We start from the raw sequence: 144,179 nt of genomic DNA, 5'->3' as shown, positions 1-144,179 counted from the left end.
TGATTCAGCGTAACATCTTAAAGTTTCTGGCATTGGTCCTCAACCCCACATCCAAAACACCTTGGATTTTGTTGAGAAGGTGATTATGGAGGCAGATGACACAATGGTCTCATATGATGTTACGTCACTTCACTCTTGTTCCAGTCACTGAATCAGTGAAGGTAGTTCGTAAGAGACTTAGCAACAGGACCACTGTCAGCACCGACCAAGTGCGTTTGCTCTTGGAACCGTGAGGATATGAGAAGAGGCAGGTTAGCCTTCTTAAACTGTAAGATTTCCATCAGCAATGGAGGACATTTAACTGTTGATGTGTATCCTGAATATATGCATACAGGTCATAATTTAAGGTTTGACTCTCATCGTCCACCGGAGTACAAACTGGATGTCATCAGGATGCTACAACACAGAGCGAACATTATCCCCAAAGACACAGCACCCAGGGAAGCAGACGAACATCACTTTGGCTGGCCTCTGTCAGTGCACCCCAGGGTGGCTGTGGCTACAATGTAACTTGCCATCATCAGTGTGTGTATGTGTGCGTGAATGGGTGGATGACTGGATATGTAAAGCGCTTTGGGGTCCTTAGGGACTAGTAAAGCGCTATATAAATACAGGCCATTTAAATGTGGTTGTCTGAACTGGAAATACCCAAGCAATCATGAGAGAAGGACAACTGCTGCCTATGTGTCAGGGGAATTGGAACAGTTGAGCAGATTTTTTTCTAAACGCCACGTCTCTGTGGCTTTTAAACACCAAAACTCGCTGTGCCAAAAATTCGTCTACCCCAAGGATCTGGTTACCCGACACAAACAGAGTAATATAGTAAATGCTGTTAAGTGCCAGTAGGGTTGTCATGATTTATACATTGGGGAAACCAAACAACCTTTGGCTAAGCAGATGGCACAACACAGAAGAGCTAACTGCTAAGAGCTAACGACTCTGGAGTCTATTTACACCTGCAGGCCAGTGGCCACTCTTTCAATGATGAGGATGTATACATCCTGGACAGGGAGGAATGCTGGTTTGATCAGAGAGTCAAGGAGGGCATTTACGTGAAAAGGGAAAGACCATCTCTGAACCGAGGAGGGGGCCTAAGGGTACATCTTTCACCATGTTACAATGCTATGATTGCAGCAATTCCCCAACTCTCTATGAATGGTACTCATTTGTCATTTGGTACTCAATTGTCATGACCACTGATCATTGATAATTTGCATATCAATGACCTAGGAAGTGACCTCACAGTCCATTGTTCATTCAGTGGGCTAGTTTCAGTCATTATTATTGTTTAGAGAGAAGAGGTTAAAGATATTTAACCAGCTTAAAATACTACAGGCAGATGTTGATTTGTGTTACGTGCGTATGTTGGTGGGTTATTTATTTCTTAATGTGTGTATGCAAATTCACCTGTTCAGGAGCTCGGCTGTGATTGGTGGACCTAAGGAATGGCCTGATGTAACTGGTTCCTGCTGTGGACGTGAACTATAAAAGGGCGACTGAAGAGCTGTGGTGCGGGGGTGTGTGGCAGACTTCCCGTGCACTTGCCTCAGGTCCAGACGGAGCAGCCGTAGCCATAGCTACTTGGTTACAAGGTTGGGCATGTGTATGAAGTGCGGAGCAAGTAGGGGGTGAGCTGCCTTCTTTTCTCCTGTGTTTTTAGACCAGGAGGGTCAGACTGTGTTATTTCTTTGTTTTCTTTTCCTTGAACAGGTCAGAGGGGAACCGAAGCCTAGGTTGAGTTTTGTTTGTTGTGTTGGCCTTAGCTCACCCCGAAATTATACATTCACACTACCGTGAGTGCCATTGTTGTGAATAAACTTTTGTTAAAAGTCAGATGCTGTGGCTGTGTCTGTTTGAGCGTGGGAAGTCACGGGACACCCCGCTCTTGTTACGGTCATTTTGAGCCGGGTCGTAACAATTTGTTACAGGAGGCTCATAGGCCTGTCACAGCTACAGATTAATTTAAAACACCTGAGTTTCCAAATGCGTTGTCAGCCTGCTATAACTCTAGGCAAAGGGGAGTAGCAATTTTAATACACATAAAGTCCACAAATATAGTTGAACAGTATGTCAGCGATTTCGGACTTTGCGACACATGGCATTCATCTCAACCATAAGAAATATACTTTATAGTAGTCAGCAGCTCACTGTTGAGTGACATTGAGTGACAGCTGTCAGCGATCATGCTCCTGCATCTCTAACACGAATACATAAGAAGAACATTCCGCCAAGTAAAAACTGCAGATTTAATACATCACTGCTCAAAGATATAGAATTTACTAAATATTTTAAAAAAGAATAGACTTCAGGCAATAATGACACTCCTGGGACATCAGCATCTCTTCTCTGGGAAGCAGGGAAAGCTGTGATGAAAAGTAAAATAATTTCTTTTTCATCACATAAAAAGTGCCACATGGAGCAAAACTGTTAGCCTTTGTTTGCTCTAATTTGTTATCAACTGCCTGAAAGTTCATCTCATTCTGCTTCCATAATTAAGGTAACACTTAAAGTACAACTTATGTTGATTTTTATTCACGTTGAGACGTCATGTCACTGTCATTAAAGACTAAAATAAACATGCCCTGTTATGTTGTTTAGACCCCTGCATGTTCCGACCGGGAGACACCATATCATTGTCTTTGGCCATGATACACTGAGATCGGTGAGCACATATTGTATGTCTCAGTTAGTTTTAATCTGTTTTGACCTTTATAGTTGAATAACTGAATTCATCTGAATTGTTTGATTAATAATTGTTGCATATCCAATAAATTTAAAACTTACCAATCGAACTAAGTAATATTTTCATATTGTATTTGGAAAAGTACTTATTTTGCAATTTACAAAAAAGTGTTCTGACAATACATTGCAGTAGCACATAGTTTGTATAAGAGAGATGTTTTATTGTTTTTGCAAATTTGAGTATTTTAGTTACAAATTGATGCCAAATGTGATGTCAACAAAAGCCTAAGTTGTGGATTATAGCTAGAACAGCATAATTAATTGAATTACTCTTCTGACCCTGCCTGTTGACTATGGAACGCCAGGACTGCCATAATGAATTAATTAAATACACCATTAAATAACACCGGTGGTGTCTAACGCGGAGCTCAATCGTGGATAAGGGAAACCGAAGGCAGGAGCGTGAGGTGGTGGCTGACGCGGAGCTATAACAGAGGGCAGCTAGCCACCGGTGTATGTCTCTTTCCCCTCGTATGTGGGGAAAGAAACATGCGAGGCGGTGAGGCGGCCGCCGATCGACCGGTGGTGGCTTACGCGGAGCTCAATCGTGGATAAGGGAAACCGAAGGCAGGAGAAGCAGGCGGCTGCCGGTCGGAGCATGAGGTGAACTGAATTTCAGGTAAGAAGTTATGAACTGCACTCTATTTGGGTCAGATATAAACCGAGTTTAGGTGTAGTTTATTTTCGTTGTGCTGACGGTTACAATAACTCGTACTGCGTGCTAGCTAGCACGACGGAGTTTCTATACAGCTGTGTGCGCTAAGTTACTGATGTTGAACTTTGACAGCCTCCCCTGTCATTCTCTCGCCTGTTGAAACTTCAGTCATGAAACTGGTCAATGATCGGCTTTTCTCTCGTTTGTTTATTGCGCTAAACAACAGCAGCAGTTTAAGCTTGATCAGCTGTTGTTAGAATTCATTTGATTTTAATTTCTAGTATCAGCTGATGTTTGCTGGAGCCACAGCTGTAAAAAAGGGCTGGTCGAAACCAGGAGATGTCCTTACTGAATCATCAGAGCTGAACTGGTGATGGAAAAACAGGTTTACCTTTTAGGTGACATGAATGAGTTGAAGGGAAGTTATGAACTGTTTCTGAGAGACAACTAACACCAAGCTCCTTTTTTTGTGTAGCTGACAGCTGGTAACTGTGCAGGGGCGGATCTAGCACAGCTTTTGCCAGGGGGCCAGGTAGGGCATTAACAGGGAGAGGGGGACACAAATATGTACTTTTCTTTCTTACTCTCATATAAAATATTTAGCTTTTATTAAATAGTTATCTGAATCTTACAACCAAAGTTTGTATAATAATACACAAGATTGGCTGTAGACCATTGTTAATCATTCAGAACACTGTGTAAAAATAACAAAAAACAAAAAGTGAGTGCAAAAGTGCATAAATATTTATTTTACGTGTTTGATGTGTGTGGCAGGGCGTGGTCTGCAGTGCCGCTGCAGGGGAGGTGGACCCACCTCAGCGGCATCTGCAATCACGCCTCTCAGGCATAAAGTCTGTGCTCTCTCGGCTGTTTTTTTTTTTTTTTTTGTATGTGTCGGGCTGTGAGATGAAAAGCTACAGCCGGCTGTGTGGGTACAGCAACTATGTGTGAAAAGTGGTCCATAACGTAATGCTTCAAAGCGTGTTCATGCAAACATTGTCAGGTCTGCTTATGAACCTCTGTGCACAGCGTCTGCAAATCGGGGCTGTACGAAGTCACCTCATCTTTACACAAAACTGTAAGCTGTCATCTGTGAGGCGCGAGCGGTGTTTGGTTTTACCATAGTTCATGGTGGAGAATGGCTGCTCTGCTGAGTTTTGCTCTCTGTAGCCGTTTGAATGGCAAACTACACTGATTGGCGGCGGCATAGGCACACTTAAAATTTCTTCTGAAATTTTCGCTTTCTAGTTTATGTTTGATGTGTGTTTATTCCTCCCTAAATATTGTCGGTGAAGTTTGCCATGCACGTCAGATTTTCCTGCGCATTTTTATACCTCTGCCAACAGAGAGAGAAAAAAATTCACATTCTAACAGACAGCTGGTGCTTAGAATACAGTTGAATAACTATTAAATAACAGATGATATAATATTTCTGTCCAGGTTGCACACTTCATGATGAACATGAAACCCTGCTCCTCTCGGTGGAAATGCGCCTTCTCTTTCCTCTTTGTATAAAAACATTTTAAAAGTCAGTTTAATCTCAAAATTCACTGTTAAATCCAAAACACACCAGATAAAGAAAAGCGAATAGTTCAGTCTAACACATGTGCCAGTGAACCATTAAACGTCTGTGAAACTATGCAGTTATGAAACGTAACTTTAACCTCAGCCAAACCGATTTGCTCAGTTGTAAATAAAACAGCGAAGTAAACGTGACCCGACAGACAGAACCTGAGTGAATGAAGTCCAGCGTTTAACCACTGAGAGCTAAAACTAAGGTGAGGTTTCAAAGCTGTGTGCCGGTGATTGGACATCAGCCGCTGATGAAGCTGGTTCGCCTATAAAGTGCTCTGTAAGGAAACAAGCTCCAGCAGCTCTGCGCTTGGGGAAAACACTATATTTCCTTATCTTGTGCAGAAAAATGCGCTGACATTGCTTTATATCGAGCACCGGCTGCCCAGTTAAACTGTGACTATCACCAGGTAACGTAGGCGTGTTTCTTGAATTAGCAGCAGGTGTTAAACAGCTAACAGATGAGGAGGACGATGCATGCAGGTAAACTGAGGGTCTGTTGAGCTGATCGCTGGTTTCGTGAGAAAAATGTCAGCTCGTTCTTTATGTTAGAGAAGCACAGAGACACAAGACCAGGCGGAAAGAGACGATCGTTCGGTGAAAATGAGAATCTGCGAATGCAACATGTGGAACACGGAGAGTGGAATATGTAAACAAACCGGTTAACGTAACCCCCTGGGTGCACTCTGCATGCTAATTGTTAGCAGAGCTAGTGAAATCTCTGAAAACATCTGAGCACTTTTGCAAACATGTTCTATGTTGACAACCTGACCAGACATACGGCGCGACATTCGCGGCTAAAACACTGTTAAAAGTGTAGTTGGTGACAGAAAAACGGGGTATTTTAAAACTACACCACCACCATAGCTGCCTGTGATTTGATCTGCATTCTGGGATACCTGGCTGCCCCAAGTCTACACAAGCAATCGATTATATAGGATCGACCTGTTTTGACTTACTTTGCACAGCAACCAGTCAAATGTTAGAGAAGCTGCATGGGCAGCGTTAACCCCGCCCCCTGAGTTTGATGGGTGAGGCTGACAGATAAAATTATTTCAAGATGAGAGCCAGACGCCAGGACTGCCAAAATGAAATAAATAAATATATCATTAAATAATTAATTAAATGTGTCAATAATTAATTAAATGTGTCAATAATTAATTAATTAATTAATTAATTAAATGTGTCAATAATTAATTAAAATGTGAAGTACATAAATAATTAATTAAATGTGTCAATAATTAATTAATTACATGTGTCATAACTATTTATTTAATTAATTAATTCCAATTTTAATTAATTATTGACACATTTAATTAATTATTTAATCAATCAATCAATCTTTATTTATAAAGCACTTTTCATACAAAAAAAATGTAGCACAAAGTGCTTTACATAGTTAAAAGCAGCCCACCCCACCCTCCAACTCACTCCCCACACTCTCATTAACATAAATGATGTGAATACAAACATATCCCCCCCTTCCACACACACACACACACACACACACATACACACACGCGCACACTTAAAGAGTAAAAATTGGGCTGGGCTCGCATGAGCCAAGTGAGGAAACACTATAACAGGGAACCGTCTGCACCGGGAGCCGGTCACAGACCGCAGCCTCCTGGCTGGGCACACAGCAGGAGGGAGGCCAGCCAGGCTGAGAGGACCCCCAGAAACCCAGCAGCCACAGTCGATCACAGCCCCGGTGCAGAGAGCGCCCTCTGAGGAAACACTGGAGATATGACACAATAGGATATATACAGGGTAAAATGATAAAATAAATAAGAACAGGATACAATATAAATATAAATATAAATATAAATAGAGTAAGAAGATTAAAAAATGAATAAGAATAAAATCAATAAATATTAGGTAAAGTCTAAATTAATAATAGAATAACAGGATAGAATAAATAAGCATAAAATAAATAAACGTTCAGTAAAAGCTAAATTAAAAAGGTGGGTCTTGAGCCTGTTCTTAAAAACATGTACGTTCTCTGCGGCCCTGAGCTCCTCCGGCAGGCTGTTCCACAGACGAGGACCATACCACTGAAAAGCTGCCTCTCCGTGAGTATGTGTCCTGACTTTAGGGACAATTAAAAGGCCAGTACCAGAGGACCTCAGGGTCCGCGAGGGTTCGTATGGTAAAAGCAGATCTGAGAGATAAGAAGGCCCAAGACCATTAAGACATTTAAAAAACAATAAAAGAACTTTAAAATCGATCCTGAAACACACGGGGAGCCAATGCAGCGATTCTAAAACCGGTGTAATGTGGGCCCGCCCTCTGGTCTTCGTCAGCACACGAGCTGCCGAGTTTTGCAAAAGTTGTAAAGTTGAAATATTCTTCTTAGGAAGACCAGAGAGCAGGGCATTACAGTAATCAATGCGACTGGTAATAAAAGCATGCATCAGCATCTCCGTGTTGGCCCGAGAGAGAATAGGGCGAACTCTGGCTATATTTTTTAGATGATAAAATCCAATTTTGGTTACATGTTTAACATGTGGGATAAAACCAAGCTCAGAGTCAAAAATAACACCCAGGTTTTTCACTTGTAGCGAAGGACATAGTGAAAATGCCTCTAATTTAGACAAGAGTTTCTCTCTCTGAGCCTCAGGACCGACGATTAAAACTTCAGTCTTGTCCTGGTTAAGCTGTAAAAAGTTTTCTGCCATCCAAGATCGTATATCTAAGATACAGTTAAGAAGGGCATCCATTGGTCTGGTGTCATCAGGAGACACGGAGATGTACAGCTGCGTGTCATCAGCGTAACTGTGGAAGTTCACTCCATGCCTCCCGATGACACTGCCGAGAGGGAGCATATACAAATTAAAAAGTACAGGGCCTAGAACCGACCCTTGAGGCACACCACATGTCATTCTATGGATCTTAGAGGAGCATGTATCCATACTCACCATAAAAGTTCTGTCAGAGAGATAGGAAGTGAACCAGTTATGTACAGCACCAGAGAGGCCCACCATGTGTTGGTGTATTTAATTAATTCATTATGGCAGTCCTGGCGCTCCATAGACAGGTCAGGTGTTTTTTAGTATACTGGATTGCTCCTCAGGTGGATTCCTCCAGTGAATTACATGGCAAGCCTTCCCACCTGGACTTAAAGAGACCGAGAATCCCTTCTTTTCCACTTGATGATCTGCTGCACCTTGCGGTGTGGTTGGACTGTATCACTCACACGGTTGGTTATGAAAAAGACCACTGACTGACATTTTCCCATCCCTATTTTCTTTCACACCCTGGGAATTTTTGGACTGTACCCCTTGGACGTGTTTTATTTGGGACTGTGCATAATAAGCGGCTGTGTAGAACATTCTCCACATGTGAAAGGTGTGTGAGATTTTCTTATGAATGGACACTGAATTTGAGTCATCGGTTTTCCATAACAGTTAAGGAGTCAGGGTACCAGGGTGCACCCAGCATTAAGGATTAACACTTTTCCAAGTCACTGTTTTAGTAGTTTATGTGTTTTACTTTTCTTTCATTTTTTGTCATTTTCTTTTCCACAATTGTAAAGTGCCTTAAACCTGTGGTTGTCAACCATATGGTTTATAGACCCATTAATACAATCGTTTCAGCAATTCCCCTAACTGTGTTACACTAAGATGAATGATGGCTAGAGTTATTTATTCAACAGAGGCTAACATTGCTAGGATTATGCACTTGAATTGAGAGGAGAAAGAAACTAGAATTTAGTAAATTGCAGATTACATCTGCAATTTAGTCAGGGATAATTTGTGACACAAGCATAGCAGCAAGAGTGAAAGGTAAAGATTACAAGATGATAGTGAGACCTGCTATGATGTATGGTTTGGAGATGATGGTAGTGACAAAAGGGCCCACCAATCACATATGATTGTGTTACTGGTGCCAGACCTAGAGCAAATCTAGACCTGTATCAATAGAAAGAACACTGCAGTTAGCATCTTTCTAATAGCACATGCTTGGTGTCTATTTCGGTATACCAGGTTGTATTTTTCCCTACCAGCTGTTGATCAACTGCTATCTATTCTACCACCAATCAACACAATGTATCAAACCCCTAAAGTTCCTACTGGTGGTAGCCGACCCACAGGAGATTGGACACATGTGGCTCTTTCAGGCTAGGCCCAACCAGCCACGAGACATTCCCCTCAAGCCTAATGGTAAATGGCCTGTATTTATATAGCGCTTTACTAGTCCCTAAGGACCCCAAAGCGCTTTACATATCCAGTCATCCACCCATTCACACACACATTCGCACACTGGTGATGGCAAGCTACATTGTAACCACAGCCACCCTGGGGTGCACTGACAGAGGCGAGGCTGCCGGACACTGGCGCCACCGGGCCCTCTGACCACCACCAGTAGGCAACAGGTGAAGTGTCTTGCCCAAGGACACAACGACCGAGACTGTCCGAGCCGGGGCTCGAACCGGCAACCTTCCGATTACAAGGCGAACTCCTAACTCTTGAGCCACGATCGCCCTGTACACCAAAGTTCCAGTAACCTTGTTGTGGAAAAGGTAACTGTGCCTCTTGATAATTATTTCCACCCTTCCCACAAAATCCACCACCATCTGTTTTCCTGCATTTCTCTCCTTATAATCTTACCTGTCCAACACCTCTTCAGCTTCTCCATTATTTTGATCTACACGTCCATCAATATCTGCTCCTTGACAAGTCTCTCCCCTATGGGGACACTCTCTATCACTACATTCAACTCATTACACGATTCTTCTTTGTCTTCATCGTGATATTGCCCTAATTTGTTTTTGCCTGAAATTTGATGAATTTTTACAGAAGTGACATAAATACACAAAAAATAAAGATTTTTTAAATTTCATACTGCTATGAAAGTGCTTTAATTTTTTGTGTATTTAGGATGTTTTGGGTCAATGGATAATTAGTAAACTATTTATTTATGTGAGACAAGCTATTTATAAATTCTAGATATATCTGTTGTTTAAAGTTAATCAAACTTATTATGAAAGGATTTTTGGCCTGGGTAACCCAAAGACACCAAACCATACTGGGAAGGCGTAGACTATCATTAATATCTGAGGGTTTTGAAAACACTACTTGGTAAGGGGATGTACTTGTGAAGATGAAAAGAAGAAAAAAAATTCTCAGAAGACTTATATAAACCAAGGAAAACAAACGTACGCCCATATACACAAGCTGGATGTCAGACAGAGATGGAAAGATCAGCTGTTTTAATTGGTCTGGTATTGGCTGCTTATCTGACTCAAACAACCATGTCTACAGGGGCTTGGGCTGGTACGGTAGTATCATCTGTGAAATGCAAGCTTCAAGGAAGCACTCGTTTGCCTGCATTCTCAATGGACGGGGACTTTGTTATTGGTGGTGTTTTCTCTCTTCATACCTACGCACACACAGTTTACAATGACTACACCATCATACCCGAGCCTGTGAAATGCAAAGGAAGGTCAGTATTGGAAAGAAGAGAGTGATCAAAACATATTGCACTATGTAAGAATGAAAATGTTTTCACGTTTTATTTTCTGTGGTATTACATTGCTTCTGTATGGTTCTGAAAAAAATCACCAAGAAAAATATTCCAATAGTCAGTCATTTATATTTGTGGAAGTAATATTTGTGTTTTTGAAAACAGAAATCATATTTTTAAACAACAATCTTACAAAAATCAAACAGGAAATGACAAGCCTTTACATATTTATTTATACATTTTTGTGATTTATCATGATAATCATTTCTGCTGAATTTAACTGATGAAGCAATGTGTTGAAGTGCCCGTAAAAATTTAAGTCATTATTTGGCCATGGTCAAAACCCACAACTCCTACAATGTTTTCTTGTGACATTTAACCTAAGTCTGTAGTTTAATTTCTAAAAGTGAGTTAACTTTCTGCAGGATTAATGATCTGCAATCATTACGTGCAATGATCTTTGCCATAGAAGAGATTAACAACAGCACAGAGCTGCTGCCCGGAATTAGGCTCGGGTATCAGATCTATGACTCATGTGCATCAGTGGCTGTGGCAGTGCATGTGGCATTTCAGTTTCTAAATAGCTTCGACCCTGTGTTTTTCATTGGTAACAATTGCTCACAATCTGGTATGGTGATGGCCGTTGTTGGGGACTCTGGGTCTATGACATCCATCAGTTTGTCACAAGTCATCAGTTCTTTTAACATTCCCCAGGTAAATGCCAATTTCCAATTTCTGTCCATTTTTGTATTTAAAATATGCCATGTGATATTTGTGTTTGCAGTATTTTCTGAGCTACACTGTTTTATTTCTTTTGGTTTAGGTGAGCCACTTTGCCACATGTGCATGCTTGTCTGACAAGCAGCAGTACCCAAGTTTTTTCAGAACAGTCCCCAGTGACCAGATTCAAGCTGAAGCACTAGCCAAGCTAGTGAAACACTTTGGCTGGACTTGGATAGGTGCTGTTCGGTCAGATTCGGATTATGGAAATAAGGGCATGGCTTCTTTTCTCCAAGCAGCACAGAAAGAGGGGATCTGTGTGGAATACTCTGTGTCTTTCTATCGGACAGACCCACAGAGCAGAATTCAGAGAGTGGCAGATGTTATCCGCAGGTTTCTTCATCAGAGATAATTATTGTGCATTGACTTGTTTAATTATCTTTAAAATAAACATTTGATGATGTAAAAAGACACAAAAACATTTTTCAAATGCACTATGTCGTCTCAGCAGGTCTACAGCTACAGTTGTGGTGGCATTTGCAGCTTTAGGAGACATGAAGATATTGTTGGAGGAGCTTTCACGTGAGCCTTCCCCACTACGCCAATGGATAGGCAGTGAGTCATGGATAACATACTCAGAATTAAAGAGATTCCATTTATGTGCTGGGGCCATTGGATTTGCGATTCCGAAGTCAGTAATTCCAGGTCTAAGAGACTTCTTGTTGAATCTGTCTCCCTCTGAAGTGGCTGCTTCTCAAGTACTTACTGAGTTTTGGGAAGATTCATTCAACTGCACACTTAAAAACAGTAAGGAATGTTTCTAGGTTTAAATGATCCTGTCAAACTTCTGGTGTTACAAGGTGCACTGTTGATCCATAAGCTTAGCAGTTTTCAATTAAATATTATACACACACGCACACATACACACACACACACACACACACACACACACACACACACACACACACACGTATGGTTTTCAGAATATTGGTCACAGTGGAAAGTACATAAAAGAGATCTGAGACTAGTTTGAATTTCAGAGTTTAAAATGTCAGTTCTGTCTTTGTTTATTTTTAGATACTGTTGCAGACAAGAAGGTATGTGATGGAAAAGAAGACATAAACAGTCTCCATAATCAGTACACTGACACATCTCAGCTCAGAATTACTAACATGGTGTACAAAGCTGTGTATGCAATAGCACATGCCATTCATAATGCAATGTGTCGAGGAGCAAATGTCACAGCTCAGTGTGACACATTAACCAAGTTGCAGGCCAAACAGGTCAGAAGAAATAAATATCTTAATGGCAGTTTCCCTCATCACCTGCTTGAATTCAATTTTGTATTAATATTGATTATTGCACTATTTTATCTATTTCCTTTCTCTCCCACCCTCTCTCTTTATTCATGTTTACAGATTTTAATTGAACTGAAAAAGGTAAATTTTTCCCAAAATGGATATGATGTGTCATTTAATGCTAATGGTGATCCTGTGGCTATTTATGAGCTCGTTAACTGGCAGAAAAGTGAAAGTGGCATCATTGATATTATAACTGTAGGGCTTTATGATGCATCACTACCAGTGGGCCACGAACTTTGGATTAACAGAAATATAACCTGGATGGAGGATAGCAGAAAAGTAATGACTCAAAGGATGAGAATCTAACTCTACTGAACAAGATAATTTATATTTATTATGCCACCTTTGTGTGTTGACAGGTGCCAGTGTCAGTGTGCACTGACAGTTGTTCTCCAGGAACTCGTAAAGTACTGCAGAAAGGAAAACCCATCTGCTGCTATGACTGTATAGCGTGTCCTGAGGGAGAGATCAGTAATACAACAGGTAAAATGAAAAAAATTCTATGCATGTAAAATGTTTTTATTGTGAACATATGAAAATTACAGAAATTACAAGGAGCCTATATTTTTTTTTTTCTCTCTTATTCAGATTCAGCTGACTGTTTACCCTGCCACAAAGAATTCTGGCCTAATGCAAAGAGAGACACTTGTATCCCTAAACCTATAGAGTTTCTTTCCTTTCAAGACATCTTAGGAATCACCTTGGCTACATTCTCAGTCATTGGTGCCTGTCTGGCCATTATCACTGGAGTTGTATTCCTTTATCACAGGACATCTCCAATTGTCCGAGCCAACAATTCTGAGCTGAGCTTCCTGCTGCTCATCTCACTGACTCTGTGTTTCTTATGTTCATTAACTTTCATTGGAGCGCCATCTGAGTGGTCCTGCATGCTGCGTCACACTGCATTTGGTATCAACTTTGTTCTCTGTATTTCCTGTGTACTTGGGAAAACTATAGTGGTTTTAATGGCCTTTAAAGCTACAATTCCAGGTAGTAATGTGATGAAATGGTTTGGTCCTCCACAGCAGAGAATGACTGTTATGTCTTTCACATTTATTCAAGTTTTAATATGTTCTTTTTGGTTAGTATTCAGTCCCCCTTTTCCAATAAAAAATCTAACCACATACAAGGAGAAAATCATATTGGAATGTGCATTAGGCTCTCCTGTTGGCTTCTGGGCTGTTCTCGGGTACATAGGGCTACTTGCTTTGTTTTGCTTTGTTTTAGCCGCCTTAGCCCGCAAATTACCTGATAATTTCAATGAAGCCAAGTTTATCACCTTCAGCATGTTGATATTCTGTGCAGTGTGGATCACCTTTATCCCAGCATATGTTAGTTCACCTGGGAAATTTGCTGTAGTTGTAGAAATCTTTGCCATTCTGTCCTCCAGCTTTGGACTAATAATGTGTATATTTGTTCCAAAATGTTTTATCATATTGTTTAAGCCTGAGAAAAACACCAAGAAATGTTTAATGAACAAAAATTAATCAGAGTATATTGGACTTTTCACAACAAGCTAGTATTCCATTTTTAAGCTGAAATTCTACATATTCAATATGCATAGGAAAGTTTTGGTTACTTTGTCAAATTAAGATTATTTCTGTTGTGATTAATAGCAAACACAGAAATGTATTTACAAATTAAGGGAGTGATTTGAAAAGATGGATGGGATACTTTTTAAGGTCTTTTTTTTTCTGGAAAACCTGATTAATTTGCACAATAACTTTTATGCAATAAATTGGACAATATTGCCAGATGTAGCAAAAGATGATACAAATTAAATTTCATTTATGACTGATAATTAATTTATTTTATTTAAACGGTTCAGAAGTTTCAACATTTCCTCCAGTTAGGGTTAGGGTAATTGATTTACTGACCATCATCCAATTATTTAGGGAAAAACAGCTATCCAAAGTTTCCTGGCCCTGGAAAAGTAATCGCCCTCCCCTTAGTGAGAGCCATTATCCACAAATGGATGAACCTTAAAACCAATTACCTACCGAATTTGTCTCAGTTAGGGTGAATGTTTGTGATTCAAAAACAAGAAAGAAACTGGACAAAAATGGTATTCATGGGGGAGCCGCAAGGCAAAAACAACAACAAAAAACTGCTGACCAAAGTCCAAAGAATACCAAACTGGATATCCTGAAGGCAAATGCTCATGCTCTATAATTTAAGTACAGTCAGATTATGTAGCAGGACAATTATCAGAAACACACTAACAAATCTATTTTATGCTCAAAAAAAGGAAAATGATGATTTTGAAGTCAAATTCTGGACTTAATCAGATCGAGATAATTTGGCATGGCCTTATAAATGTCATTTAGGGGTGGCTGTAGCTCAGGTGGCAGAGCAGGTCAGCCACTAATCAGAAGGTGGGCGGTTCGATCCCTGGCTGCATGCCAAATATCCTTGGGCAAGATACTAACCCCGTGTTTGCCTACTGGTGGTGGTCAGAGGGCCCGGTGGCGCCTGTGTCCGGCAGCCTTTCCTCTGTCAGTGCGCCCCAGGGCAGCTGTGGCTACGATGTAGCTTGCTATCGCCAGTGTGTGAATGGGTGAATGACTGAATGTAGTGTGAAGCGCTTTGGGGTCCTATGGACTAGAAAAGCGCTATACAAATGCAGGCCATTTACCATTTATTTGTAAAATCTCTAATGTGATGAGTCAGTGAAGCTCACTTCTGTCTAATGACAGCAATACTGAGGTGTGTTGTACTCAGAGACTTTGCAAATAAACTCTAATAGAATAGGAGAATGGTATCAAAGTGTTTATCATGGCATCTAATAAGAGAACTCTAATATTTGATTCTTTCAAAGTCATTATACAAATGATAAACTTTCAATTTGGCCAACAATCTCAACTGGAAATAAAAATAATATATACTTTTTTTTTTTTTTTTTTTACCACAGAACTAATCTATTTGTCAAAGTTGGCACTAATAGTTGTTTCCTAATTTATGCACCCATCTGCTACCAGAAGAAGCATTGTTGGTGAGAAATGCTATCAATCTGTTAACCCTTTAAGACCTACCATAGAACCAAGTCTGCCAGAGTTATCTTTATATTTTTACATGCTGTAGTGCCATTTTTGGGAGCATTCCAAGTTGCTATACATCAGTATAACCATTATAACCCAAATTTTAATAATATTTCTGCATTAAGTCTATAATAACTACACAAATTGCAACAAAGTGCAATTTACAAAAAAATAGAAAATCGTTTTTGTTTTTTGTTTTTTTTACATATATTTCTAGTTAGAGAAATTTAAGAGGTTTGTCCCTCAAAACTGTAAATACAAAAAAGTTGCACAAAATAGTTTCTTTCAACAGGAAATTTATTTTGAGTGTCTTCATAGTTTTATTTTTGAGATACACCAATTTTTATATACTGTTGGAAAAAAAATATTACAATGCAAATTTGCAAAAAAACCAGCATGTGCATCAAAATAAACTATTTCCAGCAGTGTAACATGACTTTTAAAAACACCAGTACAGGCTTATAAGGCCCCAAAGGTAAAAATCTACATTTTGTGCGAATAATCAGAATCAGAATCAGAATCAGAATACTTTATTGATCCCTGGGGGAAATTATTTTTTGTTACAGTGCTCCATTTTAAACCAACATTAAGACAAGACAGACAATACGCTAACTAAGAATAGTACAATATATACATATATATACATACATACATACATACATAAGTCACTTATAAATAAATATTTGGAAAAGAAACATGTGTAGTTGTAGCAGCAAACAGTGTGTTAAGTGGATGCGTTGTACAGGGAGATGGCCACAGGCAGGAATGATTTCCTGTGTCGTTCAGTGACATCACTTCCAGTTTTGGCCAGGTAATGGTGGACACGCGATAGTTCACGCTGACGTCTATTCCTTTTTTTTTTTTTCCTGTTCTTTCTCTCTTTTTCTTCTCTGATGGGAACACACACTGGTCATTTTACTATTTGAATAAATGTTCCCCGACTGACAGCTGCCTGTCTAACTTACTTAGCACAATTAAACTGAATCTTTGCCAACCAAAACCTCTCAGCCCATGACAGCTGGGATATGAGCAAGGGTTTCAGAAAATGAATGGATGTTGTGTGATTTGGACTGGAAAGAAAGAGCATCCAAAGAAAACCTGTGAGTACCTTCATAAGCCAAAAGTTCATGTGCATGTCTTGTGTTTAGGCAGTGAGGTAAAAAATGGTAGCTGCTGTTGATTATAAATGTAGTATTACTCAAAATTATAATCAAGGAAGTCTGGGAAATGTTAAAAAACTATAAATGCACCCCAGCAGCTACTGGATTCTAGAGGCTCCAATTCCTTGTTAGCTATTGGCTGTTATTTATACTGTCAACAATAAAAGCTGTTGTTACACGCGGGTCACTAAACACTTGCACAAAGTCTAACTCCTTGGGATTGCTATATGATGAATATTGATTTAAAAAAAAGAAATAAACATGTTTCAGTTTACTGGGGTATTTAGCATGACTGATCTGCTGCAGTCCTGTTCCTATTTGATGAGACAAACCCTCACAAACGGATCCCCCTCATGCAGCTCAACCCTTCCAATCTCTCCCATATGGGACAGATTGAGTTGTGACCACAGCTCCTCACTCCCATCCTGAGTAAAGCCCGCACAAATCAGTCTCCTTTCACACTTTCCTGAGGCCACACAGAAAGTAGAGTACTCAGGTCGGATGTAAATCCCCTTTAGGTCGGGGGTCAAGTGTTTTCATCATGTGTGCAGCTATTATTTTACGCGTCATTATCAGCTGTGCAATACCGTTACTTAGGCAGGAAACGGGCGTAGATGCTAGCGAGGAAGTAAAGAGACGCGGGTGGATGGCTTGTTGCCCTGCAGCTGTGATTTGAGTCTCCCCCCCCCCCAGGACCTCACACAAGCCAATTCACATCCATCCACCAAGTCCTCACCATTTCAGAATGTGAAGGAAGCAGCTGCGTTTCATCCTCCCAACCACCGTTGGCAAGCTGTAGTGACCATCAATGGGCCCAAAGCGCAACTTCCTTGTCTTCTGACCACAGCTGCTCAGATTTTTGATAAGCTTAGAAGTTTGAAGGCTGTTTATTAGATCCCAGACTTCGCTTCCCACCAAAATCAACCCATTCTTATATATCCTACAAGAAGAGCCAAAATACATTAGCATCGTTGTAATCCAATCCAAGTGTTGCATGTTAGTGCTGATAGAAAGCAGTGAAGTAGGGACTCCATCAGTTTCTAAAAGGTTTCTCTTGTTTAGATTTATTAGCCGACACTCAAGTATTACCCGGGTTTGGGAATAAATTTATTATGAAGTAAAGGCTCACACTTTTCCATTAGACTGGCTACTGCTCCGCCACACACATCATAGATGTCCCTGCCCAACATCAATAAGTTGTGCTGTTAACAGATGAAGCCGTGATTATCTCTACATAATGTAAATGTTGTCTTCCCTCCCTGTGCATTAACCCGTTTGAGGCAACAAGAAATATTTTCTCTGTTGCATAGCAGCAAATGACTGCTAACTTGGCAAAGTGCTCAGATGTCTGGCCCCGGGAACAAAATTTATAGCCTGCATAATATTTAAAAAAACGCACACATACAATTACGAAGCAAGATGATTATATTATAGTCTGTCTTTTACTCTTTGCAGTAATGGAGTGTTATCATTTACGGCAAAAGCAAGTTTTAACAAAGGTCAGTCAGTGAATTAAACATCTAAGGTCTCACATTTCTTTATTTGTATCTGTTTCTACCCATTAATAGTCAAATCTAATGTCTTGATATCAGTATATTAACTTTATAAACAGGACAACTGGATTGACCTGATGTCCTATAAGCTGTTTTGTGTTTCTCGAGGTCATCCATCAAACATAATTTACAATAGCAGTTTCTAGGAGCAGTTAATAGTGCTGAACCAAACGGCAACCTCAAGGGTTTGAAAATGAAGCCAACAGTCTCTCCAGTGGTCAGTCCAAACAGGCAAATGTTCAACCCTACAGCATTAAAAATGATGTTTACAACACAGCACATGGATAGTTTTCACCTTCTAACAACTGTATGGCTATAACCATCCAATTACAGAACCGTAGCCTCACTTTTGTAATTACAGTGACCAAACTAACCTTCTACATGTTTTGTTGATATCATCTGGAGATTTTGAACATACATGGCTGGATTTGACACATATGTTTGTGCTTCTAGTGAGTGAAATTCTAGCAGTTTACTAGTCGGCTACAATACACCTTTTCATCTAAGTATGGTGACTTCTGGCTCCAGAAATAGAAAAAGTGCAAGAAACATGAGGATTGAAAAACAGTGGGTGAAAGAAACTTGTAAGTTTAAGGGTGTTTACTTAAAACAACATAATAGTTTAGTCTAATCTACATATGCTACCTTTTATACATATGGCAATCTATTCTGGTATATCTGTTCTGAAATGTTTGTAGTCAGCCTGGTGCCAGAATAAGACTTAGTTGGTGTAGCACACTTATTGTGTGAAGTGTATGTCAACATACTTGAAGTCCTATTTCAGGAAGCCGGTTTAGAAAACTCAGAGTGAAAAACGATACTCAGGGTTGAGTAACCCCGAACTGTCCAACTCGGAATATTCGGTTTCAGAAAGGCTGATAACAATTAGTTCAGTCAACGCGGAGTTGCTTTAACCCCAAGTTAAGCACGCGCACGAGGATACATAAAGCCCTGATTAGTGGAGCACAGATTAAGCGAGTCACCATGGAGACGGAGGGAAAGAAGGCGCGGTCAATGTATTTTACAGCGCTTGAGGCCGAAATTCTGATGGCAGCATATGCCGATAACATGCAAATTGCGCGGGAAAAAAAAGAAAGGGAGCATGCATGGCAAAACAAAGCCGACAGAGTCAATGCGTGAGTGTTAATTTAAACATTGATCTAGGGATTTCCACCCATTTAACACGTTATTGTCATGGTCTTGCGGCCATGACTGAGTGACTTTGTGTTTGTGTCCCTTATTGTTATATTGTTATTATTCTCTTTATTATTCATGGGCTGTTTTGGGATGGTTTGTGTTTTGGGATTTTAGATACTGGGTTCTGGGTTTGTGCTCCCTCTGTTGGTCCCTGGTGTTAGTGTTCCCCTGTCTCGTCAGGTTAATCAGGTCCAGCTGTTTCCCCCACCTGTGTGTGATTTCCCAGTGTCTCTTTGTGTACTTATAGTGTGTGATTTCCTCTGCTCCTCGTCGCGTCGTCTGTGTTCATACCCGGTGAATCCCCTGCGTGCTCTCCCTGCTGTTCTCCCTTCATGTTCAGGTTTGCCACTCCCTTTGTGTAGTTTCTCCCAGTTTAGTTCGTCCTTAGTTCTGTTTTGCCATCTCCACTTTATGTTCAGTATTGTCAATAAATCACCTTCACATCTGAGTAAGTGCTGCATCTGAGTCCTCCTTTCCACTCTTCACACGGCCGCTGCCCCGGACCGTGACAGTACGACGCGACCACAACATGGACCCAGCAGCGCTTAACCCGTCCAAGGAGCTACGGGAGAATCTAATCGATGCCACACAGGAGCTTATTGACCTGTGGCTGGAAAACCCGGGCGGGGAGTCCCAGCGCGCTATAGAAAGGCGGCTACAGCGTCTGGTGACCGGTCTCCCATGGCTTCTAGGCTCGCTATGTCCGTGGGAGCGGGAGTTTCTCCTTTTGGACCTCGGACTACACCCCCCGTCTGCATTCACTTTCGAGCAGCCCGATGCGGTGAGTCAGCGGGATGCATTGCTTTCCCCAGTTTCCGGGACTTTGTTTTCTGGGGCTATTCAGAGCGGGATGGGAGACTGTATGGATCGCTTACCTACCTTCGTGGTAACGGATCCTTCCCAAGTGGGCGTGTACAAACCCGCTGCAAAACTGACAGACTGTGTCTCTGCCGCTCCTTCTGAGCCAGGACTTTATTGCCATTCTCCGGCTCAGTTCTGTGTCCAGCCACAAGCTTCCCAGTCTGTAGCTCAACCATTAGCCTCCCTTAAGCCACAATTTTCACACTGTTTTTCCACCGCTGTTTCTGAGCAGGGAGACAAACTGTTTCACTACGGATCTGTTCCTCAAAAGCTGGCTACATTAGAGACTATTGCTCACTCCGGGGCTTCCCCAGAGGCTGGGTTTCTGCCCTCAGCTTACTCTGGACCCCTGGAGGCCAAGATGCCAGCTGTGAACTGCACCGGGCTGTCACTGCCTGAGCAGGGTCAGTGCTCGGCGCAGCTGCAGCCCTCTGTATGTGTGCCAGAGGCCCACGTGCCTACTGGTTTTGTTTCGTGTGTGCCAGAGGCCCACGTGCCTACTGGTTTTGTTTCGTGTGTGCCAGAGGCCCACGTGCCTACTGGTTTTGTTTCATGCGTGCCAGAGGCCCACGTGCCTTCTGGTTTTTTTTTCATGCGTGCCGGAGGCCCGCGTGCCTCCTAGTTTTGTTTCATATGTGCCAGAGGCCCACGTGCCTACTGGTTTTGTTTCATGTGGTGCCGGAGGCCCACGTGCCTACTGGTTTTGTTTCATATGTGCCAGAGGCCCACGTGCCTACTGGTTTTGTTTCATGTGTGCCGGGGGCCCCGGTGCCCACTGGTTCTGCGGCTGTTTTCGCTGGGGGGCCCGAGGAGCCCGTCCAGCCTCCTGTTTCGCCTGCTGGGGGGCCCGAGGAGCCCGTCCAGCCTCCTGTTTCGCTAGCTGGGGGGCCCGAGGAGCCCGTCCGGCCTCATGCCACACCGGCTGCCACGTCGGCTGGGGGGCCCGAGGAGCCCGTCCGGCCTCCTGTGGCTGCTTCTCCACCTGTGGCTGCAGCGCCGCCTCCTGCAGTATCATCACCTGCAGCGCTACCACCTGCTACTGCCACGCCTCAGCCTGAAGCTTCAGCCTCGCCTGGTTCTGGTCCAGCTTCATCCTCACCTGGCCCAGCTTCAGCTTCAGCTTCAGCCTCGTCTGGTCCAGCTTCATCCTCACCTGGCCCAGCTTCAGCTTCAGCGTCAGCTTCGCCTGGCCCGGCTTCAGCTACAGCTTCTTCATTGCCTGGTCCGGCTTCATCCTCGCCTGGCCCGGTTTCATCCACGCCTGGTCCGGCTTCATCCTTGGCTTCATCCTCGCCTGATTCTGGTCCAGCTTCATCCTCACCTGGCCCAGCTTCAGCTACAGCGTCAGCTTCACCTGGCCCAGCTTCAGCTACAGCGTCAGCTTCGCCTAGCCCAGCTTCAGCTACAGCTTCGTCCTCGCCCGGCCCGGCTTCAGCTACAGCTTCTTCATCGCCTGGCCCGGTTTCATCCACGCCTGGCCCGGTTTCATCCACGCCTGGCCCGGTTTCATCTCCAGCTTCATCCACGCCTGGTCCGGCTTCGGCTTCTGCTTCAGCATCGCCTGGTCCAGCCTTCGTGTCTGCATCCTCGTCTGGTCCAGCCTTCGTGTCTGCATCATCGTCTGGTCCAGCCTTCGTGTCTGCATCATCGTCTCCGCCTGCTGCGGTCCCGGCTTCCGTGCCCTCAGCCTCGCCTGGCCCAGCCTCGTTTGGGTCTGGAGCTAAACGGCCGTTTTCTGGACCGCTGGCCGGGCTACTGGCCGGGCGCCGTTGCCTGACTGGCCGCCGTTGCCTTCCGCACGGCTGGCCCCCGGACCGCCATTGCCTGAGCGGCCGCCGTTGCCTTCCGCACGGCCGGCCCCCGGACCCTCTTCGCCTGAGTGGCCACCGTTGCCTTCCGCATGGCCGGCCTCCTGAACCTTTTGTGCGCCTCCACGGCCTTCTTCGTGGCCGGCCTCCTGAACTGTCCCATCCTGGCCTCCTGTGTTATCGGGCCCCTGGCCGGCCACCTGAACTGTGTTTTGGACTCTGCTCCCCTGTGAGTTTTTTTTTTTTTTTTTGTGAACGTTTGTTTGGGACTCTGGGGCCTCCGTTTTGGTCGTGGCCCGGTCCCTCCGTCCTGGGCCCCCTGCCGCCCACCCGGGTCTGGTGGTGTGTTTTTTGTGGCTGTCTGGGGCCAGCCCTTGAGGGGGGGGGGGGTACTGTCATGGTCTTGCGGCCATGACTGAGTGACTTTGTGTTTGTGTCCCTTATTGTTATTATTCTCTTTATTATTCATGGGCTGTTTTGGGATGGTTTGTGTTTTGGGATTTTAGATACTGGGTTCTGGGTTTGTGCTCCCTCTGTTGGTCCCTGGTGTTAGTGTTCCCCTGTCTCGTCAGGTTAATCAGGTCCAGCTGTTTCCCCCACCTGTGTGTGATTTCCCAGTGTCTCTTTGTGTACTTATAGTGTGTGATTTCCTCTGCTCCTCGTCGCGTCGTCTGTGTTCATACCCGGTGAATCCCCTGCGTGCTCTCCCTGCTGTTCTCCCTTCATGTTCAGGTTTGCCACTCCCTTTGTGTAGTTTCTCCCAGTTTAGTTCGTCCTTAGTTCTGTTTTGCCATCTCCACTTTATGTTCAGTATTGTCAATAAATCACCTTCACATCTGAGTAAGTGCTGCATCTGAGTCCTCCTTTCCACTCTTCACACGGCCGCTGCCCCGGACCGTGACAGTTATTTTATTATATTATATTTTATTTTTTATTTCATACATTTTATTTTGTGATGTGATGTGAGCGCAGGTGCAACCCAACAGGCCCCAAACGTTCCTGGCAGCAAGTAAAAATGAAATATAAAAATATAGTCCAAACAGGTAAGGTGTAATTGTATTATGAGCCATAGTGCTTGGTCTGTTTGTCCTATGTAAATCAATTGCAGTTAGAGGCTACATTAATTTCCCCTCTGTAAGCACTTATTGAAATTATCTGAGCACATTACAAGTACATATTTGCTTACTCTGTATGCTCATATGCGACCCGTTATAGCCAACAGAACAAAAGCGGAGGCCCGAAAAACAGGTGGGGGTCCTCCACCACCACCACTCACAGAGGCTGAGCAGTTGGCTTCCACATTTGTGATAATGTTGGCAGCATCACATATGATCTTCACAGTGCAGAGAACACAAATTAGCATCCATTACTATAATGAAATAATCTGTTAGTTTGAAATGCTACAGGGAACTATGTACCTGTACATTAATGCTGTGGAAAGACTTCCTGTTCACATACTCTCCTTCATTTACTGAAGGAGCAATGATTGGAATGTGAGTGCCATCTATACAGCCAATCACGCCTGGGAACCGTGAAAATAAATGTAAAATTTAAGTAGTAGTTCAAGTATCACCACATCATGGATTAAGTTTTGTTCATCCTGATACCTGCAATTTTGTGGCATCCCTCTTTGATAAATCTTGTGGGTCTATGACCGGGGAACACCACAAACGAGTACAGGAGACGTTTCAGTGCAACTGTAACATTCCTGACTGCCCGAGAGACGGTAGCCTTGGAAACGTGCTCAGCGTCACCAATATTATACAGAAAGCTCCCGTTTGCAAAAAACCGAAGTGCAATACAAATAATATGTACAGAACTGAGAGAATGTCCGCGATGTGTCACATGAGCAATATTAGGCCTGAGGATGTTATTCAAATAAATTATAGGTTGTGCTGAAAAACGGTAACGTTCACACAGGAAATCATCAGGAAATGATAAAACGCGCTCTAATCACTCTCTCCTGGCGGAGAGCTCTGCGGAGAATTTGGGCTTCAACATCTACTGGCTCTTCAAGGAAGGAGCACGCAGTGTCTGACACTTCCTACAGTCAGGTTTCCGACAAAGAGGCGGAGAAGGTCAGGGTTAGTTGAAGTAAACCTGCTAGGGGGCAGGTTAGCTTCACGGAGTGTGTCGTCATAGTAACTCACTCAGAATTAATCTAAACTCGCTTTGTGAAACCGAAAGCCCAGAGTTTTCGTTAACTCAGCGTATACTTACTCAGAGTTTGCACTAAACCGGCTTCCTGAAATAGGGCCCTGGAAAGGAAATTTTAGGGTGCCACCAAAAACTTTCTGGCAGTGCATCTGTTCTAGCAAAGTAATGCAATTATCCTTAAATTGCTACATCTAGCAATTAAGCACCTTAACTGTGAAAATGATGGTAAATAACACTTTAATAACTGTTACCATAAAATAAACGCGCTTGCAAGAGAATTTTGTTTACCACTGCTCTACTAGTGCTTTTTATGCTGTTTTTGCAAGGCCATTTGTGGAAGGAAACTGTGACTTAAGACAAGCTGATGGTATAAGATGTAAGTACAACTCCTCTGGTTTCATGTGCAAAAAACAATTATTGTGCTAGCTTACGTGGTTCCAGTTCTACAGGGATTTAAAAATAGTTACTCAAAACGGAGCATTCCCGCTCCGACTGGTTTTAAAGGGTTAACCTCGGCCTGATTTTTTTTTTAACACTGTTTTGCTAGTTCTTTTAAAGGGAGAAAAATGAGATTGGTGATACACACGGCAGGACGGCAGGAATTGCGAGAGATTGTATGTATCGCCTGCCCTGGGAAAGCCTCATTGTTTTATGTTTGTGGAGGTGACTGGTGAGATGGAGGTATATAAAATACGTAGATCAACAAAAGGCTTGTTTGAACAGAAAAGTTTTTAACTGCTTTTTAAAAGAATCCACAGAGCAACTAAGGTGTGTTGCTTATGAAATCCATGAAGTGCGGCTGTCCAATTGGCCTCCCTGCTGCTGCGGAGCCTTGGACGGTCTGCTTGCCTCCACCCCGGGGGGAAGGGTAACATCTCTTGGGTCTGGGTGCCGTTTCCCCCTCTGGGGGCGAGGGTACCTGGACCCGGGGTATAGAGTATGTTTGGGGAGTGTGATTGTGTGTACATGTCCATTTATGTCAATCCTTACGTTGGGTGAGTGCTGAGTGTTTGTATATGTGTGCATGAGGGTGGGAATGCATGTTTGTGTCTTTACGTGCCTGTTTGTCTGTGTCTATGTCAGGTCGGGTCTTAGACTCCACCTCTTTGGGAACTCCCAGGCCCTCCAAGGCCTATCTCCCCTCACCAAACTCCCTGCCGGTGACTGATGCCCTCAGGGGTCGGTGCATTGGTGGTTCTTGGTGTCCGGGGCTGGGCACTCAGGTATGTACCGGCTCACTCCCGGTGGCTACTTGGGGGGGGCTGGCGCCTGTTGCTCGGTCAGGCTTCCTCCGGGGTGCGGGGGGCCCTCGGGCCTCCGGCCTCTGGGCCTGCGGCTCAGTTCACTCTGGCACAGCTGGCTGCCGGCAGAGCCGGCGGGCACGCGGGTGCAGCCCCCTCTAGCTTCTGCTCGGTGGCTACTGGGTGACGCCTCGTCTGGGGATCCTCAGCCCTTCCCATGAGGGTGGCATGGATGCCCCTCCGGTGGTCCTCCTTGGGCTCTCGCACTCTGGGGCCTCTGGATGTCTGGGGCCTGGATCTCCTCCATGCCTGCTTCATGCCCTGGGGGACAGGGCTATGGCTCTCTACATCCTCTTGCAGACCATTACATGTGGAAACCATTTGAATACAAGCGCACTGATCCACACAGGTATGCACACGGGTGTTCACTGTTCGTAGACTTAAATTACACCTTTCTTGGCTGCTACTTCAAAGCACATTGTGCGCTGTCTGTCCTGCGTGCTGCACAACAACATTGAATATTTAGTATTTACTCCTGTTTACACTTAGCTAGATTAATGCGATGGTGTTGTGTTTAGTATGTTGCTTTGGGTTTTTTTGCTTGTTTTCTCTTCTTTCTCTCTCAATAGGTGATCCAGGAGATTTTTTTTTTTTTCCCCCTTTCTCACTGTCCCTCTCCCCTTCTGTTTTTCTTTTCCTTCCTCTTTCTTTCTCCCTTTCCTATTCCTCACTCATGTCTGTCCCGTCTGTAACAACTGAAAATAAAATTAAATAAATAATAAAAACAAAGGTCGATCAAATGGACCAATACGGCAATGCCATGATGATCCATTTGGCAAAATAAATCCATTGGGTATCCTTGTTGGTCTTCAGACAACAATTCTGACGGCTAAAGAACCAAAGGGGACAAGCAAAAAAAAAGAAAAAAAAGAAGAAGAAATCCATGAAGTGCTACAGAGAAATTTACATTTTATTTATGTAATTAACAGATTTTGAACTCTTAAAGAAATATAACAAAAGGAAAGACACCCAGCTGAACTAAAAGGATCCATGTAGCAAACAAAACTGTTGTGAGCCGCCACCCTCATATCGCCTTTGAACTTTTGGAGTCTTGACCTGACTTTTAAAAGTAATTGGGAAAAAAAGCACTATGCTGCGAAAAAAAAGTAGATATTTGCAAAATTCTGCCTAAATATGTATTTTATCTGGTTAATGTGTGTGGCGGGGCGTGGTCTGCAGTGAATCAGTCAATGTTTATTCAGCAGTCAAGGACATCAATATTTGCATAGTATTTTTACTGACATGTAGTGCACATATGTTTTGGGCAAAAACATTTTTGAATATTAAACTACAAACATTTGTAACAAACAATTGACAAATTAGCCAATGGCAATGTAAAACTTTATGTGCCAATCAAAAAAAGAAGATAATCTTCTCACAAACTGGTGTTTGATTTTGAAACAGGAAAAAAGTGGGGAAACAAATGAAAAGACTATCATTTGAATAAAACCTGAAAGCAAGTAAATACTTTCTATGCTGCCTTATGGTAAACTTTGGTAATATTGATAAAGAACAACACTGGCTGATGATGAAATACAGTCAGCTGGCATGGTGACACTGCCAGTATTAACCTGCAGGGCTGGACTGGGACAGAAAATCGGGCACCAGGTATTAAAGCCATAAAGACTTTGAATGAAAACAAATGCTGTTGTGACAGTGATGTACACAGTCTTGTTGGTATATGTATGATTTCTATACATTTTACGTCAGATAAAAACTTTGGTTGTAAGATTTAGATAATTATTTAATAAAAGTGAGATATTTTAAATGAGAATAAGAAAGAAAAGTATTTCTTTGTGCCCACCTCTCCCTGTTAATGCCCTACCTGGCCCCCTGGCAAAACTTTACTAGACCCGCCCCTGCACAGTTACCAGCTGTCAGCTACATAAAAAAGGATCCTGGTGTTATTTGTCTCTCAGAAACAGTTCATAACTTCCCTTCAACTCATTCATGTCACCTAAAAGGTAAACCCGTTTCTCCATCACAGTACCAGTTATTGTAACTGACAGTAAAAAGTCAGCACAACGAAAATAAACTACACCTAAACTTGGTTTATATCTGACCCAGATAGACTGCAGGTCATAACTTCTTACCTGAAGTTCAGTTCACCTGACATTCGGACTGGTGGCCGCCTCGGGGCTCTCCTCCTGCCTCCCCTTCCCTCATCCACCTGGCCTCTGTGGAAGCTCCGCCATAACCACCTAAAAACAACTGAGTTATTTTTACACATCGACCTGCATCTGGCCAAACCACCACCTCTCATTGTTCATGCCATTACAAAAAAAAATAAAAAATAAGTCACCGGGCATATGCCCGGTATGCCCGATGGCCAGTCCAGCTATGTTAACCTGCAACCAAATCTGCAGCTCCATACAGCATTGTTACGACTTAGATTATATATTATAACTCATAACTCTTGTGTTAGCTGCCCTCAGTAGCATACTGTCTGATATACAGTGGGGCAAAAAAGTATTTAGTCAGCCACCGATTGTGCAAGTTCCCCCACCTAAAATGATGACAGAGGTCAGTAATTTGCACCAGAGGTACACTTCAACTGTGAGAGACAGAATGTGAAAAAAAAATCCATGAATCCACATGGTAGGATTTGTAAAGAATTTATTCGTAAATCAGGGTGGAAAATAAGTATTTGGTCAATAACAAAAATACAACTCAATACTTTGTAACATAACCTTTGTTGGCAATAACAGAGGTCAAACGTTTACTATAGGTCTTTACCAGGTTTGCACACACACAGTAGCTGGTATTTTGGCCCATTCCTCCCTGCAGATCTTCTCGAGAGCAGTGATGTTTTGGGGCTGTCGCCGAGCAACACGGACTTTCAACTCCCGCCACAGATTTTCTATGGGGTTGAGGTCTGGAGACTGGCTAGGCCACTCCAGGACTTTCAAATGCTTCTTACGGAGCCACTCCTTTGTTGCCCGGGCGGTGTGTTTTGGATCATTGTCATGTTGGAAGACCCAGCCTCGTTTCATCTTCAAAGTTCCCACTGATGGAAGGAGGTTTTGGCTCAAAATCTCACGATACATGGCCCCATTCATTCTGTCCTTAACACGGATCAGTCGTCCTGTCCCCTTGGCAGAAAAACAGCCCCATAGCATGATGTTTCCACCCCCATGCTTCACAGTAGGTATGGTGTTCTTGGGATGCAACTCAGTATTCTTCTTCCTCCAAACACGACGAGTTGAGTTTATACCAAAAAGTTCTACTTTGGTTTCATCTGACCACATGACATTCTCCCAATCCTCTGCTGTATCATCCATGTGCTCTCTGGCAAACTTCAGACGGGCCTGGACATGCACTGGCTTCAGCAGCGGAACACGTCTGGCACTGCGGGATTTGATTCCCTGCCGTTGTAGTGTGTTACTGATGGTGACCTTTGTTACTTTGGTCCCAGCTCTCTGCAGGTCATTCACCAGGTCCCCCCGTGTGGTTCTGGGATCTTTGCTCACCATTCTCATGATCATTTTGACCCCACGGGATCAGATCTTGCGTGGAGCGCCAGATCGAGGGAGATTATCAGTGGTCTTGTATGTCTTCTATTTTCTGATGATTGCTCCCACAGTTGATTTTTTCACACCAAGCTGCTTGCCTATTGTAGATTCACTCTTCCCAGTCTGGTGCAGGTCTACAATACTTTTCCTGGTGTCCTTCGAAAGCTCTTTGGTCTTGGCCATGGCGGAGTTTGGAGTCTGAATTAGAATACCAAGGAAAAAATAACACTTAAAGAATTATTGCAGCCGTGGAATACAATGGGGCAAAAAAGTATTTAGTCAGCCACCGATTGTGCAAGTTCCCCCACTTAAAATGATGACAGAGGTCAGTAATTTGCACCAGAGGTACACTTCAACTGTGAGAGACAGAATGTGAAAAAAAAAATCCATGAATTCACATGGTAGGATTTGTAAAGAATTTATTCGTAAATTAGGGTGGAAAATAAGTATTTGGTCACCTCAAACAAGGAAAATCTCTGGCTCTCACAGACCTGTAACGTCTTCTGTAAGAAGCTTTTCTGTCCCCCACTCGTTACCTGTATGAATGGCACCTGTTTGAACTCATCATCTGTATAAAAGACACCTGTCCACAGCCTCAAACAGTCAGACTCCAAACTCCGCCATGGCCAAGACCAAAGAGCTTTCGAAGGACACCAGGAAAAGTATTGTAGACCTGCACCAGACTGGGAAGAGTGAATCTACAATAGGCAAGCAGCTTGGTGTGAAAAAATCAACTGTGGGAGCAATCATCAGAAAATAGAAGACATACAAGACCACTGATAATCTCCCTCGATCTGGCGCTCCACGCAAGATCTGATCCCGTGGGGTCAAAATGATCATGAGAATGGTGAGCAAAGATCCCAGAACCACACGGGGGGACCTGGTGAATGACCTGCAGAGAGCTGGGACCAAAGTAACAAAGGTCACCATCAGTAACACACTACAACGGCAGGGAATCAAATCCCGCAGTGCCAGACGTGTTCCGCTGCTGAAGCCAGTGCATGTCCAGGCCCGTCTGAAGTTTGCCAGAGAGCACATGGATGATACAGCAGAGGATTGGGAGAATGTCATGTGGTCAGATGAAACCAAAGTAGAACTTTTTGGTATAAACTCAACTCGTCGTGTTTGGAGGAAGAAGAATACTGAGTTGCATCCCAAGAACACCATACCTACTGTGAAGCATGGGGGTGGAAACATCATGCTATGGGGCTGTTTTTCTGCCAAGGGGACAGGACGACTGATCCGTGTTAAGGACAGAATGAATGGGGCCATGTATCGTGAGATTTTGAGCCAAAACCTCCTTCCATCAGTGGGAACTTTGAAGATGAAACGAGGCTGGGTCTTCCAACATGACAATGATCCAAAACACACCGCCCGGGCAACAAAGGAGTGGCTCCGTAAGAAGCATTTGAAAGTCCTGGAGTGGCCTAGCCAGTCTCCAGACCTCAACCCCATAGAAAATCTGTGGCGGGAGTTGAAAGTCCGTGTTGCTCGGCGACAGCCCCAAAACATCACTGCTCTCGAGAAGATCTGCAGGGAGGAATGGGCCAAAATACCAGCTACTGTGTGTGTGCAAACCTGGTAAAGACCTATAGTAAACGTTTGACCTCTGTTATTGCCAACAAAGGTTATGTTACAAAGTATTGAGTTGTATTTTTGTTATTGACCAAATACTTATTTTCCACCCTGATTTAAGAATAAATTCTTTACAAATCCTACCATGTGGATTCATGGATTTTTTTTTCACATTCTGTCTCTCACAGTTGAAGTGTACCTCTGGTGCAAATTACTGACCTCTGTCATCATTTTAGGTGGGGGAACTTGCACAATCGGTGGCTGACTAAATACTTTTTTGCCCCACTGTATATCAGACAGTATGCTACTGAGGGCAGCTAACACAAGAGTTATGAGTTATAATATATAATCTAAGTCGTAACAATGCTGTATGGAGCTGCAGATTTGGTTGCAGGTTAACATAGCTGGACTGGCCATCGGGCATACCGGGCATATGCCCGGTGACTTATTTTTTATTTTTTTTTGTAATGGCATGAACAATGAGAGGTGGTGGTTTGGCCAGATGCAGGTCGATGTGTAAAAATAACTCAGTTGTTTTTAGGTGGTTATGGCGGAGCTTCCACAGAGGCCAGGTGGATGAGGGAAGGGGAGGCAGGAGGAGAGCCCCGAGGCGGCCACCAGTCCGAATGTCAGGTGAACTGAACTTCAGGTAAGAAGTTATGACCTGCAGTCTATCTGGGTCAGATATAAACCAAGTTTAGGTGTAGTTTATTTTCGTTGTGCTGACTTTTTACTGTCAGTTACAATAACTGGTACTGTGATGGAGAAACGGGTTTACCTTTTAGGTGACATGAATGAGTTGAAGGGAAGTTATGAACTGTTTCTGAGAGACAAATAACACCAGGATCCTTTTTTATGTAGCTGACAGCTGGTAACTGTGCAGGGGCGGGTCTAGTAAAGTTTTGCCAGGGGGCCAGGTAGGGCATTAACAGGGAGAGGTGGGCACAAAGAAATACTTTTCTTTCTTATTCTCATTTAAAATATCTCACTTTTATTAAATAATTATCTAAATCTTACAACCAAAGTTTTTATCTGACGTAAAATGTATAGAAATCATACATATACCAACAAGACTGTGTACATCACTGTCACAACAGCATTTGTTTTCATTCAAAGTCTTTATGGCTTTAATACCTGGTGGGCCGGTCTCTAGTCAAAATGCCCGATTTTCTGTCCCAGTCCAGCCCTGCAGGTTAATACTGGCAGTGTCACCATGCCAGCTGACTGTATTTCATCATCAGCCAGTGTTGTTCTTTATCAATATTACCAAAGTTTACCATAAGGCAGCATAGAAAGTATTTACTTGCTTTCAGGTTTTATTCAAATGATAGTCTTTTCATTTGTTTCCCCACTTTTTTCCTGTTTCAAAATCAAACACCAGTTTGTGAGAAGATTATCTTCTTTTTTTGATTGGCACATAAAGTTTTACATTGCCATTGGCTAATTTGTCAATTGTTTGTTACAAATGTTTGTAGTTTAATATTCAAAAATGTTTTTGCCCAAAACATATGTGCACTACATGTCAGTAAAAATACTATGCAAATATTGATGTCCTTGACTGCTGAATAAACATTGACTGATTGTATCTCTTGTACTTTATCAACGCAGTATCTAAAAACTTTGCACCGTAGTGGTTAAAATCTCATTCTAATAAGAGTTAAAAGTGCATTCGGTTATTAGGTTTATAGGGTTACTGAATTATGGTTAACGGTTGGTAGAATTTTTTTAAACATTATCTGCCAATTACATCTGCCACCCTTCTCTAAATCTGTGCCCCTACCTGGCCTCCCCAACAAAAATTTTCTAGACACGCCACTGGGGCTGTAGCTCTCAAGGACTAGAGTGGAGACCCCTGTCCTACTCTTTCGGGATGGTACATCAATACCTGCCATTGCCAGAAGGGTTGTTGCGTCTCCCAAGACAGTCTAAAGAACAGGAGATTCCAGGACACAGACAGTTACTCTAAGAGAGCTGGACAGGGCCATAGAAGGTCTTTAACCCATCATCAAGATCGTTATCTGTTCCTGTGTGCTATAAGAAACGGGATGAGCATAGGCAGCAGCCTACAAAATTACCTCACAGACCACCACTATGAATGTTTCTGACCAAATAATCAAAAGCAGACTTCGTGACAGTGGCCTAAGGGTCTGATATAATCTACTGGGCCCAGTGCTCATAGCTCAGCATCAAGGGGACCCACTTGGTTTTTGCCATAAAATACTAGAATTGGCAGGTCTACCACTAGCGCCCTGTGCATTTCATACGTGTACTCTGGCAGGTTCACCCGGAGTACATGTAATAAATGTGAAAAGGTCTGGAGAAACTGTGGAGAATGTTGTATGACTGTGAAATTGCTCACCATGACTGGTTTGGTGATGGGTCAATGATAATCTGGGAAGACATATTATAATTTTACACTTTACTTTATGCACACCAAAAAATATCATTTTTCTTCAGGCTAAGACAGTAAACATGAATTTAATTAAACTGATTACAGTAAAGTCTAGTCTTAAGTCACGAAAAAACATGCCTTGAAATCACATCCCTGGATGGCCTAAAATTGGCAATCTTTAAATATAATTTAGAAAAAAACAAAACAGTGTTAATTTTTTGGGCTATTTATACTATTCATACTATGACCGAATTTACTCAGTTCACATTAAAATTATATTTGCACTTGGTGGCTTGGTGACTGATACAAATTCAAATGCTAAAAGAAATCAAAATGTTACAAGAAATTGTATCAGACCATTGAGAAATAACTCAGAACAACACACTGTTTCAATGTGACTTTACATTTATTCACACAATTAACTTTCAATTATATATGTTCATACACTAAATAAATAAATGCAGAAAAAATTATGGCATATGAATATGAACTTATTTAAGAAAAAAGTAGTAAATATTTCATTTAACTACAGAATGAAGAACGATTGGAAAATTAACATTTTGAGATTATTAATATATTATGACTGATTTTTGTTCATTAAATATTTCTTAGTGTTCTTTGCAGGCTTAAACAATATGATAAAACACTTTGGAGCAAATATAAATATTATTAGCCCAAAGCTGGAGGCCAGAATGGCAAAAATCTCCACAACCACTGTAAATTTCCCAGGAGAGCTGACATATGCTGGGATAAAGGTGATCCACACTGCACAGAATATCAGCATGCTGAAAGTGATAAGCTTGGCTTCATTGAAATTATCAGGTAATTTGCGAGCTAAGACAGCTAAAATGAAGCAAAAGGAAGCAAGCAGACCTATGTAACCGAGCACAGCCCAGAAGCCAACAGCAGAGCCTAATGCACATTCCAGGATGATTTTCTCCTTGTATGTGGTGAGATTTTTAATTGGGAATGGAGGGCTCACTACCAACCATACAGTACATATTAAAACTTGAATAAAGGTGAAAGACACAACAGTCATTCTTTGCTGTGGAGGACCAAACCATTTCATGACATTGCTACCTGGAAGTGTCGCTTTAAAAGCCATTAAAACCACTATAGTTTTCCCAAGTACACAGGAGATACAGAGTACAAAGGTTATGCCAAACGCAGTGTGACGCAGCATGCAGGACCACTCTGATGGTGCTCCAATGAAAGTTAATGAACATAAGAAACACAGAGTCAGTGAGATGAGCAGCAGAAAGCTCAGCTCAGAATTGTTGGCTCGGACAATTGGAGTTTTCCTGTGATAAAAGAATACAGCCCCAATTATGATGGCCAGACAAGCACCAAGAACTGAAAATGTAGCCAGGATGATCCCTAGGATGTCTTGAAATGAAAGAAACTCTACAGGCTTAGGGATACAGGTGTCTCTCTTTGCATTAGGCCAGAACTCTTTGTGGCAGGGTAAACAGTCAGCTGAATCTGAATAAGAGAGAAAAAAACCCCAATAAGTGTCAAGTAACAGCTGTGTGCAGGCAGGAAAAGGACCCAAAGTGCAGACTCCTCGACAGGCAAAAGTATACTTCAAAACTCAGCTTTATTGCTGGATGGCAAAACGTAACAAAACCCGAAAATACAAAATAAACTTTCACAGGCATGCATAAAGACAGAACACACAGCATAAATGGGGGTAGATCACAACACAGACATAGAGAAACACAGGGCTTAAATACAGAGGGGGAGCAATCAGGGAATGGGTAACAGTAGGGAAACACAGCTGGGGCAAATCAGGCCTAACGAGACAAGGGGACGCAAAACCAGATACATTAACATCAGACATGGACCTTCAAAATAAAACAGGAAACATAACACAGACTGAACTAAAGACACAGACTCACATGCAGGCACTGCAACAGAGGGAACAAAGACATGGGACCAGGGCAGACAGACACTGACTGGACACAGGATATAGCAACTAAGGATTACACAGAGACATAAACCATAAGACATAACTCTAACGAAGAAACCAAAGAATAGAAATGATAAATGATATATAAACTCAAAACCCTGGGTCAACGACCCAGGCATCCTAACAATAAGAGGCTACTAGGAATTAAATCATTGTAAATTGTATTTTTTCCAGTATAAAATGATTTTAAATGCATGGAGAAACATTTGATTTTACCTGTTATATTACTGATCTCTCCCTCAGGACATGCTATACAGTCATAGCAGCAGAGAGGTTTTCCTTTTTGCAGCATTTTACGAGTTCCTGGAGGACAACTGTTAGTACAGACTGACACTGGCACCTGTCAAGACAAGGTAGCATAACAGATATAAATATTACAGATATAAAGTAGCAGCAACTTGTTCACCAGAGTTTAATAAGTCAGATTCTCATCATTACTTTTCTGCTATCCTCCATCCAGGTTATGTTTCTGTTAATCTTAAACTCGTGGCCCACTCGTAGTGAGGCATCATACAGCCCTACAGTTACTATCTCAATGATGCCACTCCCACTTTTCTGCCAGTTAACCAAGTCATAAATAGCCACAGGATCCCCATTAGCATTAAATGACACATCATATCCATTTTGGGAAAAATTTACTTTCTTCAGCTCAGTTAAAACCTGTAAAGACAGTAAGAGAGAGAAAGAAGAACATGGGACATTGCAATAATACACATTGATAGTTCTTTTTATCTAAGTTATATTAGGAGTTATGAAAGACATTGGCATTAACATGTTCAGTTCTGCTTACCCGATTGGACTGTAACTTGATTAGTTTGTCACATTTTGCTATGGCATTTGTTTTTTGACACACTGCATTATGGATGGCATGTGCTATTGCATACACAGCCTTATACACCATGTTAGCAATTCTGAGCTGAGATGTGTCAGTGTACTCGCTTTGGAGATTCTGTATGTCTTCATTTCCATCACACATTTTCTTCTCTATGGCAGGAGCTATAATTACAAAAACACAGATAATAGTGTTTTCGAGCCTGTAAGTAAAACTAGATTACAGGCCTGTTACATAGATATTAGAAAATTATTTTAGTAGAATGACTTACATTTGTAAATGGATAAAATTATATTGATATACAAGAAAAATTAAACTAAACCACTGGAACTTGACCTGAAAAGTCATTATATCAAGGGAGAATATATGCAGACATATGCCTGCGTTCACTTCATATTTGACCATTACCATTAGTGGAAAAAACATGAGCAGCAGTAGCTGTTGTAACACTACAATTTTGGGAAAATGATTTAAAAGCAAATGAAACTGTTACTTTTTTTCAGACTGCAGTTGAATGCATCCTCCCAGAACTCAGTAAACACTGGCGAGGCAGACACTTGAGTGGGAGACAGATTTAACAGGAAGTCTCTGAGACCTGGGATTGCAGACTTCGGAATACCAAATCCAATGGCCCCAGCACAGAAACTGTACTGTGTTAATTCTGTGCTTGTTACCCATGATTCACTGCCTATCCACTGGCGAGGTGGGGAAGGGTCACGTGATAGCTCCTCCAACAGGATCTTCATGTCTCCAAAAGATGCAAATGCCACAACAACTACAGCTGTAGACCTGGAGAGACAATGTAGTGCATTAGGAAAATGTTTTTTAAATGTCTTCACATGATCAAACATTTATTTTAAAGGTAATTACACAAGTCAATGCACAATAATTATCTTTGATAAAGAAACCTGCGGATAACATCTGCTACTCTCTGAAATCTGCTCTGTGGGTTTGTCCGATAGAAAGATACAGAGTACTCCACACAGATCCCCTCTTTCTGTGCTGCTTGGAGAAAAGAAGCCATGCCATTATTGCCATAATCTGAATCTGACCGGACAGCACCTATCCAAGTCCAGCCAAAGTGTTTCACCAGTTTGGCTAGTGCTTCAGCTTGAAACTGGTCACTGGGAATTGTTCTGAAAAAACTTGGGTACTGCTGCTTGTCAGATAAGCATGCACATGTGGCAAAGTGGCTCACCTAAATCACAAAAAATAAAATAGAATAACTCTGAAACAGCTGCACAAACGCGAACAGTCAACAAATACGTTTTCTAGAAAGGCAAAATATTTACCTGAGCAATGTTAAAAGCACTAACAAGTTGTGACATGGTAATAGATGGCGTAGACCCAGAGTCACCAACAACAGCCATCACCACACCAGACTGAGAGCAGTTTTTACCAGTGTTAAACTGAGCCTCCAATCTATTTAAAAACTGAAATGCCACATGCACTGCCACAGGTACTGATGCACATGAATCATAGATCCGATAACCAAGCTCAATTCCAGGCAGCAGGTCTGTGCTGTTGTTAATCTCTTCTATGGCAAAGACCATCGAACTTGTGGATTGCAGCTCAACAGTGTCAATGCTGTAAACAATCATGTCATTTTAAAATTTTGACTGTCAATTCAGGTAAAGATATTATACGTGATAAATTCAGCTCAGCGGCAATAATGTTGCAAACAGCTAGTTTAGGTACATCAAATCACTGCCTGACCAGAAATCAATATAAAATTATAGATAACAATTTACTGTTAAATATTTATAATATAAGTAAAAAATCAGTTCTGAAAACACAAAAACACTATTTTAAAAATCTAAATGACTTACTATTGTTAGAAGAATTATATTATAAATACTTATATACCATGAATCATCATACATGTGAAAAAATTTTTAATTTTACATAGTCCAACGTGTTTGTAGCACCCTCTTCTTCCACTTACTAACCTTCCTTTGCATTTCACAGGTGCAGGCATGTTGGTATACTTATTATAAGCTGTTTGCGTGTAAGAGTGAAGGGAGAAAGTGCCGCCAATAATGAAGTCCCCATCCTTTGAGAATGCAGGTGGACGTGTGCTACCCTGCAGCTTGCAATTCACAGATGATTCCACAGTACCAACCTTGGCGCCTGTAAGCATAGCCCTTTGACTCAGATCATCTAGGCACACAGCCAAGGCTGTGTTCAGGTGAAACAAACACACAGCCAATACCAGACAAATTATAAGATCATCCATCCCGCATTGATGTCAGTTGTGTGTATACGGGTGGAAATGCTTTTTTACTGGATTATATAGCTCTTCAGACAAGATTTTTTTTAATGATCACTAGGACATCCCCTTTCTTGGTCATCTTTGAGTAAGTCTTTGTTTTGTATGAAATGTGTGCATAGCCTTACTATTACTATTGTTTTAATCTATCTGTTCTCCTCTTATAAACTACTTCAGGAAGCACTGTGCACTATTCAATAGTGATGTAATAATGTGGACATACAGAGGTAATACACATTGTACCATTAATTACACACCAAGGTATTACTCAAATGACTTGTTATGAACACTTTTTTGTTTGTTTTTGCTTTTAAGATAAGTAATATTAAATTGAAATTTATATGATTTGTATTTATATAAAAAATGATACATTATACAATCAATCATATCCCTCAAGATATTCGGCAGGCAGGCTCTGTGGAGGTTTTTAAAACTAAGTTGAAGACACATTTGTTCACCTTATCCTATATGTCTTAATTCTATGGCTTTTAGTTTTTAAATTTTTATTGTTTTTAACTTGTATTGTGTCTCTTACCTGTATTGCTATGTATTGCTTTTATTTTATTTATCCCTTTAGTTGTACAGCAATTTGAAAGCGCTTTATAGATAAAGTTATTATTATTGTTATTATTATTATTATTTATGCAATTACGTAAAAACTAGATACCTCTGAGGTGAAAATGACTTTCCCTTGGAGTTAACAGCAGGTGGAGCAGTCAGATCACAGAAGTGAAGTCATCTTCCACAAATGACACACACTCCAAGATTGGATACCAAGACATGTTGAATACCAGAGCAGCTGACCTGAGACAGAAGATTATGGCTAAGCTGGAAACCTGGCCCCTCTTTGGCCAGTTACTAAGACTATATGAAGTACCTTCTGAAAGTCTGCTAAGCTTGACCCTACTATTACCCAGCTGATACATAAGGAGATAGCCACAACTGATCATATGCTTAGTGAATATCTCACATAGCAGAAAGTTCTAGAAATACCATAGGCTGAGAGAGGAGCTAGAGAAGATGTGGAAGGAGAATGCAATGGTGGTCTCTGTGGTAATCAAAGCATTTCACCAGTGACCTCCCAAATTGGGGCAGTGGCTCCGGCAGGTTTCAGAAATGAAATCTGAGATGTCTGTCTAGAAGAATGCAGTCCTAAGAACAACAGAGATTCTTCACAGGATCATCAGTCTCCCAAGACTCTGGTAGAGGACCCAAGCTTGAGGGATAAAGACTACCTGCATGCAGGACTAGTGGAGAACTTTAACCTGTTGAAACGTGAAATTCTGTGCAGTATTTGGACTCAAATGTTTCATGATATAATGTCTTATACATGATATTTGGACACTATTATATTGTTATAATGCTTTTTTTTTTTAACCTGAAAACAGTTGTGGTAGTTTCAGAGTATTAACTATAAATCAGACATGCAAAATGCATTTCTGATTTTTCTACTTTTGTTAATAATATATCTATAGTAATCCATAGAAAATCATGTCTGTATTTTCTAATGCCTGTGTTTTAATCTTGAATCCAGCATTGTTGTCATTTTATATTAAACCACTAGGACCTAAATAATTAATAAGTTGCTATACAAATTAAATGCTAATCTAACTCATCAAGTCATAGTTTTCAAACAATTTATTGATAAGCAAAAATAAGATGTTGTGTCTTCAAAAACCTGCTCTGATTGCATAATAAGAGGTATGAAGGGAAACAAAAACAAACCAATTACTGTTCTTTAGCACCTTCCCTACATGGCAGCACTCTTTACTTATCTTATATCAATGGAAAAAAAAAACCCTCTAAAAAATAATTTAAGTCAGCATTAACAATAATGTTCAGCTTTCTGAACCTGAGTTGAGAAATACTCAACGGATACATTTAGGCTTACCTCAATGCACAGGATCTACAGTCTGTCTCCTGTAGAGAGGTTGGATTCTGTTCCAGTGAAAGGAACTGGGCAGGGGTGGCATATTTGCATGCTCCTGTTTCGGTGCCTGTACATTACGTTTTTCCCTGGTTCTGACTGTTGTTTGCCCTTTTGTGCTTAACAGCAGTTCAGAATACTAGGCCTTTTGGGAGTCCCAGGGTCTGGGAAGGTGCCCTTACCAGGGCATCAATTGTGCTTTTAGGGGACTAAAATGCTTACATGAGCAATGGCAGTGTGATCTGGAAAGGTGTGACTGGGAGGAGTAGATCCTTACCTTACTGAGTGGTGTTTTGTTATTGGATATCTGTGCTAACCATAGTCTGCCCATAACAAACACCATGTTTAAGCTTGAGTGTCCACAGGTGCACTTGTAAACAGAACACTACAGTTTGATGATTGATGATCATTTTTGTAATGATATCATCAGCTCTGTGGCCAGATGTCTTGGACATTCAGATGAGAAAAGGAGTAGCACTGTCAACTGATCAAGACTTGATTGTGAGTTAGATCAAGTAGCAGGGCTGGTAGGGGTGGCCAGGTAAAGTGTTTCTCTTCTTTACCTGTTTGGCTGGCATTTTTCTGGACATATTTACTGTCAGCTGTTAGCATCAGCTGTTAGCATCAGCTGTTAACATCCGCTGTTAGCCGCTGGGCTGCTTTCGGACAGACGGCTTTCAGACATTATACCATCATGACTGTTAAGGTCCTGTTCTTCCGGGCTCTTCTCGCTGGGTTTGTTCTGCAGTCCTTACATACAAGGCCTGTCTCCTCCACTCTAACGGTGTGTTCACACCGAACGCGATGGACGCGAACAAAACGCCCCAAACGCCCCTAATTTGACACGTGCACATTCGCGTCTCAACGCGTGTCCAAGAAAAATCCATCGCCGCGTGAACCGGAAATGTGGGAGGAATGTGGGAGGAAGTTGTGCCAGACCGGTATCTTTGCAAGATGGCAGCTGTCGAGCTAGCGCTTGAAGAGAGAGTCTCCCTTCTCTATTTACTGTGGAGAGCAGAGCAGCGGCGTAAAAGACGTCCTCGCCGTACCTGGGTCCATCAGGTCCTCCAGAGGCGTGAGCAGTTTGGTGAGTTTCACCATTTGCTCCAGGAGCTGCGCCTGGATGACGGCCGATTCCAGCGCTATCACCGTCGGCCAGTTTGAGGACCTGCTTTCCCTCGTCGGTCCCAGCATCGCCCGCCTAGACACCAATTACAGGCGCTCAATCCCACCTGCAGAGCGCCTGTCCGTCTGCCTGAGGTTAGTAAAAGTGTTTAATACGGTAGTGTGGTGGACCACTAGAGGGCTCCACTCACACCCAGTGTATAGGAAGTGTGTTCCTGTGTTTTGTGGCGCGATATGCGCAGTTGATGTTGGAGACGAATAAAGAAGGAGTGAGAACTGAGAGCTGTGTCGTTGATGCTTACCTCCACAGTAGTCCTTTATTGATACCTGTGCTAATATGCTAAACCATCCATTTATACACTGCTAACATGGATGTGCTATGCTAACAGTGAATGCTGTCGGTGTTTACTGATAGCAAACTGTGGTACAGAGACGACTGTTTATAATATTTCTAGTGATACTCAGAAGCTCTCATCAAGTCCCGATTTAATTCGATTTATGCTGTTATCAGTGTTTGCGATGATAGCATGGCTGTGGTGTCCTATCAATGTATGCGCTCGGTGTTTGCTGATATCAAACTGTAGCATTAGGACCACTGAGTTAACCTTTGTAGTGATACTCACTCCTTTTTATTTAGACCTGGTTTGATTCAGGGATAGTTGAATATTTGTATATAATCCCTGCAGCTGTCAGACTCTATAGCAGGGGTCACCAGCCTTTCTTAAAACAGAGTTAGATAAAACTGTGAACAGTTTGGTTCATCTTTAGTTACATGGTTCTATCTTGATAAGCTATGTCTTATCACAGATTAATTTTTCAAAAATATTAATGATTTAAGCAAGGAAAGGGCTACATGTCAACATACAACTCTTTATTTCTATTAATGTCTTACTTCATTCCTACCTGATTGACATGTTTAGGAATTGTGAGTGATTGGCTCACTGTAGTTGTAAAAGTTGCTACCAATCAAATTATGATATGTTAAAGTTAAAACAAAACACAACTGTTTTAGACATTACCTAATATACATTTTGTAATTATCCTTATAATTACAAAATGTTTTATGTAAGATTTAAGTTTTGTGATTTAAATCTGACATCACAAAAGTATTTTGGAATTTGAATAATGTATTTTGTAACTGCAGTACACATAATACTGATTTTGAACAATTTTGTCCAGGTTCCTTGTCACCGGGGACTCCTTCACGACCAAGCATTCAGTTACAGAGTCGGTGTGTCCACGGTGAGCCAGATCACCCCCCAGGCAGCGACGGCCATCTGGGACTGTCTAGTGGACAACTTCATGGCTGCGCCTTCACCTGGAGACTGGCAGTCCATCACAGAGGGATTCCAGGAACGCTGGAACTTTCCTCTGTGCTGTGCAGCTCTGGATGGGAAGCACGTCCAGACAAAGGCACCCCATATATCATATAGGAGACACACACATTGATATACACTAAATATTTATTTCATTTCTTTTTTGTGGTGCCCAAATTTATGCACCTGCTTGATTTTGTTTAAACAATTATTGCACACTTTCTGTAAATCCAGTAAACTTCTTTTCACTTCTCAAATATCACTGTGTGTGTCTCCTGTATGATATTTAACTGACATTTTTTATTGTAACAACCAAGGATTTATACAGGAAAATAATGTCTATTAACAAGGTTGCCCAAACTTTTGCATCCCACTGTATTAGTATATTTTGTCATTAGTATAATATGAAATAAATTCTACATGTGTCAAGTCGTGTGCCAACATTTGCTGTGTAGTAGAACTGAGACATTAGTCATTATAAAAATTTATTTGAAATAATATTAAAATTCTCAAACAGAAAAACATTAAACATAAATATATAAAATATAAGAATTTACAGAGAGACAGGAATAAAAAGGACCAGCTGCTCTCCAGAGCAGGAACAAGGCTGAGGAGGAAATGCTCCATTGGAGACTGGTGTGGCCTCTTCAGGGACACCAGGATGGCCAGCTCCACTGCCGATGGACCGTCCTGGGACCCGTCCCTCATCTGCCTCGGAGCCGTCCTCCCCTGTGGGCCTGTAAAACAGCACAAAACACAAAGAAATGAGAAGACTGCTACTAGATTTTAATTTCAACATTGAAAAAACAAAGCAAAACCAAAAACAGGATATAACCAGATTGGTTGTAGATATTTAGTAAAGGTGATCACAAGGCAATCCCACCGACTAAAAAGGTATCAGTGCTTGCTGTACATATCTGTGGGTGCAGCAGCAGGAGCTCAGGGACTGGGGAGGCTCTGCTGCAGAATCAGTTGGTTCTATCAATACAGTATTAAATGTTAACAGGTTGAATATAATAATCATAGAGTAGACAGTGGTCCCTCATTTATTGCAGCAGGGGTTCTCAGAATAACTAGCCCCTGGTCACGCACTTTATACACTGTTTTCCCCACACACATGAACATTGGTCACAGTTTTCACAATTGATTCTCAAAGTGCAAACCTTTGTAGATTGCAAAACGTAAAAGTATTATTATGCCGCGGTTTGTCTTCATCTGCCCGCCACTTTCGTGCGCCTTTTTCCCTCGCGGTGCAGGTGTCTATTTCTGAATGAGGGTCATAGTTATGGGTGTTTTTGTGCTGTTTTTTCTATTGAACGTAATGGTTATCAAAACCAAACGTGATAAATTTGGCAAGCGCAGGAGACACGGCACGGAGCAGATTTGTCAATCAGGCTGCAGAATGCAATGCTGTACTGTGCAATAAAAAATCAGCGAAAAAGCAAAGCAGTGACGGATGAACAGTGGGACCACTGTGTGCTGTTTATTAATAAACAATAAAATATATTCCTAAATGACAACATGCATAAAAGCAGAACGGTATTTGTACGTCAGTGGGAAAATAGCAGTGGCTTGCTAGCTTTTGTGCGGCTTCCCCGGGTCAGTAAAAACTTTCAAAAGAAAGAAATTACAAGAGAGAACTTACCAGGTTGCCCGATCTCTTCACATATCTTCCTCCAAGCTCGGTCCTTTTTATTCCTGTCTCGGTACAGAAAGCAGCTGGTGTCGTACAGCTCCGAGTTGTTTGCTACCGCATTGATTAGCCTTCCCTCCATTGAAGTATGAAGGGATTTGGCTGGATCTGCCCCTTTGACCTAGGTCACAGCCACGTCACCAGGCTCCTGATTGGTTGTCGCGGCGCGATTTGACGCTGGAGTTCAGCTTTTTCCAACTCGAGCGGTAGACGCGAAACGCGCATATGCACAAAATGCAACACAAAAACTCCCACATGTGGTTTTATTCGCGAGTCAAACGCGCCAGACGCGCTACACTGACACGCGTTTCACGCGTTTTGGCGTTTTCGCGACGCAAATCTGCTTCCGAATTTTCGCGGGACCCGCAATCGCGTGTCATCGCGCCTTTCCATTGACTTTACATGTAAACCTGACGCTCTATTCGCGTCCATCGCGTTCGGTGTGAACACACCATAAGATACACTGCATCATTGTATCTCATTTACGCTTCCAGCACCTCTTGACCTTTCACCAGCTTTACTGCCCCACACAGACATTGTCTGGCACCCTCGTTGAAAGTATGTCCACTGCGGATCCATGCAGAACTACAAGATCGACAGCAGGAACCCGATACATCCCTGTGGTCATCTCAGCGCTGCTCTGCTAGGAAGCCTCGTGGATGGACTGCTAACCGTAGTGTGCTTGCTAGCCTTGCCAGGTCGACTTACAATGCTAGCAGCGACTATCCTGTCTCTGTTTGACTGCTCAATGTCCGATCGCTTTCCAGCAAGGGGCCACTTGTCTATGATCTTCTTAATAATCAGACACTTATGTTATGTTACTGTTTGGTTAATTTTATGTTTTAAATGTTAGTAAAATGCGCCACCCAGTGGCCGCTTTAAGTCGATATTTTATGACAGTAGAAGAAGAGTTAGAGAGGAAGTTGATGTTTTCTTGCTATGCTGTTTCAAGATGGCCGCTCCACCTCTTTTGGGTGTTTGTTAACGCATTGTCTGTAAGTATTTAATGGTAAAAAGCAATGAGACACTCCAAGTGTTGTCTTTATGTTTGACAGATGACAGTTAGCACATTTTCAATACGCTATTCATATGTAAATGAGATCGCCGGTTCATATGCTAATTTACGGTGCTAATCGTCATGCTAGCTTCTCAATCGCATTGTTAGGTCATTGGTTTAAGGCACATATTGTTGTTAACAGTAGAGATAAGTAATGTACATTTCCATACATATGCTTTATTGTTGCAGTTTCACAAAATGAAAGAACCAGTAAACTTCATAAGATCTCATCTACTGTCTGGAGTTCCTGGGTTCATGTTTAGCTGTTTGGATAGCTAGTCAGACTTCTAGCAAGGCCAATTACAGCGAAAAGACAGCACCACGGCAAGCAGCAAAGCTACAGAAGCCACTGCGTGGAGCTACGACAATCCTATTAAGCCAAGTAAAGTACATATGGACGCAATCAAAATACAAGAAATCTAAAATGTCTGAAAATAAATTTTTCAAAAGCGAGACAGGGTCAGTCCGTTCCCACAAACCACCATCAAAGGCAGGCTCGTCAGCTAGCATTGAACTGCACAGAGCAAAAGCAAAGGCTGAAGCTGCTCAAGCAAGAGCCTCATATGCAAAGAGAGAAATAGAAATTAAAGTTGAGCAAGCACGTTTACAATCTACTCTCGATGCACTGAGAGCAGAACAAGAGAAGGAAGCTGCCATAGCAGAAGCTAATTATTTAGAAGCTGGTCTACTTGAATTAGGCTTCAAAACACGCAGTGTAGCTTATGGCCCATCCCTAGCTGAGATCCAAGAACACACTGCAGAGTATGTTTTGGAACAAACAGCTATCAGTGCAGCCGAATCAACAGCCCCAGTAAAAACTAAATACAAAGACCCTGCACCTGCCTTTCAAGAAATTGCTGTAAAAGGAGGAAACAAAACAAACTGTGCTGCTTCTCATAATGAACTGTACAAGCCCCTATCCACCAGCTACAAAGACTTTACCCCTCTTGTTCAGACACCATATAAATCCAATTGTGCTCACCGTGACCATGCCCCGAGCCAACCGACTTTGCCAAATATCTAGTTCCTGGGTTCATGTTTAAGATAAGATAAGATAAGATAAGATAACCTTTATTAGTCCCACACGTGGGAAATTTGTTTTGTCACAGCAGGAAGTGGACAGTGCAAAAGTTATGAGGCAAAAATTAGAATACAATAAGAATAAATACAGTACACAACTGTACAGAATAGAATAAAATAAAATACTATATACAGTAGAATAAAATAAAATAAATATACAATAAGATAAAAATAGAATACAAATACAAATACTATATACAACTGAGTAAAAATACAACGATGACAGAAAGGATTATTGCACTTAGTATTATTGCATATGTATGGATGTGTGTGCTTGATCAGTTAAAGTCTTTATTATGGAGTCTGACAGCAGTAGGGAGGAAAGACCTGCGAAATCTCTCTGACCCACACCGTGGGTGCCGCAGTCTCCCACTGAAGGAGCTGCTCAGTGCTGTCACAGTCTGCTGCATGGGGTGGGAGATGTTGTCCAACAGGGATGACAGCTTAGCCGCCGTTCTCCTGTCACTCACCACCTCCACTGGGTCCAGAGGGCATCCTAGAACAGAGCTGGCCCTTCGGATCACCCTGTTCAGTCTCTTCCTGTCCCCAGCAGAGATGCTGCCGCCCCAGCAGACCACACCATAAAAGATAGCAGAAGCCACAACAGAGTCATAGAAGGTCTTCAGGAGTGGGCCCTCCACTCCAAACGACCTGAGTCTCCGCAGCAGGTACAGCCTGCTCTGCCCTTTCCTGTAGAGGGCGTCTGAGTTATGAGTCCAGTCCAGTCTATTGTTCAGATGAACACCAAGGTACCTGTAGCTGTCCACAGCCTCAATGTCCATACCTTGGATGTTCAGTGGTTGCAGTGGAGAATGCTTGTGCCTGCGGAAGTCTACCACCAGTTCCTTGGTTTTACCGGCGTTGATCTGGAGGTAGTTCAGCTGGCACCAGTCCACAAAGTCTTGGGTCAGACCTCTGTACTCCTTGTCGTCCCCATCAGTGATGAGGCCGACTATTGCAGAGTCATCAGAGAACTTCTGCAGGAAGCACTGGGTGGAATTGTGGGAGAAGTCTGCAGTGTAGATGGTGAAGAGGAACGGAGCCAGAACCGTTCCCCACAGGGAACGGAGCTGTTTGGACAGCTAGTCACACTTCTAGCGAGGCCAATTACAACTTGACTTTCTAACAGAGACTTGGCAGTGTCCAAATGATTTCGCCAAACTCAATATCACCACTCTGCCTGGATTTGTTTACACCTGCCAACCCCGTGTGTCTGGATGTGGGTCTGGACACACGGATGAGGTATAAGGTATCTTGTCTTTCTGCTCCTGCCTATTCCTCTATTCAATCCATTATCAAACAAATTAATGGCCCAATTCCCACACTTTTAGTTGCTATTTACCATCTATCATAAACCCAACTTTGACTTTTTAACATACTTTTCTGACTATCTTTCTGAAATTCTACTCATATCTCCAAATAAATATACTACTGCTGGGAGATTTTGATATTGACATGGACAGCACATCAAATTCATCCACAAGAGATTTTATATCCTGTCTGAACAATTTCGACTTACACCAATATATGGCTATTTGCACACACTCCAAATGACATATTTTGGATCTTCTCTGCTGCACTGGTGTCATCCTGAAGAACTGTGCTGTATTGGACATGCATTTTTCAGATCATAAATTAGTTTTATTCAGTGTTAGTCTCCTACTGTACAAAAAAAAATAAAACCACCATAACGGTGGTTTACGGACACTGTCACCTCCTATATCCACTTCTGTGAGGACAGCATTGTGCCATCACGCACCAGGGTGAGTTATAACAATGACAAACCCTGGTTTTCTCCTAAACTCAAAAAGCTGTGGCTGGAAAAGAGAAAGGCGTTCAGAAGCGGAGACAGGGACTGCTACAGAGAGGCCAAGTACAGGTTCACTAAAGAAGTGGACATTGCTAAACACCAGCACTCTGAGAAGATGCAGCAGCAGATCTCAGTGAATGACTTGGCCTCTGTGTGGAAAGGTTTTAGGAATATCACCAACTACAAGCCTAAAACCCCCCACTCCACTGATGACTTGCTCTTGGCCAACACCCTCAACGACTTTTACTGCCGTTTTGACGAGCCATCAGGCAGCCTTCACACCTGCAACGGCCCCAACAATAGAGACACTTTGGACACTCATTCCCCCACCTCTACCCCCTCCATAGAGCCATCACCACCTTCAAACACTTCACCTACAACACCCCCCTCCTCACCCCACACAAAAGAGGATTTCACACCACCTCCTCCCACCACAACTCTTCATATTCATGAAGAAGGTGTGAGGAAGCAGTTTAAGAGTCTGAATGCTCAAAAAGCTCCCGGCCCAGACGGTGTGTCTCCTGCCACCCTCAGACACTGTGCAAACGAGCTGGCCCCAGTGTTTTCTGGCATTTTCAACTCCTCACTGCAGGCATGTCATGTGCCTGCCTGCTTCAAGTCCTCTACTATAATCCCTGTCCCCAAGAAACCTAGGATCACTGGACTAAATGACTACAGACCCGTGGCTCTGACATCTGTGGTCATGAAGTCTTTTGAGCGCCTGGTTCTCTCCTATCTCAAGACCCTCATGGCCCCCCTCCTGGACCCCCTGCAGTTTGCATACAGAGCCAACAGGTCTGTAGATGACGCCATCAACATGGCCCTACACTTCATCCTGCAGCATCTGGACTCCCCAGGAACCTACGCCAGGATCCTGTTTGTGGACTTCAGCTCTGCCTTCAATACCATCCTTCCAGACCATCTCCAAGGCAAGCTTTCCCAGATGAATGTGCCTGATCCCATCTGCCGGTGGATCACTGACTTCCTGACGGACAGGAAACAGCATGTGAAGCTGGGAAAGAATGTCTCGGACTCCCGGACCATCAGCACCGGCTCGCCTCAGGGCTGTGTTCTTTCTCCCCTGCTCTTCTCCCTGTATACCAACTGCTGCACCTCCACCCACCAGTCTGTCAAGTTAATCAAGTTTGCAGATGACACCACCGTTATTGGACTCATCTCGGACGGGGATGAGTCTGCCTACAGGAGGGAGGTTGAACGTCTGGTGTCCTGGTGCAGCCACAACAACCTGGTGCTGAATGCCCAGAAGACAGTGGAGATTATTGTGGACTTCAGGAAGCACACAGCTCCACTCCCCCCCATCATCCTGACTGACACCCCCATCACCTCTGTGGACTCATTCCGCTTCCTGGGTACCACCATCACCCAGGACCTGAAGTGGGAGCCCACCATCACCTCCGTCATTAAGAAAGCCCAGCAGAGGATGTACTTCCTGAGGCAGCTGAAGAAATTCAACCTGCCAACACGGACGATGATGCAATTCTACACTGCAATCATCGAGTCCATCCTCACCTCCTCCATCACCGTGTGGTACGCTGGAGCCACTATCAGGGACAAACAGAGACTGCAGCGTGTTTTGCGCTCTGCTGAGAAGGTGATTGGCTGCAGACTTCCATCTCTGCAGGACCTGTACACCTCCAGGACAATGGGGCGTGCAGCTCGGATCACAGCTGACCCTTCTCACCCTGGACACAGTCTGTTTGACCTGCTCCCCACAGGCAGGAGGCTCCGGTCCATTCGCACCAGAACCTCTCGCCATAAGAACAGTTTCTTCCCCTCTGCTGTTGAACACATGAACAATAACCGTATGACTGTTCCCACCACTAACACATGACCCTACGCTGTGTTCACTGCATCATTCCATGTTTGGCACTGATCACCACCTGCACTCATGTATATATCATGTATATATCTATCTACTTAGCATTTTTAATTCTTATTCTCATTTTTATTTTCATGTCTATTTAAGCTTAATTTATAACAGTATGTTTGCACTGAAGCACCGCAGCAATTTCCTAATGTTGTAAACCCGCTCAACATTTGGCAATAAAACCCTTTCTGATTCTGATTCTGATAAAACCAGCGAAAAAAAAACCCTAAACTTCCAAGCAAGCACCGAGTGCGCAACGACGTAATGGGAAATTCACAGAGAAACTCGTGGATTCTTCAACTGACCGCGGCACACCTGCACCAGGGTAAACCTCTGCCTACCGCTGTACTGCTTTACAGGCGAAAATAGAGCAACAGGACCGCTGAGTCTTTGACTTTATTTATTTTCTGCTGTGTTTTACTTGCATCTATTTGAAAGAGTGAGTGTAAACACAAAAAATATTTTATTTTATGTGCTGGAATGTGCAGAAAATAGGTTTAAATGTTAAACTAATTTATTCAAGTCAGAGAATGTTGCATATAATTAAATTTTTGCTTGATGCATAAAGTTAAAAGATTAAAACTGATAAAACAAGTTAAAAAAAAGAGAATTTTCCATTTGATTACATTTTGTATAATGGATTATGTAGAAAAAGTAGAATTGGGCTGAAAGATCTATCGCTTTATCACCTCTTCAGGTTGTAAATCGTGTTTTTAAAAAGTAACTAAGTAACTAAGTAATTAATTACTTTTGAAAATAAGTAATCAGTAAAGTAACGGGATTACTTTTTTGGGGAAGTAATCAGTAATTAGTTACTGATTACTTTTTTCAAGTAACTTGACCAACACTGCATACAATACACAAACATCACATTGGGGAGACAGGTCAGGCTAGGTAGCGAGGAAAAAAACATCGAAATGTGTAACACAAAAGGATAATACAGGAATGCACAGGTATCAACACACCATAACACAATAAACACAGACAAGCAACATGGGAAAGTGTTCCAGTGTGTACATCTGATCTGGGACCGCTGCAATCTTTGACTGCGCCTCCAGTTGACCCGATGTCCACATCAGAGGGGAGGTAAGCGTTGGAGGTGGCGTTGGATCCGGGGAGGAGGGTGATGCGTCAGTGAGTGCTTATCAGTATCAGTATATGTATGTGTGTGCGTGTCCATAGTTCAGCTGAGATAGTGCCCTTCGCCCTGCCAGGCTAAGTAAACAGTCTTCCAGCCAACCCAGGTGGCCTTGCATGGAATGGGAAGGAACAGACTCAACACAGTCGTTATCAGGGAGTTTTTGTTCGGCCTTAGCCTTGAGCCCACAGCTGGCGCCGAAGGGGTAGCCGGATTATGATGGTAATTTTTCTTTTGCAACAACTCATGAGAATTTCAAAGCTGTTCTTTAACACTCTGACACTGGTCTCTCAATCTCCCGTTGGAGAACCACGAGCTTCCCCATGATGGTATCAAACTTGCGTTCCGTGGTGTTGTCATTCTTTTGCTCAGAGAGCCAATTCTGAGAGCTCACGACTGCATAACCTCGCTCCCCCAAATTTGTCTGATCTTCTCCATACATACTCACCCCCTTGTACACTGCAGTCTTCTTCAGCTTCCCTTTTGTCTGTTCCACCTGCTCTCCTGACTACTCAGAGCCTTTAGTTGTTCTGGCCCGAGACTTTGGAATGCACTTCCATCAGGTTTCCGGACTACAAACGCTCTCTCCACTCTTAAATCATGTCTTAAAACTCATCTATTTAAAAACTGAATACCCTACATCATGATTCCATCTTAGTCGATTTTTTACCGTGTTTACTTTTATACTTGCTTTTATACTTTCATACTTGTTTTTTTTATTTTTCATTTACCTTGTGTTTTTATTGTACTAATTAACCCTTTAAGACCTACCATAGAACCAAGTCCGCCAGAGCTTATATTATATTTTTACATGGTGTGGTGCCATTTTTGGGAGCATTTCAAGTTGCTATACATCAATACAACAATTATAGCCCAGATTTTAATAATATATATTCATTAAGTGCAGAGTAATTACATAAATTGCAAAAAAGTGCAATAAATTACAAAAAAATTGAAAATCGTTTTTGCTTTTTTAACATATATTTCTAGTTAGAGAAATTTAAGAGGCTTATCCCTCAAAACTGTAAATAAAAAAAAAGTTGCACAAAATAGTTTCCTACCACAGGAAATTTATTTTGAGTGTCTTCATAGTTTTATTTTTGAAATACACCAATTTTTATATACTGCAGGAAAAACGAAAATAAATATTATACTGCAAATTTGCAAAAAAGCAGCATATGCATCAAAATAAACTATTTACAGCAATGCAATATGAGTCCTAAGCATCCCAGAAAAGACACAGAAAGTCATAAAGTCAAAGATAACTTTTAAAAACACCAGTTTAGGCCCTCAGGCCCTGATGGTAAAAAAGAACTACATTTCCGCGAAAATGACATCACTTCCGGTTTCGGGCAGGTAATGGCGGACATGCAAAAGTTCGCGCTGACGTCTGTTCCAACGTAGGAAGTGTTATGAACAGCTGATTGGATCGGCAAGGCGTGTTTCTGGAATATCATGTTTTTGTTCCTGCAAGCGCTTTTTATGCAGTTTTTGCAAAGCTATATGTGGAAGGAAACTGTGACCTAGGACAAGCTGATGGCATAAGATGTAAGTACAACTCCTCCGGTTTCATATGCAAAAATAATTATTGCGCTAGCTTACGTGGTTGCAGAGCTACCGGGATTTAAAAATAGTTATGCAAAACAGAGCGTGCCTGCTCCGACCGGCTCTAAAGGGTTAAGGGGACCTTGAGGGTCTTTAAAGGCGCCAATAAATAAATAAATGTATTACCACCATTACCATCATTTATTTATGTGCTTAAATCACAATAAAACATTCACATATTAAAGAGTTACACATATGAATAATAAATAATTTAACTATTGGCATGTAAGTACAAAAAGCACAATTTCAGTTCACAATTGCAATATTAAGAATTTTTTAATTATTAATATACTATGACTGATTTTTGCTCATTAAATATTTTTTCGTGTTCTTCTCAGGTTTAAACAATATGATAAAACACTTTGGGGCAAATATACACAGCATTAGTCCAAAGCTGGAGGCCAGAATGGCAAATATTTCCACAACCACTGTAAATTTTCCAGGAGAGCTGACATATGCTGGGATAAAGGTGATCCACACTGCACAAAATATCAGCATGCTGAAGGTGATAAGCTTGGCTTCATTGAAATTATCAGGTAATTTGCGAGCTAAAACAGCTAAAACAAAGCAAAAGGCAGCAAGTATGCCTATATAACCGAGCACAACCCAGAAGCCAATAGCAGAGCCTAATGCACATTCCAGGATGATTTTCTCCTTGTATGTGGTTAGATTTTTTATTGCAAAGGGAGGGCTCACTACCAACCAAATAGTACATATTAAAATCTGAATAAAGGTGAAACACATAACAGTCATTCTTTGTTGTGGAGGACCAAACCATTTTATCACATTACTACCTGGAAGTGTCGCTTTAAAAGCCATTAAAACCACTATAGTTTTCCCAAGTACACAGGAGATACAGAGCACAAAGGTGATCCCAAATGCAGTGTGGCGCAGCATGCAGGACCACTCAGATGGTGCTCCAATGAAAGTTAATGAACATAAAAAACACAGAGTGAGAGAGATGAGCAGCAGGAAGCTCAGCTCAGAGTTGTTGGCTCGGACAATTGGAGATGTCCTGTGATAAAAGAATACACCTGCGGTGATAATGGCCAGTAAGGCACCCAGAACTGAGAATGTGGCCAGGATGATTCCAAGGATGTCTTGAAATGAAAGAAACTCTATGGGTTTAGGGATACAGGTGTCTCTCTTTGAGTTAGGCCAGAACTCTTTGTGGCAGGGTAAACAGTCAGCTGAATCTAAATCAAAGAAATACATTTTTTTAAAAAAGAAAAAGAGAGATTCTTTTTTTATTTTATTCAATTTTACAGATATTGATAATAATCATCATTCAGTTTTACCTGTAATATTATTAATCTCTCCCTCAGGACACAGTATACAATCATAGCAGCAGATGGGTTTTCCTTTCTGCAGTACTTTACGAGTTCCTGGAGGACAACTGTCAGTGCACACTGACACTGGCACCTGTCAAAGACATAAAGGAAGTGTAATAGATGTAAATATTTTCTGCACAGCTATAAGGATTTCATACTCATTGAATTTAATTATATAGATTCTTGACTCATTACTTTTGTGCTATCTTCCATCCAGTTTATGTTTCTGTTAATTCTAAACTCCTTGCCCACTGGTAGTGACGCATCATACAGTCCTACAGTTACTATCTCAGTGTTGCCACTCTCGTGGTTTTGCCAGTTTACCAGCTCATAGATAGCCACAGGATCCCCATTAGCATTAAAAGACACATCATAACCATTTTGGGAAAAATTTACTTTCTTCAGTTCAGTTAAAACCTGAAAGGATGAGTTAAGACAGAAAGAAAAGAAATAAAAAAAGTTTGATATTTTAAAAATTAATAGTAATATTACACGTCATCCATGTGAGATCAGAAATAATAAAAGACAATGACATTAACATATACGTTTAATCTTACCTGTTTGGGCTCTAAGTTGGTTAGTTTGTCACACTGAGTTGTGACATTTTTTCCATGACACACTGCATTATGAATGGCATGTGCTATTGCATACACAGCCTTGTACACCATGTTAGTAATTCTGAGCTGAGACGTGTCAGTGTATTGGCTTTGTAGATTCTGTATGTCTTCATTTCCATCACAAACTTTCTCGTCTACAGTAGCAGCACCTACAGAAAAATGAACAAACATAAACATATCTTTTCACCACTGAACTTTGATCTAGATTTCATACTTTTTATTTTGATAAATCTTACAAATTAGATGTTTTTCTGTAAGCAAGAAAACTTTCTTACTTTTTTTCAGTCTACAGTTGAATGCATCCTCCCAAAACTCAGTGAGCACTGACGAAGCAGCCACTTCAGAGAAAGAGAGATTCAGCAGGAATTCTCTGAGACCTGGGATTGCAGACTTCGGAATACCAAATCCAATGGCCCCAGCACAGAAACTGAACCTCGTTAATTCTGTGTTGGTTACCCATGATTCACTGCCTATCCACTGGCGATTTGGGAAAGGCTCACGTGAAAGCTCCTCCAACAGGATCTTCATGTCTCCAAAAGATGCAAATGCCACAACAACTAAAGCTTTAGACCTTGAGATACAACATAAAGCATTAAAAACATTTTTTGACTGTCTCATGATATGACATGAAATATTACTTAAAAAAGGAACCTAATTTCAACACATACAATAATCCACATGTTATATCTGTGATATAGAAACCTGCGGATAACATCTGCTACTTTCTGAATTCTGCTCTGTGGGTCTGTCCGATAGAAAGATACAGAGTATTCCACACAGATCCCCTCTTTCTGTGCTGCTTGGAGAAAAGAAGCCATGCCATTATTTCCATAATCCGAATCTGACCGAACAGCACCTATCCAAGTCCAGCCAAAGTGTTTTACCAGCTTGGCTAGTGATTCAGCTTGAAACTGGTCACTGGGAATTGTTCTGAAGAAATTTGGGTACTGCTGCTTGTCAGACAAGCAAGCACATGTGGCAAAGTGGCTAACCTAAAACAAAACAAAAAAACAGTGCTACTCATTAAATAACTGTGCATTCAAATTTTATGGAGATGTAAATTTTGTGCCAAAATTAAAAAAAATACATACTTGAGGAATGTTAAAGGGACTTATGAGACGTGAAATGCTGATGGATGGTGTAGACCCAGAGTCCCCGACAACAGCCATCACCATACCAGACTGAGAACAATTGTTACCAGTGGAAAACACAGGGTCGAAGCTATTTAGAAACTGAAATGCCACATGCACTGCAACAGGCACTAATGCACATGAATCATAGATCTGGTATCCAAGCTTGATTCCAGGTAGCAGGTCTGTGTTGTTATTAATCTCTTCTATGGCAAAGATCATTGCACGTGAGAAGTGCAGCCCACGGGTGTCAATGCTGTAGACAGTCAAGCAAGTGTTAGAATTAAGGCTACAAGGCTACATATGAAGGACATTTTGGAGGATTGAACCACTGTCAGATAACTACTGGAATTTATCTTTTGTTTTCTGGGTTGACACTTATGAAACTGTTGCTTAACACACTTTAATTTATGAAGCTTTTAAAACTGGAATAAAACTTAAAATTAAATGAAAAATTGCAAATTATCCAGCATTATTGCTTTACATTTGTTTTTGGTGCGACACAGAGATAATTCAGCACCTTTAAACACAATACATGTCAACTTTAATCCCCCATTATACAATCCAATATGTTGTTATCACACATATCTCACTGTTACTGACCTCCCTTTGCATTTCACAGGCTTTGGTATGCTAGAGTAGTTGTTATAAAATGTATCCATGTAGGCATGAAGGGAGAACGATCCCCCAATAATAAAATCTCCATCCATTGAGAATGCTGGCAGACGAGTGCTACCCTGGAGCTTACAGTTCACAGATGAAACCAGTGTACCAGCATGAGCTGCTGTAAACCTATTCCTATAATTCAGACAATCTAGGCACACAGCCAACACAATAACTGAGTTCAGCTGAAAAAAATACACTGCTAATATCAGACCAATTGTAAGACCCGCTGTCTCCATCCCTGCCTGATGTCAGTGGTTTGTATATGAGTGTAAGAGAGTTTTACTGGTTTATATAGGTATTTTGACAAAGGCTGTTTTTTTTTCTTTTTTGTTTTCTTCAAGAGGGCGTGCCCCTATCCAGTGGTGGTTGATCAAGTCTTGAGTGTAACCTCTACAGTGTTTCCATGTCTGTGTTCTCTTCTTGTAAAATATTTTCAGCTGGACTTTATATTACAAATTAGAACTAACATTATAATAGTGGGGTATTAATTTTTAAGTAGGGAGAAAATAATAAAAAATTACAATTTATTTCTATGAAATTATCAAGATGTTACTGAACAGGAAGCGGAGTATCAACTATGGATTTTTAAATTTAAAGAAACTGAAATTTAATTAGTGAAATAATAAATAGTGATCATGAATGGCAAGTAAAATAACAATGTCTATGAGGCAAAAATTTTATATTTTATATATTATAGTTATATAGTATTTTTATTTGAGTAATTTTAGTAACAATATGATAATCTATATGCTATAATGTGATAACGTAGCCTTTGGAAGATTTTTTTCAAATTAGTGACAGTAATCTAGAAGTAACCTCATTTTATTACTGGAGTTTGTATCACAACAATAGGGAGTAAATGCTACCCAAACAGTGCAGGAGCCTCCTTACATCCCAGACTCTGTATTGCATTGTGTTGGACTGGGGTCCATTGTGTATGGATGTGACTTCTACTTGTCCCCTACTTTGTGCTGTGGTTGTGTTGTTCTGAATTGAATCATGTAGCGCATGATCAAGCTGATTATTTTGAGGTGTGAATGGCTTGCCTAAAACAAACTGTGTGAGACTGGCTAGCTGGCAAATGATGTTATTATTATTATTATTATTATTATTATTAAGAAGAAGAAGAAACAGAATAACCAAAGCAATAATTGTACTAGAATTGTTGCTTTCCAACAATCCCACCAATGATAAAGCTTGTTACCAAATTTCGTAGTTCATGTGTAATCACATTTGTTATTACATGTTTGATAATAAGAATCGGGAGTATTAAATGGAAAATTGCCTGTTTCAGTTTTCCATGTTAATAACCTAATAAACCAAACTTAATTCAATTCAATTTTATTCATATAGCACCAGCAGTTACCTTAAGGCACTTTATATAGTAAGGTAAAGACAATAAAAAAAGAAAACCTCAACAATAAAATAACACCCTATGAGCAAGCAATTTAAAAGAGCAGGGAGTGAAAACTCCTTTTTACTAGAAAGAAAACTGACAGAGCTATGTTCAGGGAGGGGAAAACATCTGTGATGGGAGGAAGGCAGGACAAAAAACAAACTGTCAGCCAGGGACCAATACTAAGTAATGATTAAATGCAATGTGTAAGTACATAGTAAATGAAAAAGTAATTAATGAAGAGACACTTTGGTGTTGGTGGGCCTACAGAAGATCAGGTCATGCCGTTTCTTTGGGCTGTGCCCCGCCAGAAACATCTCAGTGAATTGGCACCTTATTGTGGTGGACTGGTTTATAGTTTCCAGTGATCCCAATGGCTATGTTGTCAGGGAGCTTTATCTCCCCCCGGTAGGGTCTTCTAAGGCAAATTGGTCAGAGGTGAGAGGAAGCAGTTCAGTTGCACAGTGTTACTGGACCCTTACCCTGGAGCCACGGCTGTGGAGGGAGTTCAAGAGAGAAAATCTGTTTGCTGTACATAATTATAAACCTGTGAGATTGTTAAAAAAAAATATTTTTCTCTAATTCTTAAAATTCTATTTGCAAAATAATTCATACTTTTTTTTTTCAAGAAAACGTTAAAAGATTATTTGTTTCAACAGAACTTTTGGTATTTGTCAGCCTGGATACAGAGCTTACCATTAGAGAAGTCAGAAAGAAACTCTGAATGAGAGCCAGGTGGGTGATAGATATGTCATACTCAGTATTAGTTCATTTAGACTTTTTTTTCCTCCAGGTCTGAGACACTGAGCAAGCAGTCTCCAGCCCATTCAATTCATTTCAATTCAATTCAGTTCAGTTCAGTTCAGTTCAGTTCAGTTCAGTTCAATTCATTACATTACATTACATTTTTTACCAGTTGCTTCAAGGCACTTTATATTGTAAGGTAAAGACCCTACAATAATACAAAAAACCCCTGAAAAGACCCAAACAAGCAGATGACCCCCTCTCTAAGCAAGCACACTCTGGCAACAGTGTGAAGGAGAGGCTCCTTTTTAACAGGAAGAAACCTCCAGCAGAACCAGTCTCTGGGGGTGGGTGTGTGTGTGTGTGTGTGTGTGGGGGGGGGGGCAATATGTGAAAGAGAGCTAGAGATTAATAACAAGTAACGATTCAGCGCAAAGTAGTGTATAAACATACAGCGAGTAAAAAATGTGAAGGAAAAAGAAACATTCCGTGAAACATGGGAAGGCTCAAGCAGCCGAGACCTATTGCAGTTTAACTAAGGGAGGATTTGGGGTCACCTGATCCAGTTCTAACTATATGCTTTATCAAAAAGTAAAGTTTTAAGCCTAATCTTGAAAATAGTCTAGGTGTATTGAACCACAAGCAAGCAGTAGGGATGAGTATCGTTTAGGTTTTATCCAATACTAGAGATGGCACGATACCACTTTTTTATGTCCGATACCGATACCGATATCATAAATTTGGATATCTGCCGATACCGATATGAATCCGATATAGTGTTTTTTAATCAACAAAACTGTTTTTTAAATATCTTGCTGCATTTTGTATAAGTTCATACTCAAGTTTAAAACAACAACTACACTAAAGCTATTCTGTTATACCTGTATGCAAAAAAAAATGTCATAGTTCAGCAATACTGATCAATCTAATAAACTTAAACCTACACCATCCTCCCTATTCTGGTATTTTAAAGAGTACTTAGCATAAATATTAAGCAACCTAACTAATAGGGTTCCAACTCCCAGCAACAACAAAAATAAATAAATAAAAAATAGGGAACCACCCCTCACGCTCCACCTCATGATGCTTAATTGACGTAATCAACCTTAATTTGATGCAGTGTGAAAAAAAATGCACAGAAATCAATTATTTTTCAAGAAATATTAAATAGATTCAACATCTTTCTTCAACAAAATTGCAGACTGCACAGATGGTACCTTCCCAAAGGAAAAAGTACTATAGCTTACTAGGGTATATATATTAGACTTAATAGTCACTATATACAGTAATGGACTTCTATTCATTTTGCATCAAATTAAAACTTTGGGTGTCAGATAATTATTTATTAAAAGCTAGACATTTTAAATGAGAATAAGAAAGAAAAGTATGTCTTTGTGCCCCCTTTTCCCTGTTAATGCCCTATCGGCCCCCCTGGCTAAACTTTGCTATATCCGCCCCTGCACAGTTACCAGCGTCAGCTACGTAGAAAAAGATCCTCGAGTAGAAAGTAATATTAAATACATTCTAACAACAGCTGATCAAGCTTAAACGTGCTGCTCTATCACGTGATGCATACTGCTCCGACGTGCTAACATTCTGAGGTGAGTTACGGCGTGTTGCAAGTTTTGTGAGGTGCTTTCGTGATATTTAATGGATCGGATTACATTTTTTATTTTTCTCCGATATCCGATCCAGTAATTTAGGTCAGTATCAGACCGATACCGATACGTAATATTGGATCGGTCCATCTCTATCCAATACTAGTGCCAAACCGGTACTTTTGAAACGGTGCCAGTGCTCAAACGGTGCTAGAACTGGTGCTTAAAGAATGGAGAACACAAACGTTGTCCAAAAACCTCTTATGTTTTTATTTTTAGCAGTCTTTTGTTTTATGGTTACTCCACCGTTGAAAATGGATGGAGATCTTTGTCTATAAATTTTGTCGCTGCCCTATGAATTTCGTCCACTTTTTCTTTGGTAATTTTAGCCTTTTTGGCCAGGGTTAAAGGAGTATCTGCCATCAAACAAGAAGACAGCCGCATGTAACTATGACTGTGTTTGCTAGTTCACCTTACATGCATTAATTTAATAACGTGGTTAGCCTACTCAACGTAAATTACACACAGACAACATTAAGCTACTCGCCGAGAGAAGAACGGCTGCTGCTCCCTAATCAGTAAAGTAACGGGATTACGTTTTTGGGGAAGTAATCAGTAATTAGTAACTGATTCAAGATGGCAAAGCGATTTCGGATCTCAGCGTTATATCGGTTGCGGAAATCGCAATCCTTGAGCTTGGCAACATCGAAAGGGCGTACGAGGCAAGCATCTTGTCTTGTTCGTTTGAGCCGCAACTGGAGCTTTGCCATAACAAGATAGTGGTCAGACCCAACATCCGCGCCGCGTCGAGTGACTACGTCAGCAGTAGCTGACCTCCATCGCCTCGATATGCAAATGTAGTTGATCTCATTTGCTGTTAGACCACCAGGGCTTTTCCACGTCTTCTTGTGAATTTGCTTATGACGAAAGTATGAGTTCCCGACGCAGAGATTGTTTGCCGCACAGAAACTAGTCAATCGCAGGCCATTGTCATTTGTATTCGCGGCCGATCCATGCGGGCCAATCATCTGCTCAAAGCCATTTCGATCAGGTCCAATCTCTGCGTTGAAGTCGCACATGAGTATGACGATGTCATGCCGGTGCACCTCGTCCAGAACCATTTGAAGCTCGTCGTAGAAGGCGTCCTTGTCCATGTCATCGGCGTCCTCGGTCGGAGCACAAACTTCAGTCACAGTGGTTTTCTCATGGGTGGAGATAAATCTTGCCACGATCAGTTGTTCAGAGACTGGTCGCCAACTGACCAGTGCGGCTGCCACTCGTTCGCCCATTTCCAGTCCATCTTACCTCGCTCAGGCCCAAGATGTCCAACATGTATCGCTCAAACTCGCGCAGCACTTGTGCTAACCGTCCACTCTGGACTAAAGTTCTGACGTTCCAAGTCATCAGACGGCGCTCTTCACCGCTAACATCTCGTATTCGATATTTCTCTCTTGTCGTTTCCGTAGCGGTAAAAGTTTTTATGGGGTCGAGTTGCTAGCCCAACGCCCAACCCTCCTCCTTTCTCATCCGGGCTTGGGACCGGCCATGGTGGAATTCAGGAAAGAAAAAAAAAAGCACCGAAATAAAGCACCGAAATGTGCGTTGCTTTTTGGTCTGGTTACTACCGTTTATGTCAGATATCGGTACCCATCCCTAGCCAGCAGTCAAATTGCACTTTTGGGATGATATGGTACTATGAGGCATAGTTTTTCAACATAACTCTGGGACAGGATGTTTCTGATTTTAGAGATATTGTGGAGCAGGGAAATTATTTTACTGCTATTGTTAAATAATCATCATCATTACCATTGCATTAATAATATAATCTGCAGCATTGATATTGTATTCAGAGGTTTAAACAGTGTGTGTCTTTTAGAAAGACTAAGTTGCAGCCTGACAGGAAGTTGCAGAGAGTTTGCAGAAGTGAAAGCAGAGTCTAAGTTATTCTGAGCAGGTTAGACGAGGCTATTTGAATTACTAGGTTATTCAAATTGTCTGTTATACTTTTATATTCTTTTACTAAGCTCTTAGTAGAGGTTCTTGATTAAAACATTTATTCAACATAGTACATATAGTTTCAGTTAGGTTATTACACATAAGGATGAGCCTCTGGTCTGGTAAAAGGTCAGAAGTGCAACGGGTGAGATGAGAGGGCATGTAAGGTCAACACATACACACACACACACACACACATTAGTAGACTCATTTATAGGTGAGAGGTTGGTCATGTTTGTCTCTGGAAAGAGGAACAGCGTCTGGTAGGATGTGGGGCTCGTGTTCCAGACGAGACGAAGACAACGTTCTTTTAAACTGTGTTAAAAGTCATTGTGGTTTTGATTTGACGTGTGTATATATTCTGTCTGTGACGTATGAAGGGGCGTCGTTAATTCAAACCCTGATGCTATAAAAATCTGTGTATGCTTTGATTAAGTCGAAGATTAATTCCTGTCTGCATACAGAGTGGTCTTCCCACGCCTGTATTCATTAAAATCAATTGTTTGACCAAGATATTCTGGACCATGGTTGTTTGTACTCTCCTTCCTCAATATTATGTGAACCTTAACAATATTATGCCAATGTAAGAAATGCACTCCTGCATATTTGTTTAAGATGCACTTTGAAGGACATATTTTAGCTCGTAGCCACCTTGCTATCAGCATGGCCTCTTCACCTGTCCCTCCTGCACTTTCCTGCTCATTGTGTCAGATGTTTAGTTACTCCTCAGCCTCTAGCAATTATGTTGCTTGGAATAAATGTAACCTATTTTTAACTCTGGAGGCCATGATCAATGAATTGGAGACTCGGCTTCACACCCTTGAAAACCACATAGCTAGCCAGTCCCCTGTAGCAGACTATCCCAAGCAGCCAGGGAAACAGGCTGGCTGGGTGACGGTAAAGAGGAAGCATAGTCTTAAACAGGTCAAAAGCAACTCGAGGAACTCCAGGAAGTATCTGGTTAAACACCATGTTCCAGAAATGTTAAGGCCAAGTACAAAAACCTCAGTTTTATCTGAATTTAGAAAAAGGAACTTAGAATTTTGGTCATCCAAGTCTTTATGTCTTTAAGACATTCTTGCAGTTTAACTAACTGATACATGTCATCTGGCTTCATGGCTTTAAGATTAAAGCATTAACTAATGGTAAAACATCTTTGAGAAGTCCTTTAGAAATGGGGTGTAGCAGACAAGTTGATGATTTGTAGGAAGTGATTACGAAAGTTAACTGTTGCAACTAAGAACCAAATGTCTCATAACAATGGGCCAGACACCATATAATCCAGAAGCACAACCCAAAATACACTCCATGTGATGCGATTAGTGCATTTTCCAAGTCCACAAAACACATGTAGAATGGTGGGGCAAACTCGCACAAACCCTCAAATATCCTTGAAAGCATAAAGAGCTCATCCAGCAACTAGAACAAAAACTGTATTGTTCCTCCTGCATCCGAGGTTTGACTAATGAACGCTAATGAATGCAAATTATTAGACATGTTTAAATAAAATACCAGATATATTATTGATAGATGCTGAAAAAGCTTTCGACTCTGTGAGATGGGAGTTTTTATTGCAAGCAATGCTTAGATTTGGGTTTAATGGGTCCATCATTACAATATTGAGGGCTTTGTATAATAGCCCAACTGCAAAAATAAAGATTAACGGTGAACTTTCAGATGCTTTTAAGCTTGAAAGGTAAAATAAAAGGGATTAATATTGCTGGAAGTGAGCAGAAATTGGCCTTGTTCGCAGATGATGTCTTGGTTTACTTATCAAAACCTACTGAATCACATATGGAGCTCATGTCAGTGGTAAAGGAGTATGGGCTATACTCGCAATATAAATTGAATATACAAAAAACACAAATTCTTAGTAGCCCCAAAAAAAAAAATAAATAAATAAATGAAAATAAATAAAAAATAATAAATCTGCTCAGCAAATACAAACTAAGCTGTGACAAAAGAACTATCAAATATCTGGGCATAAACTTATCAATGGATATAACCAGTTTGGAAGAAATCAACTACCCCCTACTTAAAAAAGATATCATGCTAGATATTAGCAGATGGTCATTAACCCCTTATCTAAGCATCTCTTCTAGAGTGGATATCATAAAAATGAATATGCTCCCAAAGATACTGTACTTATTCCAGTCTGTTTCTATAGAAAACCCTGATAGATACTTTGTAGAATGGGATATGATCCTCTCAAGATTTATATGGGTGGGTAAAAAGCCAAGAGTTAAGTTCATAAAAATTCAGCTTCCCAAGGATAAAGGAGGATTAGGCCTCCCTTGCCTACAGGACTACTACAGTGCAACACAAATAAGAAATCTGGTGGGCTGGTGTAAACCTGGATACTGTTCAAGATGGAAAGAAGTGGAATTGTCCTTGGGAGGTAATTTCCCTATCGGGGCACTGATAGGAGATCCGTCAGAGTTACGACTCCTGGGAGACCCGGGCAACCCTTGGATAGTAAGTTCAATAAAGATATGGGAAAGAGTACTTAAAAAGTATCAATTAAACCAGAGGGCCGGATTCCTTAAGTGGTTTGCATATGACCCAGAATTTTTGCCTAGTAAGCTCGACTCGACATTCAAAACATGGGCAAATAAAGGTCTCACCACATACAGTACCTTGTTGAAAAATGGAAAAGTGATGAGTTTCCAGGACCTTAAGAAAATATTTGGGTTAGAAAATCAAGATTTTTTTAGATACTTGCAACTGAGGCTCTTCCTGAATATGAATATATGAATGACTAACCTCGTATTGTGGATGGATTATCTCAGTTGTTCTCCTGGCTGAAGTTTGGTCCTTTTACAGCATCCTGCCATGCGATTACATTTGTTCCTGACCACCGAGAACACTCACGTTAACTTTTATCGAGTGGAAAAAAAGTTAGCTTGTTTATATTATGCTAACATAGCTGTGTCGCTAGCGGTCACGTAGCACATCATTGTATACCAGCTAGCCCAACTTCAGTAACCCTACAAACATCACTGCTGTTTAGTTTTCTGTCTTCATTTATGCTGGAAGTGATAGCAGAGCTGTACGTTTTAATTTGTTTCCAAAACCCCGCAGTCAGGACATGCTATATTGTATTTAGATAGAAGCTAGCGAGCTAACTCCCTGCTAACTTCTAACTCCGTTAAATGTCATAAATTCCGTTTTCATGGATGCCTGGATGTTAAACTCAATTGTTACACCTGGTAGAGCAGAACGCTGATCATTTACACATTAACTACACACTCCAAACATGCTAAACCTCACAAATCTGGCAGGGTTTTTTTTGTTTTTGGTCATAAGCAGAGAGTGCTTGCTAGCGCTGTCCTTAGACAGTAAACGTGACGAAACTATTGACGAAAAAACGCGTATATATTGTTTATCATGACTCTGGTTTTATGTGGCCTATCAACACAATTTAAAAACTGGTATATATCACATTGCTGCTTTGTCATCTTGAAGTGGTCATGTGATTGGCTTACCACGACTACTTTATTCTTCCTAAGTCAAACAGCAGCACTCATGCGATTGTTTTGCACCCTTAGCTCCAGGTGTTGTGCCAAAAAGTGGTCATCCGGCAGAAAGTGATTGCCGTACGCGGGAGCTGGTTAAAGCTGTAGCGCCCAGATTACTTACGTAGTCAGCTACTTCCATGCAACTGATATAAGATGCAGTAAGCTGAACACAGCTTCAACCGTCTGTTTGTTGAAAAATAGTAACACGACCGCACTGTATTTTCTTGTTAGTAGTGGTAACAGTGTTGTAACAATAGAAATAGAAATTAGTTAGATTACTAGTTACTGAAAAAAGTAACGCCGTTAGCAACGCCGTTAGTAACGCCATTACGTATAACGCCGTCATTCCCATCACTGGTCGTCCTCCTTGTCTGCATATTCTGCTTTCTCAACAGAATGCATGTTAGTGGGATTCAGAAAGTTCTTTGAAGTATTCCTTTCGCCACCTGTCTATAACCTCAGTTGAATGTCAGCAGCACCCCACATCGACTGTACATGTTCAGAGTGGAGCACCGGTTTCCCTGCTTGAGCCACCTGATGATTTTGGTTTGCCAGAATTATTCAAGGCAGTCTGAAAGTCTTGTTCTATACCCTCACTGAACCCATCCAACACCCGAGTTGTTCCTTCAACGACTGCCCGAGCCACACTCCACAGCTACCCCTAAACTCCCACAGGCTAACCAAGCCCAATGGGACTCCTTGCGCTTGATGGCTCCTTGATGACGTCCTCTCTGGTAACCACCATCTAACTCAGGGATTAGGGGTTAGCACCACAACAGGCACCAAGCACCTTGCAGCTCTTTGGAGCTGCCTCAGCAATGGAGGTGCAGAACATGGACCATTTGGGTCCCTAGCGTCCCTTGGACCTGCCAGGCTGTCCCAGTGCACCCAGATTATTTCTTTAGGTGCACCAGGCTTGTAGTGCATGCTCCCCCATCACCTGATCCAACTCAGACCAGAGTCCAGCCATTCTTTAGGAGACTGATTCAGTGTTCCCAGTAGCCAGCTTCGATAGCAAGAAATGGCCAGGGCCTCTTCCCTGACTGCCGCTGGACACAGCCCCTACACCGCCTTCTGCTGTTTATGGCCCTACAGTAGAGTGAGTTATGCCGTTTCTTTGGGCTGCAGGACCACCTCTGTGACTTGCCAACTTATGATGCTGGATATTACGGTACACATGGTCTAGTGTACCATAACCGTAGTACCGTAGTGTTCCCTATTTCCCCCTTGAAGGACATTTAACAAGTTGGTGGAATTGGGGAGTACAGATTTCAAACATGTCTTATTAAAGTCCCCAGGAACAATATGGACATGTGCACTCTCTACTGTTTACTGATAATAAGTTAGATGTGGTTGAGTGCTGCGCTAACGTTAGCATTGAATAGGAATGTAAACAATGGTAATTATGGCTATCGTTAGTTTGTGGGGTAGAGAAAAGGGTCTGCGCTAAATGGACATCGCCTCCAAGTCCAGTGAACAGGGACCGTCTTTTATTCTACTGTTATGGCACCAGTCCTGAAGCACACAAGCATAGAGCCCACCAACCCTTCCCTTACTGGAGTCTTGGTTGTGGTCCTGGTGGTGTAATGTCTGGCCAAGTACAGTGGGGCAAAAAAGTATTTAGTCAGCCACCGATTGTGCAAGTTCCCCCACCTAAAATGATGACAGAGGTCAGTAATTTGCACCAGAGGTACACTTCAACTGTGAGAGACAGAATGTGAAAAAAAAATCCATGAATCCACATGGTAGGATTTGTAAGGAATTTATTCGTAAATTAGGGTGGAAAATAAGTATTTGGTCAATAACAAAAATACAACTCAATACTTTGTAACATAACCTTTGTTGGCAATAACAGAGGTCAAACGTTTACTATAGGTCTTTACCAGGTTTGCACACACAGTAGCTGGTATTTTGGCCCATTCCTCCATGCAGATCTCGAGAGCAGTGATGTTTTGGGGCTGTCGCCGAGCAACACAGACTTTCAACTCCCGCCACAGATTTTCTATGGGGTTGAGGTCTGGAGACTGGCTAGGCCACTCCAGGACTTTCAAATGCTTCTTACGGAGCCACTCCTTTGTTGCCCGGGCGGTGTGTTTGGGGTCATTGTCATGTTGGAAGACCCAGCCTCGTTTCATCTTCAAAGTTCTCACTGATGGAAGGAGGTTTTGGCTCAAAATCTCACGATACATGGCCCCATTCATTCTGTCCTTAACACGGATCAGTCGTCATGTCCCCTTGGCAGAAAAACAGCCCCATAGCATGATGTTTCCACCCCCATGCTTCACAGTAGGTATGGTGTTCTTGGGATGCAACTCAGTATTCTTCTTCCTCCAAACACGACGAGTTGAGTTTATACCAAAAAGTTCTACTTTGGTTTCATCTGACCACATGACATTCTCCCAATCCTCTGCTGTATCATCCATGTGCTCTCTGGCAAACTTCAGATGGGCCTGGACATGCACTGGCTTCAGCAGCGGAACACGTCTGGCACTGCGGGATTTGATTCCCTGCCGTTGTAGTGTGTTACTGATGGTGACCTTTGTTACTTTGGTCCCAGCTCTCTGCAGGTCATTCACCAGGTCCCGTGTGGTTCTGGGATCTTTGCTCACCGTTCTCATGATCATTTTGACCCCACGGGATGAGATCTTGCGTGGAGCCCCAGATCGAGGGAGATTATCAGTGGTCTTGTATGAAGGAAAAAAATGTCCATCCCGGTTTTCCCTCCAAGGCACGAGCGATAAGCAGAGTTCTGTCCTTTCCTTCTAAGATTCCTAATTATTTAAAGTAACACTCAGGTATGCCATTCAGCGTGTTAGTACGAGCTCGGGAGCAGCTTGGGAGAACAAGAAAACAGAGACTGCTTTAGGTTGCCTTCCCAATCGACTCAAAGGTTTATTAAGTATACAACAGCTTATATAGAGAAAAAAAGGTTCGTGTGTCAGCAAGTTCTCAGTTCAAACCGGTACAGACCAAATAAGGAAACGTCTTCCTGCCTTGTGAGCAGAGAAGTATCCTTTGTGTAGTTTATCAGTTCAGCTACAATTTATGATCATCCCAGCAAAATACACTCCTAGACATAGAATACAGAGTTCTTTCATTAGTGAATTCTGAAACAAACCACCTGGCCTTTAACGAGCCTTTTTCTAAGAGATAAAGAAGGGAGGATGGGAGTAAGGAAGTGGTCTCGTCTCTGTGGTGTTTTCGACCTTGGGGTACCAGCCTGTGAGTCTTACACATCAATTCTTGGGTCAGAGAGAAAGAGAAAAACAACTAGTAAATGGGCCTTATTGAGTAACAGTTTTCACTACAAAGCAATATCCTGTAAATGCTACCGTGGTATCAAAATATCACAACATTGTATGTCTTCCATTTTCTGATGATTGCTCCCACAGTTGATTTTTTCACACCAAGCTGCTTGCCTATTGTAGATTCACTCTTCCCAGTCTGGTGCAGGTCTACAATACTTTTCCTGGTGTCCTTCGAAAGCTCTTTGGTCTTGGCCATGGCGGAGTTTGGAGTCTGACTGTTTGAGGCTGTGGACAGGTGTCTTTTATACAGATGATGAGTTCAAACAGGTGCCATTCATACAGGTAACGAGTGGGGGACAGAAAAGCTTCTTACAGAAGACGTTACAGGTCTGTGAGAGCCAGAGATTTTCCTTGTTTGAGGTGACCAAATACTTATTTTCCACCCTAATTTACGAATAAATTCTTTACAAATCCTACCATGTGAATTCATGGATTTTTTTTTTCACATTCTGTCTCTCACAGTTGAAGTGTACCTCTGGTGCAAATTACTGACCTCTGTCATCATTTTAAGTGGGGGAACTTGCACAATCGGTGGCTGACTAAATACTTTTTTGCCCCACTGTACCTCTACTGAGGCATTAGGAATGTTTGGATGGAGCCAAGATTCCGTCACAATCAGTAGACAACACTCCTGGACAAAGCAGTTGTAGTAAATCTCTGACTGTAGCTCTTCCGTTTTGTTTGCTGGGATCTGGCATTGCTGAGGAAGATGATTGGAAGTGGGCTGTTTGTGTTGCTGTTTTGCAGCTGGAGATAATAGCCAGCTCTGCATGCCAGCTTTTGTTTATTCTCCCTGCACCATCTGTGTTGTTTGTTTTTCCCCAAAATAACCCATGGTGCACTCACAATCTTGGGTGGGATACTGTCAGTCCTATCCAAATTAAAATCCCAGTTCAGGCTGAAGCTGATATCTATTAGTTCTTGTAATTATTAGTTCCTGTAACTAACAGACATCACCTGAAAGTTATCAGTGCATTGCAGGACAACATAACAAAATGGCATATATAACACAAAAAGGCTTATAGAGCAATTCAGTACATAGAGGATGCCATCATTATCACCCTTCACAGAGGGCTGAGTCATCTGGAGAACATGAACAGCTAGGTGAGGATGCTCTTTGTGAACTACAGCTCAGTGTTAAACACCATAATCCCATCCTTATCAACAAACTGGACCATCTTCACATCCCCCCTGCCACCCGCTCCTCGATCAAAGATTTCCTCACCAACGGGACAGATCAGTCAGACTCATCCCCTACCTCTCCACCAAACTCTCACTCAGCAGTGGATCCCTGCAGGCCTGCATTCTTAGCCCAGTACTGTACACCCAGTATATTGCTGTACACCAGGGGTAGGCAACCTTTCTGATGACGAGTGCCATCTAAAATTTCCTCAGAAGTCAATGTGCCATATGATTGCATTAGCAATAAATTTAATAATGTTCTATATTAACAGTTACACACTATATAGAACCACTTTATAGAATTATATTTGTTCTCAGATGTTGGCAGCTATCAGCGGATAGTTATCAGCTATTTTGAAACCAAAAAAAGACACTTTTTATCCATAACAAGAACTCCATAACAGCAAATGAACTGTACAACAGAAAATGCAAATGCTATTTATGGTCTCCTCACAACAACGATAAGAAAAATAAACTGGACCAATATAGCATGTTTGTTAATACAGAGATACACATGTGTGAGGGACCAAGCAGCCAAAGCAAAGAGGACACAAGCAAAAAATATCTTCAAAAAGGGTTTTCTTTATTTTAACCCTCAAAAAATCCAAAATTAACAAAATTCAAAACCATACTTAGCAGGCCCATAAAACAGGTCAACTAAATATAACTCTACAAAAAGTAATTTCCAAAACTTAAACAACAAAGTGAGACACAACTTAACTCACAAACTGACCTAATTAAAAAGACACATGAGGGTAGCTTTTATAATGATTTGGCCAAACCATTTGAACACAATAGGGGGGAAAACAAAAACACACACTAATATTAACTAAGCACAGAATAACCCAACTAAACCTAAAACACCCCTGCTCCTGGTAAGCCCATGGTTGGTCCTGCTGAGCAGGCATTTTGTCCCCAGAGTCCTCAGCCACGCCTTTTGCCCAGACAGGAAACAGCCACCGCCCAAACCCAGGTAACTCAAAGAAAGAGAAACATAATTAATATAACAAAACATTTTAGAAAAACCATACAATGCTACTATGTGCGCGCCTCATAATACCAGTGTTAGGTTTAACCAAATGATTAATGAATTATATTAATGAAGAATACTGCAAAGCAAAATAATAAAGTGAAAAATGGACTAATTTACCCCTGTGTGGCTGCTGCCATCACACACCCCCCCTCTTCAGGACTCTCGCTGGTACAGCGAGAGAGGAAGTCGGCGGTAACGTTGTTCTTCCCAGGAATGTGCTTGATGACAAACCGGAAAGGTTGCAGAGCAAGGTACCATCTTGTGATCCTTCCGTTCTTATCTTTCATCTTTTCCATCCACTGAAGTGCACTATGATCCGTCTCCAGGGTGAATTCTCTTCCAAGAAGGTAGTACCTGAAGGAATCAAGGGCCCACTTGATTGCAAGGGCCTCCTTTTCCACTGTTGAATATCGAACCTCTCTCGGGAACAGCTTTCGGCTGATATAAGCAACAGGATGACGTTCTCCTTCCAAACCTTGAAGTAGCACTGCTCCCAGACCCCTATGAGATGCATCCGTTTGAAGGAAAAAGTGCTCATTAAAGTCTGGACTGTACAAAACTGGTTCGCTACTCAGTGATTGACCGATGTCCTTGAAAGCTGCTATAGCCTCCTCTGTCCAGTTAATCTGATTAGGACACTTGATGCCTATCAAGTCCGTTAGTAGAGCTGCCCTGGTGGAGAATCGTGGTATGAACCGACGATAAAAGCCTGCCATGCCCAAAAAGGATCTTAGTTGCTTCCTTGTCTGTGGGAGAGGACAAGACTCAATGGCTTGGATCTTACTGACCTGAGGCTTGATCACCCCATTCCCGATCACATGGCCCAGGTACGCAGTCTCAGCAGAGGCAAAAACACACTTAGAGGGGTTCACCGTCAACCCAGCAGTGCCAAGACGGTCGAAGACAGCATGCAGATGTTCCAAGTGTTCCTCCCATGTGGTGCTGTAGATGACAATATCATCAAGATATGCAGATGCAAAATCTGAGAAACCACATAGTACTTGGTCCATTAATCTCTGAAAGGTTGCTGGAGCCCCATGCAGCCCGAATGGCATCACTGTAAATTGGAAGAGACCCCAAGGTGTTCGAAAGGCAGTCAACTTCTTTGATCGCTCCGTTAGTGGCACCTGCCAATATCCCTTGCACAGGTCAAGTGTGGTCAAGTACTTTGCCTTCCCCAGCCGTTCCAGCAAATCATCAATGCGTGGTGTGGGGTATGAATCAAACAGTGATATTGAGTTTAGGTACCTGAAGTCTATACAGAACCTCATGCTTTCATCCTTCTTTGGCACCAGGACCACTGGATTACACCACTCACTCTTTGATGGCTCAATGATCCCCAAGGACAACATGAGGTCGATTTCCTTCTTCAGGGATATTAGCAGACGTTCAGGGATCCTGTAGCTCAAACGCTTTACTGCGACGCCCTCTTTAATGACAATGTCATGCTCAACAATATCTGTTCGGCCAGGATTCACTTGAAGCACCTCAGAGTTGCATGCAGCTCTCACCTGAAGCTGTTTATCATCTGGCAGATGACTAAGGTCAAAATCTACCACATCAGCAGAAGGCAAGTATTGCTCACCAACCTCTTCTTCCTCTGGCACACCCCTTATGAGCATCACCTCTGCTGTCTTTTCAGGGCGCTGCGCCCATTCCTTCAATAGATTTATGTGCAGAACCCTGCTGGAGCGTGGCTTTCCAGGGATGAACACTTGGTAAGTAGTGGACCCCAATTTCTTCTGAACCTCAAAGGGCCCTTGCCACTTAGCCAATAGCTTGTTGTTGTCAGTGGGGAGGAGCACCAACACCTTTTGTCCAGGACTAAAAGACCTCTGACGAGCTGCTCGGTCATACCAAAACTTCTGCTTCTGCTGGATTTTGGTCATATTTGACTGAGCAAGCTCACTCATTTTCTGCAGTCGCTCCCTCATCTGCACAACATAGGAAACAATGTTAACAGAGTCCATCTTTTCCTTGCCTCCCTCCCAGATGTTTCTTAGGAGGGCTAGAGGTCCTTGTACCTCATACCCATACAAAAGTTCGAACGGAGAGAAACCAGTGGAGGCTTGTGGCACTTCCCTGTAGGCAAAGAGAAGATAAGGAAGCCACTGATCCCAATCAGCACCATTCTTATCTACCACCTTCCGGAGCATCTGCTTCAGAGTCTGATTGAACCGTTCTGTTAGCCCATCAGTCTGAGGATGGTATGGGGTGGTCCTCAGGCTTCTAATGCCCAGCAGCTTGTACACCTGTTTTAGTAAGTTGGACATAAAGTTACTCCCCTGATCAGTCAGTATTTCCTGTGGGAACCCTACTCTTGCGAAGAGCTGTACAAGGCAGAAAGCTACTGATTTTGCCTTGATGGATTTCAGTGGGAAGACCTCTGGATATTTAGTTGCGTAATCAGTGATTACAAGCATATAGCGATTCCCTGACTTACTCTTCTCAACAGGTCCAACAATATCCATTCCGAGGCGCTCAAATGGGGTACCAATAATAGGCAGTGGTTGGAGTGGAGCTTTGGAAGGGACTTTGGAGGATGTCATCTGGCACTGAGGACAACTCTTACAGAAGTAGGCTACATCTCTATGGAGGCCAGGCCAGAAAAAATGTTGTTTAATACGAGCTGTGGTTTTGTGCTTACCAAGGTGGCCAGACCAGGGAATAGAGTGTCCCAAATTAAGCACAGTTTCTCTAACCTCTTGGGGGACCACTAGCTTCAGAAGTGAGCCCATCTGATGGTAAAGTATGCCATTTTGCAAGACATAGTCACTTTTGTTAATGCCTGCCTCCTCTACTTGGTCCTTGTCTATTGCTCGCTGAAAACAGGAAGCTAAACTAGGATCAGTTTTTTGCAACTCTATTATATTGCCAGGAATTTGAAGTCCCAAAGGCAAGTCTGGGTCAGTATGCATTTCTGGGTGTACTATAGTATGCTGGAACTTCTCCTGTCTCCTCTGTCTGCGACTTTTCCGAGGCTTCACAAGTGCAACTTCCCATTCCTCATCAAAAAATGGCAAGGCACTGAAAACTTCTGAGGTTTCACTAGATTTTTGAGCTTGGGCTCTAGTAACAGCCACATTGCATTGATGATTCTGGTCTGACTCCAACAAATCAAAAAGCACTGGAAAATCTCGTCCCAGAATAGCTGAATAAGGCAGGTTATCAACCACCCCAACATTTAAAAGGTAAGTCTGTCCATTCACTTTAATGTACATGTCAGCTGTTGAGTACATCTTCTCATCTCCGTGCACACAACAAATGGGGATGGTATCACTGACACGGACAATATTGGGGGGCACAAAATCTCTGTGTATCAGTGTACGAGAACTGCCAGAATCAAGCAAAGCTCTTAAAGTTGTTCCATTAGCTTCAATTTTTATCATTTTAACAGTCTGGTCACACTGGAGCCCATGTTCAGCATGTGAACGTGGCATGAAACACATTTGAACCATCTTAGCTGAGGTTTTTGGGCACATTGGCTTTGTGTGGCCCTCTAACCCACAGAGGTAACAAACAATCTTTTTTGAATTTTTTAATGGTCTGCCAGCAAACTGGTTCTCACCCACAGGAGTTTTTTCTGCTGACAATGGCCTTTGATGATACATCTGGGCTGATTTGGGGCCTTCCTTTGGCATTTTATTTGCATTACAGGTCCAAGGTTGCCCTTTCCTCCTGGCAGCTACAAACACTTCTGCCAGCTCAGCTGCCTTCGCTGCAGAAGACGGATTGTGCTCTCGAATCCAAACCTGTAGCTCAGGGGACAACATTCTCAAATATTGTTCAAGGATGATTATTTCACCAATTTCTTGGTTCGTTTTACCTTTTGGCTGAATCCATTTCCCGTACAGATCTTTAAGTCGAGCATACAACTCCTTAGGGTTCTCATCAAGCCTGACTTCCAGTGAACGGAATCGCTGCCTGTAGGTCTCAGGGTTAACATCATACTTGGACAAAATTGCAGCTTTAACTTTGTCATAGCTGAGAGAGTCATCAATATCCATATGAACGTATGCCCCTCTTGCCTTGCCCGTTAGCAGTGGTATTAATCGAAAAACCCAGTCTGTTTTTTCCCAACGATATGCTAAGGCAATGCGTTCAAATGTAGTCAAAAAATGCTCAATATCATCACTATCAGTCAACTTTTCCAGTCTGGGTTCATGCAATGAAAACTGACCTGATAATGACTGACTGGATTCAGCTTGAGCTTGAGGAGAACTAGGAATGTGAGGTAGCTCCCTTGACTCTGGTGACTCTGTGGTAGGTAATGGTAGCTCTGGTACTGGTGATGTCCGGGACTGCACCTCTAACTGTAAAAGCTGAAACTGATGTTGCAATGCTTTGAATTTTTGTTCTTGTCGTGCAGTTACCTCTTCTTGCCTTGCTTCCCGAGCCTCCTGTTGACCCATATGAGCTTGCAATATTGACATCAGATCTGACAGAGATGGCTCCCTTTCTTCAACCTCAGTGCTCTCCACCATTTCAGAGACTCCAATTTCCTCCTCAGCATCAGCTTCCTTCTGAACAGTTACTCCTTTCTTCTTTTCCACCTTTCCTCCACGATGCATTTTTCTTTTTTTTTTTCTGGGGGTGAAAAAGCCTCAAAGAAAAAAATACTGTGTCCTCAACTGGCAGATCCCACTGCTGCCACCAATTGTGAGGGACCAAGCAGCCAAAGCAAAGAGGACACAAGCAAAAAATATCTTCAAAAAGGGTTTTCTTTATTTTAACCCTCAAAAAATCCAAAATTAACAAAATTCAAAACCATACTTAGCAGGCCCATAAAACAGGTCAACTAAATATAACTCTACAAAAAGTAATTTCCAAAACTTAAACAACAAAGTGAGACACAACTTAACTCACAAACTGACCTAATTAAAAAGACACATGAGGGTAGCTTTTATAATGATTTGGCCAAACCATTTGAACACAATAGGGGGGAAAACAAAAACACACACTAATATTAACTAAGCACAGAATAACCCAACTAAACCTAAAACACCCCTGCTCCTGGTAAGCCCATGGTTGGTCCTGCTGAGCAGGCATTTTGTCCCCAGAGTCCTCAGCCACGCCTTTTGCCCAGACAGGAAACAGCCACCGCCCAAACCCAGGTAACTCAAAGAAAGAGAAACATAATTAATATAACAAAACATTTTAGAAAAACCATACAATGCTACTATGTGCGCGCCTCATAATACCAGTGTTAGGTTTAACCAAATGATTAATGAATTATATTAATGAAGAATACTGCAAAGCAAAATAATAAAGTGAAAAATGGACTAATTTACCCCTGTGTGGCTGCTGCCATCACAACATGTTAATGTGTAATGTCGCATTAACTGGCATTAACTCAGCCAGTTAATGCAAGACAAATCTAGCTGCTCATTAAAGCTTTCTGGTTTGATCAGAAAATAAAACATTGGTCCATTCACCTGAAAGTCCCAAAAATGCATTGTGTCTCGAGACTGTAAAAAGTCAGCAGAACAAAAATAAACTCCACCTAAACTTGGTTTATATCTGACCCAGATAGACTGCAGGTCATAACTTCTTATCTGAAGTTCAGTTCACCTGACACTCGGACCGGCGGCTGCCTCGGGTCTCTCCTCTTGCCTCCGCTTTCTCTCATCCACCTGCTGGCCTCCACCACTTGCTAATGTTACTGAATCTGTGGATGCACCGCCATAGCCACCACCAAATAACTGAGTTATTTTTTACACACCGGACAGCATCTGGCCAATCCACCACCTTTCATACCGTTACAAAAAAAAAAAAAAAGAAAATCATTGGCCCACTGAGCAAATGCCCAGTATGCCCGATGGCCAGTCCAGCTATGGTCGTGCCATCAGTTAACCCTTTGAGTGCCAGCTGTGGCATGCGTGCCTAGGGTTGCCGACCCCTGCTGTACACCAATCCACCCAACCAACCTCATTGTAACCACTGTGGTTGGGCTCACTTCTGATGGAGATGAGACAGTGTACAGAGTGGAAATAGAGAATTTGTCATGCTGGTGCTCCAAAGAAAACTTGAAGCTGAATGTTCATAAAACAAAAGAACTCATCATGGATTTCACGAGTCTCCTCTCGTAAATAGAGAATGGGTGGAATCCGTCTCCACATTTAGGTTTCTGGGCACGCACATCTCGATTAATCTCACCTTGACCAACCACACTAATGAAGGCCCATCAGGCAAGTGTCCTGAAAAGGAATGACCTGGACCAGTGGCTGTCGTTGGCCTTTTTACCACTCCTCAGTTGACAGCATCAGATCCTCCCGTCCCTAAAATTGCCAATCTATTCTTCAAATTTCTGTAAATTTAACAAAAAATGTATGTTTCAGTACACCATTCAATTTACTTTATTTATAATAGTTTTTCTTGTTTGTTTGTTTTATGTTCTTGCTGGTATTTGTCGTTCTCTAAAACCTAAAAGAGAATTATGGATTTGATCAACTGGTCTCTGAATGCTATTGACACCCTTTTCTCAACGAGAAATCTGGGCTCGGGAGAGCCTGAGTGCCCTGGAGGGACTTTCCCTGCCGGATACACGATGGACGGGTGGCAGAACTGGAGGATCATGTGCCTGGCGGGACTGTCGATTGAGGACGCTGAAGATATCTATCTATTCGGAACCATGATAACAGGGTTCATGCTGATCGGAGTTGGCTTAGCCCTGGTTTATCGGAGAAATAATAGAGCGGAACCGGCTGTTCAAACCCCCTCAAGGCTGCCCGCTGGAATCGAAATGGAACGAGGCGCAACCTCTCACAACGAACGTAATATGGTCAACACCTTGGAGACGCTTGCAGCTGCTGTGAAGGCTCAAAACAACACCATTGAGCGTATGAGGGGAAACATCAGAGAGAGGCCTGCTCAAAATGAGACCCTTGAGTGACAATTGGAAAACATCGCGGAACGGATCACTGCAGTTATGAGGTCTCAGAATCAAAAGAACGATAACACCATGGAACAGAAGTTTGATACTATCATGGGGAGGCTCGTGACTCTCCAACGGGAGATCGAGAGGCCAGTGTCGGAGTGTTAAAGAGCAGCCTGAAAAATTCTCCTGGGCTGCTCGCATGGAAATTAACAAAACCAACATAAACATTGCGGATCCCCATCACGGCGCCAGCTGCAGGCCCAAGGCTGGAGGCGAACAATCACTCCCTGATAATGACTGTGTTACGGCTATTCTTCCCATCCCATGCAAGGACACCTGGATTGGCTGGAGGACTGTTTACTTAGCCTGATAGGCCGAAGGACACTGTCTCAGCTAAACTATGGACACGCACACACACACACTTACACTGATAAGCACTCACTCATTCCCCCTCCCTTTCCAACGCCTTCGATGCTTGTGCCCTACCGGGGAAGATAGCAGTCAACTGGACCAGCACAGATGCTGCAGGACCGGATGCGCTGTCTACACCGGCTCTCTCTTACCCTTTACCCACCCCTGTTGCTTGTCTTGTGTTTCTATGGTGTATTGATAGTCATGTGCTTTTGTGCTGAGGTGTTTTTTCTGTTATCAAACTGTTCTCCCACTAGGAGCTCAGTCTGAGTGGAGTTTTTTTTTCTCCTGCTCCTACCTCATGTAGTGTATTTTCGTTGTTTTTTCCTATCAGCCTACCTTTCTGACATGTCTGCCCAATGTGATGTTTGTGTAAAGTTGGTCAGAAGGTTCCTTTGTAAGTGCGCATGCGCCATTAGCGTGCTGCCTGCTGTAACCCTAATTTCCCTCGGGATGAATAAAGTATTCTGATTCTGATTATGCTGATTATTTTCGCCACGTCTACTGGCCATGCATGAAATTAATGAAAGTTTGAAACATTTTTACCAGATGCTGCAGATTAAATCCTAATATTTTGGATTTTGTTGGTGTTATTAAGTATTGAAAATATTGCTTTGGTAACTTGTCAGAACAGGAATTTTTGAACAACAGTTGAAAACTGCTATAGCATAACTGATATATAGATGACAGAGCTCACTCAGCTCACATTAAATTTACATTTGCAGTCTTGGACTTGATGCTTGATACAAATGGAAATGTTAGATTTCATTGTATGAAACCACTGAAAAATAATTCAGAGCTATATAGTGTTATTGTGAAATGTGATTTTAAATTTATTTATGCACTTAACACTGAGTTACATATTCATACATTAACATGTACAACAACAATAAAAAATGTACAATTATTTAAAAAAGTTTTCTCAGTAACAAAAGTAAACAACTCTGCTATGTGCTTGAAAGTGTGCAGTTTACTTTTTGTATTTTTATTGTGAGGTAAATAAGACAAAAATGATCAGTAAGGACAGACAAACAAAAAAAAAGACAAGCAAATTCATCAAATATATTATTATAGTGTAGTCTCATAACTATGTATAGAGCATTATGTGTGTTGATTGAAATGGTAAAAGAAATTATTTGATAGTCATGAAAACTTTTTCAACTATATAAAGAATAAAAAATGCTCTCAAATCACAGCCCAGAAGCCTACAGCAGAGCCTAATGCACATTCCAGGATGATTTTCTCCTTGTATGCTGTTAGATTTTTTATTGGGACTAGAGGGCTCACGACCAACCAAATAGTACATATTAAAACTTGAATAAAGTTGTTCATTTACTTGTTCATTTACTTGTCATATTTCTTGTTATATTAAAAGCCCTAATCTTCTGTGATGCAAAAAAAAAAAAAAAAAAAGACAGCAAAGACATAGTAATGAGGGATGAAATTTTCCAGTTATCTTTTCACGTGTTTTTTTAATAATTAATATTTATTCCTTAAAAAAAATTGTTTCCTGATGTGATGCAATAAAAAAAATGATGTCATTAATTGGCTCATAGTAGGAGAGATTGGGCACAGTGGATGGAGGTCGAGGCCAACCCAGAGGTCCCACCACAGCCCCAACCCATCTAGTGACATACCCTGGAACCCAGAGTGTTCCAGAGTAGGACAATTTGGAACACTCAACAACAACAACAATAATAATAACAATGATAATAACAAACAATAATGAAAATATTGCTGATGAATACCATGTACGAGTAACTGTTAGGAAAAAATACCAGAACTTTGTGTGTGTGTGTGTGTGTGTGTGTGTGTGTGTGTGTGTGTGTGTCGATGTGTGCACATGCATATGCGCATTTGGGCAGTTATGTGTAGTTATGTGTTATGTGTAGTCAGTATCCAGAAATTGATTTAGAAAGACATATAAAATATCCAATTTTGACTTGGAATTGCAACAATAATCATTTCCAAAAAACTGATATACTATGATTAATTTTTGCACATTAAATATTTCTTGGTGTTCTTCTCAGGCTTAAACAATATGATAAAACATTTTGGAGCAAATATACACATTATTAGTCCAAAGCTGGAGGCCAGAATGGCAAAAATCTCCACAACCACAGTGAACTTTCCAGGAGAGCTGACATATGCTGGGATAAAGGTGATCCACACTGCACAAAATATCAGCATGCTGAAGGTGATAAGCTTGGCTTCATTGAAATTATCAGGTAACTTGCGGGCTAAAAAAGCTAAAACAAAGCAAAAGGAAGCAAGTAGGCCAATGTAACCGAGCACAGCCCAGAAGCCAACAGCAGAGCCTAATGCACATTCCAGGATGATTTTCTCCTTGTATGCGGTTAGATTTTTTATTGGGAATGGAGGGCTAAGTACCAACCAAATCGTACATATTAAAACTTGAATAAAGGTGAAAGACATAACAGTCATTCTTTGTTGTGGAGGACCAAACCATTTCATCACATTACTACCTGGAAGTCTGGCTTTAAAAGCCATTAAAACCACTATAGTTTTCCCAAGTACACAGGAGATACAGAGTACAAAGGTTATGCCAAATGCAGTGTGGCGCAGCATGCAGGACCACTCAGATGGCGCTCCAATGAAAGTTATTGAACATAAGAAACACAGAGTCAGTGAGATGAGCAGCAGGAAGCTCAGCTCAGAGTTGTTGGCTCGGACAATTGGAGATGTCCTGTGACGTAAGAATATAGCAGTTGTGATAATAGTCAGACAAGCACCAAGAACTGAGAATGTAGCCAGGATGATTCCTAGGATGTCTTGAAAAGAAAGAAACTCTATGGGTTTAGGAATACAAGTGTCTCTCTTTGCATTAGGCTGGAATTCCATGTGGCAGGGTAAACAATCAGCAGAATCTGAATGGGAGAAAAAAAGGAGTTAAGGTGCTTCTATTAATTTTGGCTTTATAGATTACAAATTTATTCTTGTAATGTATTCGATGTTGCAGATTTGCATCATAAAAACATTTTACATGCACAGACAAGCATTTTACTTTACCTGTAGTATTACTAATCTCTCCCTCAGGACATGCGGTACAGTCATAGCAGCAAATGGGTTTTCCTTTTTGCAGCACTTTACGAGTTCCTGGAGGACAACTCCCACTGCACACTGACACTGGCACCTGTGTAATATAAAAAGGCAGCGTAACATATGTAAATGTTTGCTATAAAACTGAAAAGATTACATTAATTTGACTTTTTACTTTCGTGCTGCCCTCCATCCAGATGATGTTTTTGTTAATCTGGAACTCCTGGCCCTCTGGCAGTGATGCATCATACAGCCCTACAGTCACTATGTCAGTTATGCCAGCCATAGTTTTTTGCCAGTTAACCAACTCATAAATAGCCACAGGATCCCCATTAGTATCGAATGACACATCATATCCATTTCGGGAAAAATTTACTTTCTTCAGCTCAGTTAGAATCTGTAAGGATGAATTGAGACATAAAGGGAGTGGAAAGAAAAAACAAAACAATATTTGAACAACTAAAAGTAATGTTTCACTTAACGTTTCTTAGAGACAGTGAAACATGTTGGCAATGACTGATTCATTTTTACTGACCTGCTTGGACTGTAATTTGGTTAGTTTGTCACACTGAGCTGTGACATTTCTTCCCTGACATAATGCATTATGAATGGCATGTGCAATTGCATACACAGCCTTGTACACCATGTTACTAATTCTAAGCTGAGATGTATCAGTGTACGGGGTTTGGAGAGTCTTTATATCTTCAGTTCCATTACATACTTTCTTTCCTGCAGAATTACCTAAAAATAAAAAAGGCACCAAAATGACAGACAATTGAATTCATCCATTTAACATCATATCTTTTGAACATATCACTCAACAAACAAAGAGTCACGTTTGAGAAAAGGGGCCACAGTAATAGTGTTGGCTGACTGCCTAAACTTGACCTAAAGGTTAAACATATAGATTATGATTTGTTGCAGTAACGGACCTTTTTGATTATGTTGGATTTGAAATTGCTTAAATTACAAAAAAGAACATGTCTGGCCTTTTTAAGACCAGACATTTTACAAGAAACTCTAACAACCAAGAAAAACAAAAAACGAAAAATGTTTCTCACTTTCTTTTATTGTGCAGTTGAAGGAATCCTCCCAGAACTCAGTAAGCAATGGTGATACAGCCACTTGAGCAAAAGAGAGATTCAACAGGAAGTTTCTGAAACCTGGGATTACAGATTTCTGAATTCCAAATCCAATGGTCCCAGCGAGAAAACTGTACTTCCTTAATCCCGGGTTGGTCACCCATGACTCACTGCCTATCCATTGTCGAGGTGGAAAAGGCTCACGTGAAAGTTCTGCCAGCAGGATCCTCATGTCTCCAGATGGTGCAAATGCCACCACTACCATAGATGTAGATCTTGTGAAAAAAGTACAACTTATTAGAAGACTTTTTTAAGCTACCCGGTATGTAAAATGTTTAGTCAGAAACTTATTTTTGTATATCAATCCAACAAACAAACAAAAAAACCTTGTAAAAAATCATTAAAAATAAATCCCAGAGTGAAAATCTTTGATGTAAGAACCTGCGGATAACATCTGCTACTTTCTGAATCCTGCTATGTGGGTGGGTCCGATAGAAAGATACAGAGTATTCCACACAAATCCCCTCTTTCTTTGCTGCTTCTAGAAAAGATGCCATGCCGTTATTTCCATAATCTGTATCTGATCGTACAGCACCTATCCAAGTCCAGCCAAACTGTTTTACCAGCTTAGCTAGCGCACCAGCTTGAAACTGGTCACTGGGGATTGTTCTGAAAAAACTTGGGTACTGCTGCTTGTCAGACAAGCATGCACATGTGGCAGAGGGGCTCACCTAAAACAAAAGAAGACAAGGTAATCCTATAAGAACTGCAGATGTGCATGCATATTTTAAACACCTAGTTTGAAAAAAAAAATTAAAGTATTTACTTGAGGAATGTTAAAGGGACTGATGATTCGTGACATGCTGATGGATGGCGTAGACCCAGACTCACCAACAACAGCCATCACCATACCTGACTGGGAGCAGTTTTTGCCAGTGTGAAACACAAGGTCCAAGCTATTCAAAAACTGAAATGCCAAATGCACTGTCATGGAAACTGATGCACATGAGTCATAGATCTGATACCCAAGCCTGATTCCGGGCAGCAGCTCTGTATTGTTGTTAATCTCTTCTATGGCAAAGACCATTGCATGTGACAACTGCAGCTCATCGGCATTTATGCTGCAGACAGACAGTCACCTCACTGTTAAAATTGTAGGCTACATAGATTTTGTTAAGATGAAATTTCATACAGATAACACACAGCAAGAAAGATTACCATTACAATACATGCAACATGTTCATAATTTTTTCCATACTGACCTCCCTTTGCATCTTACTGGCTCAGGCATGATGGTATAATCATGGCTCACTGTTTGCGTGTAGGAGTGAAGAGAGAAAGCACCCCCAATAATGAAGTCCCCATCCATTGAGAATGCAGGTAGATGAATGCTACCCTGCAACTTACATTTCACAGAAGAAGCTTCAGTACCAGCCCAAGCACCTGTAAAGCTACTCCTTTGATTCAGACTATCCAGAGACACACCCAAGGCAAAAACTGAGTTCAGCTGAAACAAACACAGAGCAGATACCAGACCAATTAAAAGAACTGAGACTGCCATCTCTCCCTGATGCCAGGTATGTGTGTAAGTGGTATTTATATAGGGTTTTAGAGAACGGGCTCTGCTCTACGCCTTCAAGAGGACATGATCTTACGCAGTGGTCTTTGATTAAAAGTCTGAAAGGTCATTCATTACTCTAAACAGGAGAGTATATTACAAATAGCCTTGACAGATACTATGAGTTTAGCTGGATTCATTTAGCTAAAAAAACAAAACAAAACAAAACTTTGTCCCCAATAAGGCTTGGAGATATCCTAAAGTTATCTTATCATTCAGTATTTCTTCATTTGATGTTTAATACATTTAGCTCAGTTTATGTGTTGAGAGTTCTAAGTTGGCATGTTTGCAGTCATGTAACTGTACAATATTTCCACACAGAGTCTTTGGCAAATTAATGCTGGAAATTTACTAAGAAATATTAAAAGAAGCTATAATTGTAAAGTCTCACTCTGCTACTACCACCTAGTGGACAACATGATTAAATAAAATATGAGCAATTCATCTTTTACTGTCAACTGAAGACATTTGAAATATAGCCTAATCACAAAAACACATCTTAAAATACTAACAACTTAAAAAAAGAGGCTAATACTAATATATACACCAAAAATGAAAAACATAACCATGACTGTTTCTATTATATTCTCTGCTGTTTTTCCTCTTCTGGTTAAAAAGACCTTTTCTCTTCAGTGTCAGCCAGTACTTGCTCAGATAGAATTGCTCTTACTTTATCTGGAATCACAATCACAATTTAAGGTGCTCTGATCAGCGTTGTTGTTGCTATACAAAAAAAGTAAAGTAAAAACATGGAAGCAAACATCAGCAAGAATGGGTGACTGAACTGGAGATTTAGTTTCCACGGGCATGTATAATGGCCAGTACTCCTTAGATTTCTCTGAGTGGTCACTGACTTCGGAGCCAGCTGTACAGAATAAGCTTAACATACAATCAACAAGATACATGTCTACGCATGAGTCTTGGTCTCCATTGTGTTAACAGTACTAAAAATAAAACGGTAGACTAGTAAGTAAAGAAACTTGATTCATTTACATTGCCAATTTTCTTCTAAATAATAGTAATAAGTAATAAATAGTAGTAATAAACAATAAACTGGAAAAATATATACAATCAAGAGCGATATATAGAAAACAAGAGAAAGGTATGCATTGGAGAACACAGTGCTTTGAAGTAGTACAGGACTTGGTCTGAGTATAGAGACCATGTGTGAGTGGTCTGAGTGATGAGGGTTACTCAGACCATGGCCCAGATTGGTGAGGTGAGTGGACATCGGTCGGGTGTGGAGAGATAGTGTTTGTTGATGTCCAAATGGCCCAGGGGAAAAAGCTGTTTGTGAGCCTGAAGGTGTGAGACATGATTAACCCCTGCGCCAGCCAGAGGGCAGTAGGTCAAACAGGTGGTTGGCAGGGTGCAAGAGACCTTGAGACACTATCCACTCGACACACTTCATGCCTACAGATGTGAGGGCTGTATGTTCGTAGTCATTGAGGCTGTCTATATCAGTCTTTTTGGGGAATGGTGGTGGCCTTCATACAGCTGGGAATGGTGGCATGAGTGAGGGAGAGGTTGAACAGCTTTGTGAGTATCCCTGCCAGTTGTTCCGCACAGGCTTTGACCACAGCCCTTGGGATGCCATCAAGGCCATTAGTTATTCTGGCATTCACCGGGCTCAGATGATGATGGATTGGATTTATATAGCGCTTTTCAAGGCACCCAAAGCGCTTTACAATGCCACTATTCATTCACTCTCGCATTCACACACTGGTGGAGGCAAGCTACAGTTGTAGCCACAGCTGCCCTGGGGCAGACTGACAGAAGCGAGGCTGCCATATCGCGCCATCGGCCCTTCTGGCCAACACCAGTAGGCGGTAGGGTAAAGTGTCTTGCCCAAGGACACAACAACCAGGACAGAGAGCCCGGGGATCAAACCGGCGACCTTCCGGTTACAGATACGCTTCCCAACCCCCTGAGCCACGGTCGCCCGATCAGAGTGCTTCTGACTTCATGTTCCTGGAGGGAGAGAGGGGTCTGCTGGTTGAAAGGGAAGTGGGGAGCAGGGTCTAGGGGAGAGGGGTTACCTCATACCCAGCAATGAAGATGTTGAGCTCCTCTATGAGTTTCAGGCAGCTGACGAGGCTTGGGAGGCTTGGGTGCCTTTTCACACCCGACTTGGGCTGTTCTCTGTGAAGAAACCATTCTACCTTTTTCCGGCATGTATTTATTCTTGCTCTAATACTATGTATATTTTTATGCCATGCACAGTTGGTGGGACACACCTACAATTTTATTTTACATGTACAATGACAATAATATGCAATTCTATTGTTTTCTGTATTTAGTTCTTTGTTCAATACAATACACATTAATGTTATTTGATTAAAGTAATGATTGCAAAGCATAGTCTCAAGCCAAAAAAAAAAAAAAGAACTCTACGCTTTATGAACCTCCAGATGGGCTATAATTGCCAATCTGTTCTTCTATTATTATTATTTTTTTAATTTAAGAGAAAAATCTGTTTTAGTACACCTGGCTTGATGTTTTAATTGTTCCATTTACCTTATAATGTTTTTTAATTTTTGTTTTTTGTTTCTTTTATGTTCTTGCTGGTATTTCACCATGATTACCAGCTGCATATTTGAAGGAAATTAATGAAACTGAAATATTGTTACCAACTGCTGTTAATTAAATCCTATAATTTGGGATTTTGTTCCTGTTCATAATGAATGAAAATGTTGCTTCGGCAACTTTTCAGAACAACAGTTTTTGAACAACAGTTGAAAACTTTTATAACTAGACTTTTTGAAATGTACTTTTTAAATTAATGTTTTCTCTGAGTGAGCAAATTGTAATTGTGGGGTTTGTGAATGTGGACCATTGTCGCAGCAGACATTATGTTGTATTCCTCGACATCATTACTAAACAGTTTTTTTTTTTTGGCACAGCAGGTGTATTTTTCTGCTTGGGAGATGACAGTGATGCTGTGTCCTTGCTTAAGAACATTTAAGTGTCTACATGTCAACGTAGCATCCGCATTAATAATAAGACTCAGTGTTTCTTAGTGCTTCCCACTGCATCATAACTAAATGATTAAATTGGTGCGAGATATGTGTATAGATGACAGAGCTCACTCAGTTCACTTTAAACTTAAATTTGCAGTCTTGGACCTCATGTTTGATTCAAATGGAAATGTTAGATTCCATTGTACGAAACAACTGAAAAATAAATCAGAATTATATTGTTATTGTGTTATTGTGAAATGTGACTTTACATTTATTTCAATATTCACTATTACTACCCCTACTCTGATTACTCTGAATTACGTATTCATAAATTGACACATACAAACAATAATTTAAAAAATGTATAATAACTTCACAGAAAAAGTTTTCTAAATAACAAAGAAGAAGAACTCGGTAATGTGCTTTGAAGGTGTGGAATTCCTCTTTTTTAGTTTTATTGTGAGGTAAACAAGACAAACAGGTCCAGTAAGGACAGGTGAACAGACAAAAAAGACAAGCAAGTTGTGCAAAAACATTATTAAGGTGAGTCCAGTATCTGTTTACTATGTACAGTCCAGTTTGTGTGTTGGTTGAAATGGTAAATGAAATAATTTCATGTAGTAATGCAAACTACATAAACTATATAAAGAAATAAAAATGCTCTCAAATGCAATAATGCCCATAATGATAATAATAACGATAACAATAATAACAACAATAATAATAATGATAATAATATGAAATAACAGTTATAGTAGTGTCATTACAAAGTATAGGTAGCAAAAATAAATGAAAAAATAAATCAATCATTATGTAAATACAGAGATAAGAGATTTTATTAAATTATGACTTTCCTTTTAACCACTTGAAACGGTTGGGTCTAGAGCAAGTCACCAAAAGTGCTGAGGGTGCAGTGCAGATGCCCAGTTCACTCCCCAATCACCCACCAACACAGAGAGACTCATTTAAACCAAATCGGTCAGCACTGACATGATATAATATAATAATAATATGGATAGCAGTAATAATAGCAAACAATAATGAAAGTATTGATGATGAATACCATGTGAGAGACCCTGTTAAGAGAAAATACCAGAAGTTTGTATGTCTGTGTAGGTGCATATGTGTAGTCAGGCAGTTGTCTATTATGTGTAGCCAGTATCCAGAAATTGATTTACAATTATATGCAATTTTGACTTTGAATTGTAACATTAACAATTTCTAAACCACTAAATTATGATTAATTTTTGCTCAGTACATGTTTCTTGGTGTTCTTCTCAGGCTTAAACAATATGATAAAACATTTTGGAGCAAATATACACATTATTAGTCCAAAGCTGGAGGCCAGAATGGCAAAAATCTCCACAACCACAGTGAACTTTCCAGGAGAGCTGACATATGCTGGGATAAAGGTGATCCACACTGCACAGAATATCAGCATGCTGAAGGTGATAAGCTTGGCTTCATTGAAATTATCAGGTAACTTGCGGGCTAAAACAGCTAAAACAAAGCAAAAGGCAGCAAGTAGGCCTATGTAACCAAGCACAGCCCAGAAGCCAACAGCAGAGCCTAATGCACATTCCAGGATGATTTTCTCCTTGTATGCGGTTAGATTTTTTATTGGGAATGGAGGGCTAAGTACCAACCAAATAGTACATATTAAAACTTGAATAAAGGTGAAAGACATAACAGTCATTCTTTGTTGTGGAGGACCAAACCATTTCATCACATTACTACCTGGAAGTCTGGCTTTAAAAGCCATTAAAACCACTATAGTTTTCCCAAGTACACAGGAGATACAGAGTACAAAGGTTATGCCAAATGCAGTGTGGCGCAGCATGCAGGACCACTCAGATGGCGCTCCAATGAAAGTTATTGAACATAAGAAACACAGAGTCAGTGAGATGAGCAGCAGGAAGCTCAGCTCAGAGTTGTTGGCTCGGACAATTGGAGATGTCCTGTGACGTAAGAATATAGCAGTTGTGATAATAGTCAGACAAGCACCAAGAACTGAGAATGTAGCCAGGATGATTCCTAGGATGTCTTGAAAAGAAAGAAACTCTATGGGTTTAGGAATACAAGTGTCTCTCTTTGCATTAGGCTGGAATTCCATGTGGCAGGGTAAACAATCAGCAGAATCTGAATGGGAGAAAAAAAGGAGTTAAGGTGCTTCTATTAATTTTGGCTTTATAGATTACAAATTTATTCTTGTAATGTATTCGATGTTGCAGATTTGCATCATAAAAACATTTTACATGCACAGACAAGCATTTTACTTTACCTGTAGTATTACTAATCTCTCCCTCAGGACATGCGGTACAGTCATAGCAGCAAATGGGTTTTCCTTTTTGCAGCACTTTACGAGTTCCTGGAGGACAACTCCCACTGCACACTGACACTGGCACCTGTGTAATATAAAAAGGCAGCGTAACATATGTAAATGTTTGCTATAAAACTGAAAAGATTACATTAATTTGACTTTTTACTTTCGTGCTGCCCTCCATCCAGATGATGTTTTTGTTAATCTGGAACTCCTGGCCCTCTGGCAGTGATGCATCATACAGCCCTACAGTCACTATGTCAGTTATGCCAGCCATAGTTTTTTGCCAGTTAACCAACTCATAAATAGCCACAGGATCCCCATTAGTATCGAATGACACATCATATCCATTTCGGGAAAAATTTACTTTCTTCAGCTCAGTTAGAATCTGTAAGGATGAATTGAGACATAAAGGGAGTGGAAAGAAAAAACAAAACAATATTTGAACAACTAAAAGTAATGTTTCACTTAACGTTTCTTAGAGACAGTGAAACATGTTGGCAATGACTGATTCGTTTTTACTGACCTGCTTGGACTGTAATTTGGTTAGTTTGTCACACTGAGCTGTGACATTTCTTCCCTGACATAATGCATTATGAATGGCATGTGCAATTGCATACACAGCCTTGTACACCATGTTACTAATTCTAAGCTGAGATGTATCAGTGTACGGGGTTTGGAGAGTCTTTATATCTTCAGTTCCATTACATACTTTCTTTCCTGCAGAATTACCTAAAAATAAAAAAGGCACCAAAATGACAGACAATTGAATTCATCCATTTAACATCATATCTTTTGAACATATCACTCAACAAACAAAGAGTCACGTTTGAGAAAAGGGGCCACAGTAATAGTGTTGGCTGACTGCCTAAACTTGACCTAAAGGTTAAACATATAGATTATGATTTGTTGCAGTAACGGACCTTTTTGATTATGTTGGATTTGAAATTGCTTAAATTACAAAAAAGAACATGTCTGGCCTTTTTAAGACCAGACATTTTACAAGAAACTCTAACAACCAAGAAAAACAAAAAACGAAAAATGTTTCTCACTTTCTTTTATTGTGCAGTTGAAGGAATCCTCCCAGAACTCAGTAAGCAATGGTGATACAGCCACTTGAGCAAAAGAGAGATTCAACAGGAAGTTTCTGAAACCTGGGATTACAGATTTCTGAATTCCAAATCCAATGGTCCCAGCGAGAAAACTGTACTTCCTTAATCCCGGGTTGGTCACCCATGACTCACTGCCTATCCATTGTCGAGGTGGAAAGGCTCACGTGATAACTCCTCAAACAGGATCTTCATGTCTCCTGAAGATGCAAATGCCACAACAACTACAGCCTTTGACCTTTAGAGACAAAATAATTTTTTTGACTGTCTCATAACATCATGAAAGATTACATTAAATAAATGAAACTAAATTCCCACGTCATATAGAAACCTGCGGATAACATCTGCTACTTTCTGAATCCTGCTATGTGGGTGGGTCCGATAGAAGGACAAAGAGTATTCCACACAGATCCCCTCTCTCTGTGCTGCTTCTAGAAAAGATGCTATGCCGTTATTTCCATAATCCGAATCTGACCGAACAGCACCTATCCAAGTCCAGTCAAAGTGTTTTATCAACTTGGCTAGAGCAGCAGCTTGAAACTGGTCACTGGGGATTGTTCTGAAAAAACTTGGGTACTGCTGCTTGTTAGACAAGCATGTACATGTGGCAGAGGGGCTCACCTAAAACAAAAGAAGACAAGGTAATCCTATAAGAACTGCAGATGTGCATGCATATTTTAAACACCTAGTTTGAAAAAAAAAAATTAAAGTATTTACTTGAGGAATGTTAAAGGGACTGATGATCCGTGACATGCTGATGGATGGCGTAGACCCAGACTCACCAACAACAGCCATCACCATACCTGACTGGGAGCAGTTTTTGCCAGTGTGAAACACAAGGTCCAAGCTATTCAAAAACTGAAATGCCAAATGCACTGTCATGGAAACTGATGCACATGAGTCATAGATCTGATACCCAAGCCTGATTCCGGGCAGCAGCTCTGTATTGTTGTTAATCTCTTCTATGGCAAAGACCATTGCATGTGACAACTGCAGCTCATCGGCATTTATGCTGCAGACAGACAGTCACCTCACTGTTAAAATTGTAGGCTACATAGATTTTGTTAAGATGAAATTTCATACAGATAACACACAGCAAGAAAGATTACCATTACAATACATGCAACATGTTCATAATTTTTTCCATACTGACCTCCCTTTGCATCTTACTGGCTCAGGCATGATGGTATAATCATGGCTCACTGTTTGCGTGTAGGAGTGAAGAGAGAAAGCACCCCCAATAATGAAGTCCCCATCCATTGAGAATGCAGGTAGATGAATGCTACCCTGCAACTTACATTTCACAGAAGAAGCTTCAGTACCAGCCCAAGCACCTGTAAAGCTACTCCTTTGATTCAGACTATCCAGAGACACACCCAAGGCAAAAACTGAGTTCAGCTGAAACAAACACAGAGCAGATACCAGACCAATTAAAAGAACTGAGACTGCCATCTCTCCCTGATGCCAGGTATGTGTGTAAGTGGTATTTATATAGGGTTTTAGAGAAAGGGCTCTGCTCTACGCCTTCAAGAGGACATGATCTTACGCAGTGGTCTTTGATTAAAAGTCTGAAAGGTCATTCATTACTCTAAACAGGAGTGTATATTACAAATAGCCTTGACAGATACTATGAGTTTAGCTGGATTCATTTAGCTAAAAAAACAAAACAAAACAAAACAAAACTTTGTCCCCGATAAGGCTTGGAGATATCCTAAAGTTATCTTATCATTCAGTATTTCTTCATTTGATGTTTAATACATTTAGCTCAGTTTATGTGTTGAGAGTTCTAAGTTGGCATGTTTGCAGTCATGTAACTGTATAATATTTCCACACAGAGTCTTTGGCAAATTAATGCTGGAAATTTACTAAGAAATATTAAAAGAAGCTATAATTGTAAAGTCTCACTCTGCTACTACCACCTAGTGGACAACATGATTAAATAAAATATGAGCAATTCATCTTTTACTGTCAACTGAAGACATTTGAAATATAGCCTAATCACAAAAACACATCTTAAAATACTAACAACTTAAAAAAAGAGGCTAATACTAATATATACACCAAAAATGAAAAACATAACCATGACTGTTTCTATTATATTCTCTGCTGTTTTTCCTCTTCTGGTTAAAAAGACCTTTTCTCTTCAGTGTCAGCCAGTACTTGCTCAGATAGAATTGCTCTTACTTTATCTGGAATCACAATCACAATTTAAGGTGCTCTGATCAGCGTTGTTGTTGCTATACAAAAAAAGTAAAGTAAAAACATGGAAGCAAACATCAGCAAGAATGGGTGACTGAACTGGAGATTTAGGTTCCACGGGCATGTATAATGGCCAGTACTCCTTAGATTTCTCTGAGTGGTCACTGACTTCAGAGCCAGCTGTACAGAATAAGCCTAACATACAATCAACAAGATACATGTCTACGCGTGAGTCTTGGTCTCCATAGTGTTAACAGTACTAAAGATAAAACTGTAGACAAGTAAGTAAAGAAACTTGATTTATTTACATTGCCAATTTTCTTTTATGTTTTTGATAATGTTTTTATAAGCAGTAGTTTTTCTGTGAAAAAGAATAGAATAAAATAGAATGGAACAGCACTTTGTGTCACTGTACATATACACAGCGAAATTATGGAAGCTGCACACCAACTGTGCAGGAATGAAATATAAATAGTAATACAGTAAGAAACAAATAGATAATGGTAATAAGAACCAAAGCTATTTAAACCGCGTTTTCTCAACGATATTAATAGCTCTGCAGTTCGTTGCAATCCACTTGCCATTTGTGTCAGTCAAAAATTGCGAGGTAGACGTACTGAGCCCCCGATACGCTGTGAGGTGGTTCGTTGCAAGCTGAGTGACGCGTTAGCCAATGTGCTAGCAGCAGGCCCGACTAATGTATGCATCGCGTCAATGTGATATTTTAAGCTGAAGAAGAAAATTCCTTCTTCCACAATGTGCATACGACTTTATGTCAGTCAACTGTTCAGTCTTGTTATTTTTTTAATACTCAAATTTCCCATCAAGAGGGCCAATGTGCATTTATCATCACTGCCAGACCTACTGCCCATTTGCACATGTGCGAATGTAACTCTTGGACAAACTGCCTGAAATGCGTTGACAGAAACGTTTCAGGGATTTTGAGTCATTCTGCGCTCCAGATGCATTAATTGCATTATTTATTTATTTTTAATTATCACTGATTAATCTTTGTTAACGTGTTAATTTTGACAGCACTTTTATGGCCTTTATTGTTTTTTGTTTTTGTTTTTTTACAAAAATAGCAACTTTGTCTTCTCTACAAAAATGCCGCAGGGGCAGCAGCAAAAAATATATTAAGTTAGTAATGCCGAATTTATTGATTCTACTACTTGCTTTACTACTCTACTTTACTTGCACTAAATCTTGCATAGTCTGGAAGTTGTCCAGAAGTTGACATTGTCATTAGGGTATTCTTTATCTAATGAGCTAATATGTACCTAGAAAGTGGATGCCCTGTCATAAAATATGCATGTAGGTGGTGCTATACTACAATGAAAAAGAAACCAGAGGAGATATAAAATGAGGTAAGCATTAATTAAGATAAGAAAAGTGGTGTAAAGAGAAAGAGTCATTATGGGGCCATTTTTTGACACACTGAAGTTCTTGTATTTCTATGTGATCATGATTTACTTCTCATCCCACTTTTTCATCTCAGAGTCTCTTTTCTCAACCTGCAAGTTAAGGAGACAGTTTTATCTTAATGGGATGCACAAACCTGGAGATGTGATTTTGGGGGGGCTGTTTGAAGTTCACTACACCTCTGTTTTCCCTGAGCTAACGTTTACCTCAGAGCCAAACATGTTGAGTTGCCAAGGGTAAGTACTATATTCATGCATTAAATGCACCAATTCATGAAAGCAAACACTGGTGCAGATTTTTATACTTTTGTTAATTTTCAATATTGAGTTTTTGGGGTTTTTTGTTTTGTTTTTTACAAGGTTTGACCCTCCTGGATTCAGGCATGCCATGACAATGGCCTTTGCTATTGATGAAATCAACAAAAACGCCAATCTGCTACCTAATGTGACTCTTGGATACAGTCTTTATGACAACTGTGCCACACTTGTAATTGGATTCAGTGCTGCATTATCATTAGTCAGTGGTCGGGAGGAAAAGTTTCTGCTTCACGAGAACTGTTTGGGGACCCCTCCAGTTGTAGGGATCGTGGGTGATTCCTTCTCAACATTTTCTATTGCAACCTCTGATGTAATAGGTTTATTTAAAATGCCAATTGTAAGTTTCCTGTCCTGTATTTTACATGTGCTTTTGGCATGCTGTATTAAAGTTAATGTTTCTCACTAGGGTGAGAAATGACAAAATGAAAAAATAGGAAATATACATTGTATATTAGTTCCAGCTTCTCAGCATCAATCTGTTTTGATTTCAATTGTGTTTTTTGATAGGTGAGCTATTTTGCAACATGCTCTTGTCTAAGTGACCGTCATAAGTTTCCGTCTTTCTTTAGAACCATTCCAAGTGATGCCTTTCAGGTAAAACTTTCTTCTACAAAGAGCAAATGTATTTTACAGCAAGTGAATTGATGTAAGTTACCCCGAACTAAAAAAATGCAGTTTTTTTTTCAATTTTTCATTTTTTTCTGGATTACGTATTGTGCAAATTGATTAGAAAGAAAAACTGTGATTATGTAATTTTATTGTTTGCACTGAAATATAATTCAAGCCTAAACTAAGAATTTCACTGGTCTTTATGTAGGTTCATGCAATGATTCGAATTCTAAAACACTTTGGGTGGACGTGGGCTGGTCTGCTGGTAAGTGATGATGATTATGGAGTCCATGTAGCGAGATCATTTCGACAAGCGTTGGCTCAGTCTGGTGGAAGTTGTCTTGCCTACTCAGAAATTTTGCCCTGGGGTGAAAACTCAGCTGAACTAAGGAGGATTGTTGAGGTGATGAAGAAGTCCACAGCACGTGTGGTAATTGTCTTTGCACATCAAATCCACATGATTCAACTAATGGAGGAGGTATATCTAAATCAAATTGTATTCATCAGCCGCCTCTTGCTTAGTAATTAGAGATGTAAATTATATTACAGACATTATATTCATGCAAATGAATTGCATGCTGTGTGGTCAAATATTTATGGATGCTGGAGGTATTTCCATTCTTTGTTGTGATCAGTCATTAGTCAAAAAAAGTAATTTATTACATATATTTTCCAGCTCACTTTTCTTAAAGTAATGTAGTATGCTACTTAATTACTCTCAGGAGAAAGAAATTCGTTATACTACTTGCTACATTACTTTTGCGTTTCTCTGTTTTTTCTCTGTTTCATAATTAGCATTTTAGGCTACAGCCCCACACACCAGCACAACTCCTTATCCAAATTAGGACACACATATAATCTTTCTCCTTGTATTTCGGGTAGGAAAACAAAGCCCACAACACAAAGCAAAGATGAAAACAGCACAAAGAGACTTCAAAGTCATTGCCACAGAGATTCTACTTTAGAAACATGAACAGATAGAATAGGAGGCTACAGCCTGCTCGTGACTGGTTTTGTTACCTTTTGAAGTTCAAGGTCTGTTTGCTGGGCTGGGGTCATCATTCCCTCAGTTTTAACATCATGCTTGATTCTTGGCTAGTTTAGCATTAGCATGCTATCTTTGCAGATGCTTGTAAAGATCTGAAGTTGTGTTAGCAGGATGAGGCAGTTGTTTTTGCTCAGGTTGAAGTTTGCACTTTACCGTCATGCTCATGTCCTTTTGGACAAAAAAATAAAAGTAATGTCCATAGTGGATATGAAAATTACTTTCATCAAACTGTGCCACTATCTTCCTCCTCTGTCACATGAACCAAAATCAGCTGGTTGTAGCACATGTGCAAAAAAGAACCAATAAGCATAATGCATAGCAAGTAAACCAACATTTCCTACCACTACTGAGATCTCAATTTCCATCCCTGTATGTAATGATTTCAAGATTTGTAATGATTCAATCCTAGACTATGTACAGATTCTTTTTGTTCCTTATATTTCTAAATAGGTGATAAAGCAGAATGTAACAGGGCTGCAGTGGATGGCTAGTGAAGCCTGGACAACAGCAGCTGTACTCCAAACAACCCGACACATGCCATATCTGAGTGGCACTCTGGGCATTGCCATTCGTCGAGGAGAAATACCAGGGCTCAGGGATTTTCTAATGAAAATGCATCCTGACATTTATGACAGAAATAACAATGGAAATAGCATGGTAAGATTGTAACTTTAAAATACACTTGTACTCACAAAATTAAAAAAAAAAAGAAAATATCTTTTTTAAGACTGTTTGAAATATTTTTCAGGTAAGACAGTTTTGGGAATACACCTTTCAGTGTAGATTTGCTCCACCTCCATCAGGTTGGTTACAAGGTGGGGGAGCACTCTGCACTGGAAAAGAAGAACTAGCAAATATGGAGACTGAGTTTTTGGATGTTTCTAACCTCAGGCCTGAGTATAATATTTACAAGGCGGTGTATGCTCTTGCATATGCCCTTGATGACATGCTACGCTGTGCACCTGGGAGGGGGCCTTTCAGTGGGAACAGCTGTGCTACTTTGCAAAAATTAGAGCCATGGCAGGTGTGGTATTGGTTAACACACTAACATTTATTTTTATTGTTGTAAAATTCAGCTCTTACACTCAAGTGAAAAAGAATGTTTAAATGGGACGTTATACAGTACTGTGAAAAACTAAGTACACTCTTTCAATTCGATTCAGTTCAGTTTCATCTATATAGCGCCAAATCACAACAACAGTTGCATCAGGGCCCTTTATATTATAAGGTAGACCCTACAATAATACATACAGAATAAAACCCAACAATCAGACCCCATATGAGCAAGCACTTTGGTGACAGTGGGAAGGAAAAACTCCCTTTTAATAGGAAGAAACCTCAGGCAGAACCAGGCTCAGCAAGGGGCGGCCATCTGCTGCAACCGGTTGGGGAGAGAGAAGGAAGACAGGACAAAAGACATGGTGTGGAAGAGAGCCAGAGATTAATAACAAGTATGATTCAATGCAGAAAGGTCTACTAACACATAGTGAGTGAGAAATGTGACTGAAGAAAAAACACTCATTGCATTATGGTAATCCCCCACCAGCCTAGACCAATTGCAGCATAACTACAGGAGGATTCGGGTTCACCTGATCCATCCCTCTATATGCTTTAGCAAAAAGGACAGTTTTAAGCCTAATTTTAAAAGTAGAGATTGTGTGCCCTCTCTCTTTTGATTCAATAGCTTGGAGAACCACCTTTAGTAGCATTAACTTGGAGCAATCAATTTCTGTATGATTTATCAATGTCTCACAATTTTGCAGAAGACTGGCTCTTTTTTTAACAACATTGCTTTAGTTATTTTGATTTTGTAGGTATGTTTATGTACAGCACTTCGTCCATTGCAACACTTTAGTTTTCTTCAAATTGTACTGTCACAAACTTACACATTTAACATGATAATTTAATCTTGTAGAATCTGTAATGTAGATCTTGGGTTTTTGGAAATTCTGTAAGCAGTGCATAGTCTGACTTTCAGGCAACCTTGCTGGGACGCACTCTCCTGGGAAGAATTTGGCATTGTGTTAACACACGTGAATGCTCTAGAACACCAAACTCCTGAATCTTCTGTTTATATAGAGGTGGTCACACTTGCTGATGATCAGTTAATAAAGTACATGTGAGTAGCAATACCTTTCTGCTACTTACCCTTTTAATTCCTATGGAAATAGTAAGAGTGTTCCTGTGAACTTCTTTTTCACGTGAGTAATTGGTGTTAAAGACAGATTTTGGAAACACAAGATTTTATTAACATTGTCATTAGAACATAGTTATTTTACATGTGTGAGATGAGCAAATTTATTTGCAAAATAAAAATGAATAACTGCACATTTGACTAGACATTGTGGTGACTAAAGATTGTTAATTTCAGTAAATTGAAATAAAAAACAATGTTGCAAATTCTGTTATTCCACAAGTTGCAATGCCAAACTAAACTATCCTTAGTTGCTGTAATAAAATCAGTTGAGAATTAAGAATGATCAGTTGAGTCTATAATCAAGTCTCCTTTTCACGTCCCTTTCAATGGTAATCTCTTGATCTTATTTTTTTTAGTTGATGCATTATTTGGAAAAAGTTCACTTCACTACTCCATTTGGAGATGAAGTGTCATTTGATGAAAATGGTGATGCCTTGCCAATATATGATATCATGAATTGGCAATGGCTACCTGATGGAAGTACGAAGGTTCAGAATGTGGGCGTGGTTAAGAAGACAGCCTTGAAAGGTGAAGAACTCAGACTTGATGAAGACAAAATCTTCTGGAACTCTGACTCTAAACAGGTTACTTCTGTTTAATGTTGTTTTTAAATAGTTCTGTGTGACACAGTACAATACAATAATGTTGTGTACAATATATGTGGTATAACTAACCTTGCAGCCAGTGCAGTCAGTGTGCAGTGTAAGCTGTCCCCCAGGTACTCGCATGGCTAGAAAAAATGGGCAACCTGCGTGCTGTTTCGACTGTGTGCGTTGTTCTGAAAGAAAGTTCAGCAATGAAACAGGTTAGTATCATAAAATGTTTCTGATATAAGCAGTTGGTTCACTAGGGTGAATGCTGAAAATACAAAAAAATGTATCTTCCACTTTACACTAGATTCTTTGGAGTGCACCAGTTGTCCCGAAGACTTCTGGTCAAGCCCTCAACGTGATCGCTGTGTTCCTAAGAAAACAGAGTTCCTCTCCTACCATGAACCTCTGGGTATTTGCTTGACAACTGCTTCATTGTTGGGTACATTTATCTGTGCTGTGGTCTTGGGGATCTTCACTCATTATCGCAGCACACCTATTGTCCGTGCCAACAATTCAGAATTGAGCTTCCTGCTTTTAGTATCACTGAAACTATGCTTCCTGTGTTCACTGTTATTCATCGGACGACCAAGGCTATGGACATGTCAACTGAGACATGCAGCATTTGGGATCAGCTTTGTGCTTTGTGTCTCATGCATCCTGGTGAAAACAATGGTTGTTGTGGCAGTGTTTAAAGCCTCAAAGCCAGGAGGGGGAACCAATCTTAAGTGGTTTGGTTCTGTACAGCAGAGAGGGACAGTATTAGTTCTTACTTCAATCCAAGCAGCTATATGTACTGCTTGGCTGATATCCTCCTCACCAGTTCCTTATAAAAACACTCAGTACTACAATGACAAAATAGTTTTTGAGTGTGTGGTTGGGTCTACAATTGGCTTTGCAGTGCTACTGGGTTACATTGGTGTACTGGCTATCCTTAGCTTTCTGCTAGCATTTCTAGCCAGGAATCTTCCAGACAACTTCAACGAGGCCAAACTCATCACTTTCAGCATGCTGATCTTCTGTGCCGTGTGGGTGGCCTTTGTTCCTGCTTATGTCAACTCTCCAGGTAAATATGCAGATGCAGTAGAGGTATTTGCCATTTTGGCCTCAAGCTTTGGCCTATTGGTGGCACTGTTTGGACCAAAATGTTACATAATTCTGCTGAAACCAGAGCGAAACACAAAAAAGGAAATAATTGGTCGTGGCACGGCAAAGTCATAAGGTATCAGTTTTCAGCAGTCTTAACTAAAATGAATAAACTATTTTAAGTGCATATGTATTAGCATTACTGTTGCTTTGTATTTGCATTCTTGCTTTTTTTTTTTAACCATAGTATATACTGGATTGCTTCCTCCCTGAAGAAGAACCAGTATATTGAAATGTTGGCTTTGTAGAAGTGTTTCAAGAATTAAATTATTACATTAATGATTAAATGACTGTAATTGTTGTTGTACTTGTTATTCTTTGTATTACTATTATTTATTATTATTTGCCTGATTGCATTTGGTACATTTGTGAGGGTTTGAAATATATGAAAAAAATAATAATTTGTCTATGCTGATTTTCTTTCTAAGGAAAAAAACATGTATGAATGTACTATTGCTGTGTGATTTATTACTATTACTGAAGGCTACTTACCATACCAATACCAACTAGATTTTTAAATCTTAATATAAAATGAATAACAGTAGGGTGGACATTACGTAAGGCTGCACTTTTTGCAGCGATCTCGTATAGAAAACTATTCCGTGCGTATAAAACAGGTCCGCGGCTCCGAACCGTAGTAAAGGGACCTCTGGCTTTTTTTTTTTTTTTAATTTTATTTTCACTTACTGAATACGGGACAGACTTGACTGGGGGAAAGAAGGGGAGAAAGAAAGAGGGAAAGAGAAACAGCTGAGAAGAGGGATGGGGGAGAAGGGCAAAAGACAAAAACCAACAGAATGGGCAGAAAAAAAAAATGCATATATCAATCACCTGGATCACCTGCTGAGAAAGAAAAAAGAAAACAAGCAGAAGAGAACAAGAGTAATAGAATAAACAACATCACAATGATATATGGGAATATGACAGTAAATACTAAATATTAAACATTATTGTGCAGCACATAAGATCAACAGAACACAGTGTGCTTTGAGGTAGGAGCCAAAAAGGGTGTAGTTTGTGGGTGTGATCACCCGTGTGTACACCTGTGAGCATGGACGTGCTTGTTTTTTTAAAAGGTTCCTTCATGTAATGATCTGCTAGAGGGTGTGGGGGGGCCACAGCCCCGTCCTCCAGGGCATGAAGCAGGTATGGAGGAGATCAAAACTCCAGACATCCAGAGGCCCCCAGAACACAAGAGACCAAGGAAGACCAACAGAGGGGCAGCCGCGCCACTGTCCCAGAAAGAGCTGAGGAGAGTCCCAAATGAGGGCTCACTCAGCAGCCGCGGAACAGAAGCCAGGGGGAGTTGCAGTGACGCGCCCGTGAGCTCCGCCGGCAGCCAGCCGTGCCTGAGTGACCGAGCCCCAGGCCGAGAGGCCGGGGGCACCCCACCTCCGAAGTGGCCCGAGCGAGCCCCAGGCTCCAGGCCCCGATAAGCGGCCGCCAAGGAGTGAGCCGGTGTGTACCTGGACGCCCATCCCTGGACTCAAAGAAACACCAACGCACCGATGTCTGAGGGAGTCCGCCACTGGCAGGGGAAGTGGTAGTAGGGGGAGATAGGCCTCCAAACCTTGGAGGGCCTGAGATGTCCCCAGAGAGGTGGCGCTTGACACCCAACCTGACATATAGACACAGACATACAGGCACACACATATACAAACATCCATTCCCACCCTCATGCTCTCATATGCACTTACTCCACACTCAACCAACGTGGAGACAGACATAAAGTGACGCTGTACACACGATCACACTCCCCAAGCGTACTCTACAAACCGGGTCTAGGTACCCTTGCCCCTGGAGGGGGGAACTGCACCCTGACCCAGGTGGTGTTTCCCTTTTCCCTGCGGTGGGGGGAGGCAGACCGCCGGGACTCCGTAGCAGCAGCAGGGAGGCCCCACACTCCAGACCGCAGTCGGACGGCCAACTCCTCCTCCTAGCCCCCCCGCTCCAGCAGGCCGCAGAGAATCGGGGTGAGAGAAGACTCCAAACCTCCCTCCACCCGCTCATTGTAGTGTTGATGCATGTGTGTTCTAAGGTGCATTTAAGGGTTAGGGTTAGGGACCTCTGGCTAATACGTCGGGTTCAGTGTCGGACTCGTAGCTGGGAACTAGCTTTACTTTGTTGTCTGGGTCAACTTTGCTAGCGAGAGACAGAGAGAGGCATTGAAACGCTGCTCCAACAGAACTTATTGTTTCGGAGGAAAACACAAACACAGTGTACAGTCCAGTCTTGGCAGCTTGCTTACAACTGGGCTCATCAGGCACTCTTTTTGGCTGCTGTGGTTATTATTATATTTCCATCTCCCGTTTCTGATCGGTGACAACTTGTACTTTTTGACTCTCCTTTTTCTCCCTCCCTCACGCTCACAGACACATAACGTGTATAGCAGTACATTCTCCCTGCGGCACGGAATACACTGCCCATGAGGCTACATTCTTTAGGGCTATGCCTGTAACACTATTGTCTTCATATTAAATACATTTTTGAGTAATAATTGTAAAAAACATTTCTTCACTTCATTATGCGGACGCGAGTAGCGGTGACATAGGCCACGAGATTGAGACACAGGAATTAGGGCTTCTTAATGCATGTTTTGTTTGGGTTTCCACCAGTGTGGAATTACCAAAAATAGAGAGGGCATAGCCTAACATATGAAACAGGAAAAGGGGGCAATGTAATCCATGGAATTGTGTTTTTTTTTTCTATTTCAGTTGTGTTCTGTTCAACTTTCATTGGGATTTGTGTGGTTTTGCAACCTGTCTGGATTGACTACAAGAATGTCAGGGTCCTGGGTCTGAGCGACCCAGGGACGCTGAGCAGTTATGGACTAATATTATAATGTATGTATTTTGTATCACTGTCCCTCGTTCTCCCTGCTTGTAGACATATGTGCATGTAGGTGTGTGGGTGTGGCCCTGGGAGGTGATTGGCCACACCTGAAGACCTTGACACACCTGCAGCTGATCAGGCCTGTCGGAGGAGCAACTTGAGAGTGTGGTGGAGCTCTCTCCGACGCTGGATCACTGCGTGGCTTCCCGTCAGTCTCTCGACCTGTCACGGTTTGGCAAGGAAAACCATGGGGGGTGTGAGGAAAAGGAGGACCCAGGCGCGGTGCTCTGTGTGTAGATGTCATCCAGGGGAGGACGGATGTTGTTTTACTTTACTGTGTTTTAATGTGAAGTGTGCTTATTTATTTTTTATATTGCATGTTTTGGTTATATCTTGTGGAGTGTTTTATTTATACTGCATGTTTTGGTTGCATCTGTCAATTTGTCCTGGAGAGACTCCGCCCTTTTCCCGTTTTACTAATTGGACACACCTGAGAGGAAAGGAGCGAGTGGTAATTTACAGAGAGTGCTCAGTGACAGATAGGACTGGTGGAGCTTGGTGTCAAGCAGGGCAGGAGGATACAGTGTCAGCGACCAGGGATGCAGAGCGAGCGGTCCGACTGCTGCAGCAACAGGAGGCCAGATTAAGCACTGCGGGAGATTAGAGGCGGCGAGGCGGGCCGGTGCCGATTGGCGGTTACAAAGAAGCAGCGGGCGGAGTTGAGAGCTCTGCCCACCCGGGTTAAGTCTTTTGACTTGTCCCCTTTTAATGAATGAAAGCTGCCTAAAAGAGTAGTGACTGCCGCTGCCTTCCTTTCTTTAGCGCACCGGTGCACAGAATGCGGAGAGGAAGGCGAGGATGCTGCCGGGTTTCCCTCCTGCACTGCTTCACTGGATTTTTAATTCTTCTTGACTTTTATACCGTGGCGGACGCCACTGGACTTTTACTGTTGTGTTTTATTGATTTTTATTGTGTTGTCCCCTGGCCAGGGTTGTTTTAATTAATTTTAGATTTTTAACTATTTAAATATAATAAATTATATTTTAACTATGCAGTTTTTATTCGTGTGCGTTCCCTTGGCGGCTCCACTGCTCTGTCCGTTTGGAGCAAGGTTCCCCTCCTTTAAAAACACTGAAAAAAAATCACCTTCGCTCCGTTACATAATCAGTGCGTTTATTTACAGTGTATGGAACTAAACAACAATAAATCCCCGTGCTTTCCCCAGACTCCCATGTCGTGTCTTCTCCCAGTGTTTGTGCTCTCCGCTCCCGTGTCTCAGCACCCCCCGTGCTGCTGCTGTCTGGCACTCCACACCTCTCCTGGGAACACAATAGAAGCAGCCATCAGGACACATACAACCGCGGGCATACACACACTAACCAAGCTCAACTGGGTGACTAACGTGGAGTCTCAAGCAATGATCCCGCGTCAGTGGGAGCTCCAAGACTCTCCTAAGTAGCTCCCCCGACGAGGCCTGATCAGCAGCCGGTGTGTGGCTTCGGGTGCGGCCAGTCCGCCAGCTGGGCCGCACCCACCAGGCCTGAAGGCGCCCGCAGAAACACATATACACACACACGCGCAAACAGGGAGAAGGACAGCAACACCAAATATCAATACAATAATAATATAATTCATAACTGCTCAGGGATCCTGGGTCACTCCGACCCAGGACCCTGACACGACCAGTTCCTAGTTTGAGTCTGCTGCATTATTGTGTGTCTGACGGCTTCCTCTCTCTTATGTCCCCAGGAGTTACGGGGAGACGAGAGGACAGCGAGCACAGGGGTGCTCATCACGGAGAAGCGGAGACAGGAGAACTAGCACTGCAAAGAGGACACGTCACGGGAGTCGGGAGAGCACGGGATTTATTGTCATGTCTGTCCATCACTGTAAATAAACGCACTGCTTGTACATAGAGCACCGCGCCTGGGTCCTCCTTCCCTACACTCCCACGGTCTGCCACACAGACCGTGACAAAGAAGGCCTATGACTCAATGTACCACAACTGGATCCTGGAATGCCTAGAACTACAAGATCAACAGGACCTTGAGAGCCTTCATCAGGAACTCAATTGGGACGTGGCGTGTAAAACTAGAGGCCAATTTCACCATCAAGTGTGGGATCTATGCAGAACAGCTCTGTCCCCACTGCTGTTCTGCATAGGCCTAAACCCCCCTCAGTGAGATCACTAACAAGACTGGATACTGATACCAACTATGGAATGGAACAATCATCAGCCACAGGACGGCTACAAGTATCTTCCCACAGGCAAATGGAAACCACTCAGAACTGCTAGAAAAATTGCAACCACCAAGTACCTGTAGAGGGTCAGGCCTTCCACGAGGAGTCAGTTGAACGGTAAGAACAACACCTATCAACACCTACACTCTGCCCATGATCAGGTACCCTCCTGGGATAGTAAGCTGGCCAGAGGAGGAGACCCCAAATCCCCAAATCCTCCAAATCCAGCACTCTGAGGCTGTATGCTAAGTGGAAGGAAGGAGGCCGGGGACTGGTGTAACAGGTAGGGAAAATAATCACAGACCCCTCACAAGCAGACTTGACCTGCTGCCCTCTGGCAGACGGTTTAGAAGCCTGCAGACCAGGACCACCCGACACAGGAACAGTTTCTTTCTCCTCGACATCTCCCTCCTAAACATTTGAACTGTCACACTGCTTCACACTGCTGGAGTGCAGCTGCACTGTATGCACACTCCGTGGTGATTGATTTCCGTACCGCCGCCACTGAGGCAGGTGAATTTAACCTGCAGGGAAATTTCCTGCAGTCGTTAAACGGTGCTTTGAAGGATCAGCTTGCTGCCCAGGATGGGACAGCTTGCTTCTAGGAGCTTGCCTCTCTCTCTATCGACAATCATTTGTGTTTGTAAGCGAGAGAGAGAGACCCTAGCACATGTTCACATGTTTTCCTTCGCGGGTGCAAAAAGGGAAACACAGTCGCCCAACAGTAGTCTCGTAGACAGGCTACAACAATTAAGGGCATAAAATGTAAGAACATAGAACATAAAATCAGTCTCTATGCGGATGATGTGTTGCTTTTTCTGCAAAACTCACAAACCAACCTCTCTGAGGTAATTACTCTAATAAACTGGTTTTCAAGAGTTTCAGATTATTCAATTAACTGGCCAAAATCTACAGTTCTTCCCATTAACTGCTCCTTCCATAAGTCTTCTTCTGCCCCACTACAATCTAGAAATATTAAATATTTAGGTATTAATGTTTCGCCTAAGCTTTTAGACTTAACTAAATTAAAGCACATCCCACTTCTAAAGAAAGTAGAAGGCGATCTGACTAGATGGAAATCTCTACCCATATCACTCATGCGAAGGGTCGCCACTATAAAAATGATGATTGTAGGATTACAATATTTTTTTATGCCATGTTAGACCCCTAATTAATGATTGTGAATTATTATGTAGTTTTAGTTTGCATTATTCTCCTGAATTAGAAGAAGGTGATAACTATTACATTTGTTAGACTGATTTGCATTACATTAGACTGCTGATTTATTGTGAATGAATGATATTGTTTTATGATGCATTATACTGCTGAGTTATAAGAAATACTGTTCGCAGAAAGTCATCGCCTTTTTTGTCTGATTAGAAGAGAACAGAACATACTGGAGAGGTTTTCTGCCCCATCTCAGCAGGAGCAGATAAACAGGGAGCCAAGGTCGTAGCTTAGGCGCTGTGTGAGAGAAAGAATGTGAATGTTTAGGCTTTTATGATTAGGTGGGGGCCACTAGAGGCTTATAAGAGTTTGATCAATGCTCCACCATTTTGAGATCTGATGCTGTCTGCGTACGGTGTCCATCTCCCACGCGTGTGATCATTAAAATCATCGTTTGACTCAACCTGGCCGGACCAGTGTTGTTATTTTGGTTTTTCCTCTTGTGTCCATCCCCAATATTTGAATCCGTAACATGATCTTGCCAAAAATAAATTACTTATTTTTAATGATCCCTAACAAACCATCACAAGATTGGTTCAGATCTCTGGATTCATATATTTCTAAATTCCTTTGGAAAGATAAACCCCCGCGTATCAGTTTAAAAATGCTACAAAGAACCAAGGATAGAGGAGGATTAGATCTGCCTAATTTTCACCAATTCTTCTTAGCCAACAGGCTTCAGTTCATCTCAGAATGGCTAAAACATACCTTCTTAGATGAGCCCTGGCTAGATGTTGAACAGGCACTATGCAAAGATTTCAGACCTACCATTTATCAGCTCAAACATCAAAAGACATGAATGTTTTAAAAGCATCAACATCAGCTTTTTTCTGACAGCATGGTGGGAGTTTCTAAAAATAACGGAGTCTTCATTAATCCCATGCAAACGTACACCTATCTGGAATAACCCTGACATATTACAAAACAATAATATGATTAATTTTCCAGATTGGAGTTGTAAAGGAATTAAATACTTAGAACATATATTAGAGGGAACAGAATTTATTCCATTTGATAGACTAGTTACACAATATGGGATCAACAAGAAAAGATTTTTAGAATATCAACAAATTAAATCCATAGTAAAAAAGAAATTTAACCTCAGTCAAGTTGAATTACAAACACCACCAAGTGCGGTACATTTTCTTACTCTTAAATCCCCCAAATTATTATCTAAAATATACAGAACACTTTCTAAAATAGATGAATCAATATCCCTTCCTATTGCAAAGTGGGAAGCAGATTTATCAGTCAGCTTAGACCAAAACTTCAGGTATGCTTAAAAACCTTTAAATTGATTAAAAATCCCAGTCTGCAATTAATACAATACAAAATACTACATAAGGTGCACTATACCAACACGTTCTCACTCCCAACTCGTCAAACGTGTGACGCATGGTCAGGCTCCCTCTGCTGCACTTATGGACGCGCAGGGTACCCCCCTCGCGTCGGGAATTGACGTGAAGGGTCCTCCGATTGAAGAGATTGCCGCGGAAGAGCCTGTTGTCCGTATATTTATATATTTCCGAAATCACTTTGTAGTGACGTATACTGAACACAATAAATTATATAATGTAAACAACTACCTGAAAAACAGGTAGAACGATACTTTTGTATGGTTTATTGCATTTATGGAGGGAGTGATGTATGCTGGGTAATGGCACAGCTAGCTACTGGGTGACTTTATTCACCCGCTTCGGCTGTTATCAGTCCATACAATGGGCGTTATTAGCACAAATCAGTCCCATAGATATGGGCCATCTCCTGCTAGATTGTTCAGAAGGTTGTTCTCATCCATCCAGATGGAGGATCACTAACAGGAGCTTGGAAGACTCCAGAATCCACTCTGGCTGGAATCCGGTGGATACAGCAGTGTTTACAGGTAAGACCATTTAAACGGACAGCATTTATAGAATGACCATTAAACGTCAGCGAGTGTCAGTAATGTTAATGTGGTTATGTTAGTAATACACAGAGTGCTAATATAACAGCTTTAAGATGCATTTGTAGATATTATTACGTGTTTTACCGTCTTTATGGTGCTAGCTTAAATTTACGCGGTGTAAACGTTAGCTTATATTGGAGTAAAGCTGTTACTGGTTAAACGATGTTAGCACAGAAATATTAGCTTCTGTCATGACTGATGAAGTTACTAGTTAATAAAGTTTCCAGTAAAGTGTTTAATCGCAGCCACAGACTGACAGCAAAAATCTCGATTAGCTTCAGTGCATCTGTAATAAATATGTGCAAGTTTCAGTGCTTCGTTTAAACTGTATGATACTTATAGTGACCCAGGGTCAGTGTAAAATACAATCCTAGCTGTGTGAACAAAGCCTGGCTCCTTTAATCCTGCATGACAAACCTCAGGATGCAGGTTATTATTATTCTTTCCTGCTGGCACACCTGTCACACCTGAGAGTCAGCTAGAAACTTACAGTGACGTGGACATCATGCAAAGACTGCCAGACTCTGTAATACTGCAAATGATCAGTGACTCAGGCTATCACTAAACTTTAAATGGCACCTCTGTGTCTCTGTGTGCTGAACATTTAGGATTGAGTCAGGTTGCATCAGCTGAAGCTGTTATTTGTATATATCAGTATTTTTTATTCAGGTGTGGGGAAAATACGTAAGACTGCAGTGAAGCGATGCACCAGAGTAATCCCTGGCCAAAGGTATCGTACTTAAATCAGACTACTGATCCAGCCACATCAGCCTTTTGTGAGGTCTGTTTAAAGTTGACTAAAAGTCAACTGCAGGTTCCTGAGAGGTGGACTGTGAACACAGAAACACATGTTCATACATACAGCTGCAGCAAACTTACATTAATTTTAAATAGATTTGTTACTCTGATGTCTGTCTCTGTGTTAGTCCTCTGACAGACTGGTGACCTGTCCAGGTGTGCTCTACCTATGACTACTGGGACAGGCTCTAGCTCCTGTAAAAGAAATTTTCTGTTATTATCATTTAAAGTATTTAAGTGCTTATGCATGTGCTTAGTTGTGACACTGTTACTGTTCAGTGAAAGTTTCTAAAACTAGTTGAACTTACTTCAGCGTCAGCATTTTGAGAAAACAACTCCCTTTACAGGTGCTGATAAGGCCAAGGGCACAAAACAGCACAACCATTGATGCGTTAGGTTTCATAGCGAGACATGTGAAGTGTGGTAGGATCAGTTTAACTTCCTCCCTCTTCCTTGGAATGCATAAAGGAGGAGGAGCACGACCTCTGTGGCAGCGCTGACATGACTGAACTGTGATGTTTGATGTGTGTTGGCGCAGTAATAAATAGCTTGATCACAGCTCTTTCTGTGTTGCAGACTTTATTTTAAAAATTCCACGACACCCCCCCCCCCCCCCCCCCTCCCACTGTGAACATGAATTGAATATTCAGAAGACATTTGTTTAAATAGTTCTACAAATCTGAGCTGTTGGTGTGTCCTTGGATTGTGTGGTAATAATATTAGAGCCTGCAATATTTCTTACTGAAACTCTACTATGAGTCATGTTACCTGAGATTAATTCTATGTTTACCTGTCAGCCTGGACGAATGTGCTGTGTGAAGGAAATTAAATTAAATCAGATCTGAACTGCGTACATTTAAGGAACCTGTTCATATTTAATATGAACCAGTGATTTTTTTGATTGCTGATTCCAAGACAGTCTTTGTGGAAATCCTGTTTGGCTTTTTGTTATTTTAATTCTCTTCTCTATTTTCCAGAACAGTTCTCCACAGTCACTGTTCACATGGGTCAGTGGGACCAAGAAGCACTCTGCTAATGTGTGGACTCTGACCAGCAACATCCAGCAAGACCCAGACAGCGTTTTCTATCTCCCAGCTGGAGGTTTTGTTTGTCAGTGACTTGAGAGTCAGATTTTTGTTGAGCTTCACACTTGCAGAGGTAAGTCGTTTTGCAGAGATCCCTCCCACCCTGGCTTTTATGTGCTAGATTTCTTATCTGAAACAGTAATATTTCAGTGACTGCTGCTTATACCACAGGTTAATACACTCTACTGATCCCTGATGGGAGAATCATCAATTTTGGCAACAAAGAAGCCTGGTGGATGTTTGTTTACAGTCTGATGATGGGACATCATGCTCTGCATCTTCAAAGTTTGCCTCCTCATTATTATTCATACCCAGTAATGTGAAGTATGCTTATATCTACTATAACTGAACCAACCTGGTGCTCTTCATTTATGGAGGCTGTTGAGTCTGAATGTTGGATGTTGTTTATCTCGTGTTCTCTGGGCTTTGTTGTCCTCAGTCTTTTCGCAGGATCAGAAAACAAAACCAGGAGGCGCGTAAATGTTTCTTCTGCATGATGTTTCTTCAAATGTTTCTTCTGGATGATGATAAGACTGTGACACGGGATGCCACCTTTGGTCTTGTGATGAAGCAAAGCTCAGGAAGAAGTGGGATTAAATGGTACCCACATGTGTGAAGCACTGAGAAGGATGTACAGGGGCACCTGCAGCCAAATCCAAGCCTCAGGTTAGTTGTAGTTGCAGAACGCTACAGGACTGAGACAGCTGAGGCATCTAATGTTTGATTAAACGGATGAAAAAGAGAAGTTTCTTCCCTATAATTATCACTTCTTAAAATCTGTAGCAACTTCAAGTCTGTCAGCGTGCTGAGCATGCTCAGAATGTGACAATATATTTTTGTTCAATATTTAATTTCTTTCAGTTGCAATTGTTAAATGAAAAAAAAATAAAAATATATTCTTATAATTTAGCAAACTAATTTATCAAAAAAAAATATACATATATCTGTATTAGTTTTAATAAATTAATTTGACACCTGTATTGAAAATACCATATTGTATTCATACAGAATCAGTTTGGTATCATTGTTTGTCTGCTCACTGATTGCTGAAATTAAGAGCTACTTTGATCTGTTTAGATCTAAAGCATCCAAAGTTGAGCTCTGATGTTTCTTCACCCCTGTGTGTGATATGTGATTCCTACATGCTGGCAGAGCAGCAGTTTGTGCTCACAGATGGTGACGGTGTGGAGAGACGGTGGTGTTTCCTCAGAAGAACCAGCAGAGTCACAAAGGACACCAGTCCATCTCACCACCTTGACTTGCTGACTGATGTTCGTCTGCACTGCACAGAGGAAATCAACTGACCGAGGTTTGTCCAGTGACGTGTTATGAATGTATATTTGTTTTATGCTTACAGTTATGTTTTTCTTGACAGAGGCTCTGCAGAGGTTAGACAAAGCAGAGAAAAAATGTGCTTTACATTTTACTGTGATTTATTGAGATATTTGTTGCCTGATGTTCAGCAGGAATGGAGAAATAGAATCAAAGGGAGATGTTTTTGATGTTTTTGTAATGATGTAAGTAAATCTTCAATATTATTTATTTGTTTGGTTATATTAGGAGTGTTTCTGAGTGAGGGGGAGAGGAGTCATCATCCAGGTAAAGTGACGTGGATCAGTGGATACACTTGTCTCCCCTTTAAAGGAGACGATCCAAGTCATCCTTAAATGTTAGTGCTTTCAAATACACAAACATTTTTAAAGGACAAAAATGAACATCCAACTTTGACTGTAATACAAAATAAATCTTTGCATGTGTGTTTTCAAACTCTCAGATGGGCAGCATATCAGTCTTGGACTGTCTAACCTGCAGCACTGAATGACCACCGCACATGAGCATGTTCCTGCAACATTCAGCATCTGATCCTTCATCTGTGTGCTTCTGCTTTTGGTAAGTAGAGTTACCCAACTCCAGTAACTCTAAACACATGCCATACATTTCTAATGGCCTGGTTACTTCCTGTCAGTTACTTTAGAAACCATGTGGTCACCTGACCTAACACTGTTTCTTCTTCTTCCCCTTAATGTTCAAGTGTCACATGTCAAACAGCTGGAGAGGAAACTACACCAGTGTACTGGGATGTTTCAGCAACACGTGCCAGATGCTGTTCCTTCATGGTGACATCACCAGAGACAGCCCCGCCCACCTCAGGACCTCACCATTGATCATGAAGATTATAATGATGACAGGGCAGGGATAGCTCAGTAGGTAAAGTGATCGCCCCATGATCGGAAGGTCGGCGGTTCGAATCCACTTAACGGCTACCCTGAGGTACCCCTGAGCAAGGTACCGTCCCTACACACTGCTCCCCGGGCGCCTGCTTAGTGGGCTGCCCACTGCTTCACTGAGTGAATGGGTCAAATGCAGAGAAAAACAAGTAATTTCCCCATGGGGATCAATAAAGTATCCATTATTATTATTATTGTCTTCTGCTTGTCTTCCTGTTTGTTACCGCCGCCTGTTTTTTAATAAAGATTTGGATTTCTGACTTCAACACAGCCTCTGCGTGTCCTCCCTTTGTGTCCTCTTCCTCTGTGAATGTGTTGCATGTGTCACAGATTCATTTTATTAACAGCTTTCCCACAGTGAATTGCATCAGCATTCATTCACAGCACATTGCAGAAGGATTCAGATTAATACAGTGATCTTATGGTCAGAATCATCCTGACAGAGTGCCACTGTAAATGATCTTTCATCAGGTAAATTTTAAAGTTCAGGGGCAGGAGTTATGAAGAATCATGCTGGCATTAGGACTAATAATATGTACTTACAAAGTCAAAGTTTTTTAATTATGCTAGAATATTGGAAGACAATCAACTTTTAGTGTTTTCCGCATATTAATTATTCTGAAATAGAGACGGTGACTCTAACTGTACAGAAGCACTAAACAACTGACAATCTAACAGACATCATTGGGCCTGAGCAGTCATGCACAGTGAGTCTGATCATTTGCTGTGAGAGTCTGACAAGCATGTTTCTGGTCAGTTTGGAACAAATAATATCACAATGTTGATCTTTTTTTCAATATTCCTTCTCTTTTACGACATAAACTGTGATCAAAGCTACTTATGTTCACAGCATGTAATAATACTGACAGTCCAGGGCATTGTGGTCTGTTGAGCTAGGGTTAGGGTTAGGGTTAGCAATTCAGACATATGTAATAAATATTAAACGTCTCTGACGTGGGCCACTGTCCGCAGTGTTGGGAAATGCATACCAGGCTGGAACGAGTCAAGGTAGGTGAGCATCCATGAGAAGACACAGCAGATGTATCCTACTGACAGGACCAGGAGACTCCAGAAACCGAACATCTTCTCTTCAGTGCCATCCTCTCCTGTCACCCTCTCTGCCCGCAGCTCTTTGAATTTGGGGTAGATAAGGGCGCAGAGAAACCCTTATTACTAATTTGTATTATAATTCAATTTTCATGAAATATTCATATTCAGTATCGGTCCTTTTATATTATAACCACGTATCCACCCAGGCTCATGGTGGGGCAGGGCAGGGCTCTGTCCTGGGATGCTTGAGTACAAGGTAATGTACACCCTGACAGTCTAACTGTAAGCAACAGTCTAAATGTAAAGTGCATTCTAAAGTCCTCTTCAATAAATCATATGCAAAGAGTCATTCAGGACTGTAAAACGTGAACTACAGAACCCAGAGTCTTCATCATTAAATCTCCGGTTGCTTCATTTTTCTATCCTATATCAGACACTTTAAGGTTAGGTTAGGTCAACTTGCATTCTCATGGTGAGGCAAAATGCTTTATGTGTGTGTGTGTGTGCGTGTCATGAACGGCTATAAAAGGCCTATAATTAAAGAACAAAGCGGGGTTTGAGTCCGAGTTGCGGCAGACTGTCACTACTTGTAAATGGAACGCAGCCTTCCTACGGCGGACAGCTAATAACAGGAATCGGACGCGGTCCAGCCAAGTCCACAGCAACCACCATAGCAACCGCCTAGCATGACCTTAAAAACATTTTCTGTCTTCATAACTATCAAAAGCGTGAAATGATTTGCAAAGTGTGAAAGTGTTACAGCTGCAGAGAGCTATGGCGGCATCTTTGGAAGCTGTTTGCATAGCTAATAATATACGATGTAACCATGGAGACAGTCAGTCACGTGAGCTAGCGGTGCACGTTTACTACAGTGAATAAGGTGATTGCGTGCACAGCGTCCACACGCTGCAGAGGGTAAAGACATTACTTCAATATTGTTTTATATTTGCCTTCTGTTGACCATCACCTCAGGTTCACCATTACAGTTTCAGCATACAGATGCACACTGTCTAAATATCAACACATTCAAAAACTCATGTCTCAGAAATAAGCACAGCTGTTCATGTTTGTCATTAGAGTTTTATTTGTAAGAAAATTATGAACTTCATATTGTGTATCAAATAAAAGAACATTTCACAACTCTGAGTCAACAGAAATTTCTCTAATGTAGACGTGTACAGTGTAGTGTAAGCATTAAAAGATCATAAAGGAAACACTAACATTTATGTGAAACTAATTGTAATAAAAAATGAACAGGTGGTTTATAGATGTAAAAGAAAGAATCTGAAAACAACACTTTTTTGGTCTAAGTGATCAAAGTAGAAAACAGAACTGATGTTCAAGAACAAACCGTAGCTGCACTAATATTACACATCTCCATTGTTGCTTTTAAAACCACATGCAGTGTGTGACCGTGACTGTTCACTGAGACCATGAACGCCACTTCGCTGAAGCCTTCGCCTTCTTCTTCTTCTTCTAAATTGGAAGCAGAAGGAGCACGAGCTGCTTTGATCTACTGAAAGGAAAAAGCAGAACATCTGAGCTGAAACCATTAAGACAGGAACAATCATTCAATGCAGTGTCTCACGTATCTTAGCCTGTTACAACTGTTGATACAAGCTAAATACGGTTAACACACAGTGTCAGGGAGCTCCAGTGTGGGAACTAGTGGCTTTACGTTTGTAGTCATTTAACTTTCATCCATTCATTCATTTAATTCAGGAGGAAGAAATGTCAGGTTGATGCAGGCTTATTACATGCATTTGGTCCCATGCTGTCTTTAACTAAATGACTTGGTTCACTTTATGGCTGGGCTGTATGTGGGGTTATATCATGTTATTTGGGCAGGAGTTCCTGTCCTCTGTTAGACTTATAAAGTTTCTCCATAAGTAGAGTTTCTAACTCTTCTAGCACATCTGTGGCTGACAGCTTTTTGGTGGCTCTTTTTACCCCACACTGGTTGTGAGTGTGTAAATAGCCCCACTAGTTCTTTTGGGTTGCAGTTAACTTGGGAGGAAGAGGTAGGTCTGCCATGACTAGATGAATAACAATTATCTGGTATACATAAATTTCATAGTGCATGCATGTATCTCTATAAACCTGCCTGTGGGCTGCCATTTTTACATTCAGTTATTTCTTTGTTGAATCTAAATAATGAATGTGTTACAGTTAAAGTGATACTGATCAGTGTAAATGGCTCATTGGTACACAGAAACCTTTAAATTAAACACTATCACCTGATATCGAGTGTCAAACAATATCAGAGCTGTAAACGCTGTTTACAGTCAGAATTTATACAACTATGATTGTAAATAAATTCAAACAAGTGAGCTTTTCTCTTTGTGCTGAATATCAACACTGTGATTTCTTAGACTGTAAGCTTTACTTTAGCACAACCAGTTGTAGAAGCCGTCACTCCAAATGTCTTTTGATAACAAGACAAAAATACCTTTTCAGTACACGGCCTGAAGTTCTTCTCCGACATCTTCTGCCATCGGCTTTGTCTGCTGGATTGAAGACAATAAACCACAAAAAGATGATTTAGTCACTTTGTCTGCGTCATGCAGCTCGAATGTGTCGTGTAATGATGTTGAATAGCCGTCATTATCCCTCTGCTGTGTCAGTAGGATTGTACTGTACAGCATCTCATTGATATGTGAGGAATGCTAATGTAACACGATAACAGACTTACATCATTAAAACATAAAGGGCAGGAGATATTTAGATATTTTTATATTTATATTACATTTTATAGCTGACGGATATTACTAAATAGATAGAATTTACTAAATAGCTGGATGAACATGAAAAATATGTCTATAATAACAAATGACCATGAGAGCCAGTAGAATTAATTCAACTGGACACTCAAACGACGTCCTTAAATGCTCTTTAAGTGGCAGAACAGATGAACAAACAGTTAATTGCTTACTTGAGATGAAATCTGCTCAGCTACTTTGAAAACAGCTTCTAACTGGTTCCTCCTTTAACAGGATGACGGCTCAGGGGTAAGACAAGTCATTGCGGCGACCGTGGTTCAGGGGGTTGGGAAGCTCATCTGTAACCGGAAGGATGCTGGTTCTATCCCCAGCTCTCTCTGTCCTGGTCGTTGTGTCCTTGGGCAAGACCCTTTACCCTACCGCTTACTGGTGTTGGCCAGAGGCGCGATATGGCAGCGTCACTTCTGTCAGTCTACCCCAGGGCAGCTGTGGCTACAACTGTGGTTTCCCTGCACCGATGTGTGAATGTGAGAGTGAGTGAGTGAGTAGTGGAATTGTAAAGCGCTTTGGGTGCCCAGAGAAGAGCGAAATAAAAGCAATCCGTTATTATACACAGCAAGTTGACAAGTAAATAGATTTCACTTCAATAGTTGTTGGTAATACCAAAATTAGCTTCATATTTTTAGAGCCAAGTATTTTTTTTATATTTTACCACTAGCATTGTTAGCTCATCGCGAGCCTTCAACCTTTTCTACAAGATATTGGAGTGATACAAACAGATGCTTTTAAAGGTCCTATATCATGTAAAATCAACTTTTTGGAGCTTTTAAACACATTTTAATGTTATTTCCTTAGATTAAAAACCCTCCAGAGTGGTTTTTGGCTTAATTCAGGCATTTCTTAGTTGTCTCAGTGAATCCTTTCCCCATAACCGTGGCTCAGCTCTCTCTTGCAAAACGACTGACTCGTAACATTGGGATTAAAATTTCTTTCTAACAACTCCAAATGCCTTGAAATTTTTCTGGGTGAATAAATGAACGTTTTCCATTTTAGAAATAAGACCACACTGGGGGAAAAGGGAAGAAGAAAAAAACCCGGAAGTTTTCCTTTAAATATTTAAGAGATTATCTTACCTGTTCTTTCAAGAAGAGAGCTGGCCATCTGAGCTGCATTTCCTTGACCAAGGGCTGCATCTCCACAACTTCTTTCCTCCTGAGAGAGAATGTGATGTCCATCTTTTGGGTGATGAGTGCCATGTTCTTATCCCTCTTCTTCATTTCATCTTCCAAAATGCATCTTTCATTTTCAAGAGACTCATCATTGTAGTTTTCTGGGCCATCAGGGATAAAGTTGACTTCACCTCGCTTTGGTTTCTTTAAGGAAAATCTATTTGAGCCACTGTCATCTTCTTCCCCTCTTCTTTTTCGATTGACTGCAACTTCACTACATCCAGCTTGACTTAGCTTGGAACGGTAGTTGCCAAGCTTGAACTTAATGCTTGTTGCCCAACCATCATATCCTGTGCCATTGCCAGGCTCTTTGAGGCAGGGATGTTTGGAAACTAGCTCCTGTGCAACAGATGTTATTTCATTCTTGTCAGGGTACGCTTTGATTGCAAACATTTCTTGTGCCAGCTTGTCTAGAATTTCCATCTTGATGTCTCTTGTTACACTTAAATTTGCCCCTGCTTTCTCATATACCTCATTGCCCTTGCGAAGTTTTAACGCTACATCATAGGAAAAGGTTGGGATAGGAAATGGATTTGGCCACTGTGAAGTGCTACGCATGTAGGTCTTTGTGGATGAGGATGGGCTGAAAGAAGATGCTGAACTCACACTGGCTGTATCAATAGATGAGATAGCGCTATGATCAGATGGAGTCTGTGGTGGCGAGGCTGATGCATTTTCCTCCCAAATGAGGTGCAACACTGCCCGTCCAGCAGGTAGCTCCTTAATATCCATCAGGTTGCAAAGTGCGTTCCCAAAATCTGGGTCTTCATATTGTATTGCAAAGTCACCTTCAAGTCCAAGCTTTGCTTGTAGTTCATCTTGAAGCTGCTTCACAGATTCTGGAACAGTGGACAGTTGGATTTTTCTGATAAGTTTTGGACTGACGTGGACTCGCAGTAACAGGGCCTGTGAAGACAAACCAAAAAAAAAAAAAAAGGGCGCAATTCTAAATAATTGACAAATTCAAAGTAATCAACTGAAAACTATTTATGAATAATACATACCATCACTTTCAATGCAGGAGGCACGTAACAGGTGTCACCATCAGTTGTCCATCTACGCAGTATTCAGCTAAAGGGTGGTAATCATTCAAATCTTCTGGGTCAAGTATTTCCAGATCTTTGTAGCTGCTGTCAAGCCGATATGATCTGTAGTGTTCCATAAACCAAGAGGAGAGCTTTGTAGCAACAAATGACACTTTCCCAGAGTCTACCAAAATGTTCAGTATCTTGTAGAATTCAGGTAGTCCACTCAGTTGTCCTGATGAAATGATCATGCCTTTAACATACTGGGTCCCATACAGATAAACACATTTAGCAAATGACACAGCTTTTACCTGTGGATATTTCAGTTTCAAGCACTTCTGAAGATTTTCATTCAAGAAACAGATGTCAACTGTGTCAATATTATCAACATGCAGACTTGGTTTAAAAAGACTGTGACCATCTAAGAAGTATGCCATCATTTGTTGATGCTTTGAAGAAAGTGTTAGTAGTATATTCTTAAAACATTGGACATCATGCACAGTTTTCTTGAAAAAGTTGTGCTTAGATTCAAATCGAATAGTCCACAAATCAACTAAGGGACCAAAACAACGCACAAGATGACTATAATGTTCAATATAGTGGTGTTTTGGCTTCAAATTAAAATCAGGAAAAGTCTCTATCAGTAATCGTCGATGATCCAATATTTTGGTGTCCAAGTATGACAATATTTCTTCTGATAGAGTTGTCGAGACAACAATTTCAACAAGCTCCTTAAGGTCCATCAATACTTCCCATGATGGCTCATGTTCTGGTATACGGGTCCCAATGATAAAAGGCAGCAAACGCAAAAGTGTCCAGTTTTCATGTCCATTGCCACTCACTCTTCCTGTTCCAAAACTGGCTTTTGTAATTTGTTGTGGCTTGTTGAGCTTATCAGAGAATTTATATGGAAATGATTTTATACGTTTGTTTAGTCCTTCAAATGTAATAAAACCCTTTCTGATTAAATCTTGAAGACACAAACACAATTCCACAGGGACAACACCTTCAAAGAAATCATGTAATATATCTGGAGGAAATCCAGTGACTGGATGAAAATAGGACAACGCACTTAAGGCACAGGAACCTTTGACACCACACACACTTTGTCTTTGACCATCCTCAAGCTCTTCTAGAAAAATGTTATGCTGTTCCACAGTTCTTAATGGAAATTCTGTAGGATCAAGAGCTGCAATCTGATGTTTATCAATACTACAAAATCGACAAAATTTGTCGACATTAAAGGACTCCAAAAAGCCTGCAAGGCTGTGAGCCCCAAGGTTATCTGCACAGACACAAAATACAGTTCCCTTTAAAAAACTATTTAAAGATTCAACATACACCCCTGTGCTTTCAAGACATTTTAAATCCTCAATGAGTGGATAAAGAAAAGCATCATACCCAAACTGTTTAACGTCTACACTTTTACCAAGAAGAGCAAGCTGTATTGAGTGTAATGTAGAACGAAACCTTGCAGATAAGTTGAGTACAACCCAATAGACAGCAGTTATTTTATGAATTTTTCGAGATGTTCCTAAAGGGTTGCATATTTCAAAGTCGTCAATATACAAAGCTAAACTAATGCAAGTATCTTGCAATCCTAAAAGCTTGTTGTTTTTGAAATACTGCCCATCTCTAAATGATCTGTAACCTTCACTAATTTCTTTATCAAATGCTAACTTTTCAAAGAAACTTTTCTCTTTCAATAAGTTCTCCAAGACCTGGTTTACTGAGACATAAACAAATGTATTTCTAGTTCTCACTTTGTAGATGTACTCTGTAGGCTCAATTACATGAAAATTATTCTTGAAATAAATATTTATCTTGTAATCAGTAGATAATGCACCTTTTGGTTCTGTTGAGATAATTAATGGGTTGGTTTTGAAAAGTGCATCATTTATATTTTTAATTACATCATCATCTGCCTCAATGTTCTGTTCAGCAAGCACCTCTTTGATTCTTTGAAATGAATGAACCTGAGAAAATTTTAAAATGTCACTAATTTCCTCAATAATTCTCTGCAAAGCACTTTTAGAAACATGTAACAATGTTTGCATGCATAGAAAAAGTCTAGCTATTTTATGTTCAAGACATTGGTAATCTACAAACTCATTGTCCTCTTTATCACTTGATGCTACACCTGAACCACTTGGTAATGTCTCTGGCTCCTGAGAGGTATTTAAGGATTTATCAGGGGAGCTACTTTCACTAGGACATGCATTTGCATGAGAAATCAGTCTAATACAGTTTTTTATATCTTTTGAGTTTTTGTGCTTTCTGCTTGTGTGTGACGTAAAGGTTGATAAATTGTTGGTAGCATAGTCACATTTTTGGAAAGGACAGGATACAGTCTGATTTTTTTTAAGTGCCTTAAAATATGTAAAATAAATGTATGCTGTGAGCAGTTTTCCTTAAATTCACAAAAATCACAAAAAAATGTTGAGATCTCCTGCCTTTTCTTAGCCCTGTTGTGTGATCTGCTGAGGTGAGACTTCAATGCCCCTCGTGTCCTAAACGAACAGACGCAGTCACTGTAAACACAGGGCAAATGAAATCCTCTTCTGAGTCGTAGCTGGTGATGTCTTAAGAGTACTTCTTGGCTTGAACAGACAAAAGAGCAGAACTGGCACTGCATACAAAAGCTATAATGAGAAGAGAGGAGAGGACAGTGTCAACAATTCAAAAGAAACCTGAATTAATCTCAAATTACCAAAGTTACATTACCTGATAATGTGTTTGGGGCGGGGGGCAGGCACTCCTGTTCTGATTCCTCTCCTTACCAACTCCTCATCAGTCCCTCATAAAATCAGGACAAGCAGTGGTCTGGAGTTGGCTTTTAATTCTCTAAATAAATAAAAATAGCAATTAGTTTTAAAATAAAATACCAGCTTCCTGACATTACTTAGGAATTTTTTTTCTCCTGTCCTAATTTTTTTGGCTCACTAAAGTGAGCTGATTCTGCCTTGTAAAATGCCATGTGAAACACAGTAAAACAAATAATTTACAAAACATACATTACATCAAATGTTTAATTTATTATTAACAAATTGTATTCTACATGGAATGCACCAACAGTATACTGGGATGTATTATGTAAGCCAAGGATAATTTTGTGTGATTGGTTTTACAACTTAGAATGACAAACATTGGATTGAGAGTATGAGTGGGATAAAACTCCTGAAGCATCTGTTTAAATTATCAGTGCATTTATTAATGGTGCTCCATAAATAAACCAAAACAATGTTGTTTTGTGCATAACAAAAAGCTCACAATTGTGCAGTCAAAATGTAAAATAAAAGATGCTGAGCATAATAACAAAGACAGATTTCGCAGCTGCTCTGTTTCCAAGTTCTACTGCGCAACTGACAGCCTGGAGTTTGAAATCCTCTTTGTAACCGTGTCTCTTACAGGTGCCATTTATGGTCCTTACACACATAATATGGTAATATTACGTTGAAGCAGAGTAGTATCACTCTGCGAGGCTCCTCGGTAGCCGTAATGCTCCAACAATCCATCAAGCAGTGCAGCTTCATAGCTTACCAAAGTCGTACCAAAACATTTTTTGACATATTTTTTTAAGCTGTGTACCACATAAAATTGGTTCGAGGTCAGTAAGCACAACCAGAATTCATACATAAGGCAGACTGTCGATTTTTGAGATGAAAGGATTTTAGGCCGTGCGTCAACGCGTTAGCCCGGTTAGCTCACTAACGCCACCCAGCCCCACGCACGGGGTGATCCGCGGTGACTAGTTAACGGAGATTTGCCCCGTTAATGCAGTTATGGCATTAACTTTACGCTGACAGCACTAAAATAGTAATCTTCAAATGTTTTCTTTTTACCGACCAGCTCCTCTTTGATAGCTGCCGTGTCCATCTTGTCGTTGCCTGCAGGTGAAGCGATGGGGGAGGGGGAGTTGTGTTCAGTGAAGGAGAGAGGCGGAGTAACACAGCGTAGAGACAAAAGTGGACGAAAGAGAGGCAAACTTGCGGCTCCACGAGTATAATTATAATGTAACATAGACTATATCGATATAAACGATATTGTCACATCTCATATTTCATTTAGTTCATTTAGTGGAGCTCGCTGGCCATGAGGACTCCACCACCCCGTTGACACAGAAACTAAAGCACACATTTTATTGGCTAAATGTGATTCGAACAAATTAAATGACATGGCAGCAGGCGCCCCCGAACTTTATTTTATTTTATTTAAATAGCGGCGGGGGGTTGCTGCCGTTGGTCATGAGTGAGCCAGCCTATTTTGTTTCGTTCGGTGGTATGGCGGCCACAGACTGCACTTCATGAAATACGCATAGGGGGTGTCGCGGAGGCTTGTCAGATATGAGCGCGCCTCTTTAGTAGCGAAGTTTGTCGGATTTTCATTGCTTTGACATGGCACATAGTTTGTGACATGGAATCTTAAATGATATAGTAAACACATACCCATTAGCCACAAGGCTTCTTAGCCAAGAAAGTAATGCTATGCTAAGTTTCGGAAAAATACGAAGAACTTCAGTTGTGATATTTCTAAAAGACAAATTGAGACTGTTCAAACATATACTGTCTGATATAATAAAAGAAACATTACTTGCCTTTAGAAACTTGAGATGAACGATCTATCCAGCTCCTGGTATAAAAAGCCTCACGTTCTCATTAAGGCAGACGGGCAGGTGGCTTTCAGTCCTTGCAAAAGCGCAAAGTAGACCCCGTAGCATCCAAAAATATGAGATGCGCATGCGTACTCAGGCACAGAAAGGCGCCAACAGCTTCAACTCATGTAAAACTTGAATTCATTCATTTTGCCAGCAATAAATTTCATCTGAGACCAACTTTTGCTCCAAAACGTTAAATGATTAGTTGAAACCCTTAATGTATTTGAGTTTATGGGCCAACTGAACTTTTATTGTTGAATTGTGAAAGAAATGACTGTAAGCTCAACAACTGCAAGTTTGATTTTTTACAGTGTTACCTCCCACTTGCGGCAAATGTTCTGTACTGCCTTAGGAGCCAAAGCCTGTTTAAGCTCCGGTTACCACCCCCAAACTACAGGCAGACAGAACGGCAAGAACTCGAGACTACTTTTTGTTGTGTCACTGGCTACACTGAAAAAAGAAAATAGTTGAACCAACTTAATTGAATTATTTCAATTGGTAACACCAAATTTAATTAAGTTCTTTGAAATGAAGTTAATACATTAGATTAACACAACTGATTTAAGTTACATGTACTTAATAAATTAATTGTTGTCAAATAAACATTTTGCATTAATGCAACTTAAAATTAAGACATTTCAACTTAAAGTTTTCAGTTTTTCCAACCCAATAATTTGCATAACCCAAAAGTAAAATATTGCTCTTTGCTAACCTATTAATGTGGTTTAGTGTAAATTACTTTTTGTAGTGACTCTAAAATGAAATTTTAGTTTGTTTAATAAAGCTTAAATCAAATTTTTAAGTTGGCTGAAAATATTTTTCAAAAATTCAAAATCCAATGTTTTTTTTTTTAATGCTTTATTGTATAAATGTAATAAAGTATTACCTTTATGGCAACCAACACAGCTTTTGGTCAAACACATTACACATTTGTCCTTTTTAAAACACATATGCACAAAATGCAAGTAACGCTTAGTAGGACCACAAAGTTGTCATCAAAGTGTAAAGTGCAACACAGTATTACACAAATATCAATCTCAACACATATAGTGTCAACTATGAAAAAGTGCCCCAAGAGTATACAGAAACTTCCATTCAGCGCTATCTCCTGCTAACTGGCTCCCCGCTTCACGGGGAAAGGCAAAAAGCCCCCAAACAAACCAAAAACCAAAACCCCCCCAAAAAAACAAAAAACAAAATGGTGGTGGCTAACCAACTGGACATAGTAGTGGTAGACAAGCAGAAGAAGACCGCTGTAAAGACAGACATAGTGATCCAAAATGAAAGCAACATAGAAGAAAGAACAAGAAGCTGAAGAAGTGTCAAACTCGAGAAGATTTGGAGGGTCAGAGTAACAGTGGTCCCAGTGATAATCGGAGCACTAGGTGCAGTGACTCCCAAGCTTGGTGAGTGGCTCCAGCAGATCCCAGGAAAAACATCTGAGATTGCTGGGTAAAAGAGCGTCGTTTTAGAAACAGCTAAGATACTGCACAAGACCCTCAAGCTCCTAGGCCTCCGGTAGAGGTCCTAAGCTTGAAGGATATTCCGCCTCCAGGAGCGAGAGGTGAATTTTTATAGTTTGATTAGATTATTTTGCAAAGGGGCAAGGGCATAGATTTGGCATGGACGGAAGGGACATGTCCCCACCAATATCCAGCGATTATTGAATTGTCCCCACCAATAATTTGATCTCTTCGAGTAAAGAAAAACAAACCTGATAGAAAGAAAAAACGATCTGTCAACGTCTCATTCACCCAGCGGTGCAGATAGAGTTAAATTACGTTCTCTATTGGAGTCCTACCTCATGTGACAAATATGGCCAATGTGACTGGTTGTGCCTTTCAAGGAGCTCTGTTTAGTTTTAGCAGCGGCAAGCCTGCGCCGCGAGGAGGAGAGGAGGATGGCAGCAAAAAGGAAGAACCTGGATATAAGAAAGTATTTTTCAAAGAAACCTGTAAGTCACTTAAAGCCAAGTTCACTCATAAAATGTGTCCGTCATAATAATGTTACAGGCTGTGCTAGGCTTTGGCCCACATCAGTCTAAAAATGTAACCATGAATAACGTGTTTTGGAAAGTAACTGCACAACATGCATTAGTTCTCTCAGTCTCAGAGCAGCATTTCTAATTTTGATTGAAACTGTCAGAGAAAACGGCAGCCTCGAGCAAGCCAGGATATTAGTTTACAGAGGCTGTTAAAATTGTATGTCTAACGTTAAAATGTTGGTGAGACAATAATTTCATCCTAATGGTACTGACATATTCATAGGGTTAATTTTTGAGACAAAATATCATGAGGTAGTCATGATTTTGCAAATATTTCATCTTGTAGTGCAGTTTACACAAATTGTTTTAAAAATGCACTCACCCTACAAACATTACTGATGAGTCAAGATCTGCACAAATTGACAGAAACACTGAAGCAGCTCCACATTTTATTCTTATTGTCAGGTATGTCCTATTTGTCAGGTGATAGAAAATAATGGTGATACAAGATCACAGGTGAAATTGGATGATGACTTATTGGTTCATTACTGTATTTGAAGCACATATGTGACTGCATGTATTTGGAATGTCTCACTGTTATTTATCAGGTGACAGAGGCAGCTCTGCCATGTTGTAGCTCAGACAGAGGTGAAGATGCGAGGTCACAGGCGACTGACTGATGATTTGGTGCTATAGATTAACTAGTATTTATTATCATGACAATTGTTAGGCTGCTGAAGTAAATTGATTTATTAGTGTATATTTGACAAAGAATCTGAATTGACATGTCTCACTTTTTATATGGCACGAATCAATGTGTTATTTTATCAGGTGGCAATATGTCCTAGTGCAGTCAGAGGGGAAGAGCCAGGGCCAAAGGTGAGGTACATGTTGGGCGACCGTGGCTCAGGGGGTTGGAAATCGCATCTGTGACCGGAAGGTCGCCGGTTCGATCCCTGGGCTCTCTGTCCTGGTCGTTGTGTCCTTGGGCAAGACACTTTACCCTACTTACCTACTGGTGTTGGCCAGAGGGGCCGATGGCGCGATATGGCAGCCTCACTTCTGTCAGTCTGCCCCAGGGCAGCTGTGGCTACAACTGTAGCTGCCTCCACCAGTGTATGAATGTGAGAGTGAATGAATAGTGGTATTGTAAAGCGCTTTGGGTGCCTTGAAAAGCGCTATATAAATCCAATCCATTATTATTATTATTATTATTACATCAAGCACATAGTAATAATTTTAATCTGAGGATAAAACGCATGTACTGAGGCTAAAAGAAGCTTCAGTGCTCTCAGAAGACTAAAAAGATGGGTAAGGTCAACAATGACTCAAATGAGATTAAACAATGCTGCTGTATGTCCACCAGGAGACACTGGACAGTATAGATGTAAAACCAATATGCCAGCAGTTTATCTCAGTTAACGAGAGGAGAAGGCATGTGTTTGGCTCCTTCACATAGCGGACATTGAGTTGTGGTGTGGGACACCAGTAGTCCATGTCTGTTGCTGTAACAGTAGTTCATGTTTAGAATAAAACATCTCAGCTCACTGATCTGATCGGGGCAATGGTGCCTAAAATGTTGCATAATTTTGCTGAGAGATCTTTTACTTTGTGGTAATCTTAGATGAGTAGTTTTAAGGACAAAAACCACCAGGTCATTCAGTGTTCCCTTAGTGCTAATGTATCAGAGATGTTGGTGCAGTATAACTGAAGTAATGTTGTTAAGTCCTCAAAGTCATATTCTTTTATTGTCATGACTGTATTTGAAGCCATTTTTATTTTTGTATGATACCTGATTTATATGGAATATGACTGAAGTAAACTAAAGTCTAAAATACTTAGTCAGCCATTTGTTTAATAGTAATTTAACATTATCTAATTCACATATAAAACCATGAATTGTAATTTTAAATGGTTTAAAAGCATGTAGAATAGGATATGTAGGCAAGTATAATTCTCCTTTTTTTATCAAGAAGCAAAGAGAAAAAGGGAAAAAAAAAGAAACAAGGCACTGTTCGATGGTTGAATCATCTGTCCCCACCAATGCCAAAATCAAATCTACGCCCTTGCATAGGGGAATTGCAGTAAATGTAGTAGTAAATAAAGTATTTTTTTTAATTTACTGAAAATAAGTATGTCATCATTTTCAAAATTCAATGTAGTGTGCATTTCCTTGGCAATGCAAGAAAATTTTTTCTAAAGATCTCTTTCCACCTAAGTGCCACCTAAGGTGAGAGCCTTATATTTTCTTGTGAACTGTATTTATATAACCAGTGACTGGCATGTATTTTCAAAGAAATACAGGTAGATTAAGAATAGTCTTCTGATTTTCAAAGCAACAGTTTTTAAAAATTAACCTTATTTATAAAATGTGTAATATTGCTAAGAGCTTGGATTTTTCACAATACCTGCTGATGTAGCACAGTTATTATGAAATTTCTATTATGCCCATCCCACATTACTGTCCATGCCCTGGTGGGTGTGGATCAAAAAGTGATGAAAGGGGTTGACATAGGCTTCTATATAAAATCAAGGAGCCATGAATACAAATAAAAAAGAATGAGGCAGTTATGGGGGGCTTTCTTGTCAGATATTTGCTTATGTTTATCTGTCTGTTAATGATTTTATTGTCTTCCTTTCTGGAGTCTTCCTTTCCACCTTCATCCTGTAAATTGCAAAATAAATTTAATCTCAATGGCATACACAGGCCTGGGGATGTAATTCTGGGAGGGTTATTTGAAGTCCATTACAGTTCTGTATTCCCTGAGCGGACGTTCACCTCAGAGCCAGATCAGCCTAACTGCCGTGGGTAAGTCTCATCCATGTAGCTGACAAAATTCTCTCATTACTATTATTGCTTAGAATTTAGTTACTCTTTTTCATTTTTTGTGTATTTTAGATTTGACACCCCTGGATTCAGACATGCCATGACCATGGCCTTTGCTATTGATGAGATAAACAAGAATTCGAAGATACTTCCTAATGTGACTCTGGGATACAGCCTTTATGACAATTGTGCTACACTTGAGATTGGGTTCAGTGCAGCATTGTCATTAGCCAGCGGTCAAGAGGAGCAATTTTGGCTTCTGGAGAACTGTTCAGGGACCCCTTCAGTTGTGGGGATTGTGGGTGATCCTTTCTCCACATTTTCTATTGCTGCCTCAAGTGTTCTTGGTTTATTCAAGCTTCCTATTGTGAGTTTCCCAATTCTACTTTTTTGTGTGCTTCTGATATACTGCATTTTAATTGATCTACATTGTTAAATAAAATTATCTGAATGTCCCTTGCAATTTGCACAATTGGATTTTATAATATATGCTTCTTGACAGGTGAGTTATTTTGCCACTTGCTCCTGTCTGAGTGATCGACAGAGGTTTCCATCCTTCTTTAGAACAATCCCAAGTGATGCTTTCCAGGTAGAAAGTTGCACAATAAGAATTAAGTTTTTATCTGAGGTTAATTACTGACAGAAAACTTAGACATGAGCCAAACCAGTCAAAGAAATACTTTTTGCAAAATTTTGCATATTTGCAAAAAGTATTTCTTTAAATAAAAATACAATGTATTTAGGTAAAAAGTGTTATCATGAGAAGTTAACTTTTATTTAATGTTATTTTTTAAACTTTCATTAAATTAACTTTTTGATATTAGACATGAACAAGCAAATTTTCACTAAAAGAATATTTACACATGTACACTAACAACTTCAATCTCTTTTCATGTAGGTCCGTGCTATGATTCAGATTCTAAAACACTTTGGCTGGACATGGGTAGGTCTGCTAGTCAGTGATGATGATTATGGCCTCCATGTTTCCAGATCCTTCAAGTCTGACTTTCTTCAATTAAGTGGAGGTTGTTTGGCCTACTCAGAGATTTTACCTTGGGAAGATCATCCAAATGAATATAAGAAAATTGTGGATCTGATGGCCAGATCCACAGCTCGTGTTGTCATTGTGTTTGCACATCAAATACACCTGATTCATCTCATGACAGAGGTTAGGGAAAATATCATAAAACACATTGCAGGTAATGTATTACAAGAGAGTAAAAACATAACTGCAATGCAATCCACAGGTGGTGAAACAAAATGTGACAGGCTTGCAGTGGATTGCCAGTGAAGCTTGGACAGTAGTTGGTGGACTCCATACCCCTGAATTTATGCCATTCCTTGGTGGAACACTAGGCATTGCCATCCGACGAGGAGAAATACCAGGCTTTAGAGACTACTTGTTAAAAATTAATCCCGCAGAACAGAATAGTGCAAACAACATGGTGAGAGGGTAACTTAATAAACTTCAAGTCAAATTTTCTGTAGGTTATTTTTGTTGACCTGTTTTTGTTTCTCTGGTTGTTGTGCATTTTAGGTGAAGCAGTTTTGGGAAGATACATTTCACTGTAGATTTTCAGCAGACTGGTTGGAAGATGGTGGGACACTTTGCACTGGAGAAGAAGAGCTTAGGAATGCTGAGACTGAACTTTTGGATGTGACTGAACTCAGGCCTGAGTATAATATTTATAAAGCTGTGTATGCTCTTGCACATGCCCTTGATGACATGCTGCACTGTGTTCCAGGGAGAGGACCTTTTATTGGGCACAGCTGTGCCACTTTGCAAAAATTAGAGCCATGGCAGGTTTGATGTCATTTTATACTCCAGTCATTCATATTTTACCAAAACTTTATGGAAGAAAGATAATTGTGTAGCAACTAATAATATAGTTTCATGTCTCGCTGCTTTAAAGAGACAATAGCAAGAAGTTTTATTATTAATTACTGTATGATTGTACATTGATGAACTAAGTAATAGACTTAATTCCAGGTTGCTCCAATAATTGGTGTATAAAAGAAGGAAAAAGTTCATAAGCCTTTATCTATCACTTTTATAGCTGATGTATTACTTGGAAAAAGTCAATTTCACAACTCCATTTGGTGATCAAGTATTTTTTGACGAGAATGGTGATGCCTTACCTATTTATGATATCATGAACTGGCTGTGGCTCCCTGATGGAAGCACTAAAGTTCAGAATGTGGGTGAGGTTAAGATGTCAGCTTTCAAAGGTGAAGAAGTCACACTTGATGAAAACAAAATCTTCTGGAACTTTAAATCAAAAGAGGTAAATTCTCCTATTCATACAATTTGCTTTCAAACAAAAGGATAGTAGAGTACACAATACAAGTATAATTGGTGTTAAATAACTTTTTAAAAATAATAATTTTTACCCTTAAGCCAACTACATCAGTTTGCAGTAATAACTGCCCTCCAGGAACACATATAGCAAGGAAGCGGGGAAAGCCTGTGTGTTGCTATGACTGCATCCCTTGCTCTGAGGGAAAGATCAGCAATAACACTGGTTTGTATCATTTGACATTATAATGCATGAGATGTGCGATGTTTCTTTGTGTTTAGCAGTGTACGGTCCTATGGTGGCTTTTATTAACACCAAGTCAAAATTATTGTGAGAGTGGTTTCCAGTTACACATCAATGAAAATATTACTAGATGAAAATACTGACTGTCCATTTTATTGTACAAGACACTCATAATATGACAAAACAGTGTGAAACCAAATGAAGAAATCAATCTCAATTCTTCCCATTTTTTTAGATTCCTCAGAGTGCACCAGTTGTCCAGAGGACTTCTGGTCAAGCCCCCAGAGAGATCACTGTGTTCTTAAGAGAACAGAGTTCCTCTCCTACCATGAGCCCCTGGGAATCTGCTTGACAACCACCTCACTGTTGGGCACATTTATCTGTACTGTTGTTCTAGGAATTTTCACATATCATCGCAGCACACCTATGGTGCGTGCAAACAATTCAGAATTGAGCTTTCTGCTTTTAGTGTCACTTAAGCTGTGTTTCCTTTGTTCACTGTTATTCATCGGAAGACCCAGACTTTGGACATGCCAACTGAGACATGCAGCATTTGGGATCAGCTTTGTGCTTTGTGTCTCATGTATCCTGGTGAAAACTATGGTTGTTTTGGCTGTGTTCAAAGCCTCCAAGCCAGGAGGGGGAACCAATCTTAAGTGGTTTGGTGCTATGCAGCAGAGAGGGACAGTTCTGGTTCTTACTTCCATTCAAGCTGCAATCTGCACTGCCTGGCTTGTCTCTTCCTCTCCAACTCCACATAAAAACACCCAATACTACAATGACAAAGTGGTGTATGAGTGTGCTGTTGGGTCTACAATTGGCTTTGGAGTGTTACTGGGTTACATTGGTGTGCTGGCTTTCCTTAGCTTTCTGCTAGCATTTCTAGCCAGGAATCTTCCAGATAATTTCAATGAGGCCAAATTCATCACATTCAGCATGCTGATCTTCTGTGCCGTGTGGGCGGCCTTTGTCCCTGCTTATGTAAATTCTCCTGGAAAATATGCAGATGCAGTAGAAGTATTTGCCATCTTGGCCTCAAGTTTCGGGCTATTGGTGGCACTGTTTGGACCCAAATGTTACATAATTCTGCTGAAACCAGAGCGAAACACAAAGAAGGCAATCATGGGTCGAGAGACCACCAAGCCATAAAACCAACATCTGTAGGATAATGACCAAAAATATATTCATATTAATGCAGCCATAATTTGTCCTTTAAATGTTTTTATACAGTTTTACACATTAGTATTGTTTATTTGTACTTTATTTGTACTATAACAAGTACCCATGCATATCTCCCACATCATTGAAAACGTCTCTGAATATCTCTCAGTGCACAACATTATTGGCGCTGTGTGTCAATTTTGGCTGCTCCTTAGCTTGTTATGTAAACATCTACAATCTTCATGGTCAGAATTCTTCTAATGAATTCCACCCATGATTCTTTAAGTGCAGTGACCTCTTGTTTTACGTCTCTAATGATATTATAATAGTTAACTGGTTGAATACTTCACAGCTTTTATCAAGCCCACTTATTATGGTCTACATCTATATATATCGATATAGATGACAGATATATATCTGTCAGTATAGGCTTTTCAAAGAAGAGAACCTATTGTCACAGAATTCACATATGCTTTGATTTTAGAAAAAGATGACTATATCAAAACGTGACTCATTTTCACCATTTTAAATGTAAATTTTCAGCAATGAAAAATGTTAATATTAAATGAGGACATATCAACTTGAATGATTCCATTGCCACAGGAATGGTATTTACTTAGAATAACCCCTTTCTTTCTTAAGATATGGTTAGTCAGAGCACTCAGAGAGCACAACTCTCCGTGAAGGCCAAGGTCTATGCTAAAACTTTGTTTTATGTTGTTTTTATTTTGCTGGTGTCTGACCTTTGACCTATGATTTGAATGATTACATATTAAATAGTTAAATTTCTTTACCACAGAACTGGTTTGTTGGTATATTTGGCTTGTATATTGATATTTTAAGATATATTTATGCAGTGGGTAATTTTGCAAAACATTGTGGCATCATTGTGATACATTGGGTGTTGTATTTAAAAAAGTGTGTTGTAAAGGTTTTTTTTATCTGTGAAAAAATTTTCAAGAAACTCATTGTTTTCTTGAAAGTTTTTTCAAGGTCAATTCTATCCTCGGACTCTAACAATGAAGAGTGAAGTCATGTCCCCCAATGCCTAGTATATCATTGTTAAGTTTGAAAATGTCCCTAAAAACTGACTGACAGACAAGCAAATGGAACCAGTTACATATCCCTTCCTGATAATTAAACCAAATATCGATCTGTCTAATGATAAAGGAAAATGGGCTGGTTCTTATAGTTCTAATAGTGCTTTCCTACTCTGAGCACTCAAAGCTCAGAGTGGTACAGAGACACAACATGCCTCTTCCATCTAAAGTTCACATGCATACTCATTCATACTCCGGTGGATGCATCAGGGAGGAACTTGGGGTTAGTATATTGCCCAAGGGTATTTTGCAAGCATACTAAAACAGACAGGGATCAAATCAACCTTCCGATGAGTAGGTGATCTGCTCTACCTCCTAAGTGACATGCTCTACTAAAACGAATACCTGATAGTCAAACAGTCAAATATAGTGATAGCACCAGTACATATATGTAGGTTTATTCATACAAATAGGATATACTCAAACAAAAGACCCTGCTAGGCTATTTGTCATTAAACACATCAAAAATGTATTTGAATATTAAGCAAGATTGACATTCATTTTCCAAATCCAAAAGTACAAAATCTTTAAAGTACATTTTACAAAATATATGGTTCAGTGCTTTTATACATTTATTAATACAGCACAGCATTCAGACTATGTTTATATATTCATATTTATTTCAGTGTGGTGACATGTCTGCAGCCATACCCTTGAGAGTGCTGAAAAAAATTAAACAATGACGCAAAGCATGTTAAAGGGATAACACACCCCTCATATAAAGTAGAGAGACCTTATAAAAGAAACAATGATACTGAAGGTGGAGATCAGTTATGGGGGGCTTCCAGGTCACATATATTTTCACAGGTGTCTCTTTGGTCTTACTTTTTTTCCCTTTTTTCTTTTTATGCTTTGTGTCTTCTTCACTTTCTTTATCTTGTAAGTTAGAAAGAAAGTTTCATCTCAATGAAATGCACAAGCCTGGCGATGTGGTACTGGGTGGGTTGTTTGAGGTCCATTACACTTCTGTCTACCCAGAGAGAACATTTACCTCAGAGCCTCAACAGCCTCACTGCACTGGGTAAGTGTCACACAAATATGACATCAGCAGAGACATGTACAAATAATAACTATTCAAAATATTCATGACAGATCTAAATTATATACAAGATAACTTCTCTATCTTAGCGTACATATGTCAAAATATTAATTACACTTCTTATTTTGTATTAACATACACTCGTTTTAGGGTTCATTTTGTATATCTCTGCTTGTTTTCATGTTTGCAGATCTCTTTTAGTGAACAATACTGACGTAACGTTTGCTTGTTTGTTAGCTTTGATATTGTAGGGTTCAGGAATGCAATGACTATGGTATTTGCTATTGAAGAGATCAACAAGAATTTAAATTTGCTACCTAATGTGACTCTTGGATACAGTCTTTATGACAACTGTGGTGCCCTTGTTGTTGCACTCAGCGGTGCCTTATCACTAGCCAGTGGCCAGGAGGAGCAGTTTCTGCTTCAGGAGAACTGTTCAGGGATCCCTCCAGTCCTTGGGCTTGTTGGTGATCACTACTCAACATTTTCTATTGCTATTTCCAGTGTGCTAAGTTTATACAATATACCTATTGTAAGTTTTAAGTTTCATATTTTTATGCTTGCACTGTGCATTTCATTTAAGTGTAGTATTGATCCCCTGCGGTACATTTTGGCGGTACTTATAATAGCATTTGGACTGGCTTTTACTTGTATGATGTGTTAATATGTCTCTTGTATATTTGTAATAGGTGAGTTATTTTGCCACATGCTCCTGCCTCAGTGATCGTCAGCGTTTTCCAACTTTTTTCAGAACCATCCCAAGTGATGCTTTCCAGGTAAAACATAATTACCAAGTTAAATGAAATATACCATAGTTTCAGGAAAGGACTTTGAAATTATTTCTAATGACTTTGATGTATTTAATGAATAAGATAAATTATAGAGGTTGCATTAATTGGTTTCAGATGTATATTTATAATTTTTTTAAAATAATACACTCATCTCATATCCACTTAGGTGCGTGCTATGATTCAGATTCTAAAACACTTTGGCTGGACTTGGATAGGTCTTCTAGTCAGTGATGATGATTACGGACTCCATGTTGCCCAATCCTTCCAATCTGACCTGGCTAAATCTGGTGATGGTTGTCTGGCCTACTTAGAGATTTTGCCCTGGGACAGTGACCCAAGTGAACTGAAGAGGATTGTACATTTGATAAAGACATCAACAGCTCGTGTGGTCATAGTGTTTGCACATGAGATACACTTGATTCAACTAATGGAAGAGGTTGGAAATAAAAAAATGTTCACATAGATCATTTTTATTGCAGCATTGTACTTTATTTGTCTAGACAAAAATGACTGCCATTGAAGGTAAAATAGGTATTCTAATAATTAGATTAAACTGATAACATTAAAAAGCAGAAACATCACAATGAAACTTAATCAGTTTTATGTTATCAAAATGCCCCAAATGTGCAAGAAAAATAAACATTGTTTATTTAACTAACTTCATATCAATAACTTGATAACTTAATAGCTATAGTGAGAACCTACATAAATTTTGTATTCTAAATTTATTATCATAGGTAGCGAAGCAGAATGTGATAGGTCGCCAATGGATTGCAAGTGAAACATGGACAACAGCATCAGTGCTCCAAACAGCCCACCTCACTCCGTACCTGCGTGGCACATTGGGCATTGCCATCCGCAGAGGCGAATTACCAGGGCTGAGGGAATTCCTGTTAAAAATACACCCAGACCAAAGTGACAATGGAAGATACAACAATAATTTGGTAATAATTCTGAAATAAATATAATTTGAAAGTATATCTAAAATGAATGAGAATGAGACATGAAATAAATAAATATTTTCTATTATCTCTCAATACTTTTATTCCATTACAGGTAAATCAGTTTTGGGAATTCACATTTCAGTGCAGATTTGCACCAGCTCCTGCAGGCTGGCTGGAAGGTGGAGGAGCGCTATGCACTGGGCAGGAGCATATTGAAAATGTGGACACTGAGTTTTTTGATCTTTCTAATCTCAGGCCTGACTACAATGTGTACAAGGCCGTGTATTCTCTCGCATATGCTCTTAATGACATGTTGCATTGCAAGCCAGGAACAGGACCCTTCAGAGGGCACAGCTGTGCTACTTTGCAAACAATGGAACCATGGCAGGTATGGTATCAATTTATACATTTTTGTTTGAAAAGCTACTGTGTCACTGAAGTTTTTGTTATTGAAAAAGGTCCATTATTCTATAAGGGCACTGATATGTTTGCAATGAATTTCCATTATTTTCTTTCCAAAATAAAAGAAATGGTAGAAGTAGTATTTTTTTAAATAATTAAGAAAAATTAGATGAAACAACATTCTGAATTACAGTCTACCTTGATGCTGTTCCTTCTTTTTTTCCATTAACCTTCATTAGCTCATACATTATTTACAAAATGTCAACTTCACCACTCCATTTGGTGATCAAGTATCCTTTGATGAAAATGGTGATGCATTGCCAATATATGATGTCATGAACTGGTTACACCTACCTGATGGACAAATTAAAGTTCAGAATGTTGGTGAGGTTAAAAGGTCAGGCTTTAAAAGTGAAGAACTCACCATTGATGAAGACAAAATGTTCTGGAATTTTGAATCAGGAAAGGTTATTTTTACTTTTCTAAATAACTTCTTTTATAAAAATACTGAGTGAAGTAGTGTATATTGAACCTTGTATGTAATCAGTTTGTCTTTCTCTAGCCACCCCGATCAGTGTGTAGTGAGAGCTGTCCTCCAGGCACCCGGATGGCTAGAAACAAAGGACAACCAGAGTGCTGTTTTACTTGCATTCCATGTTCAAAGGGAAAAATCAGCAAAAACAACAGTGGGTATTTGTAATTCAAGGATATTTTTATTTTAATTTTGAGAAATTATACATAGTTATATACAATTGATATCATCGATTATATGCCTTCCTATTGTTGTCAGATTCCTTGGAGTGCACCAGTTGTCCAGAAGATTTTTGGTCAAACCCTCAGAATGACCACTGTGTTCTTAAGAAGACAGAGTTCCTCTCCTACCATGAGCCTCTTGGTATTTGTTTGACAACTGCCTCTTTGTTGGGCACATTTATCTGTGCAGTTGTTTTAGGGATCTTTTTCTATCATCGACGTACACCCATGGTACGTGCAAACAATTCAGAGCTGAGCTTCTTGCTCTTAGTATCACTGAAACTATGCTTCCTGTGTTCACTGTTATTCATCGGAAGACCCAGGGTATGGACATGCCAGCTGAGGCATGCAGCATTTGGCATCAGTTTTGTGCTTTGCGTCTCATGTATCCTGGTGAAAACTATGGTTGTTCTGGCTGTGTTCAAAGCCTCCAAGCCAGGAGGGGGAACCATTCTTAAGTGGTTTGGGTCGATGCAACAGAGAGGGACAGTTCTGGCTCTTACTTGTATTCAGGCAGGAATCTGTACTGCCTGGCTTGTCTCTTCCTCTCCAGCTCCACATAAAAACATGCAATACCAAAATGACAAGATAGTGTATGAGTGTGCTGTTGGGTCTACAATTGGCTTTGCAGTGTTACTGGGTTACATTGGTGTGCTGGCTGTCCTTAGCTTTTTGCTAGCATTTCTAGCCAGGAATCTTCCAGATAATTTCAATGAGGCCCGACTCATCACATTCAGCATGCTAAGTTTCTGTGCCGTGTGGGCGGCCTTTGTCCCTGCTTATGTCAACTCTCCAGGTAAATATGCAGATGCAGTGGAAGTATTTGCCATTTTGGCTTCAAGTTTCGGGCTATTGGTGGCACTGTTTGGACCCAAATGTTACATAATTCTGCTGAAACCAGAGAGAAACACAAAGAAGGCAATCATGGGTCGGCTCACTATAAATGAATAGAATTAATATAATTTGGGTTATTTAAATTAATCACTTAATCGGTTGAATTCATTTCACATTTTGTCTCCAACAGTAATAATTTAGGGTCGCTAAAATCTTAAATCTTTTATCAAACAATAGTATGGCTAATAGATTTTTTTTAAGAGCATTATCATGGCAAAATGTTATCTTAGAGAAATTGTAACTTGCTGGATTGTTCGCCTCACCAGATCTTTTCTCCCCTCAAGTTGAAACTTTTGGATCTCAACCAAAAGAATGCACAAGAAATGAAGTTACAAATTCTAACATTCAAAGGAGTTGCAGCTGTAAGCTAAAGATATTCCATTCAGAGAAGATGATTTTTTGTGAATTCATCCTTAAAGGCTACCTGAGAAAACAAACAAACAAAACAAAAACAAAAACAAACAAAAAAAATGAATGCTGCCATTGTAAAAAAAACTGACCTAATTTGAGCTCCTGCTCCTGAAAGCAATGGGCAGACACACACAGACACAGAAACAGAGACAGGGGCAAACAGAAAACAGAAACTGACCATTTGCCTTAAATGTGTTGTAACATTTTGGTTGTCCTCAGTATTTTAATCTTAATATGGGTGTATTGTTTCTCACAATAAATCGATGTGATAAAATCTGTTTCTGCCTAGAGAACATGAATGTAAAGGGTGAAATTCATATTGAGGTTAACAATTAATTAAAGCTTCTGTGCTTGGGTGTTTGTGTGTGTCTGTGCCTGTTGACAAATTTAGGTAGGGATACTATTAAAATAGCAATAATACATATGCTTTTTTCTTTATTGGGCAAAATTAGTAGGAGTTTCAGGGAGTGTAGAACACTGTCTAAACACCTAGATAAACCAGATCCAATAAAAATGCAGAGTCACAGACTAAACATCTACTGAATCTTAATCTATTCTTCACAGATATTCTGATGAAAATGTCAAATAAACAATTAAAAAAAACAATACAAAAATAGTTAGCATCTGCACTCCTAACTCAAATTAACAATAAGTGGTACCATTACGTCGTGAATTAACCTGTCAATAAAATACTTCAGGTTTAATATCTAACATATCATGTAAAATAAACTAACTTTAGCCAATACTTCCATGATGCTTCAATGCAGATGAAAGCAAATTGTGTTCAGCTCATACTTAACATGGCTGCTATGCTAATTCTCAAAACAGGAAGTGATGTCATCATATTATACTCGGACAAGTTAAATGATCCACCCCCACCCCTTTTTTTACACAGAGTATAGCCTTTAAAGAATACAATTATCAAATTTGTTTAAAGTATCTTGGGTCTTATTCACAGCTAACTGAAAAGTATATGAATATATGAAACCAGAGGAATTGTACTTAAATCGTATGCATTCAGCTCTTCCTACATCACGGTTTCCTTCAAAATATGTCTTTGCAAAAATTGCGTAAAAAGCATTTGCAGCAAAAAAAACACAATATTCCAGAAACACGCTTTGCCAACTGATCAGCTGTTCATAACACTTCCTACGTTGGAATAAACATCACCACAATCTATCTGATGTTCGCCATTACCTGCCCGAAAACGGAAGGGACGTCATTTTCGCGGAAAACAAAGCTATGCTGCTGTTTTTAAAATTAATGTTTGAGTTTATGCCTTTCTGTATAGTCTCTGGGAAACTTAGAACTCAAATTACATTGTTGGAAATTGTTTATTTTGATGCACATGCTGTTTTTTTTTTTTGGGGGGGGGGTTTGCATATTCGCATTGTAGGATTTATTTTCGTTTTTCCTCCAGTATATAAAAATTGTTGTATCTCAAAAAAAAAAACTATAAAGACATTCAAAATGAATTTCCTGTGGTTGGAAACTATTTTGTGCAACTTCTTTGCATTTACAGTTTTGAGGGATAAACCTCTGAAATTTCTCTAACTAGAAATATATGTTGTTAAAAAACAAAATCAATTTTCAAATTTTTTGTAGTTTATTGCACATTTTTGCAATTTATGTAGTTAGTATGGACTTAATGCATACATATTATTAAAATTTGGAATATAATGTTTGTATTGATGTATATCAACTTGCGGACTTGGTTCTATGGTAGGTCTTAAAGGGTTAATATAGAAGGTTCTTGTGCATTTATTCAGATTATGGTCTTGAATTTATTTATTTATTCATTTGCTCACTGTATGTCTCAATGATTTAACCGCAAGAATATTTCTCCCCCCCTTTTACTGCACTTGATAAATATGAAAAAAAAAAACACAAAAATTATGTTTAACTTTCTAACTCTCTAACCTGCATAGTCACAAGTGAGTGTATGTTCAGTCATAGCATCTGCATCAATAAAAACTGATCTCAAATGAAATGTATTATAGGCCCTGCCCATCTGCTGTCTGCTCTGATAGGTTATTTACAGTACTGCATGTCAATAAGAAGAAATTGCAACGCCATGAAACCTGACTGGGCTGAGAAAAGGGGAAAAGCAGATAATAGTTATGTTGTCACTTGTACACGCCAATTTGCTCTTGTTCATTTTGATATATTGTTACTTTTCTTTTACTGCAGCCTCTTCTCTGTCTTCATCCTCCTGCCACTCACGTGGACAGTTTCATCTAAATAGCATGCAAAAAAGTGGAGATCTGATCCTAGGAGGACTGTTTGAAGTTCACTTCTTTTCTATCTTCCCTGACCTGTCATTTACCTCAGAGCCACAACAGCCTACTTGCCATGGGTAAGTATGACAGTGAAACAGCACAAAAGACTTTGGGAAATCACTGCCAACAGTGGCATTAAGAACAAATACACACATCTTGCAATATGAACTTTCTTTATTTTTGTCATTTAGCATGTTACTTTAGTTGTTTCTGTTCTTTTCATTTGAGTAGTTGCAAAACGTGTATGGTTGCAAAATGTTTTCCAGGTATACTGCTATATTTTTCAATAGCAGACTGTGTTTTTTGTTAGTTTTGATGTTCTAGGATTTAGGCAGGCAAAAACCATGGCCTTTGCAATTGATGAAATCAACAGAAACTCCAACCTATTGCCTAATGTGACTCTGGGATTCACTCTTTATGATAACTGCGTTGAACTTGGAATTGGATTCCGTGCTGCATTGTCATTAGCCAGTGGTCAAGAGGATCAAATAATATTACATAATACATGTGTTGGAAATCCTCCAGTCATAGGGATTGTGGGTGATTCATCCTCTACACGTTCAATTGCCATCTCCACTGTCTTAGGTTTGTACAGCATACCTATGGTAAGTTTCCAGTTTAACCATGAAATATTATTTTTGGTTATATTTAATATAAATATATAGACCTAATTGTAAATTTAATGACCAGATTGAAGCTTAAATGTAAGGAGGCAGTCAAGGCTTTGAATATTTCTACAATATACAGTCTGTATCTTTCACAGGTGAGTTATTTTGCCACATGTTCCTGCCTGAGTGACCGTAAAAAGTATCCATCCTTCTTTAGGACGATCCCAAGTGATGTTTTCCAGGTGAAAATTGATCAGCACAATTATAAAAAGTCATCAGTAACTAATGAATAACTAAGTTTTGTCTTGTCTATGCATTCATGTTTTAATCTGTATTCACTTAGGTCCATGCTTTGATTCAGATTCTAAAACATTTTGGCTGGACTTGGGCAGGTCTGCTTGTCAGTGATGATGACTATGGACTCCATGCAGCAAGATCCTTCCAGTCTGAGTTAAGTCAGTCTGGTGAAGGTTGCCTGGCTTACACTGAAATTTTGTCCTTGCACAAAGAAACAGATGAACTCAGGAGGATTGTAAATGTGATGAAAAAATCCACAGCTCAAGTTGTCATTGTATTTGCACATGAGAGTCACATGATAAACCTTATGGAAGAGGTTTGAATTTAAAAGTTTAAAATTTTTACTAGCTATCTAGATTTGCATCACTACACTGTGTAACAGATGCATTATGTCTTTATATATTGATTGAGCAGAGAAAACTAGTAATAAAGAATTCATAATGTTACTAAATTAGTTGCTACTTACAATATGAGTTTGTACATTTGGTCAAACATAATGCACAGGTGGTGAGGCAAAATGTAACAGGCCTACAGTGGATGGCCAGTGAAGCCTGGACAACTGCTGTTGTGCTCCAAACACCTCACCTCATGCCATACCTGGGTGGTACACTGGGCATCGCTATTCGTCGAGGAGAAATAACAGGGCTCAGGGAATTCCTGTTACAAATACGTCCTGACTTGCATCACAACAATAGCTATGGAAATAGCATGGTGAGGGTTAAACTATTTACAGTGGTATTTGCAGGAATTGCATATTTTATTATGTATAACATCTAAAATAGTTTTCATAATATTTCAGGTGAATCAATTTTGGGAATTCACATTTAAGTGCAGATTTGAACCAGCTCCAGCAGGCTGGGTGGAAGGGGGTGGTATATTATGCACTGGACAGGAAGATTTGGAAAATGTGAACAATGAGTTCTTGGACGTTTCCGACCTCCGGCCTGAGTATAATGTGTACAAAGCTGTTTATGCTCTGGCATATTCCCTTGATGAGATGCTGCAATGCAAGCCTGGAAGAGGACCTTTCAGTGGGAACAGCTGTGCCACATTACAAACACTGGAGCCATGGCAGGTGTGATATCAGGTTACACTTTTTGTCTAAATTGATTGTTCTGTAATTACATTTAGAAAAGAATTTACCCTGTAAGGCAAAATGCAGTGCTATAAAATTAACTATGAAAAAGCTGGATTGAGGATTATATTTTCTCCTGAGCAAAAGTAGTGGTTACTGTAATTAGATCAGAGAAACCATTAATGGAATAAGTATGTCGCATTACTATAGGCCTTGTTTAAAAGCAATGAATTCCTATATTCAAATTTAATAGCTCTAATATTTGACTACTGAACAGCAGGGCCACAGTTTACATTGTTAAAAGTAATTTAATTCTTATACATCTGTTTTTAACAGCATGTTTATTACTTGGAAAGGGTAAACTTCACCACTGAATTTGGTGATCAAGTGTCATTTGATGAGAATGGTGATGTGGTGCCAATTTATGATGTGATGAACTGGTTGTGGCTCCCTGATGGAAGCACTAAAGTTCAGAATGTTGGTGAAGTTAAGAGGTCAGCTTTCAAAGGTGAAGAACTCATACTTGATGAAGATAAAATCTTCTGGAACTTTGAATCCAAAAAGGTTTAAAATGGTTTTTCTATCCTTTTATCTTTTCCCATATGTATATTTTTCATTTTTCTCATGTGCACAATATATGTAATTCTAGCAGGTAATATTAATTTCGTCTAACAGCCAGGTCGATCAGTATGTAGTGAGAGCTGTCCTCCTGGTACCCACATGGTGAGACGGAAGGGAGAACCCAAATGCTGTTTCGACTGCATCCCTTGCTCTGAGGGAAAAATAAACAATAAGAGCAGTAAGTGCTTGTCTTTGCATATTTTATTTAATTTATATTAAATGTAAAATGCATTTCACCATCTTAGCTTTTATTGTCAGATTCCTTGGAGTGTACCAGTTGTCCAGAGGATTTTTGGTCAAACCATCAGCGTGACCACTGTGTTCCCAAGAAGACAGAGTTTCTCTCCTACGATGAGCCTCTGGGATTTTGTTTAACAGCAACCTCTTTGCTGGGAACAATTATATGTGCTGTTGTTATAGGGATCTTTTTCTTCCATCGCAGAACACCTATAGTACTTGCCAACAATTCGGAACTTAGTTTCCAGCTATTGCTGTCACTTAAGTTATGTTTCCTGTGTTCACTGCTGTTCATTGGACGACCCAGGCTTTGGACATGCCAACTCAGGCATGCAGCATTTGGGATCAGCTTTGTGCTGTGTGTCTCATGCATCCTGGTAAAAACCATGGTTGTTCTGGCTGTTTTCAAAGCCTCCAAGCCAGGAGGGGGAGCCAGTCTGAAGTGGTTTGGTGCTATGCAGCAAAGAGGAACAATTCTGTTTCTTACATCTATTCAAGTAGTCATCTGCACTGCCTGGCTTGTTTCTGCTTCTCCTACTCCAAATAAAAACACCCAATACCACAATGATAAGATCATTTATGAGTGTTCAGTTGGGTCTAGTGTTGGTTTTGGAGTGTTATTGGGTTATATTGGCATGCTGGCTTTCCTCAGTTTTTTAATTGCTTTCCTGGCAAGGAATCTCCCTGATAGTTTTAATGAGGCCAAGCTCATCACATTCAGCATGCTGATCTTCTGTGCTGTGTGGGTGGCCTTCGTTCCTGCTTATATCAGCTCACCTGGAAACCATGCAGATGCAGTGGAGGTATTTGCCATCTTGGCCTCAAGCTTTGGCCTGTTGGTCGCACTGTTTGGGCCCAAATGTTACATCATCCTGTTGAGACCAGAGATGAACACAAAAAAAGTTATAATGGGCCGTGGC

General features: G+C 40.7%; 9 protein-coding genes and 1 pseudogene across 13 annotated transcripts in view; 5 read left to right on the top strand and 5 right to left on the bottom strand.

Annotated features, from left to right (window-relative positions):
• Positions 1 to 10,888: 10,888 nt before the first annotated feature.
• On the top strand, positions 10,889 to 14,003 carry LOC309688141 (extracellular calcium-sensing receptor-like; the record flags this gene model as incomplete). The annotated part of the gene is made up of 7 exons (XM_082503615.1): positions 10,889 to 11,149; positions 11,259 to 11,548; positions 11,667 to 11,962; positions 12,233 to 12,438; positions 12,574 to 12,795; positions 12,876 to 12,999; positions 13,105 to 14,003. 7 exons carry the CDS (start codon positions 10,889 to 10,891, stop codon positions 14,001 to 14,003), a joined length of 2,298 nt encoding a protein of 765 aa, XP_082359741.1.
• Positions 14,004 to 33,647: 19,644 nt separating this feature from the next.
• Positions 33,648 to 37,424, bottom strand: LOC309688138 (extracellular calcium-sensing receptor-like; the record flags this gene model as incomplete). Its single annotated transcript, XM_082503612.1, has 7 exons — positions 33,648 to 34,552; positions 35,256 to 35,379; positions 35,478 to 35,699; positions 35,830 to 36,035; positions 36,365 to 36,660; positions 36,780 to 37,069; positions 37,164 to 37,424. 7 exons carry the CDS (start codon positions 37,422 to 37,424, stop codon positions 33,648 to 33,650), a joined length of 2,304 nt encoding a protein of 767 aa, XP_082359738.1.
• Positions 37,425 to 53,070: 15,646 nt separating this feature from the next.
• On the bottom strand, positions 53,071 to 56,079 carry LOC309688136 (extracellular calcium-sensing receptor-like; the record flags this gene model as incomplete). Its single annotated transcript, XM_082503610.1, has 7 exons — positions 53,071 to 53,975; positions 54,078 to 54,201; positions 54,306 to 54,527; positions 54,668 to 54,876; positions 55,003 to 55,298; positions 55,430 to 55,719; positions 55,819 to 56,079. 7 exons carry the CDS (start codon positions 56,077 to 56,079, stop codon positions 53,071 to 53,073), a joined length of 2,307 nt encoding a protein of 768 aa, XP_082359736.1.
• A 24,495-nt stretch (positions 56,080 to 80,574) lies between these two features.
• On the bottom strand, positions 80,575 to 84,086 carry LOC309688134 (extracellular calcium-sensing receptor-like; the record flags this gene model as incomplete). Its single annotated transcript, XM_082503609.1, has 8 exons — positions 83,990 to 84,086; positions 83,554 to 83,848; positions 83,169 to 83,458; positions 82,707 to 83,002; positions 82,181 to 82,386; positions 81,821 to 82,042; positions 81,616 to 81,739; positions 80,575 to 81,473 (listed from the first exon to the last, which is right to left on the bottom strand). Exons 1-8 carry the CDS (start codon positions 84,016 to 84,018, stop codon positions 80,575 to 80,577), a joined length of 2,361 nt encoding a protein of 786 aa, XP_082359735.1. The 5' UTR covers positions 84,019 to 84,086.
• A 4,459-nt stretch (positions 84,087 to 88,545) lies between these two features.
• Positions 88,546 to 91,984, bottom strand: LOC309688135 (extracellular calcium-sensing receptor-like; annotated as a pseudogene). The gene is made up of 8 exons: positions 91,888 to 91,984; positions 91,452 to 91,746; positions 91,066 to 91,355; positions 90,678 to 90,972; positions 90,152 to 90,357; positions 89,792 to 90,013; positions 89,587 to 89,710; positions 88,546 to 89,444 (listed from the first exon to the last, which is right to left on the bottom strand). The product of its transcript is annotated as an extracellular calcium-sensing receptor-like (transcript).
• Positions 91,985 to 94,396: 2,412 nt separating this feature from the next.
• LOC309686989 (extracellular calcium-sensing receptor-like) lies at positions 94,397 to 100,337 on the top strand (the record flags this gene model as incomplete). The annotated part of the gene is made up of 9 exons (XM_082501657.1): positions 94,397 to 94,591; positions 94,715 to 95,009; positions 95,180 to 95,266; positions 95,490 to 95,759; positions 96,780 to 96,986; positions 97,078 to 97,353; positions 98,883 to 99,110; positions 99,208 to 99,331; positions 99,424 to 100,337. The coding sequence occupies exons 1-9, from the start codon at positions 94,398 to 94,400 to the stop codon at positions 100,335 to 100,337; spliced, it is 2,595 nt and encodes an 864-aa protein (XP_082357783.1). The 5' UTR covers position 94,397.
• A 14,493-nt stretch (positions 100,338 to 114,830) lies between these two features.
• On the bottom strand, positions 114,831 to 123,599 carry LOC309688157 (uncharacterized protein). Of its 4 annotated transcripts, none has more exons than XM_082503645.1 (7): positions 123,237 to 123,599; positions 121,367 to 121,486; positions 121,096 to 121,284; positions 118,622 to 118,765; positions 116,601 to 118,523; positions 116,118 to 116,175; positions 114,831 to 115,184 (listed from the first exon to the last, which is right to left on the bottom strand). In XM_082503645.1, the coding sequence occupies exons 4-5, from the start codon at positions 118,622 to 118,624 to the stop codon at positions 117,513 to 117,515; spliced, it is 1,014 nt and encodes a 337-aa protein (XP_082359771.1). In that variant the 5' UTR covers positions 118,625 to 118,765; positions 121,096 to 121,284; positions 121,367 to 121,486; positions 123,237 to 123,599; the 3' UTR covers positions 114,831 to 115,184; positions 116,118 to 116,175; positions 116,601 to 117,512. The 4 variants fall into 4 exon arrangements, with proteins under 4 accessions (XP_082359771.1, XP_082359772.1, XP_082359770.1 ...); XM_082503646.1 differs by lacking the exon at positions 123,237 to 123,599 and adding an exon at positions 122,485 to 122,698; XM_082503644.1 differs by lacking the exon at positions 123,237 to 123,599 and adding an exon at positions 122,489 to 122,698.
• Positions 123,600 to 127,850: 4,251 nt separating this feature from the next.
• LOC309688123 (extracellular calcium-sensing receptor-like) lies at positions 127,851 to 131,796 on the top strand (the record flags this gene model as incomplete). Its single annotated transcript, XM_082503599.1, has 9 exons — positions 127,851 to 128,089; positions 128,180 to 128,474; positions 128,610 to 128,696; positions 129,006 to 129,275; positions 129,355 to 129,552; positions 129,645 to 129,911; positions 130,165 to 130,392; positions 130,506 to 130,629; positions 130,883 to 131,796. The coding sequence occupies 9 exons, from the start codon at positions 127,851 to 127,853 to the stop codon at positions 131,794 to 131,796; spliced, it is 2,622 nt and encodes an 873-aa protein (XP_082359725.1).
• A 671-nt stretch (positions 131,797 to 132,467) lies between these two features.
• LOC309686988 (extracellular calcium-sensing receptor-like) lies at positions 132,468 to 137,788 on the top strand (the record flags this gene model as incomplete). The annotated part of the gene is made up of 10 exons (XM_082501656.1): positions 132,468 to 132,500; positions 133,793 to 133,929; positions 134,185 to 134,479; positions 134,637 to 134,723; positions 134,905 to 135,174; positions 135,476 to 135,682; positions 135,795 to 136,070; positions 136,324 to 136,551; positions 136,647 to 136,770; positions 136,875 to 137,788. Exons 2-10 carry the CDS (start codon positions 133,820 to 133,822, stop codon positions 137,786 to 137,788), a joined length of 2,511 nt encoding a protein of 836 aa, XP_082357782.1. The 5' UTR covers positions 132,468 to 132,500; positions 133,793 to 133,819.
• Positions 137,789 to 140,424: 2,636 nt separating this feature from the next.
• LOC309688131 (extracellular calcium-sensing receptor-like) overlaps positions 140,425 to 144,179 on the top strand; it is a 3,790-nt gene continuing 35 nt past the window's right edge. Inside the window, exons 1-9 of the mRNA XM_082503606.1 lie at positions 140,425 to 140,498; positions 140,732 to 141,026; positions 141,185 to 141,271; positions 141,373 to 141,642; positions 141,831 to 142,037; positions 142,126 to 142,401; positions 142,738 to 142,965; positions 143,077 to 143,200; positions 143,281 to 144,179. The exon at positions 143,281 to 144,179 is cut by the window's right edge and continues 35 nt beyond it. Coding sequence (XP_082359732.1) covers positions 140,766 to 141,026; positions 141,185 to 141,271; positions 141,373 to 141,642; positions 141,831 to 142,037; positions 142,126 to 142,401; positions 142,738 to 142,965; positions 143,077 to 143,200; positions 143,281 to 144,179 — 2,352 coding nt within the window. The 5' untranslated portion in view covers positions 140,425 to 140,498; positions 140,732 to 140,765. The remainder of the gene's footprint in view (positions 140,499 to 140,731; positions 141,027 to 141,184; positions 141,272 to 141,372; positions 141,643 to 141,830; positions 142,038 to 142,125; positions 142,402 to 142,737; positions 142,966 to 143,076; positions 143,201 to 143,280) is intronic.

Source organism: Aulonocara stuartgranti (genome assembly GCF_965226115.1).
Source record: "Aulonocara stuartgranti genome assembly, chromosome: 14".
Taxonomy (NCBI): domain Eukaryota; kingdom Metazoa; phylum Chordata; class Actinopteri; order Cichliformes; family Cichlidae; genus Aulonocara; species Aulonocara stuartgranti.
Note: the sequence above shows the minus strand (reverse complement) of the source record. Positions and strands in the feature narration are given on the sequence as shown.